Source organism: Schistocerca serialis, chromosome 2 (genome assembly GCF_023864345.2).
Source record: "Schistocerca serialis cubense isolate TAMUIC-IGC-003099 chromosome 2, iqSchSeri2.2, whole genome shotgun sequence".
Taxonomy (NCBI): Eukaryota; Metazoa; Arthropoda; class Insecta; order Orthoptera; family Acrididae; genus Schistocerca; species Schistocerca serialis.
In genome coordinates this window covers 456,633,401-456,777,579 of record NC_064639.1, presented here as the reverse complement: position 1 = coordinate 456,777,579, position 144,179 = coordinate 456,633,401, and the positions used below count along the sequence as shown (strand labels likewise).

Sequence of the window (144,179 nt, the reverse complement as noted above, 5' to 3'; positions counted from 1 at the left end):
AACAGAAAAAGTTAATGGTTTAAATTAATATACATAGCGTTGCTGCACGAAAAGCAAAGCTTTCACATATAATATTGTTCTATAAGATTAATACGCTTTAAGAGAAGGTAATCTTTCACATACAGTGTTGACCTTTTATGCATGTATTACAATTTAAATGTGCCAGTAAAATTTTTAATAACATAAATGTCTGATCTTCTGGGCTCGAAATTCATCTAAATGGCTAGTCATCAAAAGAGTTGATTTTTAAATGATAGTAAAATGCTCTGTGATTTAAGAAATACATCGTACAGTCTCGCACATAGTTTAACTTGCATAAAGGGAAATTTACTTTGACAGTAACGCTTTTCAAACCACCATTCGGAATATTTTCCCGCAACCTGTTACGAAGACGTTCGTTTCTGCAGTTGCCAGAGAGCGCCAGATGACAGGCGTCACCGCGCTTGCTCAGCTACGATGTCGTAGAGAGCCCGTATGTTCGTACGTGTAAAACATTAAAAGATCTTACATTATGCCATAAAAGAAACAAGACATCAGAGGATACTCCAAGGGCATCGGAATTTCGTGACCCATACTAAAATGTGCGCATTTTAAGTTCATATTTAAAGTGCACATTCGTATGTCCAGATTCCCAGCGAAGTAGGCCACGACCTAATGTTAAGCTTTTCAATGTGGTTTTCGTGGTGTAATTTTCTTGGAGTACCAGTACTGCGTTATCTCATGTTTGGTTGTTTAGCGTGGCATAATGCTAGAAGTTGAAAACGTGCACTTGAAATGCAGCGAACAGTGTGTGGAATTAAACAAGTTGTTTCAAATAAATTGTCTGCCTCAGCGGAAAAGATTATTAAACGAAAATTTCTTTAGCAAACTGACAAAAATAACTTTATTGTTCGGCAAGGCAATTAATACTTGACTGTAAGAAAGGTGGAAATAAAATCTGAAACTAATAACACATTTCAGCCTTCCGTAATTATGTGAATGTATTTTCATTCACTTATTAGCTCCCGGCCACAGAAATATGTTTTGTTTTCATATGACGTGAGAGCTGTAAACGAAGAGGTTAACAGCAAAATCACTAAACGTAAACACAGGTCACTTGGAGACTACCCACTATAACAGACTGCTCTGCACATCAGGCATCAGCCCCGGACCTACGTATTTCCGAACCAAGGCAATACTAGATACTGCCCCCCGCCACTCCCACCTCAATCGCCTGAGATGGGACGTCAAAAATCGAATTTAAAGAAAAAAAAATTTAAAAAAGTTCATTTTGCAACGTAGTATTTCTGAAGAATCTGATGCATAAAACGTGTGTTCGAGGAAATGTAAGACAAGTTATTTGGTCTTAAGTGTGGCAAAATGAAGTGTCACATCTCTTCACACAGCATTCTTCTATAGCACGTAACTGTATTTCGCTCTGTGGAATTGAAACGTGTACATTTTGTAATGGATGCCATCAAACTATATTCAGGACATTGCTAACAACTTGCTGCTTTGTGTGACATAAAATTAAATATAGGATACATAAAACCAGTAAAGACATGAGATAAGGAAGACAATACACATTTCTTCAAGCCTTAGCTCCTAGAATTTTTTTTTCCCTCTAATCTTGCTACAGCATTACATGGCGTGCTTTCCTTTCTGCAAAAGAATCCATTACCTCACGAAAGTTTGTCAAACGTTTTGGTACATGAAATATCGAAATGTCGTTGTCTAATACCGGTACTGAAAAAGCTGTTAATACAAATAGGACCCAAGACTGGTGTGGTTTCTCGATCTGATTACGTCTATTTTGTCACTGTCTGCTAGATAAAACAAAATAGGCCTTTCTAATACTGCAACAATAGTAACACACATCAAATAAACGAGACTGCTTTGGCACAAACGGTCATTTATATAATGACAGAATAGCCGGTACGGTAGTCAGCATGTTCGGTCAGAGGGTTTAGCTATCCTCTGTAATAAAAAACTGAGCGAATGGATCAATGAACAACCTGAACGGGTGTTATCGGACGTCCGCTTCGAACAAATTCAATGAACAATAAATATATAAAATTCACAACGTACTCATATCTCCTTCCTCGTTCTAACAAACAGTCTTGTTATCACTAATTCTGTAACTAATCCTGCCAATGTCAAAGCTCATTCGCCAGTTAACTTCACTAACTCCGCCAGAATCACCGGTTTAGTTATCCCACGATTATTCTCCGGTTAGGTGTTACATGTTCGTAGAACGCGTTTTCCGCGCTACTTCCAGAATAGAACTTAAAGCAGCTGCTAGCCGGGGGATTGTACAACTGGCCCCTACTAGTATAGCGATCCGGCCAAAAATTTTCTGTCAAAATATCATTTTCTTGGATACACCGAGAAGGTAATACGTAATCTTTCTTACCTGTTATTCGTACATTCATCCGTTCGGCCTTACTCCACTCAGCTCGTATAGCATCTTTTGTCTGTAGGAAAGTTTGTTTCTACATGCGACAAGGATTCCCCTAACAGAGACATCATGTACACTGTGCACGCATTCACAAATCAATTTACGATTCATTCAGAGATCAACTTAGAATATGTTCAAAAACTCACAGGGAGTCATATGAATAATCGATAGACTAAAGGTCGTTGGATGCTAGGCGCTTTGTGAAACAAGGTTTATTTTCCCCCTCAAGAATATGAACTTCCCCTCCCCCAGATCTGGGCCAGCTGCACATGCACGGATCCTCCCAGTAACATCTAGCTGCTTGCTGTGACTGCTTACACAGCCACATTTCTGTAGCCAGAGGCAGGACAAGGTACTACTCAACTGCGCATGCTAAAACGAATTTAATGTACACAGTTGTGACGTCACGCTCATCAGAGGCAATTTGTTGTTACGAAGCATTGCATAGCCTTCCTAAGGCTTTTGACACATTTAGCTGTTGGCAGACGCTTGTATGAGCACTGTGTTTCGTCGCTGTGTATGGCGCATTTCCTTTGCACTTTAAGTTTTATTTTCACTTTTTCTCTCGTTCATGTTTTATTGCTGAGGTATTATTCTGCAGTAGCGAGATACAGTAATATTCTTTGTTAGAGTATCGGTTCTTACCAGTCAAAATTACAAAAATTTAACTGAAAACAAAAACAATGAAAAATAACAGGAATTCAAAAAAATTCCTGGGTTTTTCCCAGATCGTATACACACTGTTTAAGAATCATGAAAGAAGGTTATGTTGTGACTTGGCAAGACAGCCAAGCCACTAGGAGAGGAAGCCGAAAGGCACGCGTTTAAGCTCACGCAGGCTGGCGTGAGGTCTGGAACAGGACAAGGTAATTAATATAGCCAATAACGTACGTAGCTGCTGGAATACTTAACTTTAATCCATAATTGGTGAACATCGGTCTGATGGTACATGCATCACAAGATAAATAGCAAATGATAATGGCGCCTTGCTAGGTTGTAGCAAATGACGTAGCTGAAGGCTATGCTAACTATCGTCTTGGCAAATGAGAGCGTAATTTGTCAGTGAACCATCGCTAGCAAAGTCGGCTGTACAACTTGGCGAGTGCTAGGAAGTCTCTCTAGACCTGCCGTGTGGCGGCGCCCGGTCTGCAATCACTGACAGTGGCGACAAGCGGGTCCGACGTATACTAACGGACCGCGGCCGATTTAAAGGCTACCACCTAGCAAGTGTGGTGTCTGGCGGTGACACCACAGGTTATTTATGTGAAAGAAGTCAGGAGATATCAGAATCTTTCTGACAGATTCCAAAAGTAGCCAGACAGAGATTTCAGACCCACATTTTAAACTGCAAAATATTTCCAAGAAAACATGTGGACTCTGGTCATAATTTATTGGTTATGAATTTGAAACTGACAAAAAGAAGGAAATTAAGGAGATTGGACTGAAATGGGAAAAAGGAATACAATTGGAAACAAATGGGTAGTTTCGAGAGCTGGAACAGTGAGATCTGTAGAGGATCAAACAGGCAAACATGCAGGGCCTAGTAGAAATTGGATGAAACAGGAGATTTTAAATTTAATTGATAGAAGGAGAAAATATAAAAATGTAGCAACTGAAATAGGGAATAACTATTTCTTATTTATTTTAGACTGACACAATGTGCAAAATGTCGCAACAGGAATGGTTACAGGAAACATGGAAGCCCATAGAAGCTTGCAGGAATAAGGGAAATAGATGCTATATATAGGAAAAATAAAGACCTTAGGAGGAAAGAGAATGGCTGTATGAATTTCAATAGCTCAGATGGAAAGCCAGTTGTAAGCAGAGGAGGTAAGTATTAAAGGTAGAAGGAATACATAGAAAGGCTACACAAACTGAAATGAGCTTTAAGAGAATAATTTCTGAAAGACCAAAATCCGAACAAAGCCCTTGGAGTATATATTTCCCCAGAATTAATGGGGTCATTGGGAGACCCATCTATAACAAAACTATTCCACCTGATGTGAAAGATATTCGAAGCTCACGAAGTAGCCTCAGACTTCGAAAAGAATACAATAGTTCCAGTTACAAGAAGGCAGGAACTGACAGGAGTGAATATGACAAAGCTACCACTTTAGTAAATCAGTCACAAAATACAACAATTATTTACAGAAGACTAGAAAAATAGCAGATTGGGTAAGATCACTTTAGTTCCAAGGAAATGTAGGAACACTTATGGCGATACTGACGCCACAACTTATCTTAGGAGATACACTTAAGAAAGGTAAATCCATGTTTATAAAATTTGTAGATTTAAATAAGATTTTTGATAATGTTGACTGGAATACACTTTTTGAGATTCTGAAGGTTACAGTAATAAAATACAAATAGGAAAAGAATATCTACAACTTGCATAGAAACCGGACTGCATTTATAAGAGTCAAAAGATATGAAAGAGAAGCAGTACTTAAGGAGGGTAATAGTCTTTCCCTGCTGTAATTCAATCTGTTCATTGAGCAGCAAGTAAAGGAAACCAAGAAGAAATTTGGAAAGTAAATTTACAAAATAAAAACTTTGAGATTTGTTGATGATGCTTTAATTTTGTCAGAGCTAGCAAAGCAGTTGGAAGAGCAGTTGAACAGAATGGATAGTGCCTTGAAAAGAGGTTCTAACAAAAGTAAAACACGAATAATGGAAATAGTCAAATCAGGTGATCCCAACAGAATCTTCTTCTTCTTCTTCTTCTTCTGTGCTTCAAAATTAAGGCACTTGCTCCATCTTCTCTTTTCACTGACATCTCTTTCTGAGTCTTCCCGCATCCCTTATTCCTCTTGCCTGGTGGAGCATGGCCTGACGTGTGTTTCTCTGTGCACTTATTCTTTGTACACGATTTTTCCATGGTGTTTTATTTTCTTCAATCTTATCTTTAATATTATAAGTATCTTGTTCATTCTTACAGGGTGACAATTATTGAACTATATGAAAACATGTAAATTAGTTACAAATATGGCATGCACACATTTTATTCAACATGTAAACATCACTACAGATATTCGGATTTAGGTTATGACATGTTTGATATGCCTGTCATCATTGATGATGTGGCGCAAATGAATAGGGAAATTATGCATGACCCACTGAAGTGTTGGAACATCGATGCTGTCGATGACCTCCTGAATGGCTGTTTTCAGCTACGCAATGGGTTTGGGGTTATTGCTGTACACCTTGTCCTTAATATAACCCCACAAAAAGGAGTCACATGTGTTCAGATCTGTAGAATATGGCAAACAATTGAGGCCAATGCCACTGGCCTCTGGGCACCCCAGAGTCAGAATGCAGTCTCCAAGGTGCTCCTCCAAAACATGAAATACTTTCCTGCTTCGATGGGGCCGAGCTCCGTCTTGCATGAATCACATCTTATTGAAATCAGGGCCACTTTGGATAATGAGGATGAAAACATCTTCCAAAACATTCATGTAACATTCGGTAGTCACCATGCCATCAAGGAATAATGCACTGATTATTCAGTGAGTGGACATTGCACACCACACAGTCACTTACAGAGGGTGAAGAGACTTCTCGATCATGAAATGTGGATTCTCAGTCCCCCAGATATGCCCAATTTTGCTTATTGACAAACCCATACAAACAAAAGTGGGCTTCATCGCTAAACCATAGTGTGCATACTAATTCCAATGATGCCCCATGGCCAACCATGCAGTTTGAACGTCCTTTCTTACATTGAGATGAAAAAATGCTTTGGACAGTGCTATGTACATATACAGGTGGTGATAGTATTCTGTACACATGGTACAAAAGGACAGTGCATTGGCAGAGCTGTCATTTGCACTCAAGTGATACATGTGAAAAGATTTCTGACATGATTAGGGGCACACAGCAGGAATTAACAGAATTTGAACACAGAATGGCAGTTGGAGCTAGATGCATGGAACAGTCCATTCTGGATATCATTAGGTAATTCAATACTCCAAGATCCATAGGGTAAAGAGCATGCCAAAAATACCAAATTTCAGGCATTATCTCTCACCAGGGACAACGCAGTGGTTGACGACCTTCACGTATGACCAAGAGCAGCAGTTTTTGCTTAGCATTATCACTGCTAACAGATAAGCAACATTGCATTAAGTAACTGCAGAAATCGATGTGGGATGTACAACAAACATATCCATTAGGATTGTACAGCAAAATTTGGTGTTAATGGGCTATGGCAGCAGACGGCTGATGTGCATGCCTTTGAAAACAGCACAAATTCGCCTGCAGCATCTCTCCTGGGCTCATGACCATATCGATTGGACCCTAGACAACTGAAAAACTGTGGCTTGGTGAGTTGAGATCCAATTTCAGTTGGTAAGACCTGATGGAGGTGACGCAGACCCCACAAAGTCATGGACCCAAGTTGTCAACAAAGTACTGTGCAAGCTGGTGGTGGCTCCATAATGGTGTAGGCTGTGTTTACAAGGAATGGATTGGGTCCTCTGGTCCAACTCAGCTACCTGGATACCATTTGCAGCCATTCACAGACTTTATGTAGCCAAACACTGATGGAATTTTTTTTTTTATGACAATGTGCCATGTCCTAGACCACAATTGTTCAGGACTGGTTTGAAGAACATCCTGGACAAGTTGAGTGAACGATTTGGCTACCCAGATACCCCAACATGAATCCCATCGAACATTTTTAGGACAGTCCAAGGGGTCTGTTACTTGCACAGTTATGGACAGCCATAGAGGTGGCACGGCTCAATATTTCTGTGTGGGACTTCCAATGACTTGTTGAGTCCCTGCCACGTCGAGTTGTTGTGCTATGTTGGGCAAAAGGATGTCCAACATGACATTAGGAGGTATTGCATGACTTATCACCTCCTGTACATGGTCTTACCAAATAACACCTCTCTCTTTCCTAAAAAAAATTCATTTCTGCTGCCTGTAGTTTACTTTTATTTTGTTTTTTAGGCATCAGTGACTAACTTCCATATAGCAACAGAGGTGTAGCCACGGTTTCACAAAATTTTAATTTTGTTTGCTTCCATATTTTGCTCATCATTCCGTAAACTGATTGATATTTATTGATCTTATTTTATATGTCCTTGTCATATCACAGCTTATGTCACATCATAAAAAGCTAAAATTTGAGACCTGTTCCTGGTGTAGACTATTACTTATTACTATTTTTGGGCAGATGAGGTATTTTCCATGGTGGGCCATGATTTTAGTTTTCTTTGTTGATATCCAAAGGTTATATTCTCTTTACCCTTCCTTTTCTTCCAAAATCATCTGCATGCATGTGAATATTAACATATTTATTTCTATTAATATGTATACCAGGATTTACAGGGTCTCCCGAGTTCTTAGTCAGATCATTATAAATATTTTTTTTTGTTTGTTGGTGACAGGCAACACATTGGTAGTGATTTCTTCACTTATATTATTATCAACATTTATCATCATTTCTGTGTCCACATATAAGCTTTTTATAGTTTCAATAAAATGTCCAAAGATATCCCTCTTTAGTCATCACCTTAACGTTTATTACTATTCACACTGTCAAAAGATGTTTTGAAGTCAATAAAAGTTGTTTGTGTATCTAAATTGACTTCCTGTTATTTCTCTCAATTTTTTTTTATTGTAATTATGTTATCACAGCATGAATGACCTTTCTGGAATCCTCTTGGTTCTTTTAATAACAGAATCTGTTATAGTTCTTATAAAATTGATTATTTTTGTAAATATTTTGTAGGCTGAGTTTAGGAGGCTAATGCCTCTATAATTTTCACACTTGTTTCTTTGACCTCTTTAAAAAGCTGATACCACTTCCGATATTTTCCAATAGTTTGAGATTTTCCACCAGTGTTACATTCATTAAATAAATGTAACAATCCAAAATCACAATGGAATTTGATTAAGAAATGAAGCACTAAAAGTAGTAGACAAATTTTGCTTTTAGGGCAGCTATTTACTGAAGACAGCAGAAAAAGAGAGAATATAAAATGCAGACTGACAATAGCAAGGAAAGCATTTCTGAAAAAGATAAATTTGTTTGCAACAAATATGAATTTAAGTGTTAGGAAGATATTTCTGGTGATATAAAAGAAGGACCACAAGCGAAGCCATCTAGGAATCACCTGTTTTGCAATGGAGGGAAGTGTGAGAGGTAAAAAAATGCTGAGGGAGACCAAGGCTAAAATGGATGTAAGTTGCAGTAGTCATGCAGAGATGATGAACATTGCACAGGATAGACTAGCACATAGTGCTGCAGTTCAGTCTTTGGACTGAAAACCACAACAGTAACAACAATCATCCACCATTTCCAGAGTCTGAAGTTACTATTAATATTGTCTACCACATTATTAATATACAACATAAAATACCAGGGGTCCCAACACACTTTTTTGGTGCATGCTAGAAGTCACTTCTGCACGTACTGATGACTACATTTTTCCACTACTCCTACCAAGAAATCCTCAGTCCAGTCACATATTTATTTTTATACCCTATATAATCTTAATAAGTGCTGGCATGGCAGCTTTGAGTAGTTTCTTTGTTTGTGCACTCAGTTTCCTTAGGAAGTAAGAAAAAGGAAGAACATCTGTATGTGTTGCTGCAAGCAGTGACATACCGTGCAGAAGTGAGTCTGCATTCCTCTACCCTGTGCTGGATGTATGATGTCCTGCGTGTCTGTGGCCCGATGAAGAAACCCATGTACTGGAGTTTCAAACAGCAAGGAGGTAGAAGTAAAGCATGCACTTATTACACAGCCTTGCTTCAGTCCTGCCGCAGAGCACTGTAGTGTATGTGGACACTCAAACTGTAGCAGCTGGCTCTCACGTGTGCTGCAGTGTCTTCTCTACCCTGGTAATTGTCTTCTGGCATCTCCGAATACACTAAAGCAGCCTAGCGTGAAGGCTTCAAGCTGTGATTTTTTTAGTCAACAGTCCTTTGATTTATTTGATGCAGGAACAAAAAATTAGTGAGGAATGAAACAAACTAATCATCTTGTGTAAAACAGGATTATACAGGAGTAGAGAAACAAAATCTTACGATTTTTTTTCTTTCATTATTATGGTTTGTATGATTTGTAATGCAGTAAATGAAGGACTGGACTTTGCAGATAAGGAGGTACAAAGCAAATGCATGCAGTGTAAAAATATAATATCTGCTGACATACGTAGTGTACGGAGAAGATTCAACACTGCTCATGATCTCTATCTCCATAGATTAAGGAAGGTGTTTGTAACAATAAAAGATTTAAAAAATAGTTGATACGAAGTCAAGTGCATGTAATACATAAAGAGCAACATTCACAGCAGACAAATATGTCTTTTAACATTACAAAGTATGAAACCTGGAGAAAAAACACACAATTTTAAGACATATTGCAGAATTGTCACTTCATGTAGTAGTAGTAGTAGTAGTAGTAGTAGCAGTAGTAGTAGCAGCAGCAGCAGCAGCAGTAACAGTAGCAGTAGCAGGTTTGGTGCTGTTGTTACAGGGAACAAGAAATCTGTAGATAATACCCTTTATTAAAAACTGCTACAATGTAGAGTACTCTTTTATTGTAGAATGCATCATAAATATGGTGGTGATCTCTGATGTTAAGTATCAAATCAAAATAGTTAGGTTTACTCACATGCATTCTCATCAATGAATGATACTCATGAATGAAAGAATGATAAAACAAATTATTTTATTGGAAAGGATGACTATTGTGCCAATTTATTGCTTCACTGCTTGATGAGAACCATACCGAGGGACAATGCAAGTCTTTGAGATGAAACCATTGTTGCAGTAACTTTATTAGAAGAAGTATTTGCATGGGCACTATATACAACCTCCGTGTATTGCTAGTCTACATTAGGAAAGGAAAAAGATAACTATGGCTGTACTGACATTAAAAAATACAAATTAGAAACTGATCTGGCATTTTGAATCCTTCATGCTACATGAAAGGACAGATTTAGTATTACCTGAAGGATATTATACTTATTTGTGGATAATACATGGAGTATATACAGGCTGTTTATAAATAAACTTTCACTACTGTAGCCAGTGTGGACAGAAAACTATTTACCATATGGAACCCAACTTTATAGAAATTATGTTCACACTATGCTGCAGGCTTTGTGTTTTTAATAGTGTCAGTTTCTTGACTTCTTGTTAGGCACTCAGACCGGCAAGGCAACATAGATTTGAAACACAAGCATCAGTGTGCATTACAGTTCTAGATAGTTAACATGCATCTAGACATGGTGAGCTGGGCTTTACTCGTAAATTTGTTTTATCAAAGCAACAGTAATAGTGCTGGTGCTCTTTCTGTTATTGACACATTAAAGGAATACAAAGAGCTCCTTTTTCTGCACTGGTGTTGAAGCTAAACATTTCATGGTCCATCATTCAAGAAGTTCTGTGAACAATGTGAAATGGTATCTCTAATGAAGCTCCAGGGTGTTGTGGAAGCAGATGAGCGTTCCATTGAGCAGTGTTTGTAACACAGTATGTAAACATGGTACGCAAATAACAAATGTGAAAATTAACATGTCTTTCATTCAGGGGTTTATTTGTCATTTCTCTTCCACATGTCCTTACAAATGTTTTCACAAAGTTTCATTGTCCTACATCACTCATTTTTACAGAGTCCCTCAAGTAGTGAAAGTTTAACTATAGCCACCCTGTATATGAAAACTGTCTGAATAATTACTGAAGAATAGTAGAAGTTGGTATATCATGTTGCCTTCCAGCAAGAGTAATTCAATCAGGAGAAGTAATCTTGTAATTTGCAACCTAGGCAAAGATCAACTAAGATGAAGAAGAAAGGAAGCACAATATTAATTCTCCACTGGATCCGGTAAATAAAAAGTCCATCAGGAAGCACAACAGTTGCTACATATAGAAGAAAAATACTGAAATCATCAAAAACTTCGAACAGTTGATAAATATTTTTCCTTGGTTGGGGATCACAGCTGTAAACACACTGAGTTGACAAAAGTCATGAGACAGCTATATGCACATATACAGATAGCAGTGGAATCGCAAACATAAGGTAAAGAAGGGCAGCGTGTTTGTGGAGCTGTCATTTGTACTCAGGTAATTCACAAGAAAAGGTTTCCGACATGATTATGGCTGCATGACAGGGATTAACAGACCTGAACATGAAATGGTAGTTGGAGCTAGACACACAGGACATTCCAGTCTGCAAATATATTAGGAAGTTAAATATTCTGATATCCACAGTATCAAGAGCCTACAGATTTCAGGCATTACCTCTCACCATGGGCAATACAGTGGCCGATGGCCTTCACTTAACGAGCCATGGCATTTGCGTAGAGCTGTCAGTGCTGACAGACAAGCAACACTGTGAGAAATAACCACAGAAACCCCTGTGGGACATACAAGGAACATATCCATTAGGACAGTGTGGTGAATTTTAGTGTTAAAGGACTATGGCAGCAGACGACCAATGAGAGTGCCTTTGCTAACAGCACAACATAGCCTGCAGTGCCTCTCCTGGTCTCATGACTATATCGATCAGACCCTAGATGACTAGCAAACTGTGTCCCAGTAAGATGAGTCCTCATTTCAGTTGGTAAGATCTGACAAGGGTTTGAGTGTGGCACAGACTCCATGAAGCTAGGACCCAAGTTGTCAAGGCATTGTGCAAGCTGGTGGTGGCTTCACAATGGTGTGTGGTCTGTGTTTATGCGGAAAGGACTGGGTCCTCTCGTCCAAGTGAAACAATCACAGATTGTAAATGGTTAGTGTTCGATGCACTGTGTGTGCATTAACACTTGTACTGTCAGCCCACCATTAAAGTCTGATGTTAGTTCCGCCACAATTCTCCGCCTGTCCTGTTTTACGACTAGGCCCAGCCTATGACGTCCGACATCTGTAGTAGTGAGTGGCTGGCCAAACCCAAAATATTTTAATGTGGTTTCACCTTGGTTTTGCCACATATTGACGACACTCACTGCAGCACTCCTCAAACAACCGACACGTGGTGCAGTTTCCAGATAGGTCGCACACCTTGCCCATTCTACAGATGGAGAGCGTGCTCATTGATACTACATGCACTGTACATGTGCCCAACTAGCAGTCATTCCTCACCACGTAACGCTGCTATTGCCTGGGTGGGTTTATATCGATAATAGGAAAGAGGTCATAATGTTCTGACTGATCAGTGTACATATGAGTGATCTTATCATAATACCCGAGTGTGAATTAAAAATATTACTCACTCTTCAATATACTGTGCTGTGATAATGCTGGCTGGCCAACACTGCACTGTGGCAAGCATAACAATGGCCAAACATCATCAAACACTGATGTTTGTTTGTACCTCATAGATTATTATTCATGTAACAACCACAATATAAGCTGCATAATCTTTGGAGTGTCAGTGCCATATTAAGGAAGAGGAACAGTATCCACAGTATCTCACATAAATCCAAACCATTAAATGATTCCTAATTAAAAATAAATAAATAAATAACTTTTAGAAATAAACGAATCATGGTCCTGAAACAGTAAGCATATATATCATGATATAAAATCCTGAGCTATTCTGCTGTGGTTAACATAAATTAATGAGGACAACACATCCGGCAAAAACAACAAAATGCATGGTGATGTACAGTCACTTCGACAATCAATGCCAATATTAACACATATTATAAATATGCAGCATAAGTAGCAATCAACGCAGCTAAAAAACATATATAACATCTTACTTAAGAAGATGGAAAGGGGGAGTGTAAAAGGGGAGGGAGGGGAGGAAGGAAGGCGAGAGGGATCAAACAATATGAACATTTGCCAACATGTCTTTATTTCCTGCAATCATAGTGCATAAATGTGCTGTATTCATATTCATGCTCGAGTGCTGTGAACATGTAAATAACAAGAAACTGCAGTGCCTCATATAAAATTATATCTACATAGCTATGCAATTCCATACCACTCACCTAATGCCTAATGGAAATACAAAATATTTGGAAAATTTCAATTCCATGCACAATTGTGAATTTATAAGACTATGTCGAATGCTAGGCAGAATGAACAGTCTTCCTTTATAGTGCACTGGTACTGTAAAGAATATATAGCTTAGCTCATACTGTGGTTGTGACTCGAAAAATAATCTCTGAAGTATTGCAAACGAATTTTGATGGTCACAGTTTCTGTGTACAACACTACTGTGCTGGCCAGCATTATCACAGCACAGCACAGTACAGCACAGCACATTGAAATGTAGGTGCCATGTGTAATGTTAGCTGTAATCCAGTTTTAAATTGTCACTCAGATCTTATGATGAGATGCCTGGTATATAGGTCCACATATGTTTTGTAATATTCTGATGATATGCTATTTAGACATGTCTGATATTTACTAACTTTTTAAGTAACACTCCTTAAATTGTCTTCATTTAATGTTATAATATGATGCCTTGCATTTTGCTATCCACACATTTTATTGGTTTCAATTTTCATCTTCCACTTGCAAATGACTCCACACTTGCAATTGCGACAGTGAAATAAATAAATAATGAAAACTTACAGTTAAAGTTGCACTCAATGATTTCACAAAAAAATCAAAGAAACCGTGCCTGTGACAAGTTGGTTTTATGTTGATGTGTATTTAGAAATTGCATTAATAATATTTATATTTTGCTCTGCCCCTTCTTTCGTCACAGGCACACACATTGCTCTTCACGAAATTTAAAAGACTCACCTGGAACCAACTGGTAGTTATGTGGAAGTTAATATGGTCGCAGTCTGAAAATACTGTCACATTAACATCAAGTCAGGACTGGTGGACTAAGTAAAGCACATTCTTGGAAACCAAAAGGTTGCAGGGGTCAAAGCGGTCGCACTACAGATTTTTCAGTCTGCATTTTAACATAACAATCACTCTCAATGATGTGGAGATTAACTATTGGGTTCCAAATTAAAACTATGGATCTCCTTTCCCAAGTAGGATAAATAGGGTAAGTTGAGACACGCAAGTTACCAAGTGGCGCCAAATAGAAAGACTTGCACCCGGCCACTGAGCCACATGAAATTATTATTAACACTTTGTACAATTTTAGTAAATAAATATTTTATAGTCTATTCTGCTTACAGAGCTAAAATGTTACTTGGAATTGTGCCCATTACAATAAATATAATCAGAACAGTTCAGCAGATCATGTTATAGCAAATTATAATGATATAATCTGCTGGGTTTAACAACAAATGGGACGTTTTCTTAGAGTTTTAATTAAAACATAAGGATATACATTAAAGTATTTCTTTCTTCTTGTCACAGAACTGAATTCCAGTTTTCAATGTTACACTACCAATATCAGTACATATATTCCGCATGCCTTATCTAAATATTAGCCTCAAATGGCTCAAAAACTAGTTAAATACTTCATAGGTGAGTAGTCAGAGTCACCTACTTATAATCAATTAATACACAATCTCACTGTTCAATGTATCCAAATTGGTCAAGTTAAATATTTTCTGAAAGTATTTGTCTTGAGTGTAGCATCATATTGAAGTGAAACAACGATAAATGGTACAGACAATAAAAGAAGCTTTTGAAATGTGAGGTTACAGATGAAGGCTAAAGGTGAGAGAGCAAGTTGGGATTCCAGTAAAGAAGTACTGAATCGAGTCAGGGAGAAAACATCTTTGTGGCACAATTGCAGAGGGATGCCAAGGCTTGATTGATACACAGGTTCCAATGGATTGTGGCTGCAGTAAATAAGTAGAGCTGTTGATATTTATGCATGACAGACTAGCATGGACCATTACATCAGATCAGTCTTGAGATTGAGGATGATGACAAAAAAAAGCAGGCTTGAGTGGAATCTAGATGTCACGTCAACAAGAAGCAGTTCCTGAACAAGTTGCTCCCCACTGCTCGACCCCTCCTGCAACGCTGTGTCCACATCTTTGACAAATGTAGATCAACTAATCTCCTCCCTCTGCCACACTTCACTTCAAAAGCATCTGCCTTTTTTGAATTCTGTTATCATTTTTTCCACACCCTTAGCAGACTTTGGACCAATGCCTTCTTCCATACCCTTGAGTGTGCAGAACTTCTGCACAATTACTGGTGCACAGTCACCATTCTCGTAAAACAGTTTCACCAGCAGTGCGTGATCCTTCATGGAGGCAGTCGTGTTGACTGTCTCAGATGCAAATTGAAGAATAGCCATGTGCTGCGCATCTGTTGGTGTGCATATTCTGATGATTACTGTGCCATCTATTGGTAAGATTTCCATTAAATTTTTGTTGTTCCATGACGTTTCCCCCTGCATCAGTAATACACTGTTCAAAATTGATGTCATTCTGAGCAGTGCTTCTCTTTCTTCAGCTTTGGAAACTATAACTTTAATTACCGGTATGGATACTCTGTTTGTACAGGAAAGGGGGGTGGGTTACAGAAATATGGGAGGCAAAAAATTACTTTGTCTTATACGGTCCAGGAAATCCATTGGCTTTCAAAACAGCTTCCAGTAGTCTCTGGAATGGCTGAATACTGGTCCCGTATGGTTTTGAGCGGAATCTTACACCAATCTTCTTGCAAAACAGTGGTAAGTTCACATAATAATGATGGTGGATAGCGAGCATGCACCCTTCTCTCCAAAGAGAGACAACAAAGTCTCAATAATATTGAAATCTAGTGACTTTTGTGGCCAAGGGAGATGTAAAAATTGATCATTGTGCTCACAAAACCAGTCCTGGATGATGCAAGCTGTGTAAATAGATGATGTGTTGTCTTGGAACACACGGTCACTATTGTGGAATGATGTACCATGGGATGGATCTGATCAGTCAAAATGGTCTCACAATCCTTGGCAGTAATGTGACCTGTTAGAGTAACCACGGAATACTATGATATGGCTGCCCAAGTCATCATTAAACCTCCAGCACATTTTACTCTTTGGTTGTAAACTCATTCAGAATTTGAAAATGCATGAAACAAGACTCATCTGACCAAATGAAGTTTTTCCATTGCTCGGTAGTCCAGGTTGTGGTTATGACAACATATTTTCCTGTTAAGGGCATTTGTATCACTGATGAGGGGTTTTGGAATTACAGCTTGTCCTGCAATTACCAGATTCTGAAGCTCTCATGTTGTTTTGGTGCAGACAGGATTCACAAGTGCGACACTGAGTTCTGCATCGACTTTTGCAATCGTGATCCTCTTATTTTTTGTCACAATCCTCTTCAATGACCATCGTCATGATCACTCAACACACTTTCATCTGTGCAGTGTTTCAGCAGGTGAGGTATCTTTGTCCACAATTCTATCCTCTTTAAAGAACACCAGACATCCATTCCTATTAACAACTGCATATTGCCAGTAAACACATACATCACTGAATGGATTACTTTGATACCTTCTGTAAGTTACAACATCCCAAAACAGAATTTCCAGTTAGAAATGACACCTAAAGAGTTCATTTGTCTCTTTAAATCAATGAAGAACCAGTGTTGAAGTTATTTATCTATATCTTATCAGAACTTGTGCACCTCTTCAAAGTAGGTCACCAATCTCCCGAACTCATATATTCACATCCGAGCAGGTATTTCCTCTCATGAAGCTGTTGCGATCGCTATTCCATTTTCAAGAGAAATCTCTTGGCACAAGCAAGTAAAACAAGAACCCTCCACAATATCTGTGTTTTTACTTAAAGTACATATGAAAACTATAAGGTAGTGTATCATTCATTAGTAAGAAGACATAAGGACACACAACTTGTCTGTAGTGGTATTTACCACCACAAAGGCCTTGTGAAACATTAAGATTTACCAAGTTCCGGGCAACCAGCAGTAGCTACACCACCTCTGAATGTCACATGCACTAACCACCATATTTGGAATAAGTGGTAGATGTAGCAAAAGATCTTACCACAGAATTTCCTACTGTATAGTTTAAACAATGGAAAATTTGGGATGGAAAAATGACACTATTATGAAAAGGATAGATTGCTACTCAAAATATAGGAAATGCTGAGTCGCAGACAGGTACAAAAGACTGCTAAACAAGTAAGCTTTTGGCCAAAGGGCCATCTTTTAAAATAGATTAGATTAGATTCAGTTTTCGTTCCATAGACCCAAAAAATGAGATGATTCTCATGGGTGTGGAACATTTCAGAAAGTATAACATAAAACACTTGAATATAATACATACTATCTTGATCATTTCTCACAAGATTGTCAAAACAGGTGAATACAATGGGGTAAACTGAAACAGCTAATATTTACAGAATTAACACACTGTCAGAATGAAACATTGTTATTCACTATTAATAAATTTATCATACACAAAATACCTAATCTTGACTGTTGTGACCAAGTGCTGTCAAAATGGAAATCCAACAGCCATTTTTACTTAAGCTTACTTAATAGGCTCTGTTAAGATATTCATCTATAGAGTAGGAGTAATTGCCATTCAGAAAGTCCTTCGAACTGTTTGAACTGTGCTTTATCTGAAACCAAGTTTTTAATGGTTGCTGGCAATTTATTGAAAATGTGTGTTCCTGAGTATTGGACCCCTTTTAGGACCAGCGTAAGTGATTTTAGGTCTTTATGTAGATTTTTCTTATTTCTAGTATTGATACTATAAATTGAGCTAGTGGTTGGAAATAGAGATACTGTAAAACTTTCTTAAAATGGAATCGCCTGGGACTAAAATAATTTTCCAAATTGGATAAGTTTCCAGATTACATAAAACTCACTGGGCTACATAAAATTTGTCAGGTATCACGCACAAAAGTACTTTAAAAATTTTAAATTATGCATATACTGTATTTACGTACCTTCACTCCAGCACAGTGTATGTTCATTTACTGTATATTGAACAACAGAACACTGGACTATTGATAAATAACATGGTATTTCTATATTTTTACTCGAACTTTAAATCCCTTTATTATTGTATTGATATACATATTATTCCAAGTTTATTTTCCTTAGATTTCACTTTTTTCGCCACATATCAATGAGGGAAACTTGTTTTAATTTCCTGTTCAAAATTGTTTTCTTCTACGCAATTTTTTTGCAGCTTACAATAGTTCCAAGAAGTTGGGAGAATTTGTGTGTGCTGCAAATTGCATATCATCATTTATGTATTCAATGGCTTCTTCAGGCGTATTAATTTTTCTAGGGACATCATTTTGTTCTTCTTCTTCCTTTGTTTCTTCATCAACATCCTCTGTGTTGCAGATTTCTATTAAATCTGTTGCTGAAGTGAAAGTGGAGTGAGTTGACAAAGTCATAACATTGAATGTAATCATCTGCACTACATGAAATGTTTCGCATTTTCATTAATTCTGCAATTGTTGCTGCATTTTCTTGAACTTCGATGGCCACAGAAGTGCCTTGTTCTTGACCCCCAAACCCTGTGTTGTTGAAGCACTTGGTGACAGTTTCGGGTTTTATTTCCTTTACTATCAAGCCAATCCAACATACTGCATCCAGGACAGAAACTGACCGTGCAAGAGCAAATGCACTTTTGGCTTCTTCAACACTAAGAAAAAGAGATTGCATTAGTAACTGCCTATAATGACACTTGAATGTGTAAATAACCCCCTGGTCCATGGGTTGTGTGGGGCTGGTTGAACCTGGAGGGAACCAAGCCAATTTCACGTTTGATAACATTACTTTCGGGTGGCAGGTTGCATTGTCTGGGAAAAGTAGAACTTGGTGATTTCCTTTTTTCATTTTGGCAATGAAAGAGCCCAGCTATTCTTTCATAAGACCACTCACCATCCATGCCTTTTTATTGCTTCGCCATGTGACTGGAAGCTTACTGATGTCTGTTTTGAAACAAAGAGGTTTTGCTGCCTTTTCAGTCACCAGTGGCTTCTCCATTTCACCTAACACATAGCCACACAGCAGTACAGTGAGTCTTTCCTTGGACATTTTTCCGCCGGTGCGCTTTTCACCTTGAACTGCTAGTGATTTTGAAGGCAGCGCGCAATAACACAGTCCTGTTTCATTGGCACTGAACACGTCTTTCAGGCCATTCACAATTAAGTTGGACAGCATTGTCTTCCATTCTGTTGCTACACTTCCCTGCACATTCTTAGCTTCCCAACACACTTCATTCCACACAATGCTGTGCCTAGCTTTGAAACTGTCCAGCCATCCTGCAGATGCCTTAAACTCCATAATTCCAAGCTCTGTAGCGACTTTTAGAGCCTCACTCTGCAGCATAGTCGAGATGATCTTAAGTTTCTTGCCCGCGCACTTACGAACCATTTCCACACCATTTCGGTAATTGCTTCATTTGCAATCTTCTTTTTGAACGGTTTGGCACTTATACAGTCAGCTGTTCCAAATAGCACTGGAAAATAGCAGGTGCGGAAACAAAAGGCAAACACAAATATTTAAACAAACCCAAATGAGTATTTGCTACACACACACACACACACACACACACACACACACACACACACACACACACACACATACATTTAAGACTCTTTATCAAGTGGTATTTGAAGATACGCACCGCACAAATCAATTTTTGAAAGGTAGCATCCAGCGTCTAATCTGTGTGCCAGAAAATTGTTAGCCTTGCCTAAATTTTCAGAAGAGAGTTCCGGGAATACTTTTAGTAAGTTAGCTACACTGTCTTTTGTATAGAATGCAGACACTGACAATACATTGTCCTGAATGTTAAAGCCAAACAAATCAAAAGAATCAAGACCAAAAATGTTCTCACACTTGAGTGACTGTAGCACCAGGTAAGTCACAGTTCACGTATGTGAGCAATACATGGCAGGCAATGTACATTTTCCGAGAACGGGAATGTCTTGTCCATTATAAGCCCTCAAGTGCACGCTAGTTTTGGACAGGTGTGGGGAGCCTAACAGTTCGTATGTGTGATGATTTAACAATGTGAGAGAGGCACCTGTATCCAGCTGAAATTTCACATGTTTCTCACAAAGAAGCAAATGGTTCAAATGGCTCTGAGCACTATGAGACTTAACATCTGAGGTCATCAGTCCCCTAGAACTTTGAACTACTTAAACCTAACCAACCTAAGGACATCACACACATCCATGCCCAAGGCAGGATTCGAACCTGTGACTGTAGCGGTCGCGCGGTCCCAGACTGAAGTGCCACACCAGCAGGCAGAAGCAAATGAACTAAAAGTTTGTTGGACTGGCGCATCACTGAAGAAACTGCATGCTTGCTTGTTTTGTTAATGCCTGTTGCCGACTTTGAATATACTGCATTAATGACATGGGCCTTGTGACTAGATTTTTGTGAGTGGGCCGAATTCTTATATTTGTTCCGTTACAAACATACGGATTGTACATGTCCTTTCCTATCCACATTTGCCCCTGGAAGTGTCTTACAATTTAAAACCTGGTTCCTAAATCTGTCTTACCACTATATAATTTATCTTAAACCTTTGAGTATCTCGAGGCCTCTTCCATGTATACAATCTTCTTTCATGATTCTTGAACCAAGTGTTAGCTATGACTAAGTTATGCTCTGTGCAAAATTCTACCAGACGGCTTCCTCTTTCATTTCTTACCCCCATTCCATATTCACCTTCTACGTTTCCTTCTCTTCCTGTTCCTACTATCGAATTCCAGTCACCCATGACTATTAAATTTTTGTCTCCCTTCACTATCTGAATAATTTCTTTTATCTGATCATACATTTCATCAGTCTCCTTGTCATCTGCTGAGCTAGTTTACATATAAACTTGTACTACTGTTGTAGGCATAGGCTTCGTGTCTATCTTGGCCACAGTAATGCATTCACTATGCTGTTTGTAGTAGCTTACCCGCACTCCTATCTTTTTAATTCATTATTAAACCTACTCCTGCATTACCCCTATTTGATTTTGTATTTATAACCCTGTATTCACCTGAACTAAAGTCTTGTTCCTCCTGCCACCAAACTTCGCTAATTCCCACTTTAACCTATACATTTCCCTTTTTAAATTTTTTAACCTACCTGTCCGATTAAGGGATCTGACATTCCACGCTCTGACCCGTAGAACGCTAGTTTTCTTTCTCCTGATAACAACATCCTCCTGAGTAGTCCCAGCCCGGAGATGCGCGCACACGCACACACACACACACACACACACACACACACACACACACACACACACACACTCTCACGCAAGTGCAACTTGCACACACATCCGCGGTTTCAGAGAGCAGAAACTACACAACCCTGTCTCACTCCCTTCCCAACCACTGCTTCCCTTTCATGCCCCTAGACTCTTATAACTGCCATCTGGTTTCTGTACAAATTGAAAATAGCCTTTCGCTCCCTGTATTTTACCACTGCCACCTTCAGAATTTGAAAGAGAGTATTCCTGTCAACATTGTCATAAGTTTTCTCTAGGTCTACCTTTCCTTAATCTATTTTCTAAGATAAGTTGTAGGGTCAGTATTGCTCTCTGAAACTGCAGAAAGCTATGATTGCGTGAATCTTTTTATGGTGCCTATCGCGACTCAGCACCTCTGCTATATGGTGAGTAGCAACTCTCCTTCTCCCATATCATATCAAACACGATCCACAGCTCTCACCATTTTCAGCAATTTTCCCTTAATTCTTTTGCCATAAACAGGTTTCCTGTTTTACACTTAGAATGGATTACAGTGCTTCAAAGGAATCAGAAGAGTATACCTTCCAGCCTACTATACCACCCCGTTCAGGAATACACCAAGCATTTCTGCACAATGTCAGCATTGCTGAAAAATAAGACTGACTCTTAAAATATGCTACAAGCAGAGTAACCTCTTGTAATTATCTTACATATGACCCTAAAGAATTACATATGCTAGTGAAAAAGTCCGAGCTACAGCTGGAAAAATAATAATTTAAACATTTCAATCTTACAATACACATGCAGTCATTCAGAACACAAGAAACCAAAAAAAGATATTATCCCCCATATACATTTGACAAGTTTAGAATAGCTTATACTTTAAAAAATATGGTAAAACAAAACTACTGCAACTGACATACTTTCTCAACATGGTTGATTGATGAATTCTGTAATGTGATTTTGAAACTCTATAGAGGTGATGTATCTTCTCAACAAATGAACAGATGCAAAATGTTCCATAACTGATTCTTTTATGTGTGTGTATTTTTCATTCTTAGAGATGTATACAGCTGCAAAATACTTACAATATAATTCAACTGAAATGTTTTGTTCACAATGGAATGTGATTATAGATACAGTGATCAATAAGGAACTGTATTCAAAATTCAGGATGCACATTAAACACATGCAAACAAATAAAAAAATATCTGTACTTCATAAACAAATATTCCTAAAATAAATACAAAATATACAGGCACCCCTCACTTCAAAACTTTACTTTAAGTAAAAAAGTAATCCAGTATTGACAATAAATCTCTTAAAAACACTGTTCTACCACTTTTAACTCTTACACTGACAACCCATGTTCCCTAAAGACAGTCAGCCATTTTTGGCCATACAAAAACAATGAGAGCTACAAAAATCACTGCAACAATATACTCCATTCTTCAGCCATATTTATACTTGGTTTTCGCACTACTAACACATTGCTGTTGTTGTCATATATAGTATTTACAGTTATTTTTCCAGTACCTGCAATAAAAAATAAAATAAAAAAATGAACAGTAAATAATTGGAACCATAGCGAAGACTATGAGGGGTAGAGAGATTATAGCATACCTTTACTTTCAACAACTGCACTCTTAATTCCTGATTCAATACCCATGATTACCACCCTTTCTAGCCAAGATTTGGTTGAAAAACTTCCTTCTTTCTTGATTTTCCTGTAAAGAATGGAATAAAAAAGCAAAAAGTTAGTTTACTTGGCAAAAAATGTTTCACTTTACTAGTATTATTAGCAAAAATTAACATTTCTTCTTCAAATTAATTAAATCATTCATTGCAATAATGTAGCAAAAAGAAAATAATTATTGGTCTCCAAGTGTACAGAAAACTCTGATTTACTTCTTTTTGGTGACACAGGACAGGTTAGTATTTGCAAATAAAAACACACTACTATCCGCTTTCCAATTATGTATATTATTTAAATTACAGGTAACCCTTCTGATGTCAACTATTAAATTTTATATTTTTCATCATACCATTACACTATACATTTTGTTATCATCAGAAATTAACACTTGGCTGCTGATATTAACTATAAAATTTATTTTAAATTATAATGCTGTTTCAATTAAGATCCAAAGCATTTGAACATAAGTATCAATCAGTAAACTTGGTGGCCATACCTTCGATCACTTCTCTCTACTTTTGATGACTGGCTATATATGGAGAACACTGACAATACTCCTACCACTAAAAGCATATGCAAAGGACATTATTTGCTTTTTATTATTTCTTCAACTGGATGATACATTGAGGACTTTAGCAACATGTAATGCTTGAAAAAAGCATTTGTCACAGGACAATGACAAATGTTTGCTTAAAAAAAGAGGCAATTTTTGCATTTAATCAATAAATACACTAACATACTATCCAGATAGTCTGGATTTATTTTTCTGGGGTGAATTTTATACAAGGAGTACTGGAAGAAGCTTCAAATTAGATGTGTGTGCTGGAGTATTGTTCAAACAAGGATTATTCCTTTTTGTTGGTCGCACTCAGATGGTTCATTTGGAAGAGCAGATAGAAAGCTGACTCAGACCTCAGTCAAGCAGGCAGTTTTAATATGTTGCAGGGGTTCACTGTTGTATATTCTCTGCTACAAAGAGAAAGTTTGAGAATAGAAAATTTGGTAACAGAAAGTACCTAAAAAGTTGAACAGTGAGAATGTATTTTGGGTTCCACCAGCAACTTAACAGAGAGCACTATCAGATTTCAAATGATTGAATTTATTATTGGAATTAAGGAGTACATAACTGTGCTCTTCTACTTGTATGAAAATTCCGTTGTAAGGTATAAAAAGCTTTTTGACACTTTTTTTGAATGGATATTAGAAATGGGTATCTTTATTCATTCATACCACAGACCAAGTTTTCTTTCAGCCATGGTTCACACTGAGACAATATGATATGCGATACAACACACTGCAATAAAGATTGAATGGCATGTTGCAATAATAATCACTCGCCATTATGCTTATCAGTTGACACTATGTTCCCACTGGGATGATCCGATATGTGGTGGACTCTCCATATGACGATACAGCAGGAATCAAGTTTCCGTTTGTTGCAATCATGAGCTATTCTGAAGAGAACATTATTGTGGCTTATGATTTAATGCTCAATAGCCTGAAAAAGAAAAGGAAGTACTTGGTGTACCCATACAATGCTACAAATATCAACCATAGTTTGGCTGTGGTATCCCATGAGATCTTCCAACACGAACATAAATTCCATGTATTCTACAGAATGAGTCTAATATCGGCTACTCTGACAAAACAGGACATAAATTTTTGACATTTTATTTCTCTTGTTGAGGAACTACAAAATACAATAAGGTAAGCTGATGAAAGTGTGTGAATGACATTAAAAATGCAACCAAGAAAAGTTTATTTTTTATGAGACCACCTAGTATGGTACTTTATTCAAGGTGGTACATACATAAATAATAGTTACAGATTAATCAACTGCAGGCAGCACTTCTCAACAGTTCAGTATCATAAGGTAGTATGTGATTCAATTTGAGGAGTATTCAGAAAAAATGTTGCTGGACTTGAAGTGAGATCAGTCACCATCGAAGGTGCAGCAGTGGGTGATGAACTCTGCACAATGGCAGAAAATGTATTTGAAAAAATGGGAGAGTCCCATGACGATAAGAAAAATCCTGTTTACTTCTCCGCTTTGTCCAGCTGCATGAGCAACATTCATAAGTGACAGGAATTTAGTTAAGTTCCAGATCTATTTTATGCCTGTCACAAAGTTTAATGAAATCAGGACGCTTAAACTGGGGGAAAAAAAAAAGGGGGGGGGGGGGGGGGGGGGAAGCATGAGTCAGCATCAAAAGCTGATGGCTCCTGGTGTCTTTTCACTTCAGCAAGATTTTCGTTTGCAGCTTCAGCTTGTACTGGGAGCATATGAAAAAGAGAAACATGAGGCAGCACCATACTCTGCATAGCAGGTGGCAATAACAAAATGAGAGGCACGTGACTGCCAATATTGTGGCAAGCAACCTCCAATACATCTCACACATCTTTTTGAGAATGTAAATAGATATTGTTCTCGTTCCAACATTAGAAACAATTTTGATATGACAGCTATATGTGGCAATCTGAGACCTACAATCCACTAAAGTCAAACTAGTCCACAACTACATTCTTCACAGCAACCTTTCCAAAATATGCACAGTGATTTACTTACCGGCAAATTATCACAATAACAACAGGCAATAACAAAAAGAAAACCAATTCATTATCACTCTGTGATGTCAAACTATAAGATGTGGAAAAATCAATTTTTTCTTTTTCTCTTTCTTTTTTTCATGAAAAAGTTTCCTCAGATTCAAAATGAGGAGGACTGCATAGTGGAGAACATATGCCAATCCCAAAAGCAGTATTTAATTTTTTACACAAAAGTAAAAGTTTTACTAAGAAATGAACTAGAGACAGATGTAGCTTTGCTTCATCTACAAAGTTTGTGGCACATCATATGACTTGGGTGATACAGTTTTCCAGCAAGAACCAAAACAATTTTATTTGGCACAAAATCAGAAGTGGCACATGGATATTTGTCATAAAATTATGAAATATAAGCACTGGTCTGAAAAATAGGGCAAACTCAGCTAATTTTGTAGTACAGCTAATTTCGCAGTACCATACATATTCTTTCACTGCGAAATTGTACGAGCTGATTTTAAGTACAAACACTGCACCACAGGTGGCAGCACCTATCAGCAGCGTGTGATTGAGAAAACAGCTACCGGAGAGCATCCTTCTTGCTGTGACAAAATTTTTTCCAGTGTGGTTGAGAATATTTTCAGTGTAGCACGTGTTCGGTGACAGATTTCTGGTTTTTTTTATCGATACTGCTGATATAATCTGAAGTGTAAGTATAAGACTTTTATTGATGGTTTCTTCACAGTCCTCTATTTACTTTGAGGTCTTGTTCACCATTTTGACACCAATAGTTTGCTTGAAATTCACTTTTTCCAGTACTGAAGTTCTTAAAGATTTGGTGCTGCTGGCGGGTGCATAAAGCAGTTCGAGAAGCACGCGAATCAAATAAAAGAACGTATTTTACATGTTGTTATGCCGAATTAAAGTGCTTTCATGATTTGAACACAATACTGACACTCATAAAGGAAGTCTTAAGGTATTTATTGGTTTAGTTTATTACAGATGTCTAAACCTAGAGGCAAATATGGAGAACAGTACAGCAGAAAGGATTTGGAAGAAGCTGTACAAAGGGTGTTAAAGGATGGCTGGTCAATTTATAGATACAGTAAAGATTTTGGCATACCTTACAACACCCTAAAGGATAGACAAGAGTTTATGCCAATCCTGTGGACTGTGCTCTCATGAAAAAGGGGCGCTCCTTCTTTTTAACAAAAGGAAGAGGAAACTAAATCGGTTAAGTATGCAACTGAAATGCAAGAACTGGGTTTCGGACTGTCGGCAAGTGATATGCGTTGTTACGCTCGCAAATTAGCATCAGAGATACCTCAGGGGAACCCATTTGGGAAAGAAAGAGACAAGGCAGGATGGGACTGGTGGAATTCATTTAAGAAACGATATGGCTTAAGTTTACGTCATCCAGAAAATCTGTCATATCATAGGGCCGCAACTTTGAATCGTTCTAATTTGAACGATTTTTATGATATATACGTACTGTGTATGAGAAAACATGGCTCGGGACAAAGCCAAATCTAATTTGAAATCTAACGAAACAGGATTTCCAATGGTGAATAAGCCAATAAAATTGTTTCATTGAAAGGAGGGAAATGTGTCAACCAGAAGCCAACTGCTGAAAAGGGGGAGACCAACAGTTATGATTGCTGCCAATGCTATGGGACAAACAGTGCCTCCCCTGTTTATTTTCAAGGGGGTTTGTGTCACCAATAGCTTGAAGGAAAATGCTCCTCCACTGAGCCAGTTAGCAGTCAAAAAATAGCTGAATAAATTCGGAAATGTTCTTGGAGTCCTTGAAGCACTTCATTAATCACATTCCTCTCACTTGTCCTGTTCTGCTATTGATGAACTCACATTCTAGCCATGTCTCTCCAGAAGCTCTACAATTCAGACATGATAATGGCATTATTTTTGTTATCTTTCCATCACACCACTCAGATCTTGCAGCCGTGTGATGTATCCATGTTTGGCCCTCTAAAAATGGCTTAGAAAGGAATGTGAGATACTTTATGAAAACTGTGGTTACGAGCCTACAAGGATGGATTTTTACCATCTGTTCAAGAAGTCCATGGACGAAACTATATCTCCAGCCACCAACAAGAGTGGTTTTTCTAAAACTGGAATTTTTCCCATAAATAGAGATACCATTCTAGATGTCACTTTGAAGGTTTCCCAAATTCATGTGACCTTCAATGCGCAGCAAGTAGAGCTACCTGAAAGAACAGTAGATGGATGTGTAACTGCACAGCAAAAAAAGTTCATAATGTGCCATCTGAGATAAAAGTGTCAACAGATCAAACTGAAAATATCTGGGAAGAAATTAACATGCCTCTTCCTAAATCCATAAAATCATGGAGAAAGAGGAGACATGCAGCTACTTCAACCAGAGTTATTGCTGATGAAGGCATGTTGGTTGCATGAGGCCTGAAGACCCCTGAAGAAAGGGAAGCAGAAAGAATAAATTCCAAATCAAAGGGGAATGTTCCAGCAGAGAGGCAACAAGGAAAATGAGTACTTCAAAAGCTAGAATGGGAAAATAGCAAGCGTGCACACAAGTAGTTCCTTCAACAAGATGATGTATGCCTGTACAGAGAAGATTAATAAGAAATGCAGTAAAGGATGACAACATTTGTTCATTGTGTGGTGGAAATTACGAAGATGATATAATGATGGCCAAGAATAGATTTGTTGTTTGAAGTGAGAGTGCTGGTTTCATCTGTCTTGCCGAAGACTGAAGGTATATTATGCTCAGTTCACATGCTGTTTATGCAGTGATGCTGATTCCAATTAACTTTAATCACATTTTCGATTTTAAGAACTAGCTTCAATTACATTTCCGATTTTAAGATTTTGTATGACTGCAGTAAATAATTTTGTTTATTTTATTATTCATTTTTATGTTAAAGTATGTAATTAAATGATCATATTACCTTTGATTACATTACTTATACTACTGTAGTAATAGTAAACATAATAAAGTATGTTCCTATGGGACCAAACTGCTAACATCATCGGTCCCTAAGCATACACACTGCTTAATCTAACTTACACCAAGGACAACACACACACACACACACACACACACACACACACACACACACACGGGAGGACTCGAACCTCCGATGGGGGAAGGCGGAGGGGGGGGTGGGCGGAGGAGCCGTGTGAACCGAGGCATGGCGCCTTAGACTGCACGGCTACCCTGCATGGCTCTGGTTACATTAAATCATGTTCTGATGACACCAAAGTATTTTCTTAGAATTGTAACTGCTACTGCGAAATTACCCGAGTGTTGAAAAATTGCCCGAGTTCTTATTAATACAGTAAATCAGCACTATTTTAAGAAAGCTTTTTGTATCTGAAATTTAACTTTCAATATTTAACATTTATATCAACGAATTAAACTACTTTTACTTATCATCTGACACAAAAATTCCATTTTTAATATTTCTTTTAAATACTAGAGGCAAAAAAACCTTAATACTGCAAAATTAGCTAAGTTTACCCTAAATAAATATATTACACAATCCCATTTCTCAGCTTCTGTCAATGGTTTTATACAAATATTGAATTAAGAATTTTCTCTATCTTTTTTCAGTTACCTTGATGTAAGTTTATTTCCAGCAAATTCAAGAGATAAATACAAATATGCTCCTTTCTTGTATTCAAAGGTCTCTCCATCATCCATGTATAATCGGCCAGAAGCAGTTTTCTAAGGGCAGAAAAAAGGAAGACAAATTTAATAACTAAATTCTTTAAATTTCACTGCGCGTGTACAAAAATACAGTAACACCTGCAGGATGTCATAGGAGGAACGCTCAATGTTCAGGGTTACAGCAGGAACAATCACTGAAAGCAAACAAGTCTATTAAACCTGGGCTCTAAAATGCATACCTCAAGAGATAGAGCACTTTTTCCATCTTCGATACTATGAACAAATCTCTTCTACTGTAACTCCTTTGCTCTCCATATTTTGAGAGGTGATAGTACAGTCCAAAACAAGAAAAAAAAATTCCAGTAAACATGGGCTCTGAAGTGCCTACTACCTTGAGAGGTATGAGGACTTTTTCATCTTTCCTAATTTCAAACATCTGCGTGCTCATAGCCCTTAAGGTATGCATTTTAAAGCCCATCTTTACTAGAATTTTTTTTTTCTTTGAGTGGTTATTCCTGTCATATACCTCAATATTGACCATTCCTCCTGTTGCACCCTGTATAATATTTAGTATAAAGTCTGAACAGCATGTAGCAAAACATCAGAAGACTACCATTATACAACAGAACACTGCAATGCATTATGCATGATTTTCAATAACTTTATAACAGTAATCACATTAGGAAGAAAATTTATATTTCTATTCATCAACATTCTATTAGAGTTTCATTACTTTTCAGTTTCTCAACAAAAATACATTGTATTATCTGAGTCCATAAAATACAATATCAGAACTGTGCATGTCAATATTACTGATATTTCTGCAAAAACAACTGCACATTATTTAAATCTTCAGATCTGACATTTAAAATACCTTACAAGAGCATACCTATATTGCCAATTGTATTTGATCATATTAAGATATGCGTGTATAACCTTGTTTTTCTAAAGGTAAGAAAAAGAGTAGTCAGAAAGTTCAGTTTTCTTTTACCCAGTAATATGGAGTAATGCATGCATAAAATATTCATCTGCAAATGTTATTCACGAAACAAATAAGAACCAGCTGAAAAATGCTCCTCTCAGAGCACAAAGTCATTAAAAGACTTGACAGAAAAGTCAGGAACCCGCTTTGTCAATCCTCATTCTGCCTCCCTCACCATACTGTCTCCTTTAGCCTTTCTGTCCCATGGCCACTGTCTCCACTATACCTCGACATCTTAAAAATTCAGGGGGGGTGGGGGTGGTTGTGGCGTCCAACTCAGTTCTTCCACTATACCCAATTTTGCTCCAAAATGTGTCCTCCCCCATATCTACATGTTTAAGTTCTCTGGTCTAGAAGTGCCCAGACTTTCCAAGTCTATATAAGGTCTCCACTCATCTGTATTTTTCATTTCCACTGTCTCTTCTATATTTTGCTCCCACTCCCACTGTTTCACTCTCCATCCATTTCTCTTTTACTTCCACTGTCCCTCACTGCTATTGTCTTCACCCACCTCTCATTCTCTTCACCATGCATCTCTTCTCTCTTTCTCTCCCACTGGCACTGTCTCCTTTCTCTTTGCCACTCTCTTTTGGCACAAAACGTGTGAATATGTTTGCATGCTAAAAGTTTTGCTGAGGAAAGTGGAATGAAGACCAGAGCAGTTGATTCCCAATTTTCAGTCCTAGTTGCCTTTTTTGTGATCAGACTGCGTTTTTCAGCTGGTTCTTTTCTTTTCCCTGTTACAGCGGGAGGGGGGGTGCTTACATAAAATGGATTCTGTACGTCAGTAAAGTTTTGACTTTTTATATACTTCAACACATTTATATACTTTGATGCACATAAACAACAAATAGGTAGGAATAATAGATTATCACAGAATGCAGAATAGGAATTATTCTCATCCAAATGGGGATTGCCTTTTGTTTCATCCAAATACAATAAATAGAGTCCTACACTAAATTAAAAAAATAAAACCACCACCTTGAGGAATAAAAAAAGAAAAAAATTAAAGCAGTACCACAGAAGTACAATCCGAAGTGACCACGCCACAAAATATAAGCTGCTTCTAGTTTAAAGTGAGCACAGGACTCCCATCCTATGGAAGTTAACTTTACACTACTTTATATTCAAATGCACAACATTTTTAGGCCACAACTAGAGCATGCAGTAAAATCGCAATGTCTGAATTTCATGTGATAAAATAATTTTTTGTAAGTTACTTATACCATGAGTTGGCACCGTTGAATAATTTCCAGGTCAAGACAGCCTGTGTAGGTGTGAAGTGCCCATTATATAGGGACAGCATGTCACAGTTTTGTTGGTGAAAAAATGACAACTAAAATTATAGTTCGGTAACCTCGGAACCCTTCCTATCACCTCAGAACCCTTGCCATGTGTCCAATACATTAGTTAAACCTATATTTATGCCTCAGAGTGGATATGTTTTTGCGGCGTAAGTATGGTAACTTTGAACCTCTGTATCATGGTAATGAGTAATGATGCCAAAACAAGTTTCAAACTTCCTTTAAGGATATCACCTTATGAACATAAGGTAAAACGTTTTACAATCTGCCATGAATAGAAATTATAGAAGGGAAGGGGCCATCCCCAAAACTGGTACTTTTCACAAAAACATTTTTTGGGGGGAGGGGGGGGTCTCAAGAACTGCCCAGAACAAATAGTGTCCACCTTAGACCACACCTAATGGCAAAAGAATAAACTGATTTGCTCAATTTGCCTGGGACCAGGATAACATTGAGTGACAAGATGTACTAAGTTGTTTTAAGGAGAGATCAGCAGTACCAGGATTGGATATAATGGTCTGGGAAATCTCCTTTTGAACTAGGCTGGTGGGATCTGAACAAATACATTTGCCCCAAGTGCAAAGGCTGTACGGGAGGGAATGTTTGACATTGAAAGGATGGAAACTGTCAAAATATGAGAACTGCTGTTTGTCAGTATATTTAATAAAAACAGAAATGTGTAGCTGACCCTCTGTGAGACCGAGGTCAACATCAAGGAACATGCCATGGTATTCGGAATAAGGCAGTGTGAAATTTAACTGGGAGAATGTATGTAGAGATTCCACAAATTTTAACACGTTAGTCACACCTGAGTCGATATGGAAAGATGTCATCAATGTATCTAAACCAAACCTGTGCCTGAAGGCTTTTGGGTAACATGAAATCGTCCTCAAAGAGACCCAGGAACAGTTTGGTATACAAGGAGTTGTCCTGATTCCCACAGCCATGCCCCTGATATGTTTGTATGTCTCCCCACCAAAGATAAGGTAGTTGCTGGCAAGAATGAAATTGATTACTGTGACCAAGAAGGATGTCATATGTTTGGAATCAAGTGGGCATTGATGGTGGTAATGTTCAGCAGCAGTACATGGGGGATGTTGGTATAAAGGGAGGTTCCTTCAATTGGGAAGCAAAGTGTGTGATGGGAATGGGACAGGCACAGATTCAAATGAACTAATAAATGGTTGTGAACTAATAAATTGTTGGCGTCTTTAATACAGAAGGGAAATCTTTGTACTATAGACTGCAGGTGTAGATCAAAATGGGCAGATATACATTTGGTGGGTGCTCTGAAGCCAGCAACTATGGGACAGGTAGGGTAAATGGGTTGGTGGATCTTAGGAAGAAAGTAAAAGGTGGAGATGTTTGGGTGGGATAATAAGTTCTATGGATTGAGCTGTTAGTTCTTGTGAGAGACCTGGCATTTTAAGGAGGGACTTTAGATCTTTCTGTATCATAGGGATGCAATCTTTATGGCAGATCCTGTACAATGAGTTGTCAGACAGCTGGTGTAGATCCCTTGTCCGCTCAGCTGATAATAATGGAATCATCAATTTTTAAGGGACAAAGAGCCCAGAGTTCTGCAGAGGATAGGCTAGGATCATGTTGTAGGGACCTGAAAAAGGGATGTGAAGCAATGCCAGATGTTACGGATTTCTTGTAAGACTTGTAAGGGGTGATTTTGAGGTAGTGGTGGTGGGTCAATTTGGAATCATGGTTAGAACTGTTTAAGGCAAGGTTCACTGTCAGGTTTGCTGTTGAAAAGGTTCTGGTTTTGGGTTGCAAAGAGATGTTTCCAGTTGACACTACACGTGAAGAGAATAGGTCCTTCACCAAACCAGAAACGTATGTTTAGGGCTGAAAGTAAGACCCCCTCCCCCAGGTTATTCAGGAAGTGCAAGTGTCTTAGATGAAAGGGTTGAGAACACTATACTGATGTGGCTGGCTCTTGTGATCATGAGTTACCATTGCTCTCAGAGCCAGTGTTGAAGGCTAGGGAATGTTAAGAATGTTGGCCAAGCTCAGTTTGTAGGAGAGAATGGTGGTTGATGGTGTGGCTGTTTTGGGAGCTGAAAAGAAGTTGGAAGGAAAACACCACTGTTGAGGTAGTTTAGCATAAGATTGGATAGCTTTTTGTGGTGAAGTCTGGCTTGTTATTGTACAGTTTGAAACAGGCTTGGAAGATGACACCATCCGCGGAAACAAGAGAGGCAGGTAACTGCAGATTTTGTACAATGAGAGAGATGCAAGACCCATGTCAGACCTTATGCTCCTCCTCCACCCATTTCCCTATCCTACGGCTCCTACCCCTGTGTCTGTCCCTGCTGTAGGACTCGTCCTATGCACCCTCCTGCCACTACCTGTATCAGACTTGTTGCTGGTAAAACATACATTATCAAAGGTAGAGCCACTAGTGGAATGATGAATGTTGTGTACCAGCTGTTATGTAAACAGTATTCGGCCTTCTATATTGGTATGACTAGCATCACGTTATCAGTCAGGATGAATACAACACAACAGTTGTGACCTCGTGCCTGTTTCATCATATGTGCCATCTGGATTCTTCCCCAGACACTAAGTTCTCAGAACTCAACAGATAGGTACTGGCATAACAATGCCACCTGGCCTTAATTTACATTAATTTCTTCAGTATCAGCATTTCTTCTTAGTAACTATTCCTTTCATTACTCTCTTTTAGTTTTCTATATATTTTTTGCCTGTCTATTTTCCCTCCACACTCCACCATGCACTTGGCTTTTTGTTCTTATTAACTCTTACACAATGTTTTGTCAGTAACCTCTGTGTTGTTTATTATGCTCTCTGACTATTCTAGACTCTCAAGTTTTCAAATCCTGCTCAGTTTATTTCTAACAATCTTTCCTTTTCAACCTATCCAGTAAACCTCCCCTAGCCCAGGATTCTGGACAACTTTTCGAAACTATCCCTATTTCCTAAACAATGCCAGTCATTTTCCTTCATTCTTCTTCGTTGCTCCTCAACTCTTCTCGTTGCTCCTCAACTCTTCTGCCTGAAAAAGGAGCTACTGGCTCTGAAACCTTGCAAATTTTGTTAATGTGTGTGTGTGTGTGTGTGTGTGTGTGTGTGTGTGTGTGTGTGTGTGTGTGTTTCTCCCGCTGCCACTTGGGGCATAGATTTTCGATCTACCCAGTTACATAATATTTTCAAAAACTGAAAATTGATTATTTTTGTTGATAATTAATTTTTTGATTGCTTGTAAGCACAAGTCTGTGATAATGGTAAACATTGAAATGTTTGTGGCACAGAACTCTAGCATACCAGTAAAGGTGCCAAAACAAGAGAGACAGCCCTCAGATGAAAGTGCAAACAGACTGTACCAATGTGTTCTGGATCCTCTAGCAATATGCAGAACTTGATGACTATCTCAGATATACGCTAAAGTGTATTTTTGTTGGACCATCTATAAAAGTTTCTTTCCATTCCACTCAAGGATCAGATGTGAAATGCAATCTCCACAAGACAAATACCGAGGAGGCGAGGCTGAAGAATATTCACAGTTTCTACCAGAAGATCTAGTTCTTTTGCATTGTCTCAGCAGGTTCTCACAAAATTTGGTCTCTTTACTTAAGTGTCTTTTAGTTATGACTTATCATTAGTTTTGTTGCACCCCACCGTCAATGAAACAAACCTGCAAACATCTTTCTTGGCATACGCTCAATGGTACTTGGTCCCTTAGTTGTTTCATAGGCAATCTCTTTTCCCAACAAACACCAGTTTCCCACAATCCTGTCATTTACTGCACCTGCAATTGAGCCTATTTGTTTGTTCTACCCTACAAGAAAGGCATGCATCACAGAGATATTTACAACTGAAATTCTGAGACAGTATGTTCTGGGTAGAGTCAGATAGCATATTACTTTCTCCAACATGTCTCACAAAATAATGACAATGAGAACATTCAAGAAATTAGGGTTGTTAACAAAGAGGTTTACCAACCATCACTCTTTCCAACCACCATTTGCAAATGGAACAGGGGAAGGGGTGGGGATGATCAGTTAGTGGTACTAAAGTACCCTCCCTCACACACCACTAGGTGGTTTGTAGAGTATATATGTAGATGTTTATCTCTAAACACACTACTACTCCAAAGTATTTGCGCAACATGACTTTACTTTTGTCAACATGACTGTCTACTTTTGTCACAACAGAAGACAATTCAAAAATTGTCCACAGTTCCAGACTCTGACTCGGAACCTAGGAATCAAGTTATTAAGAAGCTTACCCAAAACCCTATATGATGGTATACAAGACACTTAACTTTCCATAAAAACTCCAAGACTACCTGCTGGAAAAGGAATTTTACACTGGTAAAGAGCACACATTAAATTAAATTTGTATATATTGTTCTTAATAACTAATTGTGTGCAAGAGCGTATAATTCAAAATGGTTGATTCTTTGGAAATAAATGATTTTGAATGTCTTCTGTTGTTAATGTGTCCTATATTACACATGCACTTGCTGAACACACTGTAATTCTACAGGATCAAATACAATTCAGTTAAATATAGCAGTTTTAAGGAAATCAGGGTCTACATTGATGCATAATCTCCTAAGAGAATCATGACATTTACTACGAACTACTGATCTCTGGGATTTTAGTAACTGTAGGCTCTTACTGTATAATCTTCCACATCTGCATTGCACCACAAAAATTTATATTAAAGACCTGATCTATGGTATACTACAACTGTTGCTGGACAAGCTACCAAGGTGTCAGGGATTATGGCAATGAAAGTTCATCAGTAAATTAAAGGCTTTCATCCTTTAGAACCAGTTACTGAATTTAAATTTCAGGTAACACTGACTGAACAGAATACACTTGTTGCTGCTGTTCAACGTATTCAGTGCCCAGAAGTCACCTCATGGAATACAAATTTTTTAAGATAATAAAATGGTTGCACTACAGGTAGATCATCTCAGGGAATTATGTCCAGCATTAGTAAATGTTTAGAACATGCCTACAGCATTATGTAGACAAAGGAGACATCCTAACAAAACATTAAAAAAAACTATAGAAAAGGCAAATAGTCTAAGGTTGTATAATGTGGAATTTACTCAGTGTAACAGTAGCAGTAGTCAGTGTAATTATAATTTTCCAGGCAATTATGAATTCTGAATATGAAACAATGGAGCCTCCAGGTAAGAATATCAACAATGTAGGAAAAGACAGATTGCTGCTTACTGTAAAGATTACATGTTAAATTGCAGACAGACACGATTAAAAGGTCACTTACACATAAACTTTCGGTCACAGTCTTTATTGGAAAAAGATAAACACACACCATCCATTCACACAAGCAAGCAAACCTCATGCAAACATGACCGCCAATTATGGCAGCTCGCGCCAAAATGCATTCTGGCTCGAGCTGCCAGAATTGGCAGTCATATGTACGGTCTGTGTTTCCCTTTTTCTGATGAAGGCTGTGGCTTACGGCTTGCGTGTAAATGTCTCTAATTGTACCAGTCTGCAATTTAATGTGTAATACTTATGGTTAGTACTGATCTGTCTTTTCTTACATTGTTAATTTTGAATATGAGACAGATCTGAAATAACATGGGCTTGGCATTTCAAGGGGGGAGGGGGGATACATGGGAAACACATTTATTGGTGTTGTGGAAAATGATGCTTAATGGTTGAACTGTTTAGAGCAGGCTTATAGTCAAAGTTAATTGTCAGCTCAGTACAAAATTGCATAAAATTTTAGATGGACTTGGTATATTACACATTTGTCACTAATGAAAGACAGTGCTATTTCTATTGGCTTTTAATTAGTTTTTTGGAAGAGAGATTTTATCTATGGATGGCGCAAAAGGAGTGGGCTGTGGGGAAATTAAGATCTATTATCCCTGTGTAGCACAGAAACTGTTATAATGATTTAAAAAAGATATTGCTTAAGTTATAAAACTTTAAAATTTGGTATATCATGTATGGAAACACCAATTTGTATCTGAAATTAGACCAAAAATTTCAATGCAATTGAACACGCTTCACATCTTAGTGAGACCATGAAAAGAAGAAACATAGTACCACATAAAGAGCCCTAGCTACATCTACATCTACATGACTACTCTGCAACTCACATTTAAGTGCTTGGCAGAGGGTTCATCGAACCACAATCATACTATCTCTCTACCATTCCACTTCCGAACAGCGCGCGGGAAAAACGAACACCTAAACCTTTCTGTTCGAGCTCTCATTTCTCTTATTTTATTTTGATGATCATTCCTACCTATGTAGGTTGGGCTCAACAAAATATTTTCGCATTCGGAAGAGAAAGTTGGTGACTGAAATTTCGTAAATAGATCTCGCCGCGACGAAAAACGTCTTTGCTTTAATGACTTCCATCCCAACTCACGTATCATATCTGCCACACTCTCTCCCCTATTACGCGATAATACAAAACGAGCTGCGCTTTTTTGCACCCTTTCGATGTCCTCCGTCAATCCCACCTGGTAAGGATCCCACACCGCGCAGCAATATTCTAACAGAGGACGAATGAGTGTAGTGTAAGTTGTCTCTTTAGCGGACTTGTTGCATCTTCTAAGTGTCCTGCCAATGAAACACAACCTTTGGCTCGCCTTCCCCACAATATTATCTATGTGGTCTTTCCAACTGAAGTTGTTCGTGATTTTAACACCCAGGTACTTAGTTGAATTGACAGCCTTGATAATTGTACTATTTATCAAGTAATCGAATTCCAACGGATTTCTTTTGGAACTCATGTGGATCACCTCACACTTTTGTTATTTAGCGTCAACTGCCACCTGCCACACCATATAGAAATCTTTTCTAAATCGCTTGCAACTGATACTGGTCTTCGGATGACCTTACTAGATGGTAAATTACAGCATCATCTGCGAACAACCTAAGAGAACTGCTCAGATTGTCACCCAGGTCATTTATATAGATCAGGAACAGCAGAGGTCCCAGGACGCTTCCCTGGGGAACACCTGATATCACTTCAGTTTTACTCGATGATTTGCCATCTATTACTATGAACTGCGACCTTCCTGACAGGAAATCACGAATCCAGTCGCACAACTGAGACGATACCCCATAGGCCCACAGCTTGATTAGAAGTCACTTGTGAGGAACGGTGTCAAAAGCTTTCCGGAAATCCAGAAATACGGAATCAACCTGAGATCCCCTGTCAATAGTGGCCATTACTTCGTGCGAATAAAGAGCTAGCTGCGTTGCACAAGAACAATGTTTTCTGAAACCATGCTGATTACGTATCAATAGATTGTTCCCTTCGAGGTGATTCGTAATGTTTGAATACAGTATATGCTCCAAAACCCTACTCCAAACCGATGTCAATGATATAGGTCTGTAGTTCGATGGATTACTCCTACTACCCTTCTTAAACACTGGTGCGACCTGCACAATTTTCCAATCTGTAGGTACAGATCTATCGGTGAGCGAGCGGTTGTATGTGATTGCTAAGCAGGGAGCTATTGTATCAGCATAATCTGAAAGGAACCTAACCAGTATACAATCTGGACCTGAAGACTTTCCCGTATCAAGCGATTTGAGTTGCTTCGCAACCCCTAAGGTATCTACTATTAAGAAAATCATGCTAGCAGCTGTTTGTGTTTCAAATTCTGGAATATTCCATTCGTCTTCCCTGGTGAAGGAATTTCGGAAAACCGCGTTCACGAACTCCGCTTCAAGGGCACAGTCATCGGTAACAGTACCATCGGCACTGCGCAGCGAAGGTATTGACTGCGTCTTGCCGCTTGTGTACTTTACATATGACCAGAATTTCTTCGGATTTTCTACCAAATTTCGAGACAATGTTTCATTGTGGAACCTATTAAAGGCATCTCGCATTGAAGTCCGTGCCAAATTTCGCACGTCTGTAAATTTTAGCCAATTTTCGGGATTTCGCGTTCTTCTGAACTTCGCATGCTTTTTCGGTTGCCTCTGCAACAGCGTTCGGACCTGTTTTGTGTAGCATGGGGGATCAGTTCCATCTCTTACCAATTTATGAGGTATGAATCTCTGAATTGCTGTTGCTACTGTACCTTTGAATTTGAGCCACATCTTGTCTACATTTGCATAGTTAGTTCGGAAGGAATGGAGATTGTCTCTTAGGAAGGCTTCTAGTGACACTTTATCCGCTTTTTTAAATAAAATTGTTTTGCGTTTGTTTCTGGTGGATTTGGAAGAAACGGTATTGAGCCTAGCAACAACGACCTTGTGATCACTAATCCCTGTATCAGTCATGTTGCTCTCTATTAGCTCTGGATTGTTTGTGGCTACGAGGTCAAGCGTGTTTTCACAACCATTTACAATTTGTGTGGGTTCGTGGACTAACTGCTCACAATAATTTTCGGAGAAAGCATTTAGGACAATCTCAGAAGATGTTTTCTGCCTACCACCGGTTTTGAACAAGTATTTTTGTCAACATATAGAGGGAAGGTTGAAGTCCCCACCAACTATAACCGTATGAGTGAGGTATTTATTTGTTACGAGACTCAAATTTTCTCTGAACTGTTCAGCAACTATATCATCGGAGTCTGGGGGTCGGTAGAAGGAGCCAATTATTAACTTAGTTCGGCTGTTAAGTATAACCTCCACCCATACCAATTCGCACTGAGTATCTACTTTGACTTCCCTACAAGATAAACCAGTACTGACAGACACAAACACTCCACCACCAATTCTGCCTAATCTATCTTTCCTGAAAACCGTCTGAGACTTCGTAAAAATTTCTGCAGAACTTATTTCAGGCTTTAGCCCGCTTTCTGTACCTCTAATGATTGCAGCTTCTGTGCTTTCTATTAGCACTTGAAGCTCAGGGACTTTCCCAGCACAACAACAACAATTTACAATTACAATTCCGACTGTTCCTTGATCCAAGCACGTCCTGCACCCTTTGAGATTGCAGCCCACCCCGTACTTTCCCGAGGCCTTCTAACCTAAAAAACCGCCCAGTCCATGCCACACAGCCTCCGCTACCCGTGTAGCCGCCAGCTGAGTGTAGTGAACTCCTGACCTATTCAGCGGAACCCGAAACCCCACCACCCTATGGCGCAAGTCAAGGAATCTGCAGCCAACACGGTCGCAAAACCGTCTGAGCCTCTGATTCAGACCCTCCACCCGGCTCTGCACCAAAGGTCCGCAGTCGGTTCTGTCAACGATGCTGCAGATGGTGAGCTCTGCCTTCATCTCGTAAGCAAGATAGGCAGCCTTCACCAAATCAGATAGCCACTGGAATCCAGAGAGAATTTCCTCAGATCCAAAGCGACACACGTCATTAGTGCCGACATGTGCCACCACCTGCAGCTGGCTGAACCCTGTGCTCTTCATGGCATCCGGAAGGACCCTTTCCACATCAGGAATGACTCCACCCGGAATGTACACGGAGTGCACACTGGATTTCTTCCCCTCCTTAGCCGCCATATCCCTAAGGGTCCCCATTACGCGACTAAAATTGGAGCTCCCAACTACCAATAAGCCCACCCTCCGCAATTGCCCGGACCTTGAAGGCTGAGAATGATCCTCTGAAACAGGGCAGGCAGCTGCATCTGGCTCAGCCAGAGACAGTGCCTGAAACCTGTTTGTCAGACGCAACGGGGAGGCTTTCTGATCAGCCTCTGGGGATGTCTTTCGCTGCCTAGCACGCCTTGGAACGACCTCCCAATCAACCACAGGCGAGAGATCAGCTCCACTGCAGGCAACAACTGGGGCAACCACAGCGGCAGACCGATCTGGGGACAGACAGGACGAGGTTGTCATCCCCGTGATACCCAAGCCCGGCTCCCCACAGTGGTGCCGATTGGCAACAGCCTCAAGCTGCACGACCGAAGTCAGCGCCGCTTGCAGCTGTGAGCAAAGGGATGCCAACTCAGCCCTCATCCGAACACAGCAATCACAGTCCCTGTCCATTCTAATCAATGTTGAACAACAGTTACTGAAACACGAGTCGGTGCCTAGAAAACGCAAGGGAAACACGCAAAGAATGTATGAACTAACCTGTACAAATGCCTAACGACTGCGCTACAATCTGCCTGAATTTATGATTGCAGTAACTAAAACTCGAAATTACACCTCCTATACGAAGCTCACACGCAATTTAAGTTAGAATCTACGAAGTAAACACTGAAGCGCGATGCTACAACTCTCAAATACTATAATACGCCCGAAATTTATGAATTAAACAATGCAAGTACCCAAAAACACGCAAAGAAATTAAGAATTAAACTATGTAACAAGTAAGTGAGCTAGGAGTATACGACTTGCTCCTGGCAGCTGCTTATCCAACGGCGGCAGCTAACTTCTGAAGAAACACAGGCTGTAAGATAACACGTTTAAAATGAAGTCTGCACTGGCATAAACAGCAAGATAGCTCCAATTTCTTTGAACTTCCATATCGTTTTTATTTTCAGTTTAGCACAATGTACTGCAACAGTTACAAAGTGGCAAACAATTTTTCCTTCACAGTTTTCATGCATCAATCAGAATAAACAGATTGCCAACTATTCACAACACATACTTATAATTAATTATATAAATAACAAACAGCTGATAATTTAGTAGTTCAAGGATGACACAGAAAATACTGTTTACCTCTGCGGTCTTAATCTTTTTTTCAATTATAAATAAAAATCAATAAAGATCTATGTCACATTCAATACTCACATTTTGATTCAGTGCCACATACAATGTAAATGGATCATTTAAAGTCAATGTTGATGCCCTCCTTATTCTTTCTTTCTTTGGAATGATTTTCCCTCCTCGTTGATACACAGGTATCTAGTCACCAGGCAAACAAGTAAAAATAAATAAGAACAGTGACGTAGTATTCAACATCATGAGGAAATTAACTACATCTATAGTGGCAAAACAATGAAGTTATATCATGAGTAAAGGTTTCATGTAGTGTACCAATTTTGTTTTACCTTGTCAATGGTGACTGGAATTTTTGTATGCTTTCCACCTTCAAATTTCTGGTAAGTATCCACATCATACCAAATCTCTGACACGCCTGGGTGGTACACTGTCACTTCTGTAGCCCCAGGACTTGTTACGGGATGAACAAGCAGAGAATCACCTGTAAAATAACTTATGGTGACTACTCATTTGTATGATTTCTGGAACACTACTGTACAGCATCTTTAGCAGTTAAATGGTTCAATGATGTGAACTGGTCAGGAAAGAAGCTTTGGATTAGCAATGAGTAGACTTCTGTCAGCTATTTTGTGAATTTATAGCATTTTGTAATAAAAGGGAAGGTGTGAATGAACAAGTGGACACACAACTGTACCAGCAATGGTCCAGAAAGAACAGAAAACTAGGAAGAAATACAGGCAAAGCAGCCTTCTTCCACATACAGTAGTGCTCACACTTATAATAACAGAAAACAAAGTAAAAACTATTGAATACAATTGATTACAACATACAAAGTGTTCCGGCGTAATGTCAAGTGCAAGCTTGACAGTCAAGAATGTTAGAGCCAAGAGGGCTGCGAGACGACATCAGCCAATAGTACATTGACCGACCCCTCTTTAAGACAACACTGAGACAGCAGCAGCCTCTAGGTGATGAGAACATAAGCACCGTTCTGCCTGGCCGCAGCCCAGTTGAAGACTAGCCGTCTATGAGATCTAAAGCAGTGACTTAGGAACTGTATAATTTCACTTGTATTAGGCACTTTCTATACTGATGAGATTTCTAATTTGTCTGTTGCCATTTGCTTGCTTGTAGACTGGCAATGGCAAGGAAAGCGTTTCTGAAGAAGAGAAATTTGTTAACATCATGTATAGATTTAAATGTCAGGAAGTCGTTTCTGAAAGTATTTGTATGGAGTGTAGCCATGTACAGAAATGAAACATGGACAATAAATAGTTTGGACAAGAAGAGTATAGAAGCTTTCGAAATTAGGTGCTACAGAAGAATGCTGAAGATTAGATGGGATACTAATGAGGAGGTATTGAAGGGAATTGGGGAGGAGTTTGTGGCACAACTTAACTAGAAGAAGGGACCAGTTGGTAGGACATATTCTGAGGCATCAAGGGATCACAAATTTAGTATTTGAGGGCAGCGTGGAGGGTAAAAATCATAGAGGGAGACCAAGATACACCAAGCAGATTCAGAAGGATATAGGTTGCAGTAAGTACTGGGAGATGATGAAGCTTGCACAGGATAGAGTAGCATGGAGAGCTGCATCAAACCAGTCTCAGGACTGAAGACAACAACAACAACAACAACAACAACAACAACATTTGCTTGCAACCCATCATTGTAAATGCTCAAAGTTAAGTACTGTCATTTATTTTCTGTAATAAACTTCAGTAATATGATTTGCTTGAACTGTTGTCTAGCAATCCAGGAAAGCAGGTTTCTTAGCCACTTCATATTAGACAAGTGGGTTGGACACAACATTGGCAACGAGGTGGTCAAAGGATTCCATAGCAACACCCTGAGCCTGGCTGCCAGAAATTTTCTTTTGAGTTTTGCTGGCGCATTAATTCTACATTTGCTTCTCTTTGCAGGGGTGTGTTTACTTGCTTTAACCATCTCTTGTAGTATTTTTGCTAATCAGTGTTTTCAGGTGGGCAGTGCAGAAAATTTCTTTACTTTTGTACTTATTTTTTCTGCTTGCCTTGTCTGTTTATTGCCTTTGTATTTTCAAATATGAGCAACCCACTTCACCAACCTCAATCCCCCCCACACACAGGTGCCTCAGCTGCAAGCGACAGATGCAACACACCTCATACAGATGTTTCAGCTTCAGACGCAAGAGATTGCATCTCTACTCAGTACAGTACAACAGCTCCTGGCGAATCAAATGAATGCAGTAGTACAGCAGCCACCTACAGCAGCTCCAAGTGCTATACTGCCTTTTCACCAGTTCCATGAACTAGAAGAAGAATTGCTCTAGTGGTTGCAACTGTTTGAAGCCCATGTAATTGCTCACAATGTACCAGGTACAATGAAACTTTTCTATTTCTTGTCCATGGTAGGAAGAGCAGTGTTCAGAATCATCCTAACACAAACCTGAGTGAACTTCCGTATGATCAGGTTGTACATTCGCTAACTATTATGACCAACAAGTGAATGTGGTAGCAGCTATGTGTCAATTCTTTAATTGCAAGAAACGGTCAGAATAAACTTATCGTGTGTAATAGATTTTCAGGGTATGACGAGAACATGCAAATGCAAATGTGCTTGTGGTGCTTTGTATTCAGATGTGATGTTGCATGATGAGATTGTGTACAATGTAACTGATGTCAGATTCAGAGAACAGATTTTGAAACAGTCCAACCAATCATTTCAGCACGTAGTGCAAATACTAGAACAGTATGAATCTGGTGCTGTGTAGGCCGATAAGTTTGAGCAGCAAGCAATTTGTCGGGTTGAGTCCCTTGTTAGCGAACAGACCATTAGGCAGTGGCAGCTCGTGCACGCCACGCTGAGCAAACAACTCTTTAGACAGGCGATTGGAATTAAGTTATGCCCTTTGTGCTATTCACCACACAAATGCCAAGACTGCCCATCCCAACATGCACGATGTTATGCTTGTGTCATGAAAGGACATGTACCATCCGTATGTTTGCATCGGAACAAACTTAAGAAATCTGCCCACTCACAAAAAATGTCATCACAAGGACCTTGTAATTAATGCAATGTATTCAAAGCCTGCTGCGGGCATTAGCAAAACCAGCAAGCGAACATTTTCTTCAGTGCTATAACAGTCCAACAAAATTTTTGCTCATTTGCTTCTTTGTGGAAAATGTGTGAAATTTCTGTTGGACATGAGTGCCTCTGTTACACTGCTGAATCTTAATACATATGAACTGTTAGGTTCCTCACATCTGTCTAAAACTAGCATGCACCTGACAGCTTATAATGGACAAGACATTCCCGTACTTGGCAAATTGCCTGCCACATATCACTCGCATACGTGTACAGTAACTTTCACTGTGCTACAATCACTTGCTTGTGAGAACACATTTGACCTTGATTCATTTGATTTGTTTGGCTTTAACATTCAGGACAATGTATTGTCAGAGTCCGCATTCAATGCAAAAGACAGTGTTGCTAGCTTCCTGAAAGTATTCCCAGAACTTTTATCTGAAGATTTAGGCAAGGCTAACAATTTTGTTGCACATATCACTATCAAACACAATGCTCAGCCGAAATTTTGATGGGCCAGAACTGTTCTCATTACATTACAGGACAAAGTCACTGCTGAACTTCAAGAATTGCAAGATAGCGGAGCTATTGGGCCCATACAATCTAGTCAATGGGCAAGTCCACTGGTTTTTCTCCACAAACCTTCAGGTCACATTTGCCTCTTTATTGACTTTAAGTCTACAGTAAAAAAAACACAAACTGTGACTGATACTTACTCATTGCTACACCCAGAGGATCTCGTGGACAGATTAGGTGCTGGTTGTTACTTTTGAAAAATCGATTTCTGTGATGCATATCCTCAAATCCCACTAGATGAAGAATCTCAAAAAGTGTGTGTTGTAAATACTCATTTGGGCTTGTTTAAATATTTGCGTTTGCCTTTTGGCAGTGCTTCTGCACCCGCAATTTTCCAATGAACTTTGGAACATCTGACTGCTCAAGCACCAAACTGTTCAAACTATTTGGATGATATTCTCATAGCAGGTCATAAACCTGAAGAACATATTGCAAATTTGCATGCTTTGTTTCGTGTATTACCTGATGCAGGACTAAAGTGCAGACTGGACAAGTGTGATTTCTTTTTTAAACCTGAGTTGCAGTATCTATGTCAGGTCATCAACAGTCAAGGCGTACATCATCTTCATTTGCATTTGTTCGCCATAGGTGATTTGCCAGTTCCTTGCAATGTCACAGAATTGCAGTTATTTTTAGGGGAAATGAACTATTATATTCGGTTCATACCGAATGCTGCACATGTTCCCTTTGTCTGGACAGATGTGTGTCAAGAAGCTTTTCACAAACTAAAAAGATGCATTGCTCAGTGATTGCTGCTTAGATCATTTTGATCCTCAAAAACCAGTTGTGTTGCACGTTGACGCTTCAGGGTGTATACGCGGACAAGGAAAAAAATTCCAGGGTGTTTCCCAGATTTCCGGGTTACAAAATACACTTTCTCCTGGGTGAAAATATGCTTTTTCCATGTTAAGTGACAATATACTTTCCCTTGGGATCATAAAACTTAGCAATCCTTTGAAGGGTTAAGGTTTTACACACCGGCATAGAACCTCCTGCTACTTTAAGAAATGAACCCCAGAAGAAAAAATGTGTTTTGGAAAGATCTTTGATGTGCAGCAACATGTACGCTGCATATTTTTGTATTACGAAAATATATAGTCAAATTCCACCAAACGACAGAACGTTTGTTTCTAAAGCATTGAAATTGTGATCACAAAGTGTTTTTGTAAGCCAATCATAGCTCATGTCACGTGATCTCACTAGCCGATGATAGCAGATATTCAACGCGTTTACATGGGGCTCCCAAAACTGGATTTCGTAAACCGGTCTCCCAGTACCGATCCTGGGTGGACCTGTAAACATTTCAAAATCCGTTCTGGAAATCCGCTTCTGGTTGCTGGTTTTCCAAACCTGCAATCAATTTTCGCTCCCATGTAAACACAACCTCTTTTAAAATGTGCTTGGGCTATCAGGTTTAGTCTTATTTTTAAAAAAATTCGGGTAATATGGACGGAGTAGCTTTTTGTAAAGTGAATGATAAGTAGGAATGTTAGACTAACTATCTACAACTAGTCTAGTTGAAGTGAAATAGCGATTGTGCTGACGAAATCAGAAACTGTAACAGCTGTTTTCCAGGTGCTGTACTTAACCGTGCTGACGAATCCACTTCACACCTTAAAGTGTAAACACGATAGTGAAAAACAGTTTCCGAAATTCTGTTTTCGTCTTTCAGAAGACGTGTCGCATGTAAACGTAATGATTCAGAGCATAGGACATGTGATGTAGTCAGCCTATAGCAACATCACTGTTAAGTAGCGCAAGCACTCAAATAGGTAAAGTTAATGGTTTAAATTAATGTACACAGTGTAGCTACAAGAAAAGCTAAGCTTTCATATGTAACATTTGTCTTTTTGTGTGTGTTACACTTCGATACATCACACAAATGTGTCAGCAAAATTTAAAGTAATGATGCAAATGTCTGGTCTTCTGGGTTCGAAATTCTTCTAAGTGGCTGGCTCTCAAAGGATTAAGCTTTAAATTACAATCAAACGCTCTGTGGTTTAAAAAATTCAAAGCACATTCGCACAATTGACATAACTCATATTGTGTACAGTAAAATGTGGTTTGAAAGTAACGCTTTTTCAAACAACCAATTGCAAATTTTCCCGCGACCTGTCAGAATTCGTTTCAGCAGTTGTCAGAAAGCACCAGAAAATAGTGTTACTGTGCATGCACAGCTACGATGATGTTGGTAGCCTGTATGTGTGTACGTATATGGCATTATGTGATAAATGCAACAGGACATCAACAGATACTTCGAGCATCGGAATTTCGTTCAAAAATGGTTCAAATGGCTCTGAGCACTATGGACTTAACTGCCGTGGTCATCAGTCCCCTAAAACTACGAACTACTTAAACCTAACTAACCTAAGGACATCACACACATCCATGCCCAAGGCAGGATTCGAACCTGCGGCTCCGGACTGGAGCGCCTAGAACCGCACGGCCACCGCGGCCGGCTCAGAATTTCGTAAATCAAACTAAAACAAATAATTTGACTTGAAGAGAACATTTGTATGTCCAGATTCACAAAGAAGTAGGCCCCAAGATGATATTCAACTTTTAGTGTGGTTTTCGGAATGCAAATTTTCTTAGAGTACCAGTACTGTATTATCTCATGTTTAGTTCTTTATTATGGCACAATGCCATACGTCCCCAAAGATAACAACATGCACTTGAAATTTCACACATAGCTGACACTAGCTAATAGTATTTCAAATATATTTCGCACATAGCTGACACTAGCCAATAGTATTTCAAACATATTGACTGCCTCTGTGGAAAAGATTAATTAAGTCCAACTTTTATAATAAATTGACAAGAATAACTTAGTTGTTCGGCAAGATAATTAATAGCCAATTGCCAAAATCCTAGAAATAAAATTAAATCAGAAAACTAATAACATATTTTAGCCTCCCATAATTATGTGAATATTTTAATTCCCTTTATAGCTCCCGGCCATAGAAATCTGTTTTGTTCTTGAGAGCTGTAAACCAAGAGGAAACAGCAAAATCACTAAACGTAAACATCGTACACATGGAGACTACCCCTCATCCCACTACAACTCAAGACTGCTCTGCGTATGTGCAAATCTGGCAGCTTGGGTGCGCCAGAAAAATGTTTCCGGGTAGCATTTGGCTGCTTGTTGCTATTGCTGATACAGCTCATGTCTAGTTACCTTGATACAGCTAACAGCTGCATTTGAAGCAGCCAGAAGCGGGAGAAGGTACTGCTCATACGTAACTCAACTGCGCATGCACAGAAGCCCGCTGGCAACTGCTCAAACGAACCTAATGTAACATGTTGTGATGTAACGCCCATCGGAAGCAGTTTGTTGTTATGACATTTTGAATAGTCTTCGTGCTAAAGCTGTTGGCAGACGCTTGTGTGTGCACTGTGTTTTGTTGCTGTAAATAGCACATTTCCTTTGCAACTTAAGTTTTATCTATTTTTTTCCTCATTTATGTTTTATTGCTGCAGTATTATATTGCAGTAATGAGCTAAATCAAAATTCTATGTTAGAGTATCAGTTCTTACTGGCAAAAACTATAAAAAATTTAACTGAAAACTAGGAGAATAAAAAATTCTGGAACACTTAAAAATTCCCGGGTTTTTCCCAGTTTTCTCCCGGATGAAAAAATTCCCAGGTTTTTCCCAGATTTCCCAATTGTCCCGGAGCATATACATCCTGCGCTTCCTCTTATGGAATCGGGGCAATGCTTTCACACAGCACTGATTATAAAGACAGGCTTATTGCTTTCGCATCAAAAGTGTTGTCCAAAGCTCAGTGTAACCATTCACAAATTGAGAAAGAGGCTTCATTGCTGTCTCAATATCAGTACGAGATTGTGTAACATCCGAAGGCTCAATATGGTAATGCGGACGCACTTTCATGTCTTCCGATTGGCTCTGATACAGACTTTGACGCTTCTGCTGTATCTTGTTGTCACATTGATGATCAGGATTCTGAATTGCTACAATCTTTTCCTCTGAACTATTGGAAAATTACACAGGCCACGGAAGCTGTTTCAAATTTGAACATTTTGCTAAAATACATTTGCACATCTTGGCCTCACTCACTGCATAGCATAAAGAACTCAGTTGTGCACTGATACTTTGCACATCAGTATAGCCTTGCTATACAGCAAGGTGTGATTCTTGTTCAAAATGACAGTGGAAAGTCACGTGTTGATCCCTAAGGCTTTGCAAAAAGAAGTGTCGCAGTTACTTCACTAAGGACACTGGGGGGATTGTTCATAAGAAACAGTTAGCGCATCAACACTTGGCAGGGTATGGACACCCAAATAGAACAGATGACATCACAGTGTCATGCATGTGCGGAAAATCAGTCCGCTCCGCCACAAAAGTTCTCTGCTTGGCTTATGTTGCAATCACCATGGCAATGTGTGCACGTAGACTTTGCAGGACCCTTTTGGAACATTCATTGGTTAATTGTGGTAGACTCTTATAGTAAGTTTCCTTTTGCTGTGCCAATGAACTCAACAATGTCACAAAGAACAATTCAGGTGCTGTACACTATTTTTGCCTCGAAGATTTGCCAGAAATCAGAGTGTCGGACAAGTTTACGTCAAATGAATTTGAAACATTCTGTGAATGCAATGGCATACAGCATCTAACTACTGCACTGGTCCATCCACAATCAAAAGGCAAAGCATAACATTTTTTTAGAACCTTCACACAGCAGATGGCCAAACTTTGCACTGCACACAACAGGGATCACGTACCGCAAGTGTTTCTTGCCTCCTATCGTTTGCATCCACGAGATGGACCATCGCTGTCTGAATTAATTCACGGCCGCCGCCATCAGACACTGCTCCATATGCTCCACCCTCCTCAGCATCCAGTGCAAAAGGAAGGCTGAAAGTATCTTTTCACGTCGCATGACATTGTGTTTCTCACACTTTTAAGCAACAGCAGATGTTGGGCCGAGGCGAGATCCTCCATCGACTTCACATATGCATGTATCTCATTTCAGGCCCAGACAGGATGCAGCACCGACATCACTAACAAATTCATCACTGCCATGTGCACAGTGATCCTTCTGTGTCACTTCACCCACATTCACAGATCCCGAGGACAGCGCAGCCACAGCAACTGCCAGAGGGTGTCATCACAACATCGCTGAACGACTCCATGGAGACAGAGCCTTCACTGCCTCCGCCTGCATTCGTCCTACCAATGGAGCTGGACCTGCCCACACCGCAGCACCCAATGCCTTCTATGTCTGGTTATGGGCCTCAGGAGGTGGATGCGTACTGTTCTGGTTATTTTGCGGGGGACATTTCCGCCAGAGCGAAGGCTGGATGGCAAGGTACGACCAGAAGCCTGACGTCTCTTGCATCCACAGCTTCTGGTCTAGCACAACGTCCATACTCCTGCCTGCCCCTACCCTGCAAGCTCCCTATACTACGATGGTCCGTCACTTTGGGGGAGGATGTTTTGGCGTAACGTCGAGCACTGGCACGTCAGTCAAGAATGTTATTAGAGCGGAGAGGGCCGCGAGACAACATCAGCCAATCGTACGCTGACCGACCCCTCTTTAATACAACACCGAAATAGCAGCAGCCTCTAGGTGAAGAGAACATAAGCGCTGCTCCACCTGGCCACAGTCCAGTTGAAGACTAGCCATTTACAAGTGCTACAGCAGTGACTTAGGAACTGTACAATTTCACTTGTATTAGGCATTGTCTATACTGATGAGACTTCTTATTTGTCTGTTGTCATTTACTTGCAACCCATCATTGTAAATGCTCAAAGTTAAATACTGTCATTTATTTCCTGTAATAAACTTCATTAATACAATTTGCTTGAATTGTTGTCTAGCGATCCGAGAAGGCAGTTTTCCTAGCACCCTGTATTTGACTAACAGGCATGACACAACAAAAAGAAAGTAGGAACACGAGAATAGAGTGAAGAACAGGAACTACACAAGCCATATGGTGCACATAGTGTTTTCAATTACTGAATTTTATGCTTTATTTCAGTATTAATGTAGTTTTATATTCTTCATTTCACTGGCTATCTTAATCCCTATCTTTCAACCCTCTTCTGCATGTATCTACTTTATTCCAAGATTGATCTGCATTTGTAAACACAGGCCCACAAAAAATTCTTAGTCATCTAAAGTAAGTTTATCCTCAATTTACCTTTTTTGCAGGTACTATTCAAGCGTCATTTAGTCTGACCAAATGAAAGGCTAGTATGAGTCAATGGATAAATAACTGGTGATAGGAAAGGATAGACGTGCAGTATTACAGAAATTTTTCTGTCTCCACAGCAAAATGAAGACATCGACACAACATGTCATATCTGTCTTCCAAACATTACTAATAGTAACTAATTTTTGCAGTAAATAAACAACTGAGCGAAGTGCTGCTCTGCATAACACTGGACTCTCATTTCTGAACATAGGAAGTTCAAATAACTGTCCAGTTACTCTGATTTACATTTTCATGTGTGTTTTCATCCACTCCAGGAAAATGAAATTTATCTTCCAACACATTTGCAACAACAATATGGGTCACAAACTCCTTAGTTTTCCACATCTGCCTTAGAGAGTTTAATGTTTTATGGTAAAATATTTGGCAGTTATGACAGTTTTATGAAACCATTTTCAAGTATGGTTAGAACAACACAAGCTGGAGTATATTTTCAAAATTCTATTAATCAAATAGAAAATTGAACTGAATCTCACCTAGAAGATATTCATCGTCTACAGCAAAGACAGCTGTTTCAGATGGAAATTCGAGCCACAATGGCCACATGACTGGTAACCCTGAAATTTCATGTTCAAAAAACAAGGTGTAAATGTATGGAAGCAATGCATAGCGCTTGTTCAAAGCTTCCCTAATGTGGTGCAGTGTTGCATCATCAAACAACCATGGCTCTCGACGCTTTGTATCAATATGAGAGTGGGAGCGGAAAAATGGTTGAAATGCACCAGCCTGCAACATCAATAAAACAGGTACTTAGCTAATAATACAGCAAAAACACAAAGACCTTAAGCATGTTTATACAAACTTCTAATTACAAATTATTACATTAAAAATACATGGCACATTAACAGCTTTGCATTCTAGTTAATTCTGCAAACAATCTTTGAAATACAGGGTGTCAAAAGAACGGGAAATTTTGGAATGTGTTGTGGCAACACTGCGAGGCAGATGGCACTGAATGATACATAGACTGCTGCTTGCATTGTCTTGCAATTCAGTTAACAGTAAACAAGGAGCAATGGAATGGTGTACAGCATGCTTTTGTGGTAAAAGGTTATTTCAAGAATGGAAGTGTAAGGGCTGCACATCGACAATTTCACCATCATTTCAACATCTGATGGTATAGTGTTGTCCCCTCAGCACACGCAATCAACACATGGGTCACCAATTTTGAAGCAACAGGTTCTGCATTGACGTAGCAATCTGCAGAGAGACCCCATACTGCTCATACAAGAGACAATATCAAGGCTGTCCGAACTGCTTTCATAAGAAGCCCACAGCACTCTGTTCAAAGTCATGCAATTTCTCTACAGTTGCATCACTGGAGTGTTCAACAAATAATGAAAGTGGATCCAAAGTTCCATTTGTATAAGTTGAAGATCATTCAGCAACCTCTAGTGATCTGCTAATACAGAGACGATATGCTGAAAGCGTGTTAGCAAAAGTGCGAAACGAGAACAGTTTCATCAACAACCTGTTGATGTCAGATGAAGCTGCTTCTGCCTCAATGGCTTTCTCAGTAGACAGAATCCACATCAGCTACACGAGTGTCAGTTGTGCAACCACTGTAATGTCTGTTCATTATATTGCCATTATGGAAAGTTTTCTTGTGCATGAATTGCCTCATTTTCCTGCCAACAGTTGGTTTCAACATGAAGAAGCAATGGCACAGATACTGATGGAAGCCATGGGATGGTTGTTTGGTAACTGTGTGATATCAAGGCACAGTAACATTGCACGGTCCCGAAGATTGTCTGACCTGACAGGGGCCACTGTAAGAGTGCAGTTTATCGCACTTGACCTCCTATGACCGAAGAACTTAAAATCAAGAATACGAGAAGAAATTTCCGGGATTCCTACTAAAATGTCAAGTTGAGCCATGCATAACACTCCTATCAGGCTGCAGTGACGTGAGCACTGATGGGGAGCTCATCAATTGGATGTGATATTCAGGAAATAAAATAAAAACGCTTGTGACATTAAATAATGGCATACTTTGTATTATATATTGATATAAATAAATATGAGTAAAGTAATTCTACTCATCCATTAACCTTCATTACAAAATTTCCTGTTCTTTTGAGTCATCCTGTATATTTCTTCTTCTTTTGACATGCTTGGTGTAGTTAAGACATAACAAGACCATTTTACTTTTCATTTAACAATACACTCACTCACACATAAGCTATTTCTTTAATAATAGGATTACATTGTTTCTGACAAGGCAGTAATTTATATAAGAATTATCTACTAATTCAACTGTGAGGAGGATCAGTATATGATCGAAATACAAATGTACACTGATTGTTCCTGTTGAGTAATTGGATAATTCCTTTTCAGAAATGGCTAGTGTAATTAAAATATAGATATAAACTGGAATATATTATAGAAATTTATGGTCAAATATTTCATGTCTCACTATTTTAGATGAAATGCAAATTAATCATACAAAATCCTTATTGCTACATCCTCACTCTTTAGTTTTTAGTGCAATATATCATGTACAATGCATTAAAATTATTCACTTTCTTATAATACATTACTGGGAGAAAAAAAAGTACACCTGGAAAGACTTATGTTGATTTTGATCCAATGATGCCACATGTACTGATAGTGGTTTTAACATCATGTGCCATCAGAGAGTATAGTCATACAGCCAACAGCACACGATCAGTGTCTACCCTTTAATTGGGAATGCTCACAGCCAGAAGGCTCAGTGTGGTGAAAACATATGAAGCAAGCAGGTAACCATGCCATGGAGATGCTGCACACATGCTTCCAAGAGCCATTTGAGTGAGTTTGAAACGGGTCAAATTGTTTCCTTTCGTGTGGCAGCGTGGTACTTTCTAAGAATTACCATACAAGTTAGATGTGCTGCGTAAGTTATGCAACGATGCTGTATCACTGGTTACATGATCATAATCACACCTGCAGAAGTTCTGGATGTCCACGCAGCACAGACACCCGCCAGGATTGTCATATTGTAAGGGCAGCAGTGGCAGATCATACAGCTACCAAAGCAGAGATAAGGATCACTTAAGATGGAATGGCATGTCATGGTCTTCAGCAATGATAGCAAATTCTGCCTGTATGCAAGAGACGGTCATTTCCATGTACGACCTAGACCTCTTGGGCGCTGCCTCATAGAGTGCATTCGTCCAAGAATCACCGGCCCCATCCGATCCCTTATTATCTGGGGTGCAATAAGTGACAGCTCACATTCACCTTTCGTGTTTCTGGAGAGGACATTAGCCAGCGCTCAGTATATGCAGAATGTTATCAGCCATGTTCTTTTGCTGTTTTCACAAGAGGAAGGTGCTATGTTGTTCCAATGGGATAATGCTCACTCACACACTGCCCGTGAAAATGCACTCTGCAAGATGTGCAGAAAGTTCCCTAGCGAGCACGATCTCCGGACTTGTTTCCAGCCGGGCATGTGTGGGATATGATGGGACAAGAAGTGACTCGTGCAACTCGTCAACCAACAACTATTACAGAACTACGCGAACAGGTCAAGCAGGCATGGCATAATTATCCCAAGACAGTATTCCACATTTGTAAAATTGGCTGAATGTCAGAGTTAGCATGTGTGTTGCAACCCATGAAGGCTATACCATGTACTAATGTGGGTGTTTCAGCATGGGTTGATACCTAATACTCAAGTACCACTTGTGCTATTGATCTGTAATCCATATGTGTTGTTGCAACAATAAATCTTGAGTGAACTGGAAACCTTTGAAAGTGTGCATTAATTTTTTTCCAGAAATGTAGTAAATCTCTTTAAATGTGATTTTATGTGCAAGCAGCAAAAATACAAATATTGTACTGTATCCTATTTATAAAGTCAATTATGGTATAGGAACTTAGGAGCTCACTTAACATATTTCTTTAGTGGAATAGCAGTTTTATTTGGTTTGACTGCAAATACAAGTATTAAACAAAATTCAGTGGGACACATACATACCGCACTTAAGTTTCCTTAAAGACCTGGATATTTTCTGATAATCTGCTTAAGATACACAAGTAATGTCAGCTACTTTCTGGTAGTTGGTGGGAAAATATATTTTGCAGCTAATGAGAGGTGCTACAACAGGTGATGTTTTTTAAAGCCCAGACTGGGAGCACACGAATGTTGGTTTGTATGACCACAAAAAAAGTGGGCTGCAGTAAAATATCTGCAATGGTCTGCACATATACTGGCTGCTTTTTGTGTGTGTGTGTGTGTGTGTGTGTGTGTGTGTGTGTGTGTGTGTGTGTGTGTGTGTGTGTGTGCACGCGCGCAACACAAGTCCAGTGTCTCTTAACTACTTCACTCTTCATATAGAACTTAGTGGACTGGAATTTGTGGTGCTTTCCAGCAGCCTGTGGCCAACCACTTATCACATGGAAGAGCAAGATGCATCACTTACTTTCATTCACTATGAATTTACTGAAGTCAGGAGTGTAATATTCAGAGACTACATTAATGGGACTCTCGATCAACTGACAAATTATCTTTATTTTGATAATTTTTTTTCTAATAATACAATTCAGCTGCTCTCCCCTACCCTTCTTTCTCGTTCGTAATCCTTTCAATTTGCTATGATTTCTGTGTGGCAAAATTTAATTTTACTGGTACAATCTTAGCTTAGTTGTATGAAATTCTCACTATCTGAATATAGTCGTATATTGGATTTATAAAGTCACAATGAGACATAACGGCTGGCCAGTAACTACCTTCATGAAATGAAATTCTAAATAGTACCAATGCAGCCACACAAAAGCAGAAAAAACTATTAGAGCTTTACAAACTGTTGGATTATTCCCCAATGAGGAAAATGGGATGGGATGGGGAAGGTTAGAAACGAGACCCCAAGCTGAGCAGCACCCACCTTCTGCAAAGATGATCGGAGACAAAGATGAAGCAGGAAGCATCAGAGAAAGTAGGAGGTCCAAGATAATAAGGTAGTTAGTTCTGTGCCATCTTCAGTCCAAAGACGATCGAAGGGAGGGAGAGGAGAGGAGGGGGGTGGGTGGGGAGGGGGTGGTAGGGAAGGGGAGGGGAAGGGGGTGGGAGGGAAGGGGAGGGGAAGGGGGTGGGAGGGAAGGGGAGGGGGAGGGCTGGGAGGGAGAGCAGGGGAGAGGGAGAGAGGAGGGGGGGAGAGAGGGGAGGAGGGGGAAGAGGGGAGGAGGGGGAAGAGGGGAGGAGGGGGAAGAGGGGAGGAGGGGGAAGAGGGGAGGAGGGGGAAGAGGGGAGGAGGGGGAAGAGGGTGAAGAGGGGAGGAGGGGGAAGAGGGTGAAGAGGGGAGGAGGGGGAAGAGGGGGAAGAGGGGAGGAGGGGGAAGAGGGGAGGAGGGGGAAGAGGGGAGGAGGGGGAAGAGGGGAGGAGGGGGAAGAGGGGAGGAGGGGGAAGAGGGGAGGAGGGGGAAGAGGGGAGGAGGGGGAAGAGGGGAGGGGGGGAAGAGGGGAGGGGGGGAAGAGGGGAGGGGGGGAAGAGGGGAGGGGGGGAAGAGGGGAGGGGGGGAAGAGGGGAGGGGGGGAAGAGGGGAGGGGGGGAAGAGGGGAGGAGGGGAAGAGGGGAGGGGGGAAGAGGGGGGGAAGAGGGGAGGGGGGGAAGAGGGGAGGGGGGGAAGAGGGGAGGAGGGGAAGAGGGGAGGGGAAGAGGGGAGGGGAAGAGGGGAGGGGAAGAGGGGAGGGGAAGAGGGGAGGGGAAGAGGGGAGGGGAAGAGGGGAGGGGAAGAGGGGAGGGGAAGAGGGGAAGGGGAAGAGGGGAAGGGGAAGAGGGGAAGGGGAAGAGGGGAAGGGGAAGAGGGGAAGGGGAAGAGGGGAAGGGGAAGAGGGGAAGGGGAAGAGGGGAAGGGGAAGAGGGGAAGGGGAAGAGGGGAAGGGGAAGAGGGGAAGGGGAAGAGGGGAGGGGAAGAGGGGAGGGGAAGAGGGGAGGGGAAGAGGGGAGGGGAAGAGGGGAGGGGAAGAGGGGAGGGGAAGAGGGGAGGGGAAGAGGGGAGGGGAAGAGGGGAGGGGAAGAGGGGAGGGGAAGAGGGGAGGGGAAGAGGGGAGGGGAAGAGGGGAGGGGAAGAGGGGAGGGGAAGAGGGGAGGGGAAGAGGGGAGGGGAAGAGGGGAGGGGAAGAGGGGAGGGGAAGAGGGGAGGGGAAGAGGGGAGGGGAAGAGGGGAGGGGAAGAGGGGAGGGGAAGAGGGGAGGGGAAGAGGGGAGGGGAAGAGGGGAGGGGAAGAGGGGAGGGGAAGAGGGGAGGGGAAGAGGGGAGGGGAAGAGGGGAGGGGAAGAGGGGAGGGGAAGAGGGGAGGGGAAGAGGGGAGGGGAAGAGGGGAGGGGAAGAGGGGAGGGGGAGAACAAGTAAAACGTAACAGCTTTTTCAAGCAATTTTATTTCTGCATTTTTTTCTGTATTTCTTCACTGTGATATAATAAGGAAATGAAACTGCTTCAAAAAGGTCTGAAGCACAACTTAAATACACAAATAGATTAAACATACATAAAAACATCATAGCTGAATCAAAAAGAATCCTTATACACAAAGTAGAAAGAAAACAAGCAGGCTAAACATTGGTCTAACAAGAGAGCTTGTACCCAAAGAAGTCAAAAACATAATATCACAAATGAAACAAAATACTGTAAACCTTTGTACAGAGTCCACAACTCACAAAACTCAAAAGGAAACTAGGAATATAACACCACCGAATAAAAGCGAAAAAGGCAACACAGCGGTACTTATGAACAAAGAGCTCCGCGTTAATAAGACCTGAGTTTATCGCAAAAAACAAAATTACAAAACCAAAATCAGATCCACTGAACAGTTGCCAGACAAAGTTGAAAATACACAAAGACACATTAGAAGACAAAGAAAACAAACAGGTTACAAACAAGACCCAGCGCATCCTCCCCCTGTTACTAACTTAAGTTATAGACGGAGGACCTCAGTCAGACTTACCATGAGCTACCAGAATGTTCTCACCAACTTACTTGAAAGACACGTTGAAAATGTCATAACACTATAAATTACAAGTTCACAGAATTACAAGAAACACCACACAAAGGCACAGCCACCCCCCCCCCCCCAATCTTATGTAAGGAATGTGTATTCTAATGTACCAATAACAGAAACAACAAATCTGGTAGAACAAAATCTTAAAACACACAGAACATGTCCACATTAATGGGTCAAAGAAGACAAGTTGTTAACTGTTGATAACAGAGCAGAACTGTTTCCAATTCAATAACGATTTCAATTTGCAAATTGAATACTTATCAATGGGATTACCAGTGTCCAGAACATAGCAAATATATTTAAGAACCATAGAGAATATGTCATATTTGACGAAGTAACATCAGATTTATACATCATCATGAACTGGATTATCAATTTAGGAAAAGATAGATTGCTACTTACCCTAAAGAAGACATGTTAAGTTCCAGAGAGGTACAATTAAATGACACTTAAATAAGTTTTCTCCACAGCCTTTGTCAGCAAAAGACAAACACACACCATTCATATACACAAACAAGCACACCTCATCCACACATGACTGCCAACTCCTCTGGCACAATGCAACTATAATGTGAGATACAAGCAGCAATCTGGAGGAAGGGGGGGAAGGGCAAGGAATAGGAGACACGAAAGCTGTCAGGCAGAATGTGCAGGGACTAGAATGCCAACAAGTGCAGCATCAGGAGGTTGTGGGTTAGGGAGAGTGGGAGGAGGGTGGGTGGGGGGAGGAGCACAAAAGGAGAGAAGCTTTCACTGTTTGAACGGGATTAGATATACTGGATTAGATATGCACAGATGGCATTCTATGAGGTGTGAATGGAAAGTTTTATGAATGGGCTTGTAATTGTACAATGGTGGTACTTACATGCTACTGTGACACATCTCCTTCAAAATAGCCCCCTTCTGACTGAACACACCGACTCCCCTGGTGTTTCCACTTTTGGAAACATTGCTGGAAATTTTTTTCCTGAAGTACGTTAAGGATGCTCTCCGTATTTGCCTGGGTGTCTTCAATTGAGTCAAATCACTTCCCTTTCAGTGAAAATTGCAGTTTAGGAAACAGTCCAAAGTCCGCAGGGGGCCAATCAAGGGAATATGGCGGTTGTGGAAGCACAGGAATGTTGAATTTGGTCAAAAATTTAACAATGGAGAAGGCATGATGAGCCGGAGCGTTGTCATGGTGTAGCACCCGACTCCTGTCTTTCCAAAATGCAGGCTTTTTCTTCCACACCTTTCCGCGCAGATGCTCAAGGACACATTTATAGTATTCCTGGTTAATTGTCTGTCCTCCAGGGGTAAATTCATGATGCACAATACCGGCAGAATTGGGGGGGAAAAAAAAAAAAAAAAAAAAAAAAATCACCAAAATTGTCTCTACCTTCGACCAACTTTGCCATGCTTTTTTCAGTCATGGTGAACCTGAAATCTTCCACTGCGACTGCACTTCGGTTTCAGGATCACATCTGTAAGTCTTAGAAATTTCACACAAACTCGTTGCTCCGTTTTTAAATCAATTTTCACGCAGACAAAATCTGGCAACAAGCTCTAACAGACCCACACTCAACCAGCTGCCACAATGAACTGAATAAAGGAAACGCAGTTTCCTGTTGGAGGGTGTTCAAGGACAAGGCAATGACTCATTCCCCATCCTCTGTGTACCTGCCTGCCAAACCAGTAAGCAGTAGCAGACCCATTCTTAAAACTTTCCAATCACATTTCGTATGCCACACAGATGAACCAGAAAGCTTAATTGACCAGTTACACACAGTCACAAATCTAATCCATGATAAGATGAAATTTTGCAATGGAGAAAGAGCAAAACAGACAAGATTTCTTAGATATTAGCTTAAAGACTCGGAACAACCAGCACATGTGCAACAACTGATAACTAATACACCAAACATCAAATCACGCAAACTTAAACAAGCAGCACTTCGAAACATTCTCCTCAGCCTAACACAATACTACTAGACAAATACAACAAAGAACCGTACCATAGTAAAAACAGCAACCAACAATCGATACTAATAAAATATAGTAACAAAGCTGAGCAACAAAATTAAGAAACAAAAATCAATAAACACCTTAGAATGAAATTTTCACTCTGTAGTGGAGTGTGCACTGACATGAAACTTCCTGGCAGATTAAAACTGTGTGCTGGACTGAGACTCTAACTCAGGAACCTTTAACAGACAAGTGCTCCACCAAGTGAGCTACCCAGGCATGACTCACGACCTGTCCTTACAGCTTCTGGAAACATCCCCCAGGCAGTAGCTAAACCATGTCTCTGCAATGTCCCTTCTTTCAGGAATCTAGTCTTGCAAGTTTCGCAGGAGAGTTTCTGTAAGATTTGATCAAGGAACTGGCAGAAGTAAAGCTGTGAGGACTTGTCATGAGTTATGCTTGGGTAGCTCAGTCAGTAGGATATTTGCCAGTGAAAGGTCCTGAACTAGAGTCTTGGTCTGGCACACATTTTAAATCTGCCAGGAAGTTTCGGTAAATAGCTGCCTACCAGGAACACAAGGGCACAGTTCTTCACAAATGAACGTAAAAGACAACAAGAGCAAATGACAGTGAAAGAGACGAAGAAACCAAAGATGGTATACAATGACATAAAACCATAAACATATGAAAAAGTATCTCACATTTTCAGAAAACAAGACTTGAAAATAAGATCACAGACTAAATATTACTCATTCCATTCAAAAAGCACACTGGTCACTTTAGAGCTCTTTACAGGTAGATGGTGTCTATCTGATACTAGGCAGCCATATGAACCTCCACCTGCTGTAAGTTACAGCAGTGAAATGGTGTGAATGTGCCACTTGGTTGTATGGAGTCAGTGCAGTAAGATGAGTGGGCGTGAAGACATGACACAATGGCAAAAAGAAGCTATCATGTTTGCAAGTGCTCATGATCACATGATGAACACAGTTGTCCAATCTGTTGGAGCATCAACATGACTGTCCAGTGTACCTACAGGAATAATGTTCCACTGCCAATAGTTCACTGTCAGTGTAATAACACTGTTTGTAAAAAGAATCAACTAACAGGGAGTAGAGGAGAGAGTCACTTAGTGTCAATGTCAATCTGTTTCAAACCTGAGATGATTTGTTGCAGTCAGTGAATACATGTCCATCCAATGCCTGCAATGAACATTTGGAGTCAGGTTTCCTAGCAAATTGCCGTTACTCAGAGTGGTACATCAGCTGCATATCTTTAGTTGGATACACAACACAGGAACTGGACAATAGTTGATTTGAGCATGTAGTGATCTGGCTAGTAATGATTTTGCCTCTCACCAAATGATGGTGCACTCAGTGTCTTGCAACAATCCAGTTTAACTCGACATGTGTGGAGCATGTAGTTGAAGCAAGAGGTAGTTTTGAGATGTTCAGGGAATATTTCTCGTTCCAAGACTTGGCCTTCTCATTCATGTTACTTTGAAAATAAACCAGGATGTTCATTTCAACATCCTCTGTGAGCAGGTTTTGCACATTCTTCTACATTTACATGATGAATACGCTGTGGGCACTCATCTTCCAAGACGACAACAGCCATGTTCACAGGGGTGCATGCATATATTCCTGTTTTGACCAATATTCAGGAACCTACAAGGGTGATTCCAAAAGTAAGGTCTCCATTTTTTTTAAATATAAAAAAACATTTATTCACAATAAATTGTACATAGTTTTCGAGCTTGAGTATTTTTCCACTTTTCCACATAATTGTCATTTCAATTGATGAATTTCTGGAAACACTGTAGCAGCTTTTGTATGCCCATGTCATACTAGCCTGCCACCGTGCTATTGAATAAGCATCGGACCTCCCATCTTTCACCTCACTGTTGTCACTGAAATGCCTTACAGCAAAGTGTTCTTTTAACTTGGGAAACAAGTGGTGGTCACTGGGCCCTAAGTCTGAACTATAGTGTGCATAAGTGATGATGAAAATACAAACTGTTACAGAATATCCACAGTTTGACAGGTGATGTGATGGGGCAAGCGTTGTCATGGAGAAGGCTTATGCCGTCCCTCAACATTCCTCTTCTTCAGTTCTGAATCACCCGTCTGAGTATTTTAATGTTTGACAGTATCTGTTGGCATTTATTGTTGTCCCAGGGACCATGAAGACAATCAACAATATCACATTTCGATCCCAAAACATGGCTGCCATGACTATACTGGCAGACTGTTCTTTTGAAATTTCACGGAAGGGCGAATCGGAATTCCATCACACACATGATTGTTCTTTGGTCTCAGGTGTGAAATAGAAAGCCCAAGTTCCATCACTCGTGACTACTGAATCAAGAAGGTTGTCCTTTTCATCTGCATAGCGTTGAGGAAATTGGTGGGAAGTTTCAACGCTTAGTCATTTGTGGTCTTCTGTCAGCATTCTTGTGAACCATCTTGTGCACACCTTTCGAAATTTCAACACTTCAGTCAATGGCCAGTGACTGTGCTTCGAAAAACTTAAGGAACAACATTACAGAGCTCATCAAAAGCAATATGCCACTCTTGTAACACGATTTGTCCAACCTTTGTGATTGCGTCTTCACGGTCTCCCACTAACTTTCGTCAACATGAATCTCAGTACGACCATTCACAAGCTCTCTACACACCTTGCGGATGTTTTTGACATCCATATGTGACTCTCCTTCCCCCCATGAACCATGGACCTTGCCATTTGTGTGTGGGGGGGGGGGGGGAGGCTTGTGTGCCTCAGTGATACAGATAGCTGTGCCTTAGGTGCAACCACAATGGAGGGGCATCTGTTGTAAATAAAAAAATAAATAAATAGGAGCGCAGGTAAGCTACTATGAACAGCATAATGAATCCATTATTGTAGCCAAGATAGACACAAAGCCCATGCCTGTCACAACAGTACAAGTTTATATGCCAACCAGCTCCGCAGATGAAGAGATTGAAGAAATGTATGATGCAATAAAAGCCCTGACAAAACTCTACCATCTGCTGAGAAAAGCAGGTGTTGACAGGTGTGAAAATTACCGAACTATCAGTTTAATAATTCATAGCTGCAAAATACCGACACGCATTCTTTACAGACGAATGGATAAACTAGTAGAAGCCGACCTCGGGGAAGATCAGTTTGGATTCTGTAGAAATGTTGGAACACACACGGCAATACTGACCCTACAACTTCTCATAGAACATAGATTAAGGAAAGGCAAACCTACATTTCTAGCATTTGTAGACTTAAGAGAATGCTTAGGACAATGTTGACTGGAATACTCTTTTTCACATTTTGAAGGTGGCAGGGGTCAAATAAAGGAAACAGAAGGCTATTTACAATTTGTGCACAAACCAGATGGCAGCTATAACAGACAAGGGGCATGAAAGGGAAACTGTGGTTGGGAAGGGAGTGAGACAGGGTTGTAGACTATCCCCAATGTTATTCAAGCTGTATTCAGAGCAAGCAGTAAAGGAAACAAAAGAAAAATTTGGAGTAGGAATTAAAATCCATGGACAAGCAATAAAAACTTTGAGGTTTGCCAATGACTTTGTAATCCTGTAAGAGACAGCAGAGGACTTGGAAGAGCAGTTGAGGGAACATCAACAAATGCAAAATAAGAATAATGGAATGCAGTAAAATCAGGAAATGCTGAGGGAATTAGATTAGGAAATGAGACACTTAAAAGCAGTGGATGGATTTTGCTATTTGGGGAACAAAGTAACTGATGATGGTCGAAGTAGAGAGGATATAAAATGTAGACTGGCAATGGCAACGAAAGCATTTCTGAAGAAGAAGAATTTATTAACATCAAGTATAGGTTTAAGTGTCAGGAAGTTCTTTCTGAAAGTATTTGTATGGAGTGTAACCATGTATATAAGTGAAACATGGATGATAAATAATTTAGACAAGATGAGAATAGAAGCTTTCGAAATGTTGTGTTACAGAAGAATGTTGAAGATTAGATGGGTAGATTCTGTAGCCAATGAGGAGGTACTGAAGAGGAATTTGTGGCACAATCTGGCTAAAAGAAGGGATCGCTTGGTAGAACACATTCTGAGGCATCAAGGGATAACCAATTTAGTACTGGAGGGAAGTGTGGGGGGTAAAAATAGTAGAGGGAGACTAAAAGATGAATACACTAAGCAGATTCAGAAGGATGTAGGTTGCAGTAGTTACTCTGAGATTGAAAGACCTACGTTGAAGTAAGCACAGGATAGAGTAACATGGAGAGTTGCAGCAAACCAGTCTCTGGACTCAAGACAACAACAACAACAACGACAACTCTCGATACACTGCCATCAACTGTCAATAAATGTCATTGGTTTAACGCCTTTCGCACTCAAAAAGCGAATAATTGCGTGAACTTTGTACCTGATGGTAGTGGTTAACAAGAGCTCTATTACAACAGGTTGCCAAAACCAAGACTGAAAGCTCCAGCAGCTGTGCGGTGGTTTCTGAACAGAGTGGAGGCAGCAACAAAGAAAACAGTGTGCCCATCAGCTACGCAAACAGCTTCCCTGTGGCCCCACCACTTTGGAGACCTTACTTTTGGGATTAGCCTTGTATAACACCTGAACTGGGTCACTGAATCATCTGATCTTAACCCAACAGAAAATGTCTGGGGATATTTGGACCAGCAGATGAAATATAGCAATCAACATTCCATGAAAGTGATGATTCGATCCTGTACACCTATATACGAGTGGCTTCGGGTGAATGAGGCATGCCTGAAGAAAACTGTTTACTCTCTTCACCACAAAACTGAGGCCGTTATCAAGATTGTAAGTGTAACACAGCAGTAATATGTTTTTTCTGGGGTATAACCAATTTTTTTGTCTGGTGTACTTAATTCACCAAACCAACAACTCAATTAAAACACATTCCCATTAAAGTAACAGGGAAAGGAACAGATCTATATCTGGAATCATGAACCTACCAACTGAGGTGTAATACTTGTGGTGGATGTAGGACAAAACGGTACAGGGCTATTTCATGTAAAGTAGAACACAGTTACGATATTTAAAAGTTCAGAATTTGGTACTTTTTACATATTTTTTTGAAAAGGCTGGACTTTTTACTGTATGGCAACAATGGTTTGTGGCTCATTATTGCTTTCCCTCCATAATTTGTAGCCAGTTCTATAATGCAATATGTTTTTCATGTGATGAGAGTGTGAATTATTGGAGATTCTGGACCTTCATTTCAACTAATTGGCAGGTAAGAATTAGCATATCATTTATGTTACTGTTACATACCCTAATGCATTGCACAAAGAGTATAAAACTGAAGTAAGTGAATCATAGGTTGGGGTAAACAATATAACGTAACAGCATGAACTTTCATGTAACATGAGTGACTTTCATGTAATTAAGTTTTTACACCAAGAGAGATATCAGAGATAACTTTATCTTGTTCAGTAATTTACTTCTGAGAGTGAACGTTTAACTAATATCACTACTAAAAATTTCCCAATTTCAACCAATATTGTAAAACCAGAAAATGAAATGTGTAACGTATGTCACATAATCTGAGTCATAGTTGTATTATTTTAAGATTAGAAGAACAAGATGCCCGCAGCAGCAGAAAGACCGAGTAGGGGGAGGGAAAAGTTAGGGTGAAGAAAAATATGAAGAATTTAAGAAGAAATATCTGGAAGCAGCTCAAAAAAGCTAGCAGAAGCAGAAACAAAAGTTTCTACAGTTGAGCCAACATAAGCAAGGGCTGTTATTAGAGGAAAGAAGAGTTAAAAATATGAAGTGTGTTAGAAAAAGATAGGCAATGTAAGATCAGCAACCTAGTAAAGCAAGTTTGTCACCATGTAAGTCACAGTGTTCTGGATAAAGCCATGGCTCAAGTGCAGCAATTGCTTACGTTAGAAGGTACTGCCAACTATGCACGAAAATGTGAAGGTAGTTTCAATCTGATCAGATGGACCTGCCTCACAATTTAAAAACAAGTATATTACCGCTCCTGTACCTCAGTTTCAGTAATTTCATAATGTGGAAAACTATTGGAACTTATTTGCTACATCCCATGGTAAAGAAGATGTATATGGAATTGGTGCAGTTGAGGAACGGCTAGTGGGGAATGCAGTAAAAAAGCAAAAATTCATAGTAGGTGATGCATCAACTTTTCACTCAGGTAGCTGCAAGTAGCACAACTATGCAGGTTTCTCATGTGTCTACTGCTGAAATTAAAGGAATCAAAGTGAAACTTAATCTGGCTCCAATATTTTCTTCGGCACCATCATTACAAAACATAAAAAGTATTCACTGCTTTCACTACGAGAAAAGAGTACTACAAACATATCTGCCGTCTCCAAAGAATTTTGCTGCTGCAGATCATCATACTGAAGACACTATAGAAAGTGTGAAAATTGGAGACTGGTACAAAGTAGACTATGACAGTAAATTCAATGCTGGAGAATTACGTGCAGTTTTTGGAAATTCTTGCTTAATCAGTGCAATGGAGTGTGCTGATCACTATTAAAATGGCCTGTAAAATGTGATGAAATTATAAAGAGAATTAATCCACTTGATGTTGTCAATGCAAGAGGAGATTTTTCAGTTCTGACTCAACTGAATTTACAGTTCATTTTCCCAGATGCCATGCTCTTATAACTTTTCATAGTGTTTGAAAAGTGAAATGTTAATGTTAAGTTTATCTTGTTTGGCACATAATGTCATATTTTCATTTCTCTGCTTGCAGGAAAAAAGTTTTTCCAACAAGAAGTAGCAAGTAACATGAGTCATGTAACATTGAGTCATACACCTTCTTCAATATATTACTATATTGAAAATTGTATAAATATTTTTAGAAATCTGTAACTCTGTCATTTGAGTGCCAATCTAATATGCATCTTCTGTGATAAAAACCAGATTCACACTCCTAACAGTTTGAGGACACTTTTGACCTAAAATGCACATTAGGAATAGGATGTCCCAAATTTTTAACATGAGTCACAACATAAATTACATTCTTGTTCTTTAATTTTAATTCTCTTACCAGCTTAAAAAAACACTTCAAGATCTTTGCCTGAATAACACAATCTGTGACAAAAGAAAATGTCGTTTTATAGATTGATAAGATGTCAACATAATAAAACACTGATTTCAAAATGTAACGTGAGTCACCATGGAATCTCCCTACAATATTTGACATCAGATTCTTTTTTAATTGCAACTCTTGCTGAACATTTACACCAATACAAACATAAAATTCCCAACACAGGCACAATCACAGAAATCATAAGTTATTACTCAACTAACACAACAACAAAACTACCACCTTCATAAAAGCGTAAGAGAAATGAAACATTTCATAAATGATCAGACCAACTTGGCAACCAACAACACACACCTCTCTTGACGGAGCCTGTATGCTGTACGTTGCTTTGTTTCCTGAGTGTTTGTAATGCGAAAATGTATGCTGTATGTTTCGTAAGTGGAACTGGCGGCTAGGGTAGTTCATTTCCTTTCGACAGAGGCCACTAGGAGTCGGCAGCTTGAGAGTAGGCAACACACAATTGGTTTTCAAAGGTACAGTCACACAACTGGATTAATACTGTTGAAAAATATTGTTACAAAATAGTATGCATGTTACTATAAATGCAAATATTGACTCAAATTATTTGGATATTTTTATAGTGGTTTATATGTGTATTTATTTATGGACAGATGAAGATGAGGGTTCTAGTACTGATGCTTGTCCTGATACACCGCAAAATGTGATCACTGATGTGAGCAACTGGCCAAGAGTTGACAACCAGGCTGATTTCCCAATATTCAATAGTGCTAGTGGTGTAATTTTGCAAATGGATGAAAATTTTAGTGTATCTGGATGCTTCTCAGCATTTTTCGAAAATGAAATGATAAAAACAATAAAAGTTGAAAGAAAAAGGTATGCAAGACTAAAAATTTATGAAATGAATAATAAGTAGTATATGAAAAGGAAGTCTATGTGTCAATGGTGGTCAACAGAAAAGATACATGAAATGTACTCGTTTTTCTGTATCATTTTGCATAGGAGTGTAGTGAAGTTGCCAAGAATGAGTGATTATTGGTCAAAGGATGCATTTATAAAAACTTCATGGGCGAAAAGGTAATGAGTAGGGACAGATTTCCTTCAATTTTGTTTATGTTGCACTTGAACAACATGAAATTCATAAAAGGACGTCAGCTAGGATACGATCCACTGTACAAAATTAGGCCTTAAGAATAACTTCAAATCACACGTGAACCTTCAGAGGCAGAACAGGATTCAGAATGTATGCAAAAAGCAAACCAAATAAATACAGAATCAAACTTTATTTAGCGTGTGACTCAACAGGTTATGCTTTGAACTGTGGTATTTACACAGGTAAAGCAAACAATGTAGATAACTGTCTTGTCAGTAACTGGAAGGTTGTGTGAAGATTATTTTGGCAAAGCACATGGCCTTTATATCGAGAGGTTCTACACAAACCCTGCTGTGTTGGACTATCTGTGGCAGAATGAAACCTTCAGTGTACACGCTGCAATGAAAAATGGGAAGGGTCTACCTAATCAAATGAAGACTTTGAAGGTTAGGAAGGGGGAAATGACGTTCTGGAGGAAGGAATATTTACTTGTGGTAAAATGAAAATCAACCAGGAATGTGAACTGTATTTCGACCAAACATCGAGCAACTTCAACTGCTACTAGTACCAGAAACAAAGGAGGACAAATTACAGACATAAACCAGATGATGTAGTAGATTATAAAAAGGGAAAAACTGGAGTAGATATGGTTGACAAGCTATCAATCAATTATCCTTTCTCTCAGAAGACATTGAAATGGTGGAAAAAGGTTTTCTTTCATTTATTTCTTTTAGCAGTAGCGAATAGTTGTGTTGTGTACAAACAAACAACCTAAAAGGCAACATATCTGGTGTAAATAAATCAAGTGGACAGATAAAAAAATCTACTCATCAAGCAGCAGCAGAACACACATATAAAAGAAATTTATAATTAGGCAAGTTTTCGGAGCCAGTGGGTCCTTCTTCAGACAGAAAGGTTGAAGAGGAAGGAAGAGGGGTGAAGGAAAAGAACTGGTGAGTCTAGGAAAAGGGGAAGATTTCAGGAAAGTCACCTAAAACCGCGGGTCAGGGGTGATTTACCAGGCAGGATGAAAAGGAAAGACAGTCTTTCCTTAACTGAGCCACAGCCCAATCTCAGTGATGCTATGACCACCGCAACCTTAAATGACGATGTCATTAGGTCAACACAGTGAACACACAGGGGACTGTCTGCTGTGGAACTCCATGTTCAACAATGCGCACTGAACAATGTCCTCTGAAACACTTGGGCCAACACTGTTGTCAGATGTGCCACATATCACTGCTTGTCCTGCTTTACAGAGGGGGCAAGCCTCCAGCTTCCACGTTCTGTGATATGGTGTGGATGTCCACCACCTTACTGCCTGCTTCACCAACCTTCAGCCATTTTCCATATATGCTCACAGGAGTAGCACATGAACTGCCACCAGCTTTAAGATTTCTCAAATGCTCTTTTCCAGACATGATGCCATAACAATCTGTCCTTTTCCTAAGTTGATTATGGAAGATTACCCCATTTATGGCTCATGTGTGGAGAGAATGATTTCAATTTGTCTCTGCTCTTTTTTAAATGCTTTGCTTACTGCTTCATGTGCCTGCAACACCACCAGGCAGCATCTGATCTTGAAGAGGGCTGGCACTGCTCTCTCTCTCTCTCTCTCTCTCTGTCTGTCTGTCTCTCTCTCTCTCTCTCTGTGTGTGTGTGTGTGTGTGTGTGTGTGTGTGTGAGATCACCAAAATACAGGTTTCTAAGGAAAACCACATTCCACTTTCGTCTTCTAAGGCCAACGAAAGATGTTAATGGAAACTGAAAACATAGTCTGGGTAGTTGTTAAGTGTGGAAAATCCCACTGCATGTGCCCTCATTTGATGTATGTACAGATGGAAGCAAGCGGAAGTCACCTCAGCATATCAGCAAAGCCCAATAGCGACTGCACACCTTCAAGTGCTGCAAAGGCCCCCCTTACGCTTTGCCATGACGGCTGAGAAATTGAGGAGAAAAAGAACGCAGAAAGAATGTAAATGATGTAACAAATGAAGAGAACTTGAGAACTGTCATTCTGTCACTTCACTATCAAATATCAAAGCATAGCAAACACCTGTTATAATCTATTGTAAATTACTACTTATGAACCATCTGCATCACCGGCCATTTTAAAAGTAAATGTGCTGTGGGAAATATGGCTGTTATAATACAGAAAAGTTATTGAAAACCTGATTACGTCATTTCTGTAGCTTCAATAGATCAGAGCTCTCTTTCAGCAGCCACCCCAGCTGCAAAGGAGAAGAAGTCACACAACATAGCACCTCCACAACAACAATTAACTTCAATAATGGTTATTTGGAAGGTAAAGTTGACATGTAAAGCTGTGCGACAGATCCTGTATGGAGTGCGCGTTTTTCTACCTACACTACACAGGAGAAAAGATATCATCAATAAATTTGTAGAAGCACATTTTTTTAAATTTTCATTTCCTCCACACTCACAAAAAGCACCACCTGTTGTCGGTCATATGCTCTTGGTGATATGCAGCACACACCAGTGTACTATGAGACTTGTTACACAACTTTCAAAGAAGGAAACATTAACTAATGGAGCCATATCATCTTCAACACTCCTTTACTTGTGAAACTGTTTTAAATAAGGTTCACCAGCCTTGCTTTGCCCCACAAGGCAAAGTTAAATAGTCTTAACTCTTATTCTGATAATTGGGAACTATGGCACTGACTTCTACTTAGAAAACCCCACAAGTTTGACTACTGGCAGAGAAGATAACAGGTGCCAGTTCAATCTTCTCTACTTGTGTCCTGCAGAACCAACAATGAAATATGTGAATGGATGGTGGCGATGGTGGTGGTAGTGGTGTAAAGCGGCAGGAGGAAAGCTCAGCACAACAGTTAAAAGCCTTTGGAGTTGAACAGACATTTTATACTGGAAATAATGCCATTGAAACAAGAGAGTTTATTCAGCTTACTCCAACCTAGAGAAGTGTGTTCTTTTTGGCTGTAGCCTCCTCCAGTTGGTGAACACTGTCCTCTTACATAAATGTGTCACAAAAAAAGACTCCTCCCCTTAGACTAAACAACAAATTCTCTCCAAACACCCCTTATACATTAGATGTCCACAAAAAGAATTGTAATCTCATTGCATGCTTCCTCCATATACTGTAACTGCTAGTCTATTTGACCCATAACTACAATCTTAAAATCCTATGCAACTATGAAACTCCCAACTCACTGTTCACAGGACATTGACTAACTCATCACTTCAATCTCAGGTAATTTTATCAGGTCTCCTTCAAGATACAGATCAGTGTAACTATAGATAACTGACACGAATTTTGGTCTTTCAGTCAATAAGAGCAGTAGCCACAGTTTGAATGCCTCCTGACTATCATAGTTATGTAATCACATGAAAACTATTGGCAACCAAAGCAAACACAGAAGCTACTCAAACAACACACCTATTATACTAGGATAACAAATGAAGCTCTTAAATGATAGCTGCAAAATACTCAAATGGTATGCTGCCAAGTACCACAAATTTGCTTTGTGTATATACAAAAATAGACTCTTCATAGGTGTCAAGAGTTATAATCAAGAATAGTTTACAATTTTTCTTATTTAATCCTTCCGTATTCAAGTTATTCAACATCACAATCTATGTTAGCAATTGTGAATCACTTCCATAACATAGTAATAGTAACAGCAAGAATAATAATAATAATAATAATAATAATAATAATAGTAGTAGTAGTAGAAAAGTGCAACTTAAGTCTCTCCTCCATATTTATTTTTCCTTGTCACATGTTGCATAGCTTAACAATGATCAAAAGTGTTAAATGTAAAATCACTGTTAACTCCCCCTCAGCCCCTTACCTTCACATAAAATTTTTTAAACTAAATCTGGCTAACATGTGCCCACTTAGGCATGCATTCAAGAAGAAAAGATAATGGAAAAAACACCATCCATATTATTAAATTGTTTATCTAATTGTAACATCCTATAAATAAATAATGTACCCTGCAACATTCAATTGCAGACAGAGAGAAAAGCTTTTTTTTAACAACAGAAACTTATTTTACGTACTTATCTTCTTAATGTCTATTGTCTACATACCTGGTACCATCTTGTTATCAATTCTGAATTTGGGTTGTTGAAGAAACCACCAACATCTGCTCCACAGAATGGGTAACCAGCTACAGATACTGATAAACACATGGGAATGCTGATTTTTAAGTGTCCCCAATCAGCAGTGTTATCACCTGTCCACATAGCTGTGTAACGTTGGGATCCAGCAAAAAATGCTCTCGTCAGAATAAACGGACGAAATTTTCCATTACTTCTTGCCATCAAACCTTCATATGTAGCTATTGTCTGAAAATCAAATACATAAACTGTAGGTCAAATATGGAAACACAGGCAAACAGTTTTGATTTTATTTTCAATATCTCTCTCTTAAAACAATGTACTGTTTTACGCATTACCATTTTCTACTCCTTGCAAACCACAAATTTGTTGAGCTTTTTCATACATTTTGATATTCAAATAATTTGTTGACCATTCTCAATAACAAGATTTTAAACATGGCTGCAGCAGCAACTGTTAAAATTCTTCACAATAAAGGATGGCAGCCAAAAACAGTTGCAGGATAGAATTTTTTTATTGAAATTCTTGACCAAGGTTTCGGTACATATAAATATACCTTCATCAGAAGTAAAACTTCCTGAATAGAAAGACACATTCATTAGAAAAGCCATATCAACGAAAGTGAGAAACAGAAGCTTAAATAACGGTGAAATTGCTAAAGTAATACAGGTACACAATCTTTAGTACTTACTAAAATTACATCATGCACTGGAGAATAATAAAACAATTATGCCAAAAGGCGTCGTCAGTAATTAAAATATCATCTCTATTTGTACAACATGTGTAATGGGCACAGGATCAAAGCGAACAGTTTAACAATGTTACTTCGCCTATGAACTGTTGAGACACGAGTGTGAAGGCACTAAGGCAGATTGTTTCGCCGAGAGAGGGCACTTGCATGTGCCAGACTCGCGCATATTACAATCCATAAATACATACATAAGCGCATCAAAAATTATTAAAGGTTGTGTTAATTCAAACTTTGTCTTAATAAATAAAGCGTATCACGCCAATTAAAGACATTTATGTAAACTAGAAATATAGAACCAAATATACCTGTGTCCTAGTGTCAAACGGATAAAGCTTGCGCTTGGAACATCTAACGAGAGAGGGCACTACTGTAATGCGCGAGAGTCTCGCGTAACGTAGGCAGTGAAATACATACTAGCGAAACAACCAAAATGTTATAATAAAACGAAACCATCTGTCTGTATGAATAAAACATAGTAGTCATTTAACCACACATACACATTGAAATTCATAATTAACAAACATCACAACATGTAGATCCCAACAAGACGGGAAAAGCGCATTTCACCGGCATCAACAAGCAAGAAAATAACTCTTAGTCAGCCAGACTATATTACATTAAGGCAATGAGGGTTTGAAACTGTCTAAAAAATTTTTGTTTCGAAGCTGCACCTGTTCATTAAGAACAAAACCATCTTTTAGAGACAGATGCTTGAAAATCTCTAATTCTTCGAGCAAGTCTAGTTTGTCACCTTTATCAGCTTCATGAAGCAGCTCTACGTCATCCAGTTCACTTGGCGTGTGCTGTAAGAGCCATAGATGTTCAGCAAAGGTGGAATTATATACGTTTTCCCCATTTTTACCTAACCTGTGTTCTTTATACCTAACTTTAATGGGTCTACCTGTCTGCCCTATGTAATAGTTTGGGCAGTCGTTACAAGTAATTTTGTATACACCGGACTTAGTGCTGAGTTCTTCTCGTGCTCCAATATTATGAATTACTCTACGTTTGAGGCTATTACATTGCCTTAATGTAATATAGTCTGGCTGACTAAGAGTTATTTTCTTGCTTGTTGATGCCGGTGAAATGCGCTTTTCCTGTCTTGTTGGGATCTACATATTGTGATGTTGGTTAATTATGAATTTCAATGTGTATGTGTGGTTAAATGACTACTATGTTTTATTCATACAGACAGATGGTTTCGTTTTATTATAACATTTTGGTTGTTTCGCTAGTATGTATTTCACTGCCTACGTTACGCGAGACTCTCGCGCATTACAGTAGTGCCCTCTCTCGTTAGATGTTCCAAGCGCAAGCTTTATCCGTTTGACACTAGGACACAAGTATATTTGGTTCTATATTTCTAGTTTACATAAATGACTTTAATTGGCGTGATACGCTTTATTTATTAAGACAAAGTTTGAATTAACACAACCTTTAATAATTTTTGATGCGCTTATGTATGTATTTATGGATTGTAATATGCGCGAGTATGGCACATGCAAGTGCCCTCTCTCGGCGAAACAATCTGCCTTAGTGCCTTCACACTCGTGTCTCAACAGTTCATAGGCAAAGTAACATTGTTAAACTGTTCGCTTTGATCCTGTGCCCATTACACGTGTTGTACAAATAGAGATGATATTTTAATTACTGACGACGCCTTTTGGCATAATTGTTTTATTATTCTCCAGTGCATGATGTAATTTTAGTAAGTACTAAAGATTGTGTGCCTGTATTACTTTAGCAATTTCACCGTTATTTAAGCTTCTGTTTCTCACTTTCGTTGATATGGCTTTTCTAATGAATGTGTCTTTCTATTCAGGAAGTTTTACTTCTGATGAAGGTATATTTACATGTACCGAAACCTTGGTCAAGAATTTCAATAAAAAAATTCTATCCTGCAACTGTTTTTGGCTGCCATCCTTTATTGTGAAAACATTCTCAATAAATGAAACAAATGTTTGAAGGCCCTAACACTCCATAAATGATTAATCAACTAACTTACATACATAAATCCGTACTGGTTGTGAACATCACGATTCTCCCAGCCACCAAAGTGAAGAACATCCTTAGGAATAGTTACTTCAGGTCCATTGAAAACAGAGGGTTCATTCATATCATTCCAAATGTGCATGTCTAATGTTGAGCCATGGTAATTTTCTAATAAATATCTTGTCTTATAATAGTCACGGACTGCAGGGTTGAAGAAGTCTGGGTAACTGGATGATCCTGGCCAACACCACCCTGTAAAAACCATGAATACATTGAAATAAAGCTTGGTTCTTATAGTAACTGTAAACAAAAGTCTGTTCTTAACTGCTAATAATGTTGGCAAATATAGGTTCAACACTACATTAGAATCCTTTTAAAAACTATAAAATACTGTGTTCTGTCACTGCAACTGAATTCAATATCATTTGTTCTGACTTTCCAAAGGGCAAACCGTATCATGAAAATAAACTGAATGAAAGTACTGTATATAATTAATCTAACTGAGCATTATGTGATGGAACATACAACCTGAGCTATCAAGCCATGACCATCCTATCTTGTGTCATTTACCGATTGTAGATAGCATAGGGAAAAAAACTACAAGTACAAAAACATGTGTGTGTGTGTGTGTGTGTGTGTGTGTGTGTGTGTGTGTGTATTTTCTGTTTCTAATGGTGCGTTCTTGGTACAACGTTTGGACACCAACAGATAGCTGTTTTCAAGCAACTTTAGGGGAAAGGTTATGCAGTAAAAAGAATCTGTGTTCATTGATGAATCAATTTTTGCATTAAGTAGTGACAGAAAAAAATAATTTTGCTTCTTGCCCAGTTTTTTTTTTTTTTTTTTCTTCTGACTACTTACTTTTCGATTACATTCTTTATTTTTTACTTTTCGATTACATTCTTTATTTTTGATATATTTAATTTTTTTTTAAGTCTTATGCTAAAGATGGATATATATCTATCAATTAGATTTATTGCATCAACACAAGTAATAAATTTTTAAAGATATGATGGATAGATAAAAAAATCTACTCACTCTTCCGCTGCTTGGTGAGTAGATCTTTCACCTATCCAATTACTTATAATTACATTTATTGGCATTTCACATCTTATTTGGTTCCACATTAAAAAAAAAAATACTTTACTTCAAACCCATTAAAACTAATCAATTTAAGAACAGACACTTCCACATCACACAATGTTGCTAGTTTTTTCAAAAGAAAGCATTCTCTCATTACTTCAAATTGATATTAAGAAAAAATATGTTGTCAACAGTTTAATACAGGGTGACATATTTATCTTTCCTGCATAAAATAATTTTTCATTCAAAAGCACAATAAAAAATGTATGCTGTGCATGGCGAGTAGACAGACCGAGGTATTAATGCACCAAACTTTTTTTCAGTTTCTTTGTTACATTACATTATCTAGAACCTCGTCTTGTGTAAGAACTGTGGCTGGGCCTGCTCTGGTGTGGTACCAGATGCTGGTAGATAAGCAGCTAACCATGCTCAGTTCAAGTGGCGGCATTCCCACAGCAGGTGCTGCTGACAATGGGATGCTATTACACTATTACTGCTGACCGAGGGATGCGCATAGTGCCCCTTGACCACCTAATGGAAGTGCTGGAAATTGTCATGTGGGGACATGGAGTGGATTGGTGAGTGTGTCCCGATATCAATTAGTCACTCTTTAGCCTGCCAGCTCTTCTTCTGACTAGACAGGTTCCCAGCTCCTCCTTTGCTTCCGGGCAATATGCCTCTCAATCTGGCTGCCACAGCCCTCTGTCTCTGCAGAATGCTACATAGCAGTGCCCCTTAGAGAACATGTTTGGATCAATGTGATTTGAGACTTTCTCGGCGTATTCCATTCGTGAAATCTTCTCGGGTGATCAGCCGAGTAAAGGCGTCGTCTTCTCGGAACGTTTCGAAGGGTTTCGTACCCATCATCTTCAAGCGAAGTGTCGAGATGCTGTGTTGCGCGGTCCTATAAAGGCTCCTGGACCAGTGACTGATTCCGGGCGCCGACCAATCAGGTACCTGCGGAATCGGCCGCCGCGCCAGTGGTGGAGGGTTCGCGGCGCGGACCGGGCGTCGAGTCCCTGCCGGTTCCTAATACGTCTGTGGCCGCTACCGTCTTCGTGCCGGAGCGTTCTCTTCTAATTTTAGTTATTGCGGGATTCCAAGCTGTACTAAGTTGGAAACCAGTGTCTCGATTGATCAGGTTGCTGTTCAACAGCTGTTGAACAGCAACCTGATCAATCGAGACACTGGTTTCCAACTTAGTACAGCTTGGAATCCCGCAATAACTAAAATTAGAAGAGAACGCTCCGGCACGAAGACGGTAGCGGCCACAGACGTATTAGGAACCGGCAGGGACTCGACGCCCGGTCCGCGCCGCGAACCCTCCACCACTGGCGCGGCGGCCGATTCCGCAGGTACCTGATTGGTCGGCGCCCGGAATCAGTCACTGGTCCAGGAGCCTTTATAGGACCGCGCAACACAGCATCTCGACACTTCGCTTGAAGATGATGGGTACAAAACCCTTCGAAACGTTGCGAGAAGACGACGCCTTTACTCGGCTGATCACCCGAGAAGATTTCACGAATGTTTGGATCAGTAAAACTCCACTTTTGAATCTGCGAACTGTCTGGTTCTGAATCTCTGCCAAAATTATCCTGACAAGCCGGATGCCCACTTCCACTACCACCAAACCACGGCCATTCCCCATACAAACTGGTATCAGTTCAGTGGGATTTGACCTAATGTGGGTTTAGTAACTGGCATGAATTCCTTTTGCAGATAGTCACCACACATATCCTTACCAGTAAGAGATGGTAGTGCACGGTTAGCCCGTAGTTTAACTACTGTGGACTGGGCTCGCGAAAGCTTGACTTTCCTCTTTTGCACTTGGAAGCACACACCATACATTTTGCCACATGCAAATGCGTGTGGGGCATACAGTTGCCATGTTGAGGATAGATGACCCCGTTGGCACATGGGTGTGCTCTCAGGGTCACCGTGCTGCTGAGATGTCTGCATGCCACTCTGGTGCACTCTGCCGATGCAGCCGTGCTGCGCCCATGGCGAGTCCTGCAATTATGTTGCTGAGGGTCTGTGCTGTCGTTATTGTCACTGTCAATGCAACCACCATTGCCATCACCAAGCTCCACGCCATGTTGCTGATTCAATGACACTGGCATCTTCTCGCCACTTCAACCAGTGCTGAAAACTAATATAAGTCTTGCTGCTATACGCACATACTTATCACTATCTTCCTTTATGCAAGCTTCCATCCTAGATAGGTTTAGTATTTTTCTGGGTACACCTGAGAGCCCTTTTCCTTGTAAGGTCATTGGTTTCTACAATTGTGGTCCTAAAGCTGTATTCATGCCTCATTTGCATTTTATCAGTTACAAGAATGGTCGGAAATGGCTCTTGATGCAGCTGCTGTGGGAAACATTAAACTAGACCGTCTCACTCTACTCCAAGTGCAAATGAAAACCCTAGATTTGGAAAAATTATAGCTACAGGTACAGCTTAACACTGTGATGCATGAAAGTGATCAAATCACTAGACAAGCTTCAATCAAACAGCTGCATGCTCTTCAAGGGCCGTTGTGGTACATACAGTAAACTACACGCCAGGTGTAGCTAGGACCCTTCTGATAGTCTGTTTTGTGCCTTCTTTTTCCAGAAAACCTGGCGAGAATATGATCACATTCCTGCAAAATGTTCGACATGTGAGATGCATGTGTTCATGGCCAGTCAGTTTCCTATTAAATATGAGCAAATTAAAACTCTCAAGTGATGCTGTCACTTGTGTAGAATCCGTAGATGTGCTATGTGAAGCAATTACAATGCAAGCAGAAGCCATTTATAGATAATTTGTACCACTCTTATGACAGCCTTAACAAATTGATGAATAAACACTGTAAGCAGATCCAAAGAATATCTTTTCTAACGTTTGTCCTGACATCAGGGGCCACTCACTGTCTTTCATGATTTGGTAGTTTTATTTTATTTCAACTTAGTGGTCTGATGCTCTTCCTTTCACCATCATCTGTTAGCCTAAGTCATGGAAATTGTGTCCTCTGTATGTAAACTGTGTAAATTTTGTTCTGTGTGTTTATGTACAGTATTATCTGAGGTAGAGTTGGAAACTAGCCTAGAATTTGCCTAAATTAGCATGTAAAACCACCTAAGAACTATACTTAGCTTGGCAGGTGTGACAGACCAGCAGTCGTTAATCTGGCATGCAGATTCGGTTCAGACCTGGCTCACCTCCCAGTCTCTAAAGCTAGCAAGGTGTGTGTTACGCTGTATCACCAGACCACACAAGATCAGAGAAATGACCTCCACTACAAGCATAACCTAATAAAAAGCCTTATGACCCAATATTCAAGTTACCCGTAGCAAGTTCTTATGAAAGAGAAACATTATACAGACAGATTTTTGAATTAAAGTTAAATTTGTTATGAAATGGTAAATTCTAAATTTTTGCAGGAAATGTATTATGAGAACCTGTTCATCTTTTGGCTACAAAATCATAATGCTAATTATACTCTCTATAAACCAATCTCTTATGAGTATCCCATTAGTGAGTAAGAAAGAAATAACAGTTTACTCTAGAACCTGATAAGGATTTTAAAAAATGTATTCCTGTAATTCTACACAGACTTCACACTGGAAGCACGGCATGTAAGTGGTGATTAAGCTTGCAGTATCTGTTAGTCAAAGGCAATCACCAATGAAGTATAAAATGAGATATTGTTAACAAAGAGGGAACAAGAATCCATTTGCAGAGCATAAAATTTTAATTAGCACAAACTGAATACAATATTTATTAATGCCTCCACCAAGTGTTTCAGTCTCACTGCCAAATCTAAGAACACAAATTCAGAATTTCCAGGTAAATGAACACCGGAAAGAAATTTAATAACAATTTGTGAGATGAATGTCGTTAACGTAGTGAGTGAACCTGCAGTAAAGATACTGATTTCGTTAACTTTTGATTTACTCATTCTTATCGCAAAAGCCCTGAGTCATCATAAGAACACATACAATCTTGTGTAGCCCTAAACAAGATCTAAATTATAATCTTGCTTAAAATTTTTAATACAAGAATCACGCAAGATAACACAGACTCTCAAATGAAATGAAAATTAGAAATTTGTATATTTTCTGCAAATATCAAGTGTCAACTGGAATATTCAAAAGAGCTTTCAAGTACACGTGAGAATTTGAGAATTTTTGAAGGAGAAAAACTAAAACTGGAAATGATTAAAAGCTTTTATTGTTTGCAACATCCACAAATTAGTAACTGACAATTTTCTCTTACTTGATCCTGACATAGTGTATATATAGGGTAGCAATTCTCTCACAACAAGAGGTGAGATCAACTTTTTGAAACAATCTATACAGTAATGTAGGTTAAGGTCCAAAGAATCACACCCTGCGATTGCCACCAAAATCAGATTTACATCTTGTAATTAAAAAAAAAAAAAAAAAAAAAAACATTTTGACACCACTGCACAGTCAATACAAATATATTACTCCATCTTTTATTTTTTAACCAAAAGATCAGCAATTTTAAATGTTTAAACACTGTAATAGGTAAATAAAAATAATTAAATTTACATGTACAAACATTCCAAGTGGAAAAAGAATGATAGGAAGAAACAATAAGAGCAAATGAAGTTCTAGCATTGATTAAAATAATGTGACAAAGGAATAAAAATAAAAGAAACCACATATAAGTGAAATGCATAAAAATAGTGATCAAAGTCATTTCGAAGAAGATTAAAAAAAAGAAATTCAGTGTACCTGATGAGACTCAAACAGAATCTTAACAATTACACAATGCAACCACTCTGTAAAAAATGTTACTATCCTTCAACCTACAGACTGTAACACGAAATTCTGATTTCTTTTTTCTTTTTCTTTTTTGTCGATTACTTACAAATGAGGGCTCACCAGGCTGAACGACTGCAATGTGTGATTCCTTGGACCTTAAGCTACACCAGCATACAGGTTGTTTCAAAAAGTTTATCTCACCTCTATGGACCTCTCCTTGTTAGATTGCAAAAAGGTATTCAGACTACAGACAGCTGCCAAGAAGTCATCCTAGGGAGTAGTATGAAGATAACTGAGGAAAGTAAGAGTCATTTCTATGCCGTATTCAGATATGTTTGTGCTACATTTCAAGTCGGCTCAGGATTTCTTAGTACAATGATGTATTATGTTTATTTCAGACATTACTCCATTATGAGCTAAATCTACTACCTTGTCACTCAAGATGGCTTATCAATAACACGTGAAGAACAAATAAATACATAAATTCTTTTGATGTGGTTTTCTTGACTCATCCGGTAAACTGTTTCGAAAAACCACAAAGTGTGTGTGTGTCCATCCAATTGAAGCATCAATTCTAAATATAAGTGAAGTTGAGGTTCTGTTACAGTACAGAAAAGCATACATAAATTATGTCAAAGCTGTTTCAAAAATGGGAAAATATTATTCCACAGAAAATATTGTCCCTTGCACTCCTTTTATTGTAGTTGTCTCTTCTGCAACTCAACCAACAGAAAACCTGTGGAAATATGGTTCAGCTCACATCTCTCCAATCATCTTCCAGTCCCCTGCTCTTGCTAGCACAATTGTACATCCAGTTTCTATTCATTCATCATCTTTTATCTTCTGTTTTCCATCATCATATTCAGTTTATATTTTGTGCATCTAGTTGAAGGTGGAAACTTAAACACTCTATTCTTTCTTCACTTGTGAAGGATGATTGTTTTTAGCTAACATGAAGAAAACTTGCTTCCTATGGGCAAACCGTTCTAGCATTAATGACATAACAGGTTAGGTTTTCCTTCCTCTGACTGATTTCCTAAACAATTTTAATTTTTATGTTGTTGCTTTCAAAAAATAACTGTCTACTGGAATTTCTACTTATTCTTTTGATACTACTTATCTGCTTTACTCCTATCAGAATTTTATGCATGAGAAATATCATTGTGCCTGAAACTGTTTCGTATATTTTACAATCCATTTCTACTATTATTCAGTTTATAGTTTGAATCTTTAAAAGCTAATGCAATTCATACAAAGAAGTAATGTTTATAAACTGCAAAATCATTAGATTAAGAGAAAATAATTTAAATAAAACATTTCAGTTTCTTGTTTTGTTAAAAAAATTGTTCTGACTTTTCAAAACAAATTAATGCTTGTTTTGTAACTAACCAAAATTTGCAGACAATTTTTGGTGTGAGTCATTCTGTTCCAACTGTTTGTCTTCTGCTTTTCGACATTAAGTAACAAAACCAACATCTAAAAAGTTTGAAATAGTTACCTTCATAGATTTTTCCATCTTTATTTTTAATATAGAAATCATTGTTTTCGGCATCATTGTGCAGGAAGTAGCTGTTATCTCTTTTGACATGAGGATCTACAATGGCAACTAATTTTCTTCCTTTTGCAGTTAAATTATTAATCATTTCAGCTGGCTGAGAGAAACGCCTGGAGTCCCATGTAAAATACCTAAAAAGCAGTGAAGCCTTGAGGTTATCCACTCTCTCATGATCTTTGATGTCTAACATAACAAATCGATTGAAATTATACATAAATATACTAAAAATTATAATTTACTAGGCAAATGTAAATCAAAAATAAAATTATTCATAATCTGTAAAGTGTGAGTTTCAAATATCATGCAAGCCTAAAAACTCATGTTGATAAACAGTAAGCGAATATGTTCTCAGTACAATTACATAAAGAGAGGTTTTTTTTTAATATTTCTTCGCTCACCCACACCAACAAGTGAGCAGTCTCCTTACAGTGTGGTACAAACGGCACCACCTTCACTCCCCTATGTCAGCTCACCACATTTCATAGGGCATTGAGAAATGTATGGGCATGTGGGCATGTGGCCATTGCTACTGAACACTCCTTTCATGGAAAGAGGTCACTTGGACTGATGAGTTTTGGTACATACTGGTACACAGTGATGGTAGAGCACCAAAACAACATAAACCACATGAACATGTGTTGGAAGTATTCTATCATGGAATATCTTTATGCAGACGATGGGAATAGGTCCGCGATATACCTTGCAGCATCTCCTGCAGACATACAATACAGGAATCTACTGTCCAGTTATGTGGTATCCATTAGTTGACCTACAGCACCATAAAGGTGACCTGCACCTTTAAAAAGACAATATACCCAAACTGCTACCAAACTGTTGTTGTATAATTTGTAGAATATTCCACATGTAGTACAGAAGCCAGGCCACCTGAATTCAGTCCAACGCAGTACATATGGGGGCGCCATTGAGCAAGATGGGAGAACCTCAGATCCAGCTCCGACTACCTCCATGAGATGTTGGCAGTAGTTGAGTGGTCTTGGATCAGTGTGGCTCCCAAGCACCTTTAATCTCTTGGGCAGCCCACTGCATGGTGCATTTCTGCCACTGTTGGGCAGGTATGCTTCACTCTACTAGGCAGGTCTGTGTAATTCAACTGCTTAAGAGTGTATTTTGGATCTACTAACGCCAGCACAAATAGTTGACAGAATATGAAGTGGTCAGATGTATGAAATTATGAGACAGAGTTGCTGGCTATTATGTGCCACAGATGGAAAAAAATTAGTACTTCTCAGAGACAAATATAAAAGAACATGACACTACCCTAGATTTTTTGTTACACCCTCAGAGAGAAGATAGGGAAAAGTTGGGATAGGTTAGAAAGGAAAGGCAGATCACTTAGGCTCCACGATGAGAGGACATGTTATAACACTATTATTCAGTCCGTCATCTCGCAATTTTTTTGCCTTAAAAATTTGTCATGACAGTGATATGCAAAGATCATATGGAAAGTGTGATATATGTGATGTTAAAATGCTTTGCTAATGTATGTTTGTATCTTCTGTAAAGAAATATGTGAAATGTTTAATTTACTAATTAATATTTTGTCATGGATTAATGAAATGAAAATGTTCTTACAAGTTGTCATTGTATAACATGGTACATGCTTAGGGAGAATGTGTAGGATGTGTGTTATGTAAAAGATGGAGTGCTTTGTACTGTACAGAAGTTACTGTGGGAAGCACAAAAGGTGGCCTGGGTTTTTGGTGCACTACCTGTAGAGTGAGAAGGAATGAGAGGACACAGTCTGTAGACAGCAGTGAAAGAGGCAACACTCAGAAGAAGGAGGGGATGCCTTGCCTGGAAATTGTTGCACAATAGTCTCGGATGACAATTGCTGCATTATTACGACCTTAGTAGAGGTCATTGGACTATGTTATGGATCTTAAAATGACAAGAAGAAGAATTAATTAGTCCATACTTCAAGAAACTTGTACACCATACCATGGGTACTGTAGCCGCCATTACTATCTGCACACCCAATGATTACAGCCAACAAGTTACGAACTTTATAATTAGAGTTGTAGAAGCATTAGCCATTATTTAAAATTAATTGTTTTTGAATAATTATTGTGCAAAACATAAAAATTGGTTCACCCTGTTATTTTATTCCTAATCATTCACCTATATATGGTTCTTTCTTGGTGTTAGATGATGTCTGTATATAATTGCTGCATACTAACTTTTAAAGTGCTAGTAAAAATACTGTATGACTTATGTAGTAGAAATGATGAAGTGAAATTTTGCTTTAGTACGGAAGTAGCTGTTTCCATAAAAATTTAATGATTTTAATATTCTTACTCTCTTTGTGGTAATAGGTACAGTGAAAGTAAAAAAATAAGTTCTGCTAAAAAAAAGTCAAACTTGTCATATATAAACAATGAGGTTTTGCAAATTTAAGTCTTGAGTAAAGTAAAGATAAAATTCTTTAAGTTATAAATGAAATTCAGTGAAGTACAAAGTACTGTAAAAAGAAAGTTGCTTACGTGGCTCACTAACACTGAAGTAGGGTTGCGTAAAAATACTGAATGACAATATGGAGTTATCACACCCTACCTTTGGCTTTTGATGGATTATTTATTAAGAGAAAGGTATAAACAAAGTGTCTTAACACATTTACGAGGGTTATTCCAAAAGTAAGGTCCGGTTATAAAAAAAAAATCAAAACTAAAATGTTTTTTCAAAACAATTGTTTTATTTACATTCCTTACATCTTTATCTATTTTTCTACATAACTTCCATACTTATTTAAACATTTGTCACATCGTTCAACAAGTTTTTGAATGCCCATGTTATAGAAATCGGCCGCCTGTGACGATAACCAGTCCTTAACTGCTTCTTTCACTTCATCATCTGTGTCGAAGCGCTTGCCGCCGAGAAACTCCTTTAAGTAACGGAACAGGTGGAAATCACTTGGCGCCAGGTCCGGACTGTAAGGAGGATGGTCCATCTGTTCCCATCCAAATTTCTTGATCAGAGCTTGCGTTTCATTTGCAGTGTGGGGTCTGGCATTGTCATGCAACAACAAGATTCCAGACGACAAAAGACCACGTCGCTTATTCTGGATTGCACGTCGAAGTTTAGTCAGGGTAGCGCAGTAGGCGGCTTTATTAATCGTTGTTCCTCTCTCCATAAAGTCGACTAACAATACTCCACGTCTATCCCAGAACACAGTCACCATAACCTTACGTGTTGAGATTGTCTGCTTTGCCTTGACCTTGACTGGCGATGACGTGTGACGCCATTGCATTGACTGACGTTTAGACTCTGGAATGATGTGAGAAACCCATGTCTCATCCCCTGTGACAACATTGTCTAAAAGACTGTCACCTTCCTTATGATATCGCTCCAAAAAATCAAGAGCAAAAGCCATTCTTTTCATTCGTTGGGGCTCAGTAAGCAGCCTGGGAACCCAATGGGCACACAATTTGTGAAACTTCAAATGTTCAGACACAATTCTGTACAAAGTTGTTCTACTCACATTCGGAAAATGCATGTCTACGTCTGTAATAGTGAATCGGCGATCTTCACGAATTTTTTTGTCAACCGCATTGACCAAATCGTCTGAAATCACTGATGGTCGGCCACACCGTGGTTCATCGTGCACATTATCCCGTCCTTCATTAAAAGCTCGCACCCACTTGCGCACTTTACTGTCGCTCATTATGTTAGGACCGTACACTTCAGTAATCTGCCGATGGATTTCCGCCGCTGAATTGTTTCTTGCAGACAAAAACCGTATCACTGCCCTTACTCCACAATCGGCGGGCTGATCAATTGTCTTAAACATTGTAAAGTGACACTGTGAACTACACTCAGCAACAGTAACAAAGCGAATGGCGGCGTTTGACGCGCAAGGCTTGCCGGGAGTTGGCGCGCATGCGTGTTTTGTCATTGGCGCCAAATTTCAATAGTTACGGCGAATCGGACCTTACTTTTGGAATAACCCTCGTAAATGTCTGTATTACACTATTAGAATATTTAAGTACACAAAATACAAACACAGAAGTCCCTCCTGGCCAATTTTTTTTTTTTAGCACATAGTGACGATTAAAAAATCATGGGCTTTCTAGATCAGAACTATGTATGTATGTGGGTGTAGCAGCTGAAAGATTCCTGTGTCTTTCTCAGAACCATATCCTGAAAAGTTATATTTATTTGTGAAGTTATGTTAGGGAACAGCAGAAAGTAGGCCAAATTTACTTCTGCTTTTCTGAAACTTAACCATTTCTTTGTCTACATAGGCTGGTGACTGTAAATCCATTCGACAAACCACTTAATGACCTTGGTACAGGAAGGTCCTAGCTTCAGTGTTATCCCATTTTTACTATGTTCTTTCTAACAACTAGAAAATTCTTAGAAAAAGAACTAATAGTCTGATTTCCATACCCATTAGTGACATCACGGTCAAAGCCTGTAAAAGGGTGTAACAGTGCTGGTGTAAGCTGGTGCCAGCATATCAGGCAGCAAAGAGGTTGCGAGAAGATCGATAGAGGCCAAAGACAGACTCTCACGAAACGCGTCACCAATGCCCTCTTGGCCGCCAGTATTTAGATCACCGCTGCAGCAGGGTGCAGGGTGCAGTTTGATCCAGTCTGTCACCCAGTGAATCACAGAGACTTCAGTTACAGCCCAGTCACTTGCAGTCACACACAACTGCAGGCAGCACATAGCGACCAGAGTAGTGTTCATAGCGGACTTTTACTTCACCAGTGGGGATGCTAGTGTGGTCTATTACGGAGAGCTTTAACTACAACACCTGGACTATCTTGAGTTAATTAATTTTCTATTCTTATGAATAACGTACCAAGTTAATATAAGTGTGCAGTTTATGTTATAGAAGAAGATACCGGCCACCAAACAACATCCACTCCACGCTTCCCATGGTACAGCTCTACAGTGACAACGAGACAACATAAAAAATGGAAACGAGTATAATTCAGTGCAGATTTTGCTTGCTTCTCTTGTGTTTCAGATTGCAGAGGTGATCATAGTTCACAGTTCTAATCAAATTTCCCTTTTCGGAGGCTTTGCTTGCTTTTTTTTGCTGTAACATATTTGTGTGAACCATGGCTAACCTGCCCCCTCCACCCCCTGCCCCTGCGCCTAAGCCGCAGACGGCCACTGTGATGGATCTAACACAAGCTTTTCAGTTTCAGAACCAACAAATTGCTGCTTTGTTGATGACAGTATGACAACTTCTGGCTGCACAAGTCACGTCGGCTGCACAACAACAACAACAACAACAACAACAACCACCAACTTACTAGCCCAACAAGTGCCGCCGACCAGCATACCAACGTTCCGGCAATTTAACGGCACCGAAGAGGAATGGCTCAAATACCTGACAGATACCTGACAGTTAGCTCCAAGCACATCGTAATTTTACTGTCTACAAGGTCCTGTAAAACTACAATACTTCGTTTCGATTGTGGCGTCCCCAGTGTTCAGGTTAATACAAAAACTATTCCCAACCGTGTCTCCTGACGAACACAGTTATGACCAAGTAATCGCTGCATTAACTCAATATTATGATCAGCAAGACCAAGCAGCTGCAGCCAGATATCAGCTCTTTCGCTTGCAGAAAACGCCAGAATAGAACACGGAACTAACGAGAATGACTAAGGAGTGTAAATTTAATTGTAGTTGTGGCAACTTTTACAGTGATTTAATGATTAGAGATGCTATAACATTCAATGTCCTCGATAGTAAGGAACAGAGCCTAAAGTACTCTGATCCATCACTTCCTCAAGTGTTGCGAATCTTAGAGCAATATGACTCCAGCCGATAAGTTTGACTGACCAGGCCTCAATTTGTCGGGTCGAGTCGCCCCCTTCCTCACGACCGCTCCCAGCAGCCTCTACATTGAGTGCCTACACAGCTGCGCGGACAGCCACATAAACATGTAAACAGGCCTGTGAATTCAGTGAAGTCTTGTCCTATATACATGTTTTGCTCACCATAACACAATGTGTTGTATGTGTGCAAAAGAAGGCCATGTCCAAGCAGTTTGTTTGCAATGGCACAAAAATGCCAATTTTGCCTGCTCCCAGAAAAAACAAGCTCGTACCCATGCAGTGAACATTGTGTTTTCTAAACCTACAACAGGTTCTGACAAAAGTAAGATTAAGATTATGCCTCATTCTCACCCTAGAGCTGTGCAATGACGTTCTAACCAAATATTTGTCTCATTAAGCATTGCTGGCAATCGTGTTAACTTTCAGTTTGACACAGGTGACTCAGTGACCTTGTTTAATCATGCCACGTACAAACAGTTAGGCTCACGATGCCTTTCTAAATCAAGTGCTCGTTGGAGGTTGTTTATGGAAGGATACCAAACAGCGAGGTCATCGGTCTCATCGGATTAAGAAAGGATGGGGAAGGAAGTCGACCATGCCCTTGCAAAGGAACAATCCCAGTATTTGCCTGGAGCGATTTAGGGAAATGACAACATTTTCGGTTTAGATGCCTTTGATCTGTTTGGCCTTAGCAACCAAGACAATGCACTTCCCATATCAGCTTGTGATCCAAAAGAAAGTGTTGCTAGCTTGGTTAAAGAATTTCCTGAACTATTTTCAAGAGGAATGGAAAAAGCTAATAACTTTGTAGTGCATGTTACATTTTCTAGGTCCGGACCATTCCAATTGCTTTACGAGACAAAGTAGCCAGTTAATTGAAAGAATTGCAAGATAATGGTGTGGCAGTGTAATTGCTCCCATTCAAGCTAGTCAGTGGACAAATCCTCTCGTTTTGTTGCCTAAGCCTTCTGGTCACATCCGCATTTGTGTTGACTTCAAGTCTACAGTCAACCCACAGACAGTAGTTGACACTTATCCATTAGCTTGCCCTGAGGAAATCATGGACAGCCTTGGTGCGGGATGTTACTTTTCTAAGATAGATTTGTGTGATGCATACTTGCAAATTACATTGGATGAAGAATCACAGAAATTGTTTGTTGTAAATATACACTTAGGACTATTCAAGTATTTGTGTTTTCCCTTTGGCAGAGCTTTGGCACCTGCCATTTTTCAGTGTTACTTGGAGCAGCTGACTGCAAAAGTGCAATTTTGTTCAAACTACCTTGATGATATTGTCGTCTCAGGCTGTAAGCCAGAGGAACACAGTGCCAATTTGCGTACTCTTTCTCGAGTGTCGTCAGAAGCAGGACTCAAGTATTGTATCAAAAGTGCGATTTTTTTTTCAAACTGAACTCAAGTACTTTGGCCATATGATAAACAGTCTGGGTGTGTACCCCCTCCAGTCTCATTTGCTTGCAATCCCTGGCCTGCCTGTTCCTCACAATGTATCTGAACTGCAGTCAGTACTAGGCCACATGACATACTACAATCGGTTCATACCGAATGCTGCTCAGATTGTGGCTTCATTGCATCATTTGCATTGGAAATATGCACCTTTTGTGTGGACTAAAGACTGTCAAGACACATTTCAGAAATTCAAAAATGCCTTGCTCATTGACAGATGTTTAGTACATTTTGACCCTGCCTAGCCAGTAGTTTTGCAAGTCGATGCTTCTTCCTACGGAATCAGCGCTGTGCTTTTGCACAGAATAGGTGCACAAGACAAACCTATTGCTTTTGCCTCAAAGTTGTTAACTCAAACTCAGTGCAATAATTCTCAAATAGAAAATGAGGCTCTCACTATTGTGTATGGTGCGACAAATTTGTATGGTTGCAAGTTCTATTTAGGGGCAGATCACAAGCCTTTGCAGTCCTTGTTTCATCCATCAAAGCTGGTTCCTACACGCACTGCTTAAAAATTGCAATGATGGACTTTTGTTGCTTTCACAGTATCAGTATGAAATTGTGTACAGACCTATGGCAAAGCATGGCAATGCAGGTGCCCTATTTCACCTTCCAATTGGCCCAGACTCTGATTGTAATGAATCTGCTGCATCTTGTTGCCAAATCAATGTGCAGGACTCAGAATTGCTGGAAACTTTTCCCTTGCACTATGGAAAAACTGCACAGGTCACAGAAGCAGAACTAGATCTCAAGATTTTGTTGCATTACATTTGAACATCTTCGCCTTGCTCATTGAACAGTATCCAGAACTCAGTTGTTCGCTGATATATTGTACGTTGGCATAACCCTTCAGTTCAACAATGTGTGACTGAAAATGACAGTGGACAATCGCATGTGCTTATTCCCAAAGTATTACAAAAGGATGTGTTGTGACTGCTCCACCAGAACATTGGGGAATTGTTTGCACTAAACAGTTAGTGTGATGGCACTGTACTTGGGAGTGCATAGACGCCCACATTGAACAAATGATGTCGTGCATGTGGGGAAAACCAATCCACTCCGCCACAGACATTCTCAGCTTGACCTAAGACTCAATCGCCATGACAAGGAGTGCACACAGACTTTGCAGGGCCATTCTGAAACACTCATTGGCTCATAATGGTTGACTCTTTTAGCAAGTTCCCATTGGTGGTGCCTATAAACTCTACACCATGTAGCCCCATTCAAGTGATGTCATCAATATTTTGCATAGAAGGTTTGCCAGAAGTACTTGTGTCGGACAAAGGACAACAGTTCACTTCACATGATTCTGAACAGTTTTGTGAATGAAATGGCATTTGTCATCAAACAAGTGTTCCGTTTCACCCACAGTCCAATGGAGAAGCACAATGCTTCGTATGCACTTTCAAGCAACAGACGGCCAAGCTTTGCTCCACCCACACACGGGAAAAGGCACTGTAGCTCTTTCTCGCCAGCTATTGCTCCCACCCTTGAGACGGATAATCACTGGTGCAACTTTTGCAAGGCTGCCGCCATTGGATGGGGTGCTACACCCACCACAGCATCCGGCACTGCCAATGGTCCGCAAGTATCACTTTACGCCGCGGGATATCATTCTCTTCAGGATTTATGGCAACTGTGGGTACTGGGAAAGAGGCGTAATCCAGGAATGCATTGGTTCTTATATGTATTTGATTGCAGATACCAATGGTTTGCAGAGCCCCACCACCAGAACCAACTCCGCGCATGTCATTTGCCCCATGATTCTGCTACTTTTCTTCCTCCTGATCCACAGTTTCACAGGACTGCGTGGCCTTCACATCCGCCTGCTGGTGCCACCAGGGCACCACAGGAGGAGCGGATGGATGATGCACCATCGACCCTGCGTCCCCACTCGCTGACTCCATGGACCTGAACTCACCAACGCTGTCGCCGTCATTGCCCCAAGAGACGCCCTCAGGCCTGGACGTGTGCCCTGGAGGCAGTTTTCAGGAGGATGATGCACCATCGCCCCTGCGTCCCCACTCGCTGACTCCATGGACCTGAACTCACCAACACTGTCGCCGTCATTGCCCTAAGAGACGCCCTCAGGCCTGGACGTGTGCCCTGGAAGCAGTTTTCAGGAGGATTTTCCTACTGCTTCGCAAGCCAGATGGTGGGGTACAGTTGGAAGTATTCCATCCTCAAAGGCTACGGGTACTGGTTCATCTCTATGTCCAGCGTCCTGCCTCCCTCCCCGTTGTTCACAGCCTCAATGCATGACAATGATGCGACATTTCGGGGAGGGAAGGTGTTGGAGGGGAGCAGGAGGAATGTGCTGGTGTAAGCTGGCACCAGAACACCAGGCGACAAAGAGGTTGCGAGAAGATTGATAGAGGCCAAAGACAGACTCGCACGAAATGCGTCACCAATGCCCTCTCGGCCACCAATATTTTAGAAGTGGACCAGAGGGCCCAGTCTGTCATCCAGTGAGTCACCGAGACATCAGTTGCAGCCCAGTCACTTGCAGTCACAGCCAGTCGCAGGCAACATGTAGTGACCAGAGTAGTGTTCAGAGCAGACTTGAACTTCACCAGCAGTGAGGCTAATGTGGTCTATTACGAAGAGCTTGTACTACAACACTTGGACTATGTTGAGGTAAGTAATTTTCTATCCTTATGAGTAAGGAACCCAGTTAATATATGCGTGCAGTTTGTATTATAGAAGAGGATACCAGCCACCAAACAACATCCTCTCCTTACTTCCCACGGTACAGCTCTACAGTGACCGAGATGACAGAAAAGTAACATTGAACGACAGTTGCGGGAAGCAGGCATGTTTATGATGTGTATACTATATGCACAATTCTCTGTATAATATTGTTACACATTGTTTTCTCTGGAACAGGACTATTTGTTCTGTTGGCATATAGTATTATACCACCTGTTGTGAGACTGAAGGGAGAGATTGCACAGTGTGTTCACATTGGCACCTTCATCACCTAGAGCCTTTATTAGTCAGGAATTCTAAACAAGTTAACAGGCTGAACGTTGGTGGAAATTTCTCCAGTTAATTTCCAGGGACCACTTCAGATTTTTCTCCAATGGAAAAGTTTGGATTAAGATAATACATGAAGAAATAAGCAGACATTGACACACCAACTGCCAAAACAGTGTCATATCAAAATTATTGTATCCGCTGTAAGCCAAATAACATTATGGTCATCATTACTATTAAGTTGGATCAATACAAACACTGAAGAGTCTGAGAAGAGAGTCAGATCTGTCTACCTGCTATGACACTATCAGAGGAATGGTCAGCAAACTGCAGCGGGAGACATTACAAGGAAGACAGAGTCGGACATAGGATTACTCTTAAAATTTTGGGAGCATACATACATTACATAAAAACATACATAAACAGGGTGTATACGGGGACAAGGAAAAAAAATTCCCGGATTATTTCCGGATTTCTCCTGGATATCCTGTTTAAAAAATATGCTTTTTCCCCGGCGAAAATACGCTTTTTCTGTGCTAAGTGACAGTAGGTTTTCCATAGATTTTCCCTCAGAACTGTAAAACTTATCAACCCTTTGAATGGTTAACGTTTTATACAATCGCGCAGAGCTTCCCGGAAAAAAAAAAAGAAAAGACGGGACAGATAAGTTTTGGAGAGACTTAATAAAAAAAAAAAGGAGAGAAGTTTTGGAAAGATCTTCGATTTGCAGGAACATATACGCTGCATATTTTCGTATTACGGAATTATAAATTCGAACTGCACCAAACACAGCGTGTTAGTTTCCAGAGCGTTGAAACCGAGGTTGCAATGTCCTTTTGTAAGCGAGTCATACCTCAAAGCCACGAGATCTCGTCAGCCGATGACAACAGCTATTCAGAGCATAGGACACATGTTATAGTCAGCCAATAGCAAGATCACTGGTTACATAGCGCGAACACGCAAGAGGAAAAGTTAACGGTTTACATTAATGTACACAGTACCGTATATCTACACGAAAAGCTAAGCTTTCACATATAATTTTGGTCTCTAAGATTAACACGCTACAACAGAAGCTAAGCTTTCACATGTAATACTGATTTTTTTTGCGAGTGTTATACTTTAAGATACATCACACAAATGTGCAAGTAAATTTAAAATTCTGACATAAATGTCTCAGCTCGAAATTCTTGTAAGTGCTGGTCCTCAAACTGTTCAGTTTCGAACGCTCTGTGATTTAGATATCCATCCACTTTCTCACACGGAACATAATTCATCTTGCGTAAAAAGAAATTTACTTTGAAAGTAACGCTTTTCTAACCACCGTGCGCAATACTATCCGGAGACTGTTAGAAATAGGTTTGATTTACCAGTTGCCAGAGAGCGCCAGAAAAGCAGGCATTATTGTGCGTGTGTAACTGTAGTGGTGTAGGAAGCTCGCATGTTCATGTGTATAAAGCACTAACAGAGCTTGCATTACACCATAAAAGAAACAGGGCGTCGGAGGGTACTCCAAAGAGCATCGGAATTTCGTAAACCATACTAAAATGCATAATTCGGCTTGAGTGCAAATTGGCTTTTTCCAGATTGACAATGAAGTAGGTCGCATCTGATATTAAGCTTTTCAGTGTGGTTTTTGGGATGTAAATTTTCTTGGAGTACCAGTACTCTGAGATCTCATTTTTGGTTCTATATTATGGCATAATGCCATATATGGCAGAAGATGATAACATGCACTTGAAATTCAGCAAACAGTTGGAACTAAGCAATACTGTAGAATGAAACACTTCGTTTCAAATAAAATGATTGCCTCAGCGGAAAGATTAATAAAGCCAAATTTCTTTAGCAAACTTGCAAAATTAACTTCACTGTTCTGCAAGGCGATTAATGCTTGACTGCTACAAACTTGGGAATAAAATAAAATCAGAAAACTGAAATTAATAATATATTTTTGTCCATCGTAATTATGTGAATGTATTTTAATTCACTTGATAGCTCCCGGCCACAGAAATCCCGTTTTGTTTTCATTTGCCGTGGGAGCTGTACACGAAGAGAAGCAGCGAAATCACTTAACGTAAACACGGGTCATGTGGAGCCTAACCCCCTCCCCACTACAACTCAGACAATTCTGCGCAAGCGCGAATCTGGCAGCTAGGGCACGCGAGAAAAATTTTTCTCATTTGCATCTGGCTGCTTGCTGCTACTACCGATACAGCTAACAGCCAAACTTCAAGTAGTGGGAGAAGGTACTGCTTATACGGGAGTCAAATGCACATGCGCAACAGACCACTGGCACTAGGGTCAAACGAACCTAATGTGAACAGTTGTGACGTCATGCTCATAGCAAGCAGTTTATTGTTACGAAGAATTATAGTCTGTGCCCTACGGCCTTTGACATATTTTTGCTATTTGCAGACGCTTGTGTATGCACGGTGTTTTGTTGTTGTAAATTGCACATTTCCTTTGCCACTAAAGTTTTATTTTTTCCCTGTCGTTTATATTTTCTTACTGCAGTATCGTTCTCCAGTAGCAGGATACAATAACATTCTTTGCTAGAGAATCAATTCTGCAGTCAAAAATTACAAAAATTTAACTGAAAGCTAAAACAATGAAAAATTCCCGGAATTCCGAAAAATTCCCGGGTTTTTCCTGGTTTTCTCCCGGATGAAAAAATTCCCGGGATTTTCCCGGATTTCCCGGGTCGTATACACCCTGATAAATATATACATACAACCATACGTATATCTTTATAGACTTGAATATCTAATTTTACCATCACAATCATCATGTAAAAAGTATGTGTAAAGGAATCACCAAATTATTTTTCTGCAAATAATCTTCAGATAGGCAGGAATATAACAACTCACTACAAAATGTCACACAACATTTGTTGCCAACATATGCCTATATACAAGTAGTAGCACTTGCCAGGGCTATGGTGGTGTCTTTCTAATAGATGTGACAGCAGCATCTGGAACTTTCCAAAGAGAGCTGCAGTGATATGCATGGAAAGCTGAGTCTGGCAGCTCACTGTAGCTCTGGGCCACTGTGGGATGGAGTGATATCAAGTGCCTATATTAGTCGGCGCCACGTTTAAAACTGGCACTCCCAGCTTCTTAGAACCTTTGTTTTTGTTCGATATTTCCTACTAAATGTGTACCCTGGTCTATTAAAATTGTTGCGGTTTATTCTAATCTTACGAACTTCCTTTATAACGGTATCCCAATATAACGGCGCAAGAGCGAAGACTCTGGAATTTTCAAATGGTAAGACAGTATGGAGCTTTGGTAAGTGAGGTCATATGACGATTTATTCTGAAAATATCGTCACATTCTCAAATCAATATAGATGCAAAATATGCAAGGTGTATCTATTGCCCCATTAGCTACATGCAGCTGACACTTCACCAGTGTGTGAGCATTGGACACACACTGCCACAACTGGCAGTGGTCTCAATCTAGACTTTAGCCCAGGAGACAAACTAATATTAACAAAAATATGTTACACAGAGTAACTGATAAATAAAACTTTAGTTTTAATGACAGTTCTAAAGCTGCCACTGCTCTACAGCATTTCTGATGTGCAAGTCAGCTACAGTATTAATCTGAAGTTGTACAATTTCTGACATTTCAGCTGTAGGGAGCTGGAAACACATGCATTGTTGTCATTCAACTTGCTTATATTGACAGCACTGTAAGAACTGTAAATAGTAGCAATCGATAATCGATACCAACTACAACTGTGACTGAGTCGAGAAGCACAGACCTCTGAGTCCAAAACAGTTCCCAAATGGTTTATGCAGACAATATTATGTTACTTTTAAGTTAATGGTGATTTATGAAGCAGAGGTCACATACAACTTTGCAGCAGGAAGATAATTTGTGTCAAAGAAGTGAATGTTTGAAGGTGGTGTTCAATGAACATACTAAAAAAAAGCCACCTCTACTTGCCAAGTAGGAAAGGTTTCACGAAATGGAGGAGCAGGTTGCTCAGTACATGAAAGAGAAGTGCAGTGAAGGCTTCCCAATTACTTGAGAAATTATCCCAATAAAGGCAGTAGAAATAAAGCATTTTCCAACTGCATATGTTCCAGAATTCAAAGCAAGTACTGGCTGGTGCTTGAGGATGGACAGGGTTTACTTCAAGTCACCGAACAATGCTTGCTCAGTGGTTCCCCACAGCATATGGCAAAAACTACTTGCATACAGTGTCATACAATCATTTGAAGGAAACAGCATGACTATTTGTTAGGTCATATGGTAAGCGATGATCAGATGTCTGTCTATTTTGAAGTGATGTCAAAGATTACTGTTGATGTGAAGGGGATTAAAAGAGTTTGTATAAGAAGTTCTGGCAATGAAAAAGCCAGATAACAGTAATGTTGGTACACTACCAAGGTGAAGGAAGATGCCCCCATTAGCCATTCTTTGATAGTGAAATGAAACCTACTCGCAGATATTTTTGATATTTTAAGACGCAAACAAAATGGAATGTGGATAAGTGACCTGTTGCTAGATTGGTTGAAAGTTGTTTGGACCAGAATACTACACTCTTTGCTTAGCAGAAGGAGAATGGTGCTTGATTCTTTGAGAGGACAATTCAACCAGGAAGATAAGTATCTGATAGCAAAGAACAACACAGATCTGGTAAGAATTCCTGGCAACATGACATCACAACTTCAAATAATGGATGATGATGTGAACAGACCTTTCGAGGCTCACCTGTGACAGCTTTGTAGTGAGTGGCTTATCCAAGGATACCACGCCTACACTACAGCAGACAGTTAAAGAAACCCTAAATATCTACGCTTGGCCAAAGGATCCTTACTGCCCATGGCAGAATCTGAAGTGAATCTATTATGAGGGGATTCACAAAAAGTACTACATATCCAATGCTATGGATGGTTCACAAGATGATATGATATGGGAGGAGTATCAGGAACGAAAAAACACCAGTACGCTTAAAAATGAAAATAATGATATCAGTGGTGGTGGTGGTGGTCATGGTTAAAAACAGTATACAACAGAATTGTCTGCAAGCAAAAAATGAAGCAAAGATAAAAATTAAGAGAAACCATTTCCTTTGTTTATTTTATTTCTCTTTGTATTATCAAAACGTAGACAATAAATGGCACAAATTTAGAATAGTTGTAATGCTAACTCTTTTAGGCATAACTTTTATATCAACAAAAAGCTTATTCATCAGAACAAAATATATTAAATACAATTTTCTCAGTGAGTCTTAAAACATAAAAAAAGTGGGGGTCATACTATATTCAGTGTCATCATCTAGTCGAGCAAATATGGTATTTTGCCAGCCACTTTGCTTTCACTTAAAATGTAAAAATTGAAATTCAATTTCAAATAATAATTTTATAGTAACTTACTTTTTGTTATCAGTGTGCTCTATATCCAACCACATCACATCCATTGGTAGGTTGTATTCATCAAATTTGGCATCAACATTTCTTACATCGTCTTGGTCGTTGTAATTCCATCTTGACTGGTGATATCCTATAGCAAAGTACTAAAAAAAAATTAAAAGCTTACAAAAATTTCTGTTATACAAGGAACTACAACACCAACATTCTCTTTAACATGACAGTTATATTCTATACAAACTTTTGCAAAATCCTGAAAAAAAAATTGACATTTCTGTAGTCAGTGCAATCTATAACTAAGCTTAAGTTATGACTAAACCATTGTCCATCACATACTTTCTCACCAGGTATTACTTCTACACTGTAAGATACTATCTGTGAAGCTTACAGGAATGAGAATAAAGTTTCAGATCATAAAGTGTATTATAGATGAAGGGGATGGGGGAGAGAGAGAGAGAGAGAGAGGGGGGGGGGGGGGAGAGAGAGAGAGAGAGAGAGAGAGAGAGAGAGAGAGAGAGAGAGAGGATAGTGCCTAAATCTGTCAAAGTTTTAGTTCATACACCAGAATGAAATTTTGTTTCGTAAAGCATTAGGCCTGAACCTTTCTAAAGGTATAGAAGTAGTGCCAGAATTTATCACACCACTATATATATACACTTCAAAAATATTTCCACAACCAGACTGGGGTGAATTTCAATTACACAGAGAATAACGTTTGATTACTGAGAAAATGTACTGTAAATGATGCTGCAGAATGAAAGATTTAATTCTTTAATTCCAACACATCTTTCTTATTACATCATAAATCCATAACGGCTCTTTGTAGAAAACTGTGGTGTGTGGGGAGCGGTTAGGGCAATCTCACACTACATTAGTGTTGTGTTCAAACAGCTGATCAAATGACAGAACTAGTACACATGACTTAGTTGCTACAGCGAAGTGCACATGAAGTGCCAGCATAAATACTACACCTTTCTTAATCAATGATCTCAGCTGCAGCTGTCCTGTGGAGGGGGTGACTATGTCAGTTGACACTCTGCGTGCCTAATCATCCATGATAAACTATGAATCCATAAGTTTCACTGAAAAGATTCTGCCACTATACACCAGTTCCTGGGTCATCACTGATGAGTTACAGAAATCGCCATCAACCTGCTGGCCAACTGGAGGCTTGACCAGCAAGGCAAAGGAGCTGTTTGTCACCATCTGCCATTGTAAGGTGGAGCCACTGTTGCTGCTCACCCCAATTACTGCAACCAACACTGATGCTGTTGCCTGTCTCATAGCTGGAAGTTGCGAGTTGAACTTTTTATAGCAACAAGTATTTCAGGCTAGCGTGTAGGGCAAGTCTCCTGGATGCATGTCTTTGATGTCAATGAGAGCACTTCGAAGATCAGCTCGCATAGCTGCTGTCCACTGTGTGCCTTGCAGGCTACGACATCAGGAGCACCAACTGGGTGTGACGTAACAGCTGTCACACGAGCCGTCTACTAGCAGCAGTACCACCTTCCACTGCTGACAGGGTCCACATACAATCAGTCCAACTGAGCTACCAGAGCTCTGGGAAGACGCCTCTGAGTTTCTGAGCAATAGATACGTCACTGTAAGGAATGTTTTCTCGACACTCTTCAAGTAAGCAGGTTCTCATCTCACACTGCTCAGCACAATCCTGATAACTGTGGGAGTTTAGACCAGTACCCTGTATCTGGTGTCAGCAAGTGGATGCCAGCAGTTGAGACAACTAGGCCTGGTGCAACACCCACACATTTACAGCAGCAGTAGCAGCTGCTAGCACTGTCTGCACAGCTCTGCTGTAAGGTCAACGGCTACGGATTGCAGTTCGCTGCATGTAGTGTGGTATTTGTTGCCCTTCTTCTTGTGTCTTTTGTAGTGGCCATTTTGAGTCATACAGATCTCCACAGTACGTTAAAAGTGTCACTTGTAAGCCCTCAAGAACCTATGGATCTGGCTTTGTTCCGTGGAAATAGTAGGGTGGTTTGCCTGCAGCCAGTGAGATGTCCGTATTGTCATTTGTCCGAGCATGAGATGCCACTCGCATTGCATCAGTTACATATAGCATGTATAAAAGGTATGGTCACAAGACACAGCAGGGCACAATCCCATTGGGCTAAGATAAGGTGCAAAGATTAAGTGCAGTTTTGTTCTTATTTGTGTATTGGGTGTATTGTTTCCTTATTTTTCTTGTATAATGGCAGACATGCAGGCAGTGACCTTGAATGACACAGTGGAAGCCCTGAAGGAGCAAATAGCCACATTTTTGGAGACAACAACAGAACAAGAGCCTGACAATGAGCCATTGCATAGGAGAGTTAGGGATAGGAAACCACTGGTGGACAAGTATGTTTTGATCCAGGGGAGACCAAAACTGTGTTGAGTGAAGCCACCTTCAGTTGATCCTGTAGCAGCTAACCTTATATTTTTGGGGAAGCAACATAGGACATATCTGCTTTTATTGCCAACGTGAAGTCTGCTGCTGATTTCCAAAAATGATTGGAGGAAATGGTCTGCAATAAACACAGAACTAAAGGAAATCAACATTGCCACGTGAAGGCAGGGTGATTGTGGTGTTTTCTTGTCTGAGGGGTAGTGTTATAGATGTGGGCTTAGGGGCCACATCAGGAAGTAATATCAGCTGAAATGTTATAAAATGTGGGAAGGTGGAACATAAGGCACATAATGACTGGAAGAAAACATGGGACAAGCAATGTCCGAATAATTGGTTCTTACATGGGAACGGGAGTCTCTCATCCATTGGACAGCAATGCCAGTAGAACACGAGACTGCACAAGTGTATGTAGAGACGGAATGCTCCTTGCTAGGCAAAGAGAATAGTAAGGAACATAAATTTCTAGTGGCACAGTGGCTCACGTATCGGACATCAGTCTGGATCTCTCAGGCAGAAAAAGACTGAGGTCTCCACGGCATAGGCTGTGGGGGTGGGTGATAATTATGTGAGGCCATTAGGGGCAACACTGCCCAGTTTTCATGTGGGAAATAAGCATTTTTGGGAGGATGTGGAAATGTCGTCACATATTGAGGAAGGATACTGTGCGATCCTGGGACTAGACTTTCTTGTTAAATATCACACAAAAATGTACCCATCACAGCACACAATTGAACTTGATGGGACATTGTTTCCACTATGCATCAGCCGCAAGTTTTATGATGTCGCAAGGTGAAGGTGGTATCAAACAAACTGTAGACATAGGCACTGAACACCAATTCACACGATACAGTACCGCAAGGTACAGGGAAGTTGATCAGGGTTAGCACGGGCACGGACTTACCAAAGGGTTTATTATGTGTTGTAGAGCCATTGGAAATTAATGAAGAATTGAACAAGCCACATTGTTTTGTATGCATAAATATAGCACACATCAGTGAAGCAAATGGAGATTTTATTGTTCCAGTCAGACTCAATAATTTTGACATGGATAAAATGAATCTGCCAAAGAGTTTGTTGATTGCTAAGTTAGATGTTTTAGAGGAAAGTGACACATATAGGTAAAGTGAGTACCTCTGCCGCAAGCAAACCTTCAACACATTTGCATTACATGAAAAAGTAAAACAATTACGAGAATACAATAAGAAAGCAATGGAAGCCTTGTTACCGCAGTTCATGAATTTATTTAATCCAAGTTTTCCATTACCAGCAGTGTCAGTCATACTGCACACAATACCAGCAGGGAATAGCGTTGCATACAGAATACTGAAATGTAAGCAACTGGTAATGTAAGAATTTATTAACCAATGGCTACCAAACAATATTACTGAATATAGTTATAGTCCGTGGAGAGCACCAGTCATTTTGGTCCCAAAGAAGTCACCAGATAGCACAAAAGAAACACTAGGCAAGTGCGAGTAGAACTTGTGTTCTGAGGGTTCCATACCATGAGCGGTGCATGGCTGCTTACTCGCTTCCCCATTAGCCACATAGACATATAGATGTCTGAGCATGCTCAGAACACTCGCCACTGCATGGAGCAGAGAATATCAAACAGACGCTCTCAATTCCACAGCAATGGGTCATGCCACAAGAGACATCATAATAATGGAAGCATACATAATCAACAGAAAACACTTGCATGACTAAAACTTATCATTTTATGTTTGCATGCAATAAAATTTTTCTATTACTCAGCATTTAACACATCAATATTTTTCACACACTTAGAGCCAAAATGGTGTCCCTCAGTTCTGACACCCCAGACAAATGTCCAAGTTGCCCACTCCTAGAGTGGTCTCTGACTACAAGTGCAAAGCTTCCTTGTAAATCAGTCTACTATTAAGAAAAACCATATCCAAGTTTCAACGACTGTTCCTGACACTAGCCTGGACATACAAGAAGAAGCGGGCAGGGGACTTCAGTTTATATACGTAGAGACAGAGGATTTAATATTTCTTATTTATTTACTAAAACATGACTATAGCTTACATTTTATATTTGCATGCAGTAATACTTTTCTATTATGCTTTTGACAGATGACGAATGCAACGTTAAGCTCTAATGAAAAACATATCTTTTGTGATGTAATTAAAATTTAATAATTTTTGGATTTTTTCCTTTATTCATGCTGTAAAAACCTGCTTCTTGCCAAATTTCATGATTCTAGATAAATGGGTTTCCAAATATAAAAATATGTGTTATAAATGGCACACTGATTTAGAAACTTAAAGTTTTCACAATGCCAAGGAACCACAGACCTTAGCATTTGATAAATTTCTGCTTGATGCATCTAACTCAACAGCTGGATGGACAGACACGAAGACAACAACATGATTCTATAATGATTCCACTTTTATCAACTGAGGTATGGAATCATAAAAGTACACAATTTGCTGTGACTGCCAACACCTGAATGCATGAACAATCACTGATGCATATGCCTTACCAAATGTAATGGAGACTTTGGACAATTTGGATCACTGTAAATATTTCTCCGCCATGGATTTCAAGAGCTGGTTTCATTAACTGGAGATAGCACCAGAAGATCAGCCAAAGACAGCGTCTACCATCCCATGGGGCCATTTTCAGTACTGCTGACTGTCATTTGGACTCAAGAACGCACCCACAACTTTTCGAAGGTTGCTGGATGGGTACATAGAGGACCAAAGCCGAAATAACGTATGGTTTATGTTGATGATTAATGGAAAATCTCATATAAGATGTGAAACAAATACTAACAAAGAGATAGAGGGGCTGGCCAGTACTTACCTCAGCTCAGTACAGCCGATAGATACACACAAAACAGAACTGAAAATTTACATTCCTAGCTTTCGGAACTTTGTTCCTTCATCAGGGAGGAGAGAGGGGAAAAAAGGGAAGAAGGGAAAGTGGATTCAGTTACTCACAACCCAGGTTATGAAGCAACAGGGAAAGGTAAACAGGGAGGGTAGCAAGGATGGAGGCATGGTTGTCAGAGGGAAGCCAAAGATATTCTACTGTAAGTACTGTGCCAGCTTCAAACCAGAGAGGATGCATACAGAAGTAAAGAGGTATATAGTATAAAGATAAACACAGCTATGTAGGATAAAAAGATGCGTGAATGGCTAAAGAGGAAAGGGAAAGAGGAGAAGACTGAAGAGTGAATGGGAGTGAGGTTGTTTAACGTAGGTTCAGTCCAGGGGGATGGCGGGATGAAAGGATGTGTTGGAGTGCAAGTTCCCATCTCCGCAGTTCAGAGGGACTGGTGTTGGGTGGGAGAAGCCAAATGGCACATACGGTGTAGCAGGTTCCTAGGTCCCTAGAGTTATGCTGGAGGGCATGCTCCGCTACTGGGTATTGGGCATCTCCTAGGCGGACAGTTCGTCTGTGTCCGTTCATGCGCTCAGCCAGTTTGGTTGTTGTCATGCCGATGTAAAAGGCTGTGCAGTGCAGGCATGTCAGCTGATAAATGACATGTGTAGTTTCACACGTAGCCCTGCCTTGAATTGTGTGTGTTTTACCAGTAGCGGGGCTGGAGTAGGTGGTTGTGGGGGGATGCATGGGGCAGGTTTTGCAGCGGGGTCGGTTACAGGGGTAGGAACCGCTGGGTAGAGAAGGTAGTCTGGGAATATTGTAGGGTTTAACAAGGATGTTACGGAGGTTAGGGGGGCGACGAAAGGCAACTCTGGGTGGTGTGGGGAGAATTTTGTCAAGGGATGATCTCATTTCAGGGGTTGACTTGAGAAAGTCATATCCCTGGCGGAGTAATTTGTTGATGTTTTTGAGGCCAGGATAATATTGGGTGACAAGGGGGATTCTTTTGTGTGGTCTGGGGGTAGGAACATTGTTGTTGGGCGGGGAGGAATGTATTGCTCGGGAAATCTGTTTGAGGACAAGGTCTGCAGGATAGTTGCGGGAGAGGAAAGCACTGGTCAGGTTATTGGTGTAGTTGTGAATCCCTCAACAACTCATTAATACGATTTGCTTGAACTGTTTGTCTAGCGATTCAGGAAAGCAGGTTTCTTAGACACCCCACATTTGATGAGTAAGCAGGATTCAACGTATTACACAAGACTAGGAAAAGGCATATACCAATGCAGATTGTTTGAGTAGGCAACTGCATTTCTGCAAGGACTGGGCAAAAGCATTGCTGTGTGGCAAAATGACCTAGCTAGCGGCTGACACTCTCTGATATTCAAGTCATGATCACAGTTGGTTATGCATGACAGCTTACTGTACAGAACGAAGTGCAGACTCTGAATGGCAGGACCTGCAGCATTATGGGAAAAAGTTTTGAAACAAGTACATGACCATCTGTTGGGAGGCAATGGTCGACGGAAATCGACTATAGATGGATTGCTGAATAATTTTAGAGGGGGCCAGGAAATGAGACATTGAACAATGTGCCAGGAAATGTGTACCATGTGAGCAATAGGCAAGTTTTTCTGGAGAGACTTCCACTACATGGTGCAGTGCCAGTTTCTGGGTCATGACCAATGGGGTGCCCAGACCACTATCAACCTGTTGGCCTACTGGAGGCTTGACCAGCAGGCCCAAGAAGCTATTTGACAACTGCCATAGTGAGGGGAAGCCACTGTTGCCGCTCGTCCCATTCTTGTGGCTGACACTGATGTTGCCAGCCTCTGTCTCGTAAATGGAGGTCATGGGTCGAACTCTGCACAGCAATGAGTATTTCAGGTTGGGCTGGAGGGCGAGTCTCCAGGGTGCACATCTCTGATGTCAATGAGAATGTTTCAGAAATCAGCTCACACAGCTGCTGTCAATCAGTGTGGGCTATGACATTGGCTGGGACTGTCTGGGCGTGTCATAACAGCTGTCACATGAGCCATCCACTATGCAACAGTGCTAACAGGCAGATGGGTGCCAGCCACTGTCGACAGGGTCAGGAGACTCAGCTGCCAGCTCTATGGGAAGATGATTAGACATTTCTGAACAACAAATATGTCACTGTGAATGATGTTTTCATGGCACTCTCAAGCATAAGATGATTCTCATCACCGTACCCTGCTCAGAACATCCTGACGACTGTCGGGAGTCTTTGATCAGATGCCTATATTAAGAATAAACCTTCAAAAAATTTCTGCAGTTGTTCATGCATAGTTAATAAAGCTCAACTGTAAGACATCCTGAAATGTTTCAGGGCATCCAATTTTACACTTCCTAAGTATTGATGATGGAAACTTATCATATCCATTATCATCACACAACAAAGTTGTCAATTTTTCTTTGCTCATTTTGTCTCCATCACACACTTCCTCCTTGATAAGATCAGATTTCTGAGAGAACTGAATTGTATAAGACCACAATGTCACAAACTGAAAATATTTCCTTACATTAGCCTTAGCAAAGTCCTGTTTTTTCAATATTCCACAGACCCATTTCCTCCATTTAAATTTATGACGTTTTTTAAAACGATCCAGCCCCACATTTTATGTGCTCAATCTTCAATCCCAGTCTCCAGAAAAATTTCTCCCCTTCTTCTCACACTAAATTTCCACCCAAATAAACTTCTTCGCACCTTATTTCATGGAACCAGTTTATGAAGGTAGGTATCTCTTGAAATATTGCACACCAATATATTTCATTTTCACTGCAGGCCAATCTTTATTTCCAGTATTTGGAAAGGTCTTTCACTAGATCACACAATGATGAGTCAAACATTGAGGTTTTCAACAAACACGCCAAACAATAGTTTACTTGTATCAAATAGTATATTCTTAATTTAACACCATAAAGATATTTCAGTTAGATGAGCCAACATTTTAATAAGTAACAGACTGAGGGCAGGGACGGCAGAGGTGACATTCAGTTATGGCAAGACCAAGGACATTAAGAATACCCGCATTGAGGGAGGTGAAGTGGACACCAATAAAGCACCAGAAGGTGAAGGGACACGAACTTATCTGAATTCTATGTTGTGTTGTATGGGGGAGGGAATCTCTGGATTGTGGCATATGTAATAGAGTGCTAAGGCTTTGGCAGCTACCAGAGATTGATGGTGACGTTTGTTGGAAATCATTGAAGTGTTATTCCATTAATTAACAACTATTTCTCCCTCTGGCAATTCTTCAAACTATGTGATATATATATTGCCCTTTTATCCCTCACTGCAACTGTCATGTAGTAAGCTCAATTATGAAAGGAAAATGTGATTTTTTTTTTTTTTTTTTTTGCTCAAAGTGGAACTTACAGCACAGTCTTAATACCACAGCGAATACTGACCACTATCTACGTAAAAATACAATAACAATATGTTAATTCATGTTTGTTGTGTAGTGTAACCTATTACTTGTAATGTAATCTGTTGTTATAAACAGAGCAACGATATTTGAATTGATATGTAATTTGTTCAAAATTCAGTGTTGCATGCAAGATTAAGCACAGAAGAATGTTTAACTTACTGGAGGCAGAGGGGTAGTCCCTGTCAGTTTTGCATATTGCTGAAGCACATTCTTAGGTTCCGGTCCCAACATGAAAAATACATCAATAATTCCACTCTCTGACATGAAATGTGCATTAACTTCTGGTGTACGCACAGACCCAGAGACAAAGTTCACTATAGATGACATTACATTCTGATCATGCGTGCCTTCTATATCAACCCAGGTTTCTGCTGCATTTAACCAGAAAACTCCTGATGTTATTGATGGCCTGAAAACAAAACAAAATAAAACAGTCTTTCCATATAATTACATTTAACACATAGGGCATATTTTAAAAAATTATCTACATGTGAAGTACGCTTTAAAGGCATAAGGTACTATTAACACTACATACGACGCCAAAACTTCTGCAGCACAAAAATCACCAGTTACAGATGAAACTTAACTGGTTTATAGAGTAAGGAAAGAAGCTGTGTCCAAATACAAAATCCAGTGTGACAATGGCATGACAGTAATGCTAACAAGGAGGAAATACGCGTAGTGCAGGAACTACAACAAAAAGGTGGTTGTAAAAAGTTAAACACCTAATATAAGACACACTAGTCACTTATTCTCTAGGTTTTCATCTAGCACTAACTGTGTTGCATATCACACCTAGTGATATGATAATTAAAGCACACTTAACCCTGTATCTTTAATTTGTGCCATTTTAAATGGCTTATTTTACACAAACTGTATACACACGATGAGCAAGCTTGGTGTCGGCTGGGGTTTCACAAGTGATGTTATCTCATTTGTACTTTAAGATAAGGTAGCAAGACCTCAAATTCTACTGGGAACAAAAGAAAGATTAGTATTTCAGGGTGTATAAGTGGACGAGGAAAAAAAATTTCTGGATTTTTCCCTGATTTCCCGGTTAAAAATACATTTTCTCCCGGATCAAAATACACTATTTCCGTGTTAAGTAACAGTATACTTTTCCTCGGAACTGTAAAACTTATCAATCCTTTCAACGGTTGTGGTTTTATACACAACCGGCGTAGAATTTCCCAGCACTTTAGAAAACGAAACTCAGGGGGAAAAGAAACCTTTTTGGAAGATGCCTGATGTGCAGCAACATAAACAAGGGTGTAAGCCAGTCGTAGCTCATGTCAAGCGATCTCGCCAGTCGATGGCAGCGGATATTCAGAGCACAGGACATGTAATGTAGTCAGCCAGTAGCAATATAACTGTTACATAGCACGAACACACAAAAAGAAAAGGTAATGGCTTAAATTAATATATATAGTGTTGCTACAAGAAAAGAAGAGCTTTCACATATAATATTGGTCTCTAAGATTAATAAGCTGCAAGAGAAGCTAAGCTTTCACACTATATAGTGATATTTTTTGCGCGTGTTACACTTTAAGATACATCACACAAATGTGCCAATGAAATTTTTAACGACGACATAAATGTTTGGTCTTCTGGGCTAGAAATTATTCTAAATGGTCATCCTCCAAGAGTTGATTTTTGAGTAAGAGACAAACAAACGCTCTGTGATTTAAGAGGTTCATCGTACATTCGAGCACAGAGTTCATCTTGATTAAAAGGAAATTTACTGTGAAAGTAATGCTTTTCGAACAACAGTTTGGAATATTTTTCCGCAACCTGTTACAAATAGGTTCGCTTCAGCAGTTGCCAGAGAGCGCCAGATAACACGCGTCACCGCACTTGCACAGCTACGATGACGCACGAAGCCGGTACATTCGTACGTGTAAAACATTAAAAGATCTTACATTTTGTCACAAAAGAAACATTAGAGGATACTCCAAGAGTGTGGGAGTTTTGTGAACCATACTAAAATGCACAAATCGGCTTAAAGTGCCATTCATTAGGTCCACATTCGGATGTAAATTTTCTTGGAGTACCAGTACTGTATCACCTCATGTTTGGTTCTTTATTATAGCATAATGCCATACGTGCTAGACGATGAAAACGTGCACTTGAAATGCAGCAACAGTTGAAACTAGCCAATAGTGTGGAATTAAACACACTGCCTCAGCAGAAAAGATTAATAAAAGTCAAATTTCTTTAACAAACCGACAAAAATAACTTCATTGTTCTGCAAAGCGATTAATGCTTGACTGTCAGAAAGGTAGAAATAAAATAAAATCTGAAACTAATAACATATTTTAGCCTTCCGTAATTATGTGAATGTATTTTAATTCACTTGAGAGCTCCCAGCCACAGAAATCAGTTTTGTTTTCATTTGACGTGAGAGCAATAAACGAAGAGGAAACAGCAAAATCACTTAACATAAACACGGGTCACGTGGAGACTATCACCTCCCCACTACCACTCAGACTGCTCTGTATATCGTGTCCGGATCTACGATATTCCGAACCGGGGCAATATTAGATAGTGGTGCTCCCCCTCCCTGGAGCGTTTGAGGTAGAACGCCAAAAATGTAAAAAATTGACTTTTCAAAAATATCTGGATTTTGTAGCGCACATCTTTCTGAAGCGTCTGATACATAAAACATATATCTTCAAGAGAATGTAAAACATGTTATGGAACGTAAGACATGTTATTTGGCCGAAAGTGTGCCAAAATGCAGTGCCATGCCTCTTCACACAGCATTCTTCCATCGTATGTATCTGTATTTCAGTCTGTGGAATTCAAATGTGTAATATTTTGTAATGGGTGCCATCAAACTTTATTCAGGCCACAGGAAATTAAAATATCCTGTGGTGCCTCTCCTGCTTCCAGTCGGCCGGGTTGACTTTCTTGACCCCTCTTTTTTAAAAAAAAAAAAAAAAATAAAATAAAATAAAAATAAAAAAAAATTGAAAAAAGAATACAATTAATACTGGACGGGATTATTTGTAACCGGCAGAACAAGAACTCTTCAGAAAACTTGCAGTCTTTATTGCATATTAGCTAATAACTCGCTGTTTTGTGCGACGTAAAATTAAAAATATATACATAAAACCAGTAAAGACAAGCAAGACAGCGCACATTCTTCAATCCTAAAGTCCTAGCATTTTTTCTCTCTTATCTTGTCACTGCTTTATATGGCGTACTTTCCTTTCTGGGAAAGGATCGATCACCTCATAAAAGTTCGTCAACGTTTTGCTACATGCAAAATGAAATGTCGTTGTCTAATACTAGAAAAGCTGTTAATACAAATAGTACCCAAGACTGGTGTGGTTTCTCGATCTGATTATGTATATTTTGTCATTGTCTGTTAGATAAAACAAAATAGGCCTACCTAATATTGCACCAAATAAATGAGACTGTTTTGGAACAAATGGCCGTTTTTATAACACAACGGAATATAATTAACGAAGTACCAATATCAAATGCTTATTAGGCCTACTATACAAGCAAAAAGTTTTGTGTTAGGAAACAGTTTCACATCTCACTCATACTCTCTAGCTTCTGAAGCATAAGATCGAAAAGTGATAGTACAAAATTTTTATATAAATTTGGAATTGTCACATTCTTCCATAATTTGTATGAGTCCCCGTTTCTTCTCCTTCCCCGTTCTAACAAGCGATCCTGTTATCACTAATTCTGTACCTATTCCTTCCAGTGTCAAAACTTATTCTCTTGGTTAACTTCACTAGCCCTGCCACAATCACCGGTTTAGTTATCCCGCATTTATTTTCCGATTAGGCTTTATTACGTGTTCGTACACGTTTGCCGCGCTACTCCCAGATAAGAACTTTAGCGGTTGCTAGCCTTACTAGGGTAGCGGTCTGATCAAAAATTTTTTGTCAAAATTTCATCTTCTTGGATATATGGAGAAGATAATATGTAATCTTTGTCACTTATTTCTGTTAGTCATTTATTTCCACTCTGGTAGTCTGAATCTATGGATTTCACTATTAATTATAACAACGCTGATCATTTGCAAACCCAGTCAACCACATAAATAGCGATTAGCATTCACACGTTCGGTTTTATTCTGCTCAGCTCGTATAGCCCCGTCCCCTTTTGTCTGCAGGAAAGTTTATTTCTAGATGTGACGGCGATTCCCCTGGCAGAGACACCACATACACTATGCATGTATTCAAAACTCAACTTATGGTTCATTCAGGAATCAACTTCGAATCTGTTCAAAAATGTTCACAACAGTGATGCATTTCAAAATTATATGAATAATCAATAGACAACATGCACTGGATGCTACGCGCTTTGTGAAACAAAGTCTTTTTCTCCCTGAAATTGCCGCTTGGGGCAGACACCCCAGTTTATCCCCACCCCCTAGTTCCGGGCCTGTTGCGCATATGTGAATCTGGCAGCTTAGGCGCACCAGTAAAATTTTTGAGGATAGCATCTGGCTGCTTGCTACTATTGCTTATATTGCCACACTTCTGCAGCCAGAAGCGAGAGAAGGTACAACTCATAGGCGACTCAACTGAGCATGTGCTTGAGCTCACTCGCAACGCTCAAACGAATCTAACGTTAACAGTTGTGACGTCATGCTCATAGGAGGCAATTTGTTGTTATGAAGCATTGCATAGTCTTTCTAAAGCCTTTGACACATTTTTCTGTTGGCAGACACTTGTATGAGCACTGTGTTTTGTTGTTGTCTATGGTGCATTTCCTTTGCAACTTAAGTTTTATTTTCTTTTTTCTCTCGTTCATGTTTTATTGCTGCATTATTATTCTGCAGTAGCAAGATACAGTAATATCCTTTGTTAGAAAATTGGTTCTTACCAGTCAAAGTTAAAAAATTTAATTGAAAACTAAGACAATGAAAATTCCCAGGTTTTCCCCGGTTTTCTCCCGGATGAAAAAATTCCCGGGTTTCTCCCGGATCTCCCTGTATTTAACACCCAACGAGGTCATTAGAGACAGAACTTTGACAGCTTCAATGATGGGGAAGGAAATCGGCTGTGTAGAAACCAGCACATCACTTCATCTCCGCCGCCATTACCGTGGTGAATGTCATACATTTGACTATCATGCTATTTGGCTGCTCCAGGCCCCCAACAGAGGCCGTCAATCATGGACCTCAATTACCTGCAGCCAATAGCCTGGCAGGCAAAATGGTCTTTTTACTGCTGTGCACTGGCTCTGGCTGCAGTCTTGTACATGCCACTAAATTGTATTGCACTACTAATGTGTATGCTGTGATCTACTAAACAGTGGTTTCTTATAATAGTTTCATTTACTGAGTTTGGTTTTCGAACAGGCCCTTTGAAAGAAACCATCCCAGAATTTGACAGGAGCTATTTAGGGAAATCATGACAAACTTAAATGTGGATGGATGACTGGATGTGGATTTTAACCACCGACCTCCCGAAAGAGCCCAATGCGCTAACCAATGCGCTACCTCACTCAGTAATTCCACTGGGGAAAGGGAAATACGTAGAATTTTCATAACAATGTGGTATGCCATGAAAAATACACAATACATTAGACTTTACTAAAAACAAATACATAAATTTTATATTTTTATCTACAAAAATTAAAGTACATAAAAATAGCTTGTAACATTGTACTGTGTCATTACTATTCACTAGCTGACAAACCCGGTATTTCCCGGATATTCAATTTTCTATTAGAAACAAAAATAAAAAATGAACTGTGTTTGTAGCAAAGTATCGAAAAAGTTTTATTACCCTGTATTCATGAAAATGCCTTTGAAATTATGAAACAGTCATAGAAAGAAATATGCATCACACACAAATGTATATGTATATGCCCTTAAAAAACATGATCCAGGAAAGTGTCTGCACACTGGGCACAGCTGCTCAACATGTCTACCACACTATTATGTAAATGTCTCCATGGAAATGCGTCTTTGTAGCTCTGCACATGGCAATCATTTTCGCCTACACCCATTTGCACTTCACAGTTGAAAGCTGTCCAAAGTGCTGTCAGATGTCAAGGACTTCCTTATGTAGACTCAACTATAGGAGTTTCTTAGTGGTAAAGAATAAATGTATTAAAACTTCGTGCACTATTCTGTATTTTTTCGCATATTTCAGTATTTATGACATCATATCTCCTGAACTACCTGTCATACAAGGTATATTCAGTGACCTATGTGGATACTGTCAGCGAAATATGTTGCAAATAGAGTTAGTATCAACAAAGTAATAAATTTAAATGTCATACACAATGTCGCAGTTTTCCATGTATATCTGTGTTTATGACTTCATATCTCCTGAACTTTTGTGGTACCATGATATACTTCTGCAAGTGCATTTAGAGGCACATTTGTATGCTGCCTGAAAAATTTATTACAAATACAAATAGTAGCACAGAAGCAATACATTTAAACGTAATGCATGATGCAGCTTCTTTTCATTGTTTATAACATCATATCTCCTGAACTACAACAGGTAGGTCGTTCTTACCACCACAGCGATTGTTGTCTGACAGTAAGGGATATGTGTACGAAGTTTGATTGAAATTGGTGCAGTGCTTTAAGAGGAGATGGGGGGGGGGGGGGGAAAAAAAGAAAAAAAAAAAAAAAAAAACACACACACACACACACACACACACACACACACACACACACACACAAATTTTTATAATATCAGATTGAGCAGAGGAAACATGTTTTTTAAATCACAGCAATGTGTGGGGGCACTGATCTTATGCAACTGTTGGCAGACTTCGCCGACAATGCAGTTTCTGTTGCTATGGAGCGTTGGAGCATAGAGCATCGTGAGTTCATGGTTGAGTACTCCTTTAGAAACAATGATTCTGTGGTCATGGTTACACGACTTTTCTGTAAAACAGTTTTATGTCGGACACTGAGATGCAGTCACAGATCGAAACACTACACTCCGATGGGCTGCAGTCCTTAGAAGTACTGGATTTGTGATTGCAAGGAAACCACTTGGTCTTCTCCCTTCAGCTCCGACTCTGGAAAACTTAAGAATGAGAAGAGCAGTTCTTACTAGTCTGAAACAATCTGCCAGGCGACTGGCTGTATCGCTGGGTATGTCATGTCATTCACCACATCACATCTTACATGATGACTTCAAATTTCACTCTTACCAAAATAGTGACTGACCAGAAGTTACATGAAACTGGTTTTTTGCAGTGCAGAGAATTTTGTGACATAATAGATGGTATTCTAATGGAAGATACAGATGTCCCAGTATTCTTGAGTGATGAAGCCCACTTCATCTGGATGCTTATGATAATGTACAGAACTGTCGGTGTTGGGTGTCAGAGAACCCACACGAACAACGCCAAAAATGTCTCCGCAGCTAGGACTGTCTTGTCATAAATGTTGTTATAAAAATTTTGTATATATATATAATAAAAAATTTATTTAAATTGTTTATAATAAAACCAAGTCAAAACTGAAGCAGATATTTTCAATCTCACCATACAGCTCAGTTGTGGATATTCTGTAAACAAAATCCTTGCTTTTAGCAGTTTATGAATATAAAGAGAATACAGATGTTTATAGGACTTAAGTACGCTACTTTTACTTACCCATGTGCAACCAGCATTGGAATTGATCCATAAAGAGCCATAGGATTATTTAACTCATATTCAAAAACATCGAGATTAAAGAGGCGATATGGATCACCATTTCTGCAAAATAAATGACATGCAATTTCAAATATTAGATGCCATCTTTCATGAACACACGGTAAGATAGAGGAGATGTAATTGGCAAATATTTCCTTGGAACTTTCATATATATTCTTACATACTCTAAAACACTGATGTGACAAAAGTAATGTCAGACCACCTTTTGCCCAGCATAATGCAGAATCTCTGTATGTCCTGGACTCAACGAGTCATTAGAAGTCCCCTACAGAAATACTGTGCCATACTGCCTTACAGCCATCCAAAATTGTGAAAGTGTTGCCAATCAATAATGTCCCATAAATGTTCGATGGGATTATTCATGTTGGGCGATATGGGATGCTAAATCATTCATTCAAATTGTCCAGAATGTTCTTCAAACTATTCGTGAACAATTGTGCCCCAGTAACATGGTGCACCATTGTTTGGGAACTTGAAGTCCATGAATGGCTGGAAATTGTCTTCAAGTAGCCAAGCATAACCATTTCCAGTTAATGACTGGCTCAGTTGGACCAAAGGACCCATTCCATTCCCTGTAAACACAGCCCACACCATTAAGGAGCTATGACCAGCTTAAACAATGACAACTTGGATTCATGGCTTCATGGGGTCTGCACCACACTCAAACACTACCATCAGCTCTATCAACTGAAATCAGGACTCATCTAACGAGGTCAGGTCAGGTTTCCCAGTAATCTAGAGTTCAACTGATATTGTCTTGAGCCCAGGGAAGGCACTGCAGATAATGTCATCCTATCAGCAAAGGCACTTGCATTAGTCATCTGCTGCAATAACCCATTAATGCCTAAATTTTGCTCTACTGTCCTAACGGATACATTCTTCAAACATTGATTTCTGTGATTATTTCACATGGTATTGCTTTTCCATTAACACCAAAAACTCTATGCAAACACTGCTGCTGTTGCTGCTCTCGGTAGTTAAGTGAAAGCCTTCAGCCACTGCATTGTCCTTGGTGAGAGGTAATGCCTTAAATTTTGTATTATCGACGCACTCTCGGCTCTGTGGGTCTCAGAATATCTAACTCCCCAAGGATTTCTGAAATGGAATGTTCCATGTGTCTAGCTTCAACTACCATTCTGCGTTCAACGTCTGTTAATTCATGTCGTGCGGCCACAATCACACCTGAAACCTTCCGATATGAATCACACGAGTACAAATGACAGCTCTGCCAATGTACTGCCCACTTATACCTTGTTTATACAATATTACTGACATCTGTATATGTGCGTATCACTATCCCATGACTTCTGTCACCTCAGTGTATATCACACCTCCACCAAAAGATTTTACACCACACTAATGATTTTAGTACAATGTACAATTCAGGATAGAACAATACTTACTTAGTTGACTTTAATGCAAATGAATCTGCATGTAAAGGAATTCCATAAGCATAATGAGCACCCGCAAAAGTGAAGTCCAAGGCAACCGCAGTTGGACCATTAGGTTTCGAATCATGATGGGATTTGAAATTTTCCTCCCAGGCCCCTGGATCTGAAGCTGTGTCATCGTTGACCTGGTTATCAGGCTGTTCACTGCCATCATCCTTGCTGTGAATAGAAGAAAATTAATTGCAACATATATCTATGTTTTCAATTAATCAAACACAGATAGCTTCTTACTGCAGCTGAAAGGATCAGAAATCATATGAATTACACACTTTGAAACAACAACTTTTTTAATCAAATTTTGTTGACAGTCGCAACTTTTCAATTCCGTTTTGAAAAGAAAATACACGTGTTTCTCAATTATTATTCTCTGCTTAGTTTTAATGAAGCTATTAACTATGGTTGTATATTAAATGTTTTATGAGCTCTGAGGGTATGTTAAAAAAGGTTTGCCACATTAGTAAATATCTGAAGTTAAACCAAAAATTCAACTATCCAAGTTGTCAGCAGAAAATATCAAATTTTGACAAGGAAATATCTTGAGAAGCATTAGGTATCCACATCAATTTTGTGCTACCTGCGCACATGTGCAATTATACTAGGGAGCTGCAAAAGTGGCAGCTGGAGGGACATGCACAGAAGGCACCAAGGCATCCCTCCCCCATCTCTTCTGCAAACTTCACCCACTCAACTTCTCGCCATACATTACGGTTGCCACAACTTACTGGCCTTCAGCCTGAGCGTATCAAGCTGAACAAAGCAAACTTTGCTATTAGACAATGCCATCTGGCGCACTTATGCTCAACTGCATTACAAAACACTCACTTGAATATCATACGATACCAAAGACTGGCAGATAGCATAGTGATATTACATACAGAAGTGGTCAGATGCCTATTTTAAAGAATTTATTATGGCTGAGAAACATCATGTCAAGAAATGTTTAGAAAACACTGTAGTGAAAACACAGCCTCTCTATATTAATGTACTCTCATGTATTTTAAAAGGTATATTTTAGCCAAATACATTATCACTGTTCCTTTGTTGAATGTTAAAAGCTTTTCAGTTTTGATTATGGGAACATTTAAGCATTCTTTACTTTTGAATGTCAGTTTTAGCCCCAGTACAAAGCAGAAAACACAGGTGTAGGGACAGGGAACAGTGTTTACAGCTTTGGGAAGAAGGAAGAAGAAACAAAAATTTAATGCAATTTGTTGCTGTTTAATTGTACTGTTTTGAAGACTCATTATTCGAGAAATCATTTGCAGCAAAGACAGTGCTTTCAACAAATTTCTCTTGGATGACTTCCTTGAGAAAGCTGCTTGTTTGCAAATTTTCAGCACAGCATACATACTTAATCTAGTTTTCCACCATGACATCATTATTTGCTTACTTTTTTCATTCTGAATCTGCAATTTCTGGATGTGATCTTTCATTTTCATACATTTTGTGTTTGCCTATATTGCTAGGGATAAGGGGAAAGGGGGGGGGGGGGGGGGAGCAGAGTCACAACCCTGTGGTGCAATTCTGCGGCTAAACTTAAGTTCCAATTGAATGTAAAGGTGCTTGTGCTGCTTGACTTCGTCCACCCACCATGATGATCACACAACCTTCTTCTAAACCATTAATAAATCTAAAATACAGTGCTTAAATGCATCACTAAAATCCCTTCATGATAATCACTGGATTTGCAAAATGTAAATATTAGATTTGCACTTTAGATAAAGCCATGTTCCGGCAATCCTGGGCGACAGACAATATGTATTTCCATTTATTTTTTGTGTATCTATTTTGTATGCTATTCTGACACTCCAAACTGAATGAAATGCATTGTAAACATAATCCAACACAGCTGCTTTTTTTAAAATATATTTTATTTACTGCTACTGGTTTCGATTGTAGCTCATTTTCAAGTCGAACACAATATCATAAATGCTATTTTTCATATTTGATGTCTGTTTCCTTTGCCACTTGGCACTTTCAAATCACTATTGCCCTTTGACTGCTCCAAGATGTGCTTCCTGGAGTGATTTTGGTCAGTTAGGTCTCATCAAGATAAATAATGGAGCAACAATGACTTTCTTTTCTTATATTGCGCATTTTTCTCAGAAAAGTAGCCCTGGCTGCTAAAATAGCAGAGCTCTCCATCAGTATGATACTCGCCATGATCATAAACTTACAAGACAGTACAATGAACTGTCTTTCTAGAAATCATCTAAATCAGCAACAGTTGTTTCTAAAATACAGGTGTGTGTGTGTGTGTGTGTTCTCCATGCTTTTGCACATTTTCTCTGCACAGTTTGGAGTGAAAAAAAGCACACAGCTTTGCTGTTGCTGTAAATGGTGTCAATGATTTTCTCTCTTCTCTTGTCCTTAAGATCATTAAGAAATCCATATACCTCTTACATGACTGACTCTGGCTGTCCTGAAACACACTCATCTTAAATTTCAAACAAGAATAGCAATATTATTCAATGTACAGCTCTGTTCTCTTCACAAAATTGCACGCCAATGCAGTGCATGCTTGAACGATTGCTGCACAGTGGATAGCAAATGGACAGTGGACAGCAACAAAGTGGCAAAGCAATGCCAGCAGCAGAATAAATGAATTAAGCACAGTCTAACTATATAAAAATTCTTGACAATAGGTGCGTTTGATAGATATTGCTTCTTACAATGACACCTGAGTGGCATCTGTGGCAAAAATGAGGCTGTGGCCACAGTGTGAGCTTTTGAGTCACAGGCCATGCCAGACTAGCCCAAAGGCTTCTACTGACACTTGGAAACCGATAGAAGTTGCGATATGGGAGAACTGACATACCCATCCCAGCTGCCACTTTCACTGCCCTGTAGTATAGAATAGTATTTTGTGGAAAAATATGCTGATCCTAAATTCTTCAGACTTTCTAAAACTTTTAGGTATCTGAAAATAAATATTACACAGCAAGAGGAGGAAACAACAAAATGAGAAGAAAAATGGAGATTAAAATCTGGCGACAGACCAAACAAGGCATCTTTTGGCTAATATCAATGCAGCTATACACATATGAAGAGAGTTCCAAATATTGTCACACCTTACCTTTCAGGTTTAATGCGAATGTGTTCAAATTTCATTAAGCCTTTAGCATTAGCAGTAATTGCTAAGCTGTCTCCATGATAGAAATCAACTCTGAATGGTGTTCCGTAAATTTTTGCTTTTATGTTGCCAGATGAGACAATGATATGCTCTGCTGCTCTTTCTTTAACTTCAAGCCTGAAGCATACAGATATTTACAAGTAATTACGACATTACTGACAAAGACTGAATTAAATTGTTTGTAATAAATAATGTTTGCCATTAAAATATCAGTCACCTTTCTAGCTGAGGTTCACCTACTAAGACATGTTCAACTTCATAGCGTGGTTTCAATGGTGACAATTCATTTATTTTCATGCGGAAAGTTGCATCTGACAAGGAAAACAACTCAAATTTGAATTTTACCAAGTTCTGTGTGTTCTGTATCTCAGCACTCACGACACTGTCTTCTATTTTTAGCGTATTCAAATGAAGGACATACACTGATTTATCAGGTTCCACTGCACGGCACCTCCTGTAAAAACAAAAACACTATGCCTTATTCATACATTCAGTTTAACCTTAAAAATCTATTTATAATGTTAAAGATTTCAATAAAAGTAGATTTTCAAGTACAAATTTGAATCATTTGCTGAAACTGAAAAACTTATTAAATCCTATGACAAATCATGTAAGTTAAAATTTGTAAATCCATAGGTGGTAAAGTAGCATTAAGAAATGTAAAAAAGCAAAAATTCAAACTAAGTTAGAGCAAACACAATGTTTCTACTATCTTGAATAGATGTGCTGAAAAATAAGTTCTAATATTGGAGTCTGCTATATGTTTGAAAGAGCCCTGTTAAATCCCTCCAGAAGAGCAGTGCTCAATGTAGTGGCCAAGCTTTATTTTGAGAGTATTCATTTGTTTCATTTTCTTTCTATGTGGACCATTTATGATGATGACTGATTAATGTTGATGCAAAACGTTTATTGCAACACAAATGATTTCAAATCCTGTGGGTTCATTTTCATGGATTTCTTACATTAGTATTTTGTCAGTTCTTTGCCTGTTACAAGAATGTCCTTAAATTATTACATTTTTATTCTTCCTTCTTACATCAATTCAAAATTCACAATTAATGATTTTTTAATGCAGGAAGTTCACATACTGAGAATATTTATAGAGATACTTTATTGCATTTTGACTTGCACAACAAAACTTGGAAGAAAATTTCTCACATTTTCTTCAGGTGTAAATTAAGTGGAATTTTAGTGAACAGTGCATACTGCAGTTGTTGACCCTAAAAAAAACTTTTAGTTGCAGAATTGTCATACTAGCTGCTACATATGTTTGTACTGATGGGTCTCTTGCCTAACACTCAAAATATTTTCATTTCTTCACTTTCTTGGCCCTCTACTGCCCCACAGCATTCAGCACAGGTGAAGTATCAGTCCTCGAACAAGACTGATACTCTGTTCATTCAATTCTTCTGGATTGTAGACGGTGTTGTGTTGTAAAATGTAAGAACATTTATGTCACTATTGCAAATGGCCTTCATATTAATGTGTAATACAACTGTGGCAGCACTGCTTTTAATTCTTAAATACTGTCTCCACTACTGCTCGTGTAGTCGCTGAAAAGCAGCACTACCTACATTCATCACACAGCTGGTTGTCAGAAGTAAAGAGAATGTGATCTGATGTTTCTTATTGTCTGTCACTTAAAATGGAATTTTACTGGCCCACATTGGTGAACCAGGAGTGATCTGCTTTTGGGATGTGGTGCTATTTTCAGTGTCTGATGGCAGTTAGGACAGGCCAGCATGTTGTATGCTTTCTGCGGGAATCTTTACAGTCGCGGATGGTGGGACGACTGACTATCTCTATCACCTCCCTTATATTTCTTTTGAAGGTACTCTGTTGTCTAGCTAGCATACATGTCACCTTATAAATTACTCCACACTTGCATCTGACCTCGTTAACTATCAGTGTGCATAACGTATAAACTGCATCTTCTGCTGAACCCATCAAGAGTCTAATTTTGTAGTTGCTCTGATATGTTGGTCTGTTGCTCACTCAGTAAATAAATTTTTCCCACTCTGTCGCCAACTCCCTGGACATACAGTACAGAAGTGCTGCATGATTGTTCAATCTCTTCGTCTCTTTTGCTCTTATGCATTTTTGGGTGTTATTTTGTGTTAATTTCATTTCTGTATTTGTTAGCTCTGATAGTACTATGAAGCTTGTGAGTTCAACTTTAAATTATGGACATCTGAGATCCAGTGAGCGATATTACGTAGTATATATAAAACTGAATTCTTCAGCTGTGTGGGGTGGTGTGATATTTTGTGCTGATATCTACCAGTGCTGTTGAGCTTCCTATGGACTGTGTGACTACGAGTACCATCTGGCAACCTGTTAGGTATTCCACCAAGTTGTATGTTGACGAACTTATCCCATTTACTACTAGTCTCAGTGGACAAGCCTTTTTATGTATATTTTGCATCTCGTATATTCTAGACACATTTGGGACTCCCAGAATTGCTCTAATGGTTGTGTTGAAATTTATTTTGGTCTTTGTTGTAAACACAAAAACACACAAGCAATGAAGACCTATCACTGTATTATGTTGGGAAATAACTTGTACAACAGGACACTTGCCACAGAATGGCTACACTACTAGTCTGATAATCGTGATCATAGTCAGAATGTCAACAGGAAACTGAGGGCAAGGCTGACCGGGCCCGACTCCATAAGCTGTTGGCCACCCGGAAGAGTGCATAGAGGAGAGGCTGCAAGCGCTTCCATGAGTGGCAGCCTCTGACTCTTCTAGTGTCTGTCGGCTTCTGTGGTGTATCAATTAACTGTGTGCACAGATCTCAGGTGTGTAACCTATGCGGTTCACTACACTCCTTCCCCCTTGGGAGGAGGCAGAGCATCACTAATTCCATCGGCAAGATGTGGACGGCCGTGATGCGGAGACGACATCCACGTCCATGAAGATATCACAGATGAGATGGGAGATCAACTCCTGGTCCTCAGAGGCCTTAGAATACAGGCGAAAGTGGTCGGCACAAGGGGTGCCCTGAAACACCCTCCCCCATTGGAGCACGAGATGACAGGACCGATGACAGGACCAGCGATGGGCAGTCCAAGCTGGAATCTCTGGTGACATCCAGCAGCGGTGTTGAAGGTGGAGGTGACTCTGCCGCAGGCTGAGGCTGTGCAGGAGACACGAATCCCACAAGGGGTATTTCCACCAGTTGGAGGGGCATTGGAGCTGGTGTCATACAAGTTGTGGAGTAGTAGCCTCATCAGACAGAGGTGCTGATGAGTGTGGAAGAGGTGGCTGGATACACTACATCCAGTGACTGGGGCGAAAGCAGTGGTGCATCTGAAGAGGGGGTGGGGGGAAAGCAGCATTGGAGGGGGGACAAGGTGAGGGGCTGCATACCCACACGTGGGCTCCTGAGCTGATTTATGGCGGCAGACTTCCTGGCCTCTAGTACGGATGGTGTAGACACAGCAGCTGTCCTGACACACGATGACTGCTGGTAACCAGTGAGGGCACTGCCCGAAACCACAGGCACAGACTGCCATCCCAGACAGAAAGCTTGGTATTGTGGGACACTATGGCAGGCAAAATACCATACTTAGGAGGTGGAGCAGCATCTTTGACTGTGATTGGTGCCCATAGAGAAGCTTGACAGGGCTACAGGAACCAATAGGAGTCACCCAGAAGGCCATCAGAAAAAAGCTGTAATGCCTCCTCAGTGAGGAAGTTCTGCAGATATTTTTTCATCTGTGTTTTAAAGGTGTGAACCATGCCCTCGGCTTCCCTGTTAGGTTGGGATGAAAGGGAGGACAGTGAACATAGAAATTACCTGACCGCACACAGAAATCGCAAAACCCTTGGGACAGGAGACAGGAACTGAGGTCCATTGTCAGAAAAGAGAGTGACCAAGAGACCTTACACATTGGGATGGTGCCCAGTGAGGTGAAAATGAGTCTCATAGTTGTATTTAGAGAGGGACACAGCCCACCACTGCAAGCTGTGAGCCACCTTATATGTCCTTGACCTGGGAGTAGTGGGCATGGACTGGATGAAAACATCAGTGGCTGCTCCGAACCACCTGCATTCCGATGGATGAGAACTGACCCCATGGCTTACTGCAAGGCATCTGTAGTCAAGACAAAAGATTTGTTAGGATTGAAAGTAGTTAGACACAATACTGACCTGAGCCGTTCCTTCAGCATGGTGAAGGCCTGGTCGCAAGTCAGAGACCAGACAAAAGAAGCACCTTTGCACAGTGAGAGTGAGAGTGAGTGGAGAGAGAGAGAGAGAGAGAGAGAGAGAGAGAGAGAGAGAGAGAGAGAGAGAGAGGCGGGGGAGGAGGGGGGGGGTGCAGCAGGCAATGGTGGATGCCCTAGGAATGAACCAGTGGTAATAGGCAATTTTACCCAGGAAAGCCTGCAGCTCTTGCAACAATGAGGAATGTGGCAGGTCCGTAATGGGCCAAACAAGAATCTCCAGAGGTCAGAAAACCTGACCCGAGATGCTGTGGCCAAGATACTCAAGGGATGGCTGAAAAAAACTGGGCTTCTGCGCAGTGCAATGCAGACCCACATCCCAGAATTTTTTGAAAAAGGGTCCAGAGCTTGTGCATGTGGCAGCTCGTAGTACATCTGGTAATGACATTTTCATCCAGGTACTTGAAACAGCACGGAATAGCAGATGTGACCTGTTCCATGTAGTGCTGAAAAACTGCAAGGGCACTTGCCACCCCAAAAATCAACTGTTGGTATTGATAGAGGCCAAAAGCAGTATTACAAACAATGATATGCTTGGACTCCTCATCTAGGGGTAACTGGTGATATGCTTTGGAGAGATCTAGTTTCGAGAAGAACTGAACCCCTAATAAGCATGTGAACAGTTCATCCGGACGTGGCAGTGGGTACGTGTCTACCATGGGCTGAATTCACAGTGACCTCAATATCACCACAAAGTCACAATTGACCAGAGGATTTCTGCATGATTAGAAAGGGTGTGCTCCTTGCATTAGAAGAAATGGGAACCATAAACCTGGGAGAGAGGAGCTAGTCCAGCTCCACATTGACTTGTGAGCATAGAGGCACAAGAATCTACCTAGGATGAAAAAATCTAGGATGAGAGACTTCTTCAAGGTTATGTGGGCTTGAAAGTCTGTGGTGCACCCTGGGTCTTCCATAATGATATCCTGAAATTCTGAGCACAGAGATTCCAATAATTGATAGGGGACTTTGGCAGATACCAACTGTATGGAGTCCGTGACTGATAAGTCAAAGGCCTGAAAGACATCAAACATGAAAAGGTTTGCTGAACTAGCATCAAGGATGACAAAGGTAATAGACCAAGTCACTGATTTGTAGTAACTTCAGCTGTGAATTGGCCAAGCAAGAAGATTCGCTGTTTACCATAGGTGCCTGTTTACCAGCGACAGTGGCAGAGAGATAAGGTATGAATATTTTTGGGCATTAGGCAGGGAAACTGCTGTGCTAGTCTCTAACTGTAGGTGCAGTTGTGAGAGAACCAAAACCTCGACAAAAAGGTTGTCGGAATCCTGATCAGAAACCAGCCCTGACGACAACACTTCCTGGACATCCATATCCACATTATCTGTTGGAACGTTCTCTGAGCTAAGTGGCAGACTACCACAAGGTTGTCTTTTCTTTTTTACACTTAATGACAGACAGCCCAATACTAGGGACACGCTGATCTGTTATTTCAGTAGTAATGATGGACAGGATGGCAAGAGAGAGTGGTGGCTGGAAAGCCGTTTTTGTGCTGTGTGGAAATCGCCAGATTAGCCTGCTTGCATTGCCACTACATCATTCTGCCTGGAACACAGTGTATGCAGTCAGGCCATTGTACCGCCGTGACACAGCACCAGGTTTCCAGCTGCTCTGATCGGCAGCTGGAAACCTGTTGCGGTGTCACGGCGGTACAGTGGCCTGACTGAATGCACTGTGTTCCAGAAAGAACGATGTAGCGGCAGTGCAAGCAGGATAATCTGGCGATTTCCACACAGCACAAAAACGGCGTTCCAGCCACCTCATAAAACTGGAAAATTGACAAAACTTGTTCAAGGGAGGGGTTCTCTAACTGGAGGGTCTGTTACTGGACATCCTTATATGGGGCAGAACAGTTGATGATACTGCAAATCGTGATGCCTGCATACAATTCTTTTGACTTGCCTGTGACAAAATGGCACTTGCGATGAAGACCATGGAGGGTCGTGGCCCAGGCATGATTAGACTCATGAGGCTGTTTGTTGCAGTGGTAGAATTCAACCCTAGCTGCCACGATCTGAATGCAGCAGCAAGAACAGGAAAACAACCGTGAGCACAAATTGTCAAATGACGATGAGGAAGGTTCCTTCAATGGGGCCAACAGCCACAATACCCGATACATGACAAAAACAGTGCACGATATACCTCCACATCCGTAACATGAAATGCACGGAAATGTTGCCACAGGCAGTTTTCGTACACTTCCCAATCTTCTGTTGCCTCATCAAATGGTGGGAGCAGAGGAGGAAACAGAGCTGGAGACAAAGGTTCAGAGAGCAAAGCTGGCAAAGCCTGTTGCATGACCACGATGAGATCCTTCCGTTGTTGCACCAAGGTTTGACACTCCGTGTCACAACAATATGCGAAAAGCAACCACACAACAAAAAACATGTGAAAATACAACCCTACTCATTGACAACGTGTTCTAACCACAAGAACCTACACACGATGATGGACACAACACTACTGCATCTAGAAGTAACTTGTACAAGAAGACACTTGCTACTTAGTAACTACACTACTAGTCTGAGAATCCTAGTCAGAATGCCAACATGTAACTGAGGGCAAGGCTGGCCTGGCCCAACTTTGTAAGCTGTCGGCTGGCCAGTAGAATGCACGGAGGAAAGGCTGCGCGTGCATCTATGAGTGGCCTCTGACGGTTCTAGTATCTGCAACCTGTGTGGTGCACCTTACAACTGTTTGCCCGGATCTCAGGTGTGGAATCTATGTGGGTCTCTATAGTCTCCTTAAGCAATGCACACATCTTTCTGATAATCTGAGCCATAGAATCTCCTTTAAGTTCCATATATATGGGATCCCTGAGTACCTCTTACATTCTGTGGTCATTTTCTATCAGTTATCACCAAACAGGCATTCTCCTTGTCGTCTGAAGGATTATAGCACTGTTGTTTCATAGTTCAGTAAGGGCTTGTCACTCTTGTTGGGACCCTCACAGTTTATTGTCTTTCACAGTCACAGTGTCACACTTTTCCAATCATCATCTTGCCTTCCCGAGAGCACATTACTCATTTCAACAAAAGAAACTCCCACTTGAATAGTGTACGGGTAAGGGAAGTAATATATGCTTCATAAATATCTTATGCTTTGTTTGGCATATACATTGGTTTGCCCTCCATGTTTTTCATAACACAATATGTTAGAAGCAAGGAAAAAAAAGCAGTTGATCTGTCTGGATAGCCCCAAAAATACAGTAGTATCTAGTACATGATAAGTGATGATCCACCTATACTCGGTCTGTCGTCGCCCTACATATCAGCCTTACTCTCCTGATTCTACTACAAAGTCATATTTTAAAATAAAATCACTCTGAAAGCACTGCCAACTGAAATCTGAATAAAAATGGCAAGCACTTTGTTTGAAAGTATCACTGTCTGAACTCTCTCAAATTTCTTCTTGAATATAGATCACATCATCCCCACAATCATCTGCAACAACATCTACCACAAAATCAGTCTCATTATCTTCAAAATCATAGGATTAATCTAAGCAATTTTAACACTGGCAAAACTGCATCTTGGCATATTTATGCAACAAAACTAACACACATATAAATAGACCACAGTGAAGAGACAAAGGGAAAGAAACATACAGGCTACTTCAGCACGACTTTATCATTAGCAAACAATACCTTAATTACAGTCTCCACAGAGGCACCTGCATGTGCAGGAAATATTAAAACACACATGGAACTATGTGAAAAATTGAGAAAGAGAGCCAGTAAAAACATGGTCCACATATTTTCAGACAGGCCCATTACATTACTCACATTTTTTTGGGCACTGACTCCAAGTGTCAAAATGTTGCTAAAATTGGGCAGGACTCATTCTATCTCGTCTTTCCCCACTTGTCTAAATAGAAAATATAATTATAAGCACCATACATTGGTCATTTGTGCAGGAAGCTATGCATCATTATCTGTGTAACGTACACAGTCATGTTAAAACACTTCCACTATGAGAGGCTGAAAACAGGGTAACGTCGTGATTAAGCAGTTGGCTTTACCAACTGCAGCTCATTATCATTTTCAGGCACTCTTCCTCCTAAGTGATCATATTTCAACACTGATGTTGCGTCAGGTAAGAGGATGGCGTGTTGAGATACAGGATTTGCTATACAAGCTTACCTTCACTGATATATCTTCAAAGTTACTTCCCTCACTCACCATGACCTTCTAAGTCTTTGTAAGTGGAAGAGATGACCATATACTGCACTTAATAATCTGCTAAGTTATTTAATGACTACTGAAAATATATTAATCATCTTGGAGGCCGACAATAATGATATTGGTTTTAGAGCATGCAATGGGACGGTTATAAGCATCCTTGCTGAATATGAATACTGCCTGTGAAGCAAGCAAGGATATTACAGTAGTGGTGCACCACAGAGATATATTAGCACTTTTTTGGAAATAAGGAATCATATCACCATCTGGGAGGACCATGTGAAATGGCATCCCTACAAAACGAACTAGAGGCAGGAGACCTGTTTCCCACATATACACCAACATTAACACTGTCCAGAACAATATTGACTCAGATTAAAGATTATACTGAGCAGCTGAGTATAAAAAATGTAAAAGTTTAATTTCGATAATTAAAATTATAATTATATTTGTGTGTGTGTGTGTGTGTGTGTGTGTGTGTGTGTGTGTGTGTGTGTGTGTGTGTGAGAGAGAGAGAGAGAGAGAGAGAGAGAGAGAGAGAGAGATCACACATGCTCAAACACATGTCCTCACAGTTAAGTAAAATTACTGCAGTCTTAACTTAAAATATGTTTTCATGAAATGACACTACTACAGATACATGTCACTGACTGATCACTATTGTTAAGAGTCACAAATGATGGTGGTTGCATACTTCGACAGGCAATGAGCGTTCAGTAGTGTTCCGAGTGCTCTGCTCTGAATGCCGTAGCTAATACAAGCATTAAACGTGATTGTAGCGAGTTGTTTAGTGAAATTTCTATTTCATGTGTTGCGAGTTGTCACTGCTGATGGTCGTGGTAAATATAAATTCTACATAAGCAAGTGAGAGAGAGAATTTGCAGGATATAGCTTCCCTCAAGTCTTCAAGTGGAAAGCACACGCGTAAGCGTACTGCGACAGTTGCTTGGAATCATCAACAATGCCAGTCCCCTCCGTGTCTTAAGTTGCGTGAACTGCCATCATTTGTGGATTGGAATATAATTTGAGAAACATCAAAAAATCAGCCACTTAATCATTAAAATCTATTCCCTATCATCTTAGGAGTCATGCTTTCCCACAAAACTTTAAAATCCTTGTCCGATTGTTACTTTAAATCAAAGGCATACCTCTGGTCAAACCATTTAATACCATCTTATCACTACATGAACCAATGTCTCTTGATGGACAACATTCACTCACGTAAAAAACTTCCTGCAGAGAGGTCAAGAATAGAGTGGTGTTATCTTGAATAGAAAGATAGCGAATCCACATTGCAAACTTCTAATGAGCTGCTTCCTCAATCTACATATATCTTCCTCAACCTACATATATCCAACCTGGGATTCTTTGGTCTTATACAGCTGACATTTCAATCAAAAGTGTTCTATGCTGATCAGAGCAGAGCAACTCAGGCATGCAGAAACAGTAAAAATGCTGTACGGCAAATTGACAGCAACTGAGAAATAGGCATACTTGCAACATCGCAGCACCAATTAATTTACAGTATGATTAAAGTAAAGCTTCATGAAACACATGATAAAAGAATATATATCTGGCAAAAGAGGAGCCTGACTCAGTTGCCATGGTAACTCCAATATGAAACCACCTTTCCCTTCCTGTGCCACTAATAGTTCAGCTGGTACTGTGCAATCTGTTGCCATACCATCAGTAAGTAGCAACGAGTATCAGTGGTTTCTGTGTGACACGGTCAGCACACACTGGCAACAGTTCTATCCAACACTCCCTGTATGTCTAACTGTTAAGGGTCAGAAGTCATTCTAACGCACAACAATCAAAATCTGAATTGCATGATGTCACAATACAACCCCTTTTAAATACTTTTTTTAAGCAACTAACGTGAAATTAATCTAATAATACGTGAAATTGTACACTCACACACAATTATATATTTACATACTTGCAAAAGCTGCTTTGATGACATGCTTTGAAATTTCCTCTGTCCACACCTAGCGAACTGCTTAGCAAAATCAGAAACACTAGATGTAGATGCAGCCTGAAACAAAACATAAGTCACATGAATGTTAGGATTTAATAATCACACGGAAGGGGGGGGGAGGGGGGGGAGGGGGCAGGAAAAACACCTCGCAACAAGGCTGAAGAGACAAAAAAACATGGTATCAAGAACAAAAAAGCTATATAATTTATCTTAAAGGTATATCATGGTTGCCTTCACAATTATTCATAAAAAGATGCCACAGCTTTTATGTTTAGAAAGTAATTTCATTTTATGAATTTAAAATACTGACATTTATGACAGTTTTGTAAGTACACTCAAAAAAAAAAAGACACACCACGAAGGAATTATCTGAATGGGACAAATCTGTAGACGTGATGTACATGTACAAACAAAGAGATGACTACAATTTCAGAAAAATCAGATGATGTAATTCACAGGTCCACCTGTGGCCATTAAACAAGCAGTTATTCAGCTTAGTATGGACTGATAAGAGTTGCTGGATGTCCTCTTGAGGGTATCATGCCAAATTTTGTCCAATTGGCACTTTAGGTGGTCTGAGCGCCCTGCCCATAATGTTTCAAACGTCCCCAATTGGCAAGAGATTTTGCAATCTTGCTGGCCAATTTTGGATTCAGAGCATAAAGATAGGCAGTAGAAACTTTCACCATGTGCGAGCAGGCATTATGATGCAGAAATGTAAGCCCAAGATGGCTTGCCATGAAGCGCAACAAAATGGGGCATAGAATATCATCAACATACCACCGTGCTTTAAGGGTGCTGCAGGTGAAAACCGAAGGGGTCCTGCTGTGAAAGAAATAGTACCTTCCATCACCACTCCTCATTGTTGGTTGTATAGCAGTTTACAGTCAAGTTGGTATCCCACTGCCGTCTGAGGAGTCTACATAAATGTCTTCGCTGGTCAGTGGTGCTCAATTAGAAGCGGGACTCAACACTGAAGACATTCTACACCAGGCCACGAGATTCCAGGCTACAGACATGTCCGGAGACAGCTCCGACAGTGGTGGGATACGAACCTGACTGTTGCCTGCCATACGGCCCAACAACGAGGTGTGATGAGCTGGGGTGCCATTTCTTTTCACAGTAGGATTCCTTTGGTTATTATGGGCAGCATCCTAACAGCGCAGCGGTATGTAGATGATTTTCTACGACCTCTTTTGTTGCCCTTCATGGCAAGCCACTCTGGGCTTATATTTCAGCGAGATAATGCCTGCCCCCATACGGCAAGAGTCTCTACAGCTTGTTTTTGTGCTTGCCAAACACTACCTTGATCAGCAAGGTCACCAGATCTCTCTCTAACTGGGAATGATTGGAGTATTATGAACTGTGCCCTCCAACCAGCTCAGGATTTTGATGACTTAGCGCATAAACTGGACAGAATCTGGCATGATATCCATCAGCAGGACATCCAACAACTCTATCAATTAATGTCAAGCTGAATAACTGCTTGCATAAGGACCAGAGGTGGACCAATGCGTTACTGACTTGTGCTCAATTTCTGAGGCCCTTTCTCTTGAATATATCATCCAGTTTTTCTGAAAGTGTAATGATTTGTTTATCTGTACATCTACATCACATCTACAGATCCCCCCATCCATATAATTCCTTCATGGCATGTATTTTTTTTTATTTTAGTGTATTTTGATACAAATACAAAGAAGTGATATCAACACAAACAGAAGAAATAAGTTTACTCAATTAAAAAGAAATGTGCAATTCCACATTAATTCAACCCAGCATTCATCCAGACACACTTAGATTTCTTTCAAATTTGGTTCATTCAATGATCCAGACAAGTTGGTTGGTTTAAAAGAGGGGGAAGGGAGCAAACTACATGGTCATCGGTCCCTTGTTCCGAAGGAAACAATGTCACAAGGTTGAAAATAAGACAATGAGACTTACAACACAAAACAGAATGAAAGAAAAAACCACAACGACTGAAGGACAACAAACACTGAAATGGACAGAAGGGGACAAGAAAACCACAAAGACGCAACAAACAGGTAGAAGAGCTTAAAACAAGAAAGCAGGTTACCATAGCTGGCTGACCATGAGGATAAAAAGGAAAAGCCAGCCACCCTGCAACACATCAAAACCTCCACCCTGAAAGCACTAGGGCGGAGGACGCACAGGGACAAAGGACATATACTAAAACTTAGAGCAAATGATAAAACTCACCTCACAAATATAACGTAAAACTAAAGCTGCTGTTGAGGTATCGTCACAGAACACCAAAGGTAGGGTGCTGGGAAAGTTAAAAATCCACCGCAGAGTGGCTCAAAGTGAGCAGTCCAGCAAGAGATGAACGACCAGCATTCGTGAGCCACAGCGACACCGAGGTGGGTCCTCGCGACAGAGGAGGTAACCATGTGTCAGCCACGTATGGCCAATGCGGAGCCGACAGAGAACTACAGAGCCCCTGCAAGAGGCGCGCATTGAGGTCTTCCACACATTCATAGTTTCCTTAATGGCGTGCATCTTGTTTTGCATACTTGGGTTATGCCATTCTGTCTCTGAAAGCAGCAAAACCTTGTGGCGTAATACTAAACGCAGATCAGTTTCAGAGAAGCCGATCCCCATAGCCTGTTTGGCCAGCCTGTCGGCAAGTTCGTTGCCTGGGATTCCAACGTGACCTGGGGTCCACACAAATACCACTGAATGACTGGACCATTCCAGGGTATAGACGGGCTTCTGGATGGTCGCTACCAAAGGATGATGAGGGTAGCACTGGTTGATAGCTTATATGCTGCTCAAGGAGTCAGTACACAGGAGAAATGACTCGCCTGGGTGTGAACAGATGTGCTCAAGAGCACGAGATATGGCCGCCAGCTCTGCAGTGAAAACACTGCAGCCATCTGGAAAGGAGGGCTGTTCTATGTCCTCCATGAACATAGGCAAAGCCAATGTGACAATCAGCCATCAAGCCATCGGTGTAAACCACTTCATGGCCCCGGTAAGTGTCGATAATCGAGAGGAAGTGACAGCGGAGAGACACACGGTTAACTGAATCCTTAGGGCCATATGAAAGGTCCAGGCGAAGCAGCGCCCTAGGTGTACATCATGGAGGTGTTCGTGAAAGAACCTCAAGTAAGGTGGTAAAGGCAAGGACTCCAGTTCGGAGAGAAGGGATCTCACACGAACTGCAATTGTAAGCCCTGACCTGAGCCGCCGATGTGGGAGATGAACCGCAGTGGGCAGGAAAAAAGAGACCATAATTTGGATTCGCAGGAGAACTATGAATGTGTGCAACATAATTGGAGAGCAATTGCACACACCTAACCTGCAATGGAGGGACTCTGGTCTCACCAGGACACTGGTCACCGGACTCATCCAAAAAGCTCCTGTCGCTAGGCGAACGCCACAGTGGTGCACTGGGTCAAATAAACCCAATGCTGATGCACTGCCAAGCCATAAACCAGACTCCCATAGTCAAGGCAGGATTGAACATGGGCTCTGTAGAGCTGCAGCAGTGTAGAGCGATCTGCACCCCAGTTGGTGTTGCTCAGGCAGCGGAAGACACTGAGGTGCTGCCAGCACTTTCGCTTACGCTGATGGAGGTGAGGAAGCCAAGTCAATCGGGCGTTGAAAACCAGTCATAAGAATCGATATGTCTCCACTACAATGAGTGGATCATCATTAAAGTAAAGTTCTGGTTCTGGATGAACAGTATGGCAACGACAGAAGCACATAACACACAACTTTGCAGCCGAAAACTGGAAACCGTGGGCTAGAGCCCATGACTGTGCCTTGTAGATGGCTTGCTGTAGGCACCGCTCAGCAACACCAATACTGGTCGATGTGGGAGATGAACCGCCGTGGGCAGGAAAAGGAGACCATAATTTGGATTCGCAGGAGAACTATGAATGTGTGCAACATAATTGGAGAGCAATTGCACACACCTAACCTGCAATGGAGGGACTCTGGTCTCACCAGGACACTGGTCACCGGACTCATCCAAAAAGCTCCTGTCGCTAGGCGAACGCCACAGTGGTGCACTGGGTCAAGTAAACCCAATGCTGATGCACCGCCAAACCATAAACAAGACTCCCATAGTCAAGGCGGGATTGAACAAGGGCTCTGTAGAGCTGCAGCAGTGTAGAGCGATCTGCACCCCAGTTGGTGTTGCTCAGGCAGCGGAAGGCACTGAGGTGCTGCCAGCACTTTCGCTTACGCTGATGGAGGTGAGGAAGCCAAGTCAATCGGGCGTTGAAAACCAGTCATAAGAATCGATATGTCTCCACTACAATGAGTGGATCATCATTAAAGTAAAGTTCTGGTTCTGGATGAACAGTATGGCAACGACAGAAGCACATAACACACAACTTTGCAGCCGAAAACTGGAAACCGTGGGCTAGAGCACATGACTGTGCCTTGTAGATGGCTTCCTGTAGGCACCGCTCAGCAACACCAGTACTGGTGGAGCAGTACGAAATGCAGAAATCGTCTGCATACAGAGAAGGTGAGACGGATGGCCCTACAGCTTCTGCTAGACCATTAATGGTCACTAAAAATAGACATACACTCAATATGGAGCCTGCAGGACACCATTCTCCTGGATATGAATGGGGGGGGGGGGGGGGGGGCTATAGGAGGCACCAACTTGGACACGGAAAGTACAAAGTGACAGGAAATTTTGGATTAAAAAAAAAAAAAAAAAAAAAAATATCGGGCGAGGGCCTTGGAGACCCCACTCGTATAATGTGGCAAGGATGATGTCGCCGGGTCATGTGATACGCTTTTCGTAAATCAAAAAACATGGCAACCAGGTGTTCGGATGGTAGACTTGAGGACACAAGACTATCAGTGGTAGAGCGACCCTGGCAGAAGCTGCCCTGACATGGAGCCAGTAGGCCACGTGACTCCAGGACCCAACCCAACTACCGACAAACCATACATTACAGCAGCTTATAAACAACATTGGTGAGACTGATGGGCTGATAGCTATCCACATCAAACGGGTTTTTACCAGGTTTAAGCACCAGAACAATGGTGCTCTACTGTCACTGCGATGGAAAGATGCCGTCGCACCAGATCTGGTTGAAGATGATGGGGAGATGTTGCTTGTAGTCAGATGAAAGATGTTTAATCATCTGACCATGGATCCGATCTGGCTCAGGAGCTGTGTTGGGGTAATGTGCAAGGGTAATGAGGAGCTCCCATTCTGTCTGTAAATGGGGCATTATAGGGTTCACTGTGGCGTGTAGCGAATGAGAGGACTTCCCTTCCATCCACCATTTGAGGGTGAGAAAGGCTAGGGGGCAGTCTCCAATGCAGAGGCTCGAGCATAGTGCTCAGCAATCGCGTCTGCTTCAGTAGATAAAATGCCACTGATGTTAATGCCAGGGACACTTGTTGGGGTCTGGTACCCAAAAAGATGTCTGATCTTCATCCAGACTTGGGAAGGTGATGTATGGCACTCAATGGTTGAGACATATATCTCCCAACACTCCTGCTTCCGTCTTTTGATAAGCTGGCGAACGTGGGCACGGAGCCCCTTAAAGGCTATGAGGTGCTCCAGGGAAGGGTGCCGCTTATGCCGCTGTAGAGCTCAGCGATGCTCCTTAATTGCCTCAACGACTTCCGGCGACCACCAAGGGACCGCCTTTCGCCGGGGCACCCTAAAGAGAGAGGGCTCACGTTTTCCAACACAGTAACGATTGTTGTAGTCACCTGCTCAAACATCACATCAATGTTACCGTGTGGGCGAGAGTCAACGGTGACCAGAGAGGTGAAAGTTTCCCATTCTGCCTTGTTTAAAGCCCACCTGGGCAAGCGTCCATGAGCCTGATGCCAGGGCAGTGACAGGAAGAAGGGGAAGTGGTCACTGCCACACAGGCCATGTGCTCTCCAGTGGCTAGTTGGGAGAAGTCCTGGGCTGCAAATGGATAAAACAATGGCTGGGTAACTACCACGACCCACACTGAAATGTGTGGCAGCCCCAGTATTTAAGAGACAGGGGTCGAACAGAGACAGTAAAGTTGCGACATCTCTGCCTCGGCCAGTAAGCAAGGTGGCACCCCACAAGGGGTTATGGGTATTAAAATCTCCCAAAAGTAGGAATGGTTTAGGGAGTTGATCAATCAGTGCAGTTAATACATCCAGAGGTACTGCACCATTTGGAGGAAGATATACACTGCAACAGTTATTTCCCGTGTTTTCCTTATTCTGACAGCCACAGCTTCAAGATGGGTTTGAAGAGGCACAGTTTCAGTGCAGACTGAGTTTAGGACACAAATGCAAACTCCACCTGACACTCGATTATAGTCGCTATGGTTCCTGTAATATCCCTCATAGCCGTGGAGGGCAGGGGTCCTCAACGCCAGGAACCAGGTTTTCTGGAGGGCAATGCAGATAGCAGGTGTAAAGCTTAACAGCTGCAGTAGCTCAGCCAGGCAGTGGAAAAAACTGGCGCAATTCCACTGGAGGATGACGACGTCATGAGATTGGGAAGGCATGGAACATTCAATGACGCAGTTTACGTCTCAGGGTCACCTGCTGCCACCGACTTATTGCTTGAGCAGTCTACATCCATTGTGTCTGAGGGTCCAGCGAGATCTAGGTCCTCAGCGGACACCAGAACCTTCACCCTATCCCCCAACACAGAGCTAGTAGGTAGTGGTAGTATCAGTGCCACCACAATTTCCTTGGTCTTAGGGGTCTTCTTTCTGGACTTTTCTAGCTACTCCTTAGGTTTCTCTGACTGGGAAGGCTTCACTGATTAAGTCTCCAGGACTGACGATGAGTGTGAAGCCCTACGACCAGCTACTTTTGGGCTCTTCAGCCTCTGGCAGGTGCCATCTTTCCCAGTAGCAGAAAGCTGGGAAAGGGGTGACCCAAGGGACCACTTCCTGGCGAGAGGAGCTGAAGAACACTTATGCTTCTCCAGCTGAGAAGTGGGGACTGGTGTCCCCCCCACCATCAAGAGGGCAGATGTAACCTTCTGGCTCTGAGACCTGACTGGAATTCGTGGAACTGATGGGGCTACAACTGTTCTCGTAGTGGTGGCGTATGAGGTGGTCATAGCCACACGAGGTAGGTACTCATGTTTTCTGTTAGCTTCAGTGTAGGTCAGACGGTCCAGTGTCTTGTATTCCATTTTTTTCCCTCTCTTTCTGTAAAATGCTGCAGTCTGGTGAGCAAGGTGAATGATGCTCTCTGCAGTTGACACAGATGGGAGGCAGAGCACATGGAGCATTGGGATGTGATGGACATCCGCAATCTTGACATGTGTTGCTGGAAGTACAGCGGAAAGACATATGCCCGAACTTCCAGCATTTAAAGAACCGCATTGGGGGAGGGATATATGGCTTGACATCACAGTGGCAGACCATCACCTTGACCACCTCGGGTAAGGTGTCACCCAAGATGAAGGCACTGGTGGCAACCAGATTATCCCTCAGACCCCGATGGATGCGCTGGACAAAATGATCATCTCGCCACTCTAAATTGGTGCGCAGCTTGTCATCAGACTGCAAAAGAAGGACCCTGTGGAATATAATACCTTGGACCATATTTAAGCTCTTATGCAGCGTGATGGTACAGAATCATCCCCCAACTTGTTACAAGCAAGTAAAGCCCATGACTGGGCGGAGGATGCTGTTTCTATCAAGATTGACCCAGATTGCATTTTTGGACAAGCCCTCCACCTCCCCAAACTTGTCCTCTAAATGCTCTACAAAAATCTGTGGCTTCATCGAAACAAAGGATTCTCCATTAGTTCTCGTACATACGAGGTACCAGGGTGAATAAGGTTCGCTGACATCCTTAGCCTGGTGTTCTTCCCATGGTGTGGCCAGGGAGGGGAATGATATACAGTCATACGTTCTTGCATTGTACTGAGACTTGGAATGCTTAGAGAACTGCTGGTGTTTGATCACCAGCAAGTGATGCTTCATTGCGCGTCATCTGCCCTGATGCCACCCACTCCAACCAGGGGCCCTCCCTACGGGTGCCACCCAGCTGCTGCAAAAGCCACCTGGCAGGATGGCCTTTGCTGAGGGGTCCCGATGCCCCAAAGTGATGGCCATCTACTCCTTTGCATATGTGGGGAGTTAACAGCGCAGGTATCAGCAGAGCGATCCCTGTGTTGTCAAGGGGGCTACAACCAACAGGGCACATAGGGGCCCCACCACAACAGACTGGCTACGGTGCAGGATATGAGGTGCAAAGAAGACCATCCTCATCGCCGGTGGAAAAAGCAAAACTGCATAGTGCATGGTGGAAAATGCAACCAGGAAGGTGTTCTCACCCAAGAGATGGAGAATGAGCTGGACTGCAGTGCGACGACGATAAAGTGGGCTAAAGATTTCAAGGTACGATGCACCATGTAATGTTCCCTTCCCCATTTGGCTAGCTCTTCAGGAAAATTTTGAAAAATGGAGGTAAAACCCTACAGGGAACGATCACATAAAGGCCAAAATGTGTGAAACTTCTTTTAGTCGCCTCTTACGATAGGCAGGAATACCTCAGGCATATTCTAATCCCTGGACCCGCAGCGGGGAGGAAAGGGGGGGGGGGGGGGGGGGGGGGAAGGATCCAAGTAAGAGATGGAAAATACCAATTTGTAACATTATATGACAGTTGTGAAGAAACTTATAGGTCTGCTAGTTTGGAAACTGTGTGAAATTTACATGCATATGTCTCAACATAAATGATTATAATTCTGATTCTAACCCAGATAAAGCAATGAAACTTACATCACCAAAAAGCTAAAGAGTAGAGCTTTACACTGGTACGCAACAGGACAGGTTTCTACGAATTTACATGTTGAAGCTCATTGACTTTAACCTTATATACCTCAAAACATCATCATCAATTTTTTTGAAAAAAATATATTGAATTGTTCCAATACATTACTATACAGATGGTGTACATCACGATGACACACCAAAGGCATCATGTCCACAATTTATTCTAAGCAACTGGTGAACATTTCTTCTTGTGCACAGCTAATCAGAGAGACTTTTTATTTTTTCAATCACTAATCATTAACTTGCTTCATGAGTGTACCCAACTTGCAGTGTATAGTTGCTGTAGTATTTAGGAGTAGTTTGCAAAAAATTGATTCCAAGTAGAAATTATATTGCAATTTGACTTTAAAGGAGGTCACACAAGAATACAGAAGAATTTGAAGCCATGTGTCAAGAGTGGATAGTAAAACATTATCCTAATGTATTGCTAGGTGGAAACGTTTTCAGCAAATTTGGGAAGCAAATATCTCAAAACTCATCAATACCTGCAGGTGTTGCTCCAGCTGTACTACGTACTTCCAGAGAAAATTTAACTGAAGATGTAACAGCATTGGATTGACACTTTATTCTTTAAATACTAGCCTTCAGTATTTAGGTGAGTCTCCTGTGAAGAAAAGGAGGCTTCAGAGTGAGATAAAGTACCCAAAGCAAAAACTGAAAGAGATTGCCTCAGTGTTGAAGCATACTTATGTGACACAACTGGAAAAAGAACAACGTGAAAGAAATGGAAAAGGAGAAATCAAAGCCCAGCTGAAAGATTATTTGAAGGGTTCAGATTGCATGTATGACAAAATACAAATTTTGATAGTACTTCCAACGAGCTGGAGTAAAGGGAAACCATGAAAGAATTTTCTGCTTCAGATTACATCATTCAAAGAGCAAATCATTTTATAGCAAAACATGTTATACTAGTGACACCAAATCCAAAGCCACGTAAGATACTGTGTGAGAAAACTGTTCAGCATGTACGTGATTTTTACCTTGATCATAATGTGAGCCATTTGTCCGGGGTTTTGGAATGGAAATGAGGGTTGGAGGGTTGATTTGGGGGAGGAGACCAACCTGCAAGGTTGTCGGTCTCAATGGAAATGACATGTGGTAGAGGGCACAGCATATGAAGAGGTGGCATGCTTTAGCGGTATATGTTATTGCTACGCGGGTCTAGATTTGAACTATATAGGTTAAGTGGAGATTGGGATACCGCCTTTTGTAGTTGTGATGGGGGGGGAAATGGGGGGTTATTGGTATCCTGGACTAAGTTTGAGTTAGGCTATACAGGTTACCTTGAGTTTGGGATACCATGACCTTATGTTGCATTTTGTATGACTTTGTTTAGTTTTATTTTTTGATGGTTTCTAGTGTTTTGTTTTTTGTGGAGTGTTGCACCTTAAACAGTGTTTTTGTTCTTGTTATTGAATTCTTAGTTTGTCCCCATCCACAACCCCATTTTCCGCAGTTCACTGGGCTTAGTCACTGAACTACTTCGTATGTTATCTGTGGTTTTGCAAATGTGTTGGTAGCCGCGTTGGATATGTTCGAAATAGGGGTTTTTGGCATGGTGATGACATCAGTGGTCAAAGCAGGTGGGTGGTATCCCAGTCTCTGTTACTCCTGTGTTTCACACAGAATGGTCCTGTTTGATGTAATGCCCGAATGAAGGGATTCATTAACAACACAAAACTATGCCAATAGAGAGATGACATCACTAATAATACAAATGCACGCTGAATGAAATGCACTGCTTTACACGATGTATACCTAAACGCACAGTCATGTGCCTGTTGCAATGTATATTACTGCACAGCTTACTGGATGATTTGATAATGAGGCTGGGCTCACAATTTGTCATCAAGTGATAAAAAAAAAAAATAATAATAATATTGCAACTTCGACAGTTCTCTGCAATTTATTGCATAATTTGGCACAAATACACAAACTGTCAGGACTTTTTCAGGAATGCGAGAAGAGGGCAGGAATTTTCATGTTATTAGAAACTCAAAACCATCAGATCACAGCGGGAAAAACAGCAATTCTGAACGCAGAAGTAGATTCAACTATGGAATAAGCACTTTATATCCAAGAAAGATTGTCATGATACATTAGTTTGTTTCGCCGTCTCTTGACCAAATTGTCAGTTTCGAACCTAACTCAGACTTCAGTCCAAGCTACCGTTCAATCTGTCAGCACTTCAACATAAAAACATATTGTATACAGTCTGGTATACAACACAATCTAAAAAAAATTCCCTCAAAGGATTTATATCTTCATGACACCTACATGGACATAGTGTACAACATGATAAGAATCACTGGCTGTAAGAAATAGGTAACTTCTAAACAAAACCCACAGCAGTTAAATACAAACCAAAACATCCAAGATATGCCATCTGTGTAACTTCAAAGAATTTACTGATAGCTTGCATTATTCACAAGACACCTACTAATTAGGTGTAGTCCATTTCTTGACTCATCCAGCTAGTTACTGTGGCTCAAACAGATTATCTGAGGCAACTTAACCCGTCAATACCAGATAGAAACTTCGCCCCGCGACATGATGATGATGTGGCATGTGACATCATTCATGCACAAACAGGGAGTGGGGGAAAACTGGCTTTTTTAGCATTTATATTATGTCAGTGAGGTAGGTTGTGGCGACCAACTTATCCTGTACTGTACGTCAAGATATGGATTAGAGTGAAAGGTGACAAGTCTTGTTGTGAGCTGACATAGTGGTACCAAAGGCTTCAGTTTATCAGACTTTACACATACATAAAGCATTGCTAAAACAGCAAAAAAGATCCCACAGCAGCCAAACCCTGATAACTTGATGCATTATCTCAATTCCCAATGCAGGTGACAAAGCATCTTCCTTAACAGAAGAACGCATAATATTAGTGCACAATGTCATTTATAAAAGGTGAAACAGAAGAGTAAAACCATACACCCCTCTGCAGATTAACAGGCACAACAAACAGCACACGTTAAACACCTAGAAAGTGAACGAACTAAGCAGTACAGACTTTCTGAAAACCATCCTTCAACAATGATAATTTGATAAATGTCAGAACTTACGTACTGATCCACAGTTTGTATGATCCAAAACGATTTGAGAGAGGAAACGTGGCTTCAAACTTCGGATGGGGCAGACTAAGGCGACAAAGCTTAGACTATTATCAGAAGAGGCGACGACAAATATAGGCGGGGGGGAGGGGCTTCGATTTCCTTAGCGAAGCAGGAAAAAGTCCAGTTATTACACTGAGGATGAACAACAAAGCTGGACACATTCCTGCAATATGCCAAATGCTGCCACAGGAGCCCACAGTGACGGAACTGAGAGGTGTATCTCGCAATAGCACTTAGCTGAAAAGCCTTTCTAATAGCTGCAGTTCAGGCACTAAAAAAACTTGCCCTGATTGTTTAATAATCTCGTTTGGGCACGAATCACGAAATCTCAAATAATACACTGGAGTAGGTCTACGTATCACTCATTTGCAAATTACATTCCATACAACTAGTGTTATATTTAAATTTCACGTCTTAAATATTAATGTACAAAACACATATTCGGTAAAACAAACTCGCTGGATGGTTTGTTTTATGTAAATACTGATACGCAAAGTTGAGAGACGATTTCGTTGACATAAGGACACAACAAAAACACAGTGATCTGCGAAACAGGATAAGAAAGACTTGTAGAATAACCCTTCTAACTTTTCAGGGGTTCTCAGATATACACAGTTAACGAATTTTTCTAGCGGGAATCATATTCTACGGTCATAAATTCCTAAAGTTTGTTTATATTTTCACTTTACTTACACTCTGCGCCACATCTTGCCGGCTCTAACTCACAGTCACGACTGCTTTTCTGCTTACCAAACGCAGTTACGATCAAAGATAACTATCCGTGAAGATTGCGTGCAGTATTAAAAATGAGATCGCCATCAACTAATTTTTTTTGAATTTTTGACTCAATGAAATATATATTGTTTCCCTTTACTGATAACCACGTTGGCTGCAATCTGATAAACCTTATTACAAAACAGCATCGCTGCACGAGGCATTTCTGTGAAGACACGTGTCCTCGTGCGCGGTTTATTGACAATACGACGTAACAGAGGTTTATTCGTGCCAAGAATCAAGACTCACTAACGATTTACTGTTTCGTTGTACGTACAACGAAAACGATGCGGTGTCGCACATTTCTACAAAGAATCAAGACTTACTAACAATTTACTGTTTCGTTGTACATACAACGAGAACGAAGGACTGTCGCACATTTCTACAAAAATAATGTTTCTTTGGTTTAGTACCCGTGTCATTGCTTAAGATAGAAAGATAGATCTTTATTTGCTCACCTACTCATGCACTTCGAATTTGAGAACAGTTAATTGCCTCTGAAACGTAAAAAATCGAAAGAAATACTGTAATAAAATTTGCTAAAAATTACCCTAACTGAAGGAAATAAACATCGTAAGATGAGTTTTCCGTATAAAATATAGTTACTTCATTAAAAATGAATGAAGAGATACACTGTTTCATATTTATGTAAAACATCAATATGCAGATTTAATGAAGCCCTAAATATCGGGAAAACATTATGTTGATATTAATAGTCTCAATGAACTATTTGTGGTTATTTCAGCTTACATTTGAAACCATTAATATGTGACACACAACTTGAATAAGACCGGAAGCATCTCACTCTGTCTCCGCAAACACAAGTATACAGTGGCTTATAAATATTCCCTGTGATGTGACTATACTTGGGGTCACGAGCGATGGCGGTCGAGTTTAGGGTCGTTCCACGCACATGCATCATCATTCACCGACAGCCAATGAGCGCACAGCTGTGCTGTGAATGTTGTATGCAATGCGACCATTTAACACGATTG

General features: G+C 40.2%; 1 protein-coding gene across 1 annotated transcript; it reads right to left on the bottom strand.

Annotated features, from left to right (window-relative positions):
• Nucleotides 1–22,516: 22,516 nt before the first annotated feature.
• LOC126457352 (neutral alpha-glucosidase AB) lies at nucleotides 22,517–143,312 on the bottom strand. Its single transcript, XM_050093581.1, has 17 exons — nucleotides 143,104–143,312; nucleotides 130,461–130,556; nucleotides 120,308–120,544; nucleotides 120,034–120,207; nucleotides 116,910–117,116; nucleotides 115,447–115,548; nucleotides 108,013–108,262; nucleotides 99,151–99,290; nucleotides 83,458–83,645; nucleotides 76,118–76,356; nucleotides 73,332–73,589; nucleotides 52,660–52,909; nucleotides 42,632–42,783; nucleotides 42,372–42,485; nucleotides 29,348–29,457; nucleotides 23,123–23,226; nucleotides 22,517–23,035 (listed from the first exon to the last, which is right to left on the bottom strand). The coding sequence occupies exons 1-17, from the start codon at nucleotides 143,115–143,117 to the stop codon at nucleotides 22,926–22,928; spliced, it is 2,745 nt and encodes a 914-aa protein (XP_049949538.1). The 5' UTR covers nucleotides 143,118–143,312; the 3' UTR covers nucleotides 22,517–22,925.
• Between the last annotated feature and the right edge of the window lie 867 nt (nucleotides 143,313–144,179).

Excerpts from the sequence above, each read along its gene's own strand:
- LOC126457352 (XM_050093581.1), bottom strand. Across the intron at positions 99,291-108,012 it reads GGACTACCCCTCTGCCTCCA|TACTTTGCTATAGGATATCA; the intron begins GTAAGTTAAACA and ends ATTTTTTTTTAG. Across the intron at positions 52,910-73,331 it reads TGATAACAAGATGGTACCAG|GCTGGTGCATTTCAACCATT; the intron begins GTATGTAGACAA and ends TTGATGTTGCAG.